Source organism: Argiope bruennichi, chromosome 7, assembly GCF_947563725.1.
Source record: "Argiope bruennichi chromosome 7, qqArgBrue1.1, whole genome shotgun sequence".
NCBI lineage: Eukaryota > Metazoa > Arthropoda > Arachnida > Araneae > Araneidae > Argiope > Argiope bruennichi.
Window position 1 is genome coordinate 108086493 of NC_079157.1, and position 144179 is coordinate 108230671.

The 144179-nt window shown below is 31.1% G+C and overlaps 1 protein-coding gene across 2 annotated transcripts; it reads right to left on the reverse strand.

The window, feature by feature from the left end:
* Positions 1 to 10575: 10575 nt before the first annotated feature.
* On the reverse strand, positions 10576 to 121043 carry LOC129975220 (nuclear receptor subfamily 2 group F member 1-A-like). Of its 2 annotated transcripts, none has more exons than XM_056088217.1 (3): positions 119359 to 121043; positions 95152 to 95679; positions 10576 to 16823 (listed from the first exon to the last, which is right to left on the reverse strand). In XM_056088217.1, the coding sequence occupies exons 1-3, from the start codon at positions 119702 to 119704 to the stop codon at positions 16549 to 16551; spliced, it is 1149 nt and encodes a 382-aa protein (XP_055944192.1). In that variant the 5' UTR covers positions 119705 to 121043; the 3' UTR covers positions 10576 to 16548. The 2 variants fall into 2 exon arrangements, with proteins under 2 accessions (XP_055944192.1, XP_055944193.1); XM_056088218.1 differs by having other exon boundaries at positions 119371 to 121042.
* Between the last annotated feature and the right edge of the window lie 23136 nt (positions 121044 to 144179).

The following is a 144179-nucleotide window of genomic DNA, read 5'->3' on the forward strand; positions in this document are numbered from 1 at the left end:
CGAGAGGCAGTGAACCGTCGTGTTGTGGGCCCCGGCGGAGATTTCTTTGGTTCGCTTAAAAACCGCTTCAGATAAAAAGGACTTTGCGGAGATCGTGAGAGAAAACAAAAACAACAATTTACGGCTCCCTTTCAGAGTTAGCACTGGATTTAAAAGGTGAGAGACTGATAAAAAGAAGGAGAGGTTGGAGATGTTAGGAAGGAATGAAGTCATTTGAGACAAAAATGGTTACTTTTGGCGGTTGCCAATTTGGTCATTTTGGCTTCATTGGCATTTTAGAGTTGAGAAAGTTGAAGCGATGGTTGTCAGTGAGAGAAAAAAAAAAAAAAAACTCAGCAAGAATTGTTATCCTGAAACTTTCTTGCGGCCTTTTTAGTAAAAAGGTTATTCCTCGTCCTTCTTAAAAATTTATCGACCTTGAGTGAGACCTAAAAGCACTCAAAATTTTATTTTCAGTCTTGCGCATGAGTGTTCTGTTCTTCGTAATAAAGTAAAGAACATCGAATACACATTTTAGAATGCAAATTTTTTTAACCGACAAATACCATAATTTCACAGGAAACTACAATTTTGGCAGCAACGTCACAACCTAAATTTCATTTGTTTAAGCCGCTGCTTTTTGAATGATCGAGTTTATATGCATACGATAGTGTAAAATAGAAAATGGTGGATCCTTTGACAGATTTATCATAAAATGTAATAAGTATCCACATTTTAGATGCTAAAACAGCGGGCCGAAAATCAATTATGCTAATTGTTCTTTTTTTCCCCCATCGTGCTTATATGCATGCGACAATGCACGCTGTCAAATATTGACAGCAGGCCGGGATAGCCTGGTTGGTAGAGCGTTGGCTTCGCGTCCCTTAGGTTGCGAGTTCGAGCCCCACCGGCCGAACACTCTCCGCGTGCTTGGTGGCTGACGCGCGTGTAAATCTGTCGTGGTCATAAAGCCCTCCATGGCGAGAGTAATGCCACTGAGGGTACTGGATCAGGGGTGATCGTTCTCTGATTCAGGTCTAAATTACGATGACTGAATGAAGTCCGCCCCGTAAAAAGGGTTGTGACGTGTGTGTAGCTAAAGTCGTTCTCTTGGCCCTAGATGGCGCTACTATAGAAACAAGAGGCGCTCCCCCAGGCTTAAACCGGCTGTCTTGGAACACCGGGCTTGCCAATGGCAAGTGCCATAAGAAACAACAAGTATTGACAGTAGAATATCAAAATCTATCGACGGAATTTGACCACAGTTAATAGTTTAGATTCTTAAACTGAGAGTCAAATTTCATTAGCCAATACTCTTTAAATTTTATCGTTATTGTTATTTACTTGAACAAGGACAGCCGAAATTCCTAAGAATGGATTTCGTTCAAAATTTGATAGAAATATTCAAATTTGGAACAAAGACCCCTCGTCTAATTTCATACTTCTAGATCATCAAAGCATTTTTGAATAATCATGCTCACGGACAAGCTAATTTTAAAATGTGTTTTTCGATTTCAAGGAGATATCAAACATAGAAATGCATCAAAATCTCGAGTTTGAATTGTTTGACGTTTTCAGTACTTTCTCTTCATATACAAGAAAGTAAGAATAATTAAAATTTTCCTTTTTATTTTACTCAGTGTTATCACAATAATTAAAAGATGAGAGAATAAAAAAAAAAAAAATAAGGGAATGTTGCTTTGATGTCTGCTGTGAAAACGGTAACTTCTTGAGGTGGCCATTTAGTCATCATGCATTCAGTGACATTTTAGAGTATAAAAAGTTACAGCTTTTATTATCAGTTTTTCAAGTTTCAAATTTTCTCTGAATTATTATCGAGTTCAGTGAAAATTCGTAAAAACTTTTAATTCAAACCCAATAAATAGCAGATAGGGTTATGATTATTTTTAAAATTATCGAATATTATTGTACGAAGTATTCAGAAAAATTATAGCATTGGCAAAAAAATTTCAATCTCGATATTTTGATAAACTTTCAAGATTTAAATTTTAATGAGTGCAAAAAAAGAGAATGCTTTTGGAATTTGTATGTATGTTTGTGAATACGATTGCTCATAATTCCCACAAGTTAGAGGTAAAAAATTTTATATATGTTTTTTAACCCATTTGCAGATTTATGCGAATTTAATTATTATCAAATCCATCAACTCAAGGATTTTCTCGCTGTTGATTGCAGTAATCAAAAATGCAATGAATTGTAGCTATATCTCACACTTTTATTATTTCTTCTGACACTTGCCATGGACAAGCCCGCCTGCTACGAAGACAGCGATTTAAGCCGGTGGGGGAGCGTCCCTTGTTTTTTTAGTAGCGCCAACTAGGGTCAAAAGTACGACTTTGCTACTCACGCATCACTCATTCGCTTGCACAACCCCTTTTTACAGGAGGCCACATTCACACATCTCACAGATAGAACAACGGAAGAACAACCATGCCCAAACCGGGACTCGAACCCAGGGCGCCCAGATCATGGAGAAGATGCGCGCGTTACTCCTATGCCAGGACGCCGGCATATCTCACACGGTTTATACTAATAAAACTGGACATACGATCATTACGTACGAATTGTAAATCCGTATGATATCTGGAACAAATCCATCGATGTAAAAATACTCTTTGACATATATGTCAATATGATAATAATAATAATAATAATAATAAAAGAACTCACTAGTTGAATCAAGTTTGAATAGGATCTTTAACCAAAACTGTAGATTTGTCTCAAATTTTGGACAAAATGCATCTACTTAAATACTCTTTTCGTGTAAAGACGAACACGATAACAGATTATTCTCCCGGAAGCTTTTTCTTCAATAAAAGTCCTATCTACAACCCATATAAAATTATGGAGCTTGGGTAAAGTTGCGAATACCTTGCATGGCCTTGGTGAATAGTTTTGGCATGAATTTAGAATTTTTACTGAATCTATCGTTTGGATATGTATCTTGGAAATCTTTTTTCTGACCGATTGAAACCGAAATTATAAATGGAACTATAGTTATAACCACAAGATTTTGAACAGAATTTACATGCACACAAAGGTAGAGATTGAAAGCCAATTAACCGTTTGACGAATTTGCTTCAAATTTGAAAATTATCTATATTTTAGATGCTAAAACTATGCACCAAATTTTATGTACTAAGCCCTTTACGTTTTGTGTTTGCATCTCAAACAGCCAGACAGACAAATTTTCTGTAAATGGATATTTGGTCTAAAATCCATATATCAAATTTTATCGCCTAGATCTAAGCATTTTTAAATTATCGTGTTCATAGACATACATACATAATATCAAAAATATGTTTATCGAGCACAGGGTGATCTCAAACATCGAATGGGTTCGAACTTTTTGACGAGTATAATACTTTCTTTACGAGAGAATAAAAACGCATCAAATACGTTTCTCAATACATTTACGCCAATAAATCCGCATCAAATACTTTTTTCATTCTCTTATTACTTCGTATATGAGAGTATAAAAACACATCAAATTAGATAGGCGAGATTCGTCATATTACCGTTATACTTCAAATTCATTAATTAAAATGTATGCAAAAATATGCGCTTTCAGAATACAATGTATGTTTGTTTTTTCATTATGCTATGAAGTTAAAGAATTAAATGACCATATAGTATATAATTTTTGCACTAAAATTTCACTCTTTATATTAAATGCAATGATAATTATTTCTTCACTCTTTAATGCAAAAATTTAGTGCATAATTTTGATCTTTAAACGATAAGATTAAAACCTCCTCATAAAACCACTGGATTTGTTGCTTAAATTATTTTTCCTTTAAGATGTAAACATTTGAGGCCGAATAAATTAATTTTACTAATATGGAAAAGCCATTATATAAGTGAAAATGGAATTAAAATCGGAGCCCTTATCAGAATCATTGACATGTCATGCAATTAGATGCTTGTGAAAAAGTTAAGTTGAAAAATAATTTTTATCGCAACATTATCTTTAGGATTACAAAATATTACTTTTTCCATTAGTTTTTTTTTTTTTTTTGACAGTACTATTTTACGTAAAACTGAAACAGTAAATGTTTCAATAAATATCTATTTTTACCCTATATTGTGTGAGGATGTTAATTGATATTATTCACACTTTTGTACTATAGATAAAAATTTACATAGTTTAGAATTAAATTATAATTTCTAAATAAACATATTTTGGCTTCAGCTCACATGTTTTTGATTTAAAGAGTGTGTGTCTTTAATGGACATGATGACTAGTCTAGATTTTATCACAAAAAAAAAAAAAAAAAAAAAAAAAAGATTTTTTTCGTAAAATAATTTACGAAATATAAACAAAATAAAACAAAACAAAATTGCAAATATATACATTTTTGGATTATAAGCTATAATTAATTTAAATAGAATTTTAAAATGAGTTTAAGTCTGCCAACGAATAAGAGCATACTGATAAATGAATAACATATTATAATTGTAAAATGACTTACTTCAAACAGAACCATCAGTTTCGGATGTTTAATTTAGTTTAGTTATATTAACATCCCGTTGTGAAGCAACACTAAGGCTATTTTGGGATGGACCTCGCAATTTTGTACCGCTGTCAGATGACGAGGACGACACCTGAGCTGGCACCCCCTCCTCTCCATGCCACACTAGCGGGAGGACGTTTGGCATGACGGATTTAACGTGCACCAGACCCCCCTTACACGACGGTTCTTCGGTGGAATCGGGTCTCGAACCTGAAGCCCTACGGCTCACAAGCCGAGACCTTACCACCAGGCCACCGCGGCCCCAGTTTGGATGTGAAAAGACATGTAGCAATTCCCAGTAAGCTTGATAATTCTGCGCTTAATATTATGGTAAAAAAGCTCACAAACATTTCTGCTAAGCAAAAGATATGCCATAAATTGTTCAGTAGTTTTATTTTTTCCATATTTCGATAAAAATATTATTCTATCCTAACAATCTTTTAAATTATTACGAAAGTCTACATGAAAAAAATAATAGTCGATAAAGCAAATTGTGTTTTTTTTTTTTTTTTTTGTATGCTGATTACTGGAAAAAATAATGAAAAAATTCAATCACGTACAGTTTCATCCCAAAAAGGCAATGTATTTTTTTGCGAATCTAGCATATTTCGAACCAAAACAGTATTATTTATAATAGTTTGATAAACATATTTCTAGAATTAAAATAGTAAATTAAAAGATTGACCTATTAAATAAAAGAGAAGAAATTATTTCAATCCGGAATATTCACCATAAAATTTTGATTTCATCTTGAATAAGCAAGCTACCGTATTCAAATCATAAATGAGAACTTTGCGATGCTTTGAATATGATCTCTGCGTTACTTGGTGAGCAGAAAAGGTACGAGAAATTTCTCTGTTTCCTACGTGAATGGCTCAGCAAAGAAAAAGAACAACATTACATTAAAAAAAAATAGTCAGTCAAGAAACCTGGAGACAAAATATTCAAATGGAGAATCAGGTTAAAAAAAAGTGTTACTTCCACCAGTTCACGTCACTTTGGAAATAATTCATCAAGGCTTTACCAAAAAAAGGCGAATGCTTCGAATACCTTGTGACTAGTCCCCTGGTTTATCAAAACTGGAGGAAAATGTGTTTGTAGATGTCAGGAAAATAATGAAGAGAACATTTTGAAACTAGAATGGAAACAAACAACAGAAAAGCCTGGAAATTTTTAAGACTAGTTATTACTAACTTTCTTGGAAACATAAAGGACCTAAACTACAAATCTGTTGTAAAATAAAAAAAATGTAAATGATAAAAAATTTCAAAATTTTAGGCCACAATTTGAGCTTAAAAGGCCCTTTCCCCGATTCATACCTGGATTATTTTCTTGAACATTTAGGCGTTTTTAGTAATGAACATGGGGAAAGATATCACCATATAAAGGAAATGGAAAGACGATATCGAAGAAAATAAAATGTAAGTATGATTGCCGACTACTGCTACAAAAAAACAATCCCTGCAAAGTTCACAAGAGGAAAAGAGACAAAGGAGCATTTGAGGTAAATAAAAAATGTTACCTTAAGGACTTGAAACTCTCTACATATATTTAACGATTGCTTGAGCTAAGATATAAATATGATTTATATGGATGCATGAAATAATGAAATTCAAATGGAATGTCAAAATTTCGCGATTTCAAATGTTTTCTTCCAAATATGCATTCCTTTTGTAAAATAATCTTTACGCGATAGAAATAAACGGATTTCATTTTTAGAATCATCATTAAAAATAACAAAAATAAGTCATCAAAATTAAAACAATTTTTTAAAATGCTTTTTTTTTTTTTTTTTTTTTGCAGGTTTGAGTTTTCGCTTATTAAGATAAGATCAAGACAACTTAATAAATGAACAACAATAGTCATTGTTTAAGGAGTTTTGTTTATTCATTGATTTCTATAAATACTCGTTGTTGTTCTCATTGTTCACTTAATTAAATAACTGAAAGCTATGATAGAATAATAGATGAAAAAGAGTTAAGCAGCTCGCAAAATATTATTGTCGCACTAGTGACTTTAATCTTTCCTGTCGATACTACTACGTTCAGTTGTGGCGGGAGTCGGCTGTACACAAGAAGTTACTCTAATCTTCAAATCCAAATTCTTTGGACCAATTTCCATTGCACTCATTCATTACAGAGAATACAAATATAAATACAAAATTAATTTTATTCAATGCTTAGACGCAGAAACCAGTAACAAACGATATGTTTTCGGTGCATCGTGATTGCTGTTTCTTTAGTTCGTATTATAAATTTAATTTCACGACACTGCCACCATGCCACGTAATTTCTGAAGAAACCCTTAAATGGTAAAAATAGAAAATGCTATTTTTCATATTCGATGATTAGTTTAAACAAAATTATTAATAAATTGCCAAGATCGTACCATATTTTATCTGAGCTCTTCGAAACCAATCAGGCTTCTGAAATATCTCTTTTTTAGACTTGGGTGCCCCTTTCAATTTTCAGAATGGCAAGATTCGGAAATTCACAGATAACACGATGGGCGAACTTCAAAGTAGTATATAATCTGGTTACACAATACCGCATGGTAGACTAAGGATGTTGCAGAGAGCAGTAGGATGTCCTAACCCTAAAAATTTGGAGTCATTACGATTCCACTGGCCATTACAGGTACTCATATGCTTTTGAAAACGATAATTCACTATAATCAATAACTTCTGGGATAAAAATTTCTCAAGTGATCGAAAACCAAAGCTATATGTGTCACATTTTGGGTCAAGTACATGAACAAAAAACTATAGCTCTGTTGTTTGCTATAGAAACTGTTATATGATATGAACCGTTAGTTGATATCATGTTATATGATAGTTTGCTATATGAACTGTTAGAATAAAACTGGTTATATGATATTTATACATAAATTGTAAGTCCATGTGCAACATTGAACAAATCCATTGATGTTAAGATTCTTTTGGTGTGCATGTAGGCAAGATAAAAAAATGCAAAAAACAATAAGAATGAAATCTGGCAAATGACCTTAATTCAAAAGAGAAAAATCTTTATCAAATTTAGCCCCAAATCCAACAATGTGAAGACTCTTTTGGTGTATGTGTGAAAAACCTTTTCTCCTTTCAATTGCTGAACATTGATGATCATACCATAACACGCCAATGGAGTATCAACAATTCTATATCTCTTTTCAATATGATAAGCCGGTCAATTTTGGCATGGCATGGCATGGATGGAAAGTTGGATATCCAATCTATGCTAACATCCTGTCAATTCATTTTTATCACGCTATTTGAACTGGGCACTTATTGAATGAGAGTTGGCAAACAGAAAGTGTAGAGCGTAAAGCGAATTTCACCTAGTCGGTTCCTAGGAGGTTGGATTGAACTTTTGCATGGAACAATCCTAAATGACCAACCTAAATAGATGGAAGAAAAATGGAATCACATGATTTCTACATAGCCGTTGACGTGGAGTAATCAGAAATGACAGGCTTCTGCAATCTACTGACTTTCAGTTAACAGAAGACTAGGACTCATTAATGAAGGATCATGGATTCAACAAGAAATTTTTAAAGTTTTATGAATCAAATGAACTCCATATGTGAGAAACAGGATAAAAAAATGAAGACACATTCCCTAAATATTTTTACCAGAACTATTTAGTAAGTATTCAGTTAAGTAGACGCATAATTTGCAACTATAGCAATTGTATGCATAATTTGTATGTTTGTACAACTTTCATAAAATATTCTTTTTATGTAGTAACTTGACAATATGTGATTAAATATGTTAAAATTTGATTATTTTTTAAAAATGTTATTTATGTTAAAAGTAGTTAAATAAATGAAAAATACTCTTGTTAAATTTTCAAGTCCATAAAATACTTCAATATCTTCAAATTGGATTAATAAAAGGAGTCAAATTGACTCCATGTTCGCAATGAAATACCATTGAAGTAATGTATCTATTTCAATTAATAACCAGGTCAATAGTGTTATGAAAATTATATTTGGAAAGAAATACTACACTCTGAATGGAAAATGAAACCTTACTCCAAGAAGAATCCAGAAAATAGGAAGCAAAACTTCAACCAAGATGCACGCATAAAGCAGCAACTGTAGACATTTACCACACAAACAGAAAACAAATAACTAACACAGAAAATAGAGCTCAGAGAAAGCAATTAGAAGCTCAAGAAAGCTAGACAGCCAATCCGGGTTTGAATACCTCGTTTTTTATAGCTTCTCCACAGGGTGTAACATCACATAGTTCATTTTACACATCAAAAGTCCGAGTAAATATGAATATGATAACGGAAAAGCTTAAAGAACTGGATGGACAAAATTTGGAACATTAAATTCTATATAAAATTTAGAACCAAATTATTAAGGGCATATTTTCGTAAGCATGTAAAAGTAATAAATCAAAAACGCAGTGACTTAAATAAATAAAAAACAAATAATATATATAAAAAAAATTTTAAGTCAATTCCTACTTAGGTCAACAAAAAAAAATTATTTTAGTTACTTTTTATTAAATAATTACGATTAATATAAATATGTATATACATATGACAGAAATACAATATTAAGTGGCAAAATAGAGCTTGGCGATACACCTGGCGACCAAGTTGAAATTACTGGACAAATTTAATTAATTAATTAATATTTGAAAAAACTGTATTAACATCAAGTGTCATCCACTGCAAGTTTTAAAAAATTTATCTGAATTTGAGTGGACGAATAAAAAGTATTTTATTAACGATTGAAAATTTGAACAATATATATATAGAGAGAGTGTGAGCTAATAGTAGGAAATTTGATATGTGATCTTGTTATTAAGATTGTAGTTCTAGGTCAATTTTTTGTTCCAATTGAATAATGCATTTTGGTTTGATTTGCTAATACTGCGAAGCACAAGCTTCACATTTCGGGACTCAATACTCATTGCATTCATGGCCTTGCTAAAGGTCCAAATTTTTAAACGGGGGTAGGGGCAATTAGGACCTTTATTAGAAAATATGCGAGGCAATTCCGAAAAAGACCTAGCTTAAATATGTGTGGGATCATTGCAATAAGCCTCAGAAATATCAAACTCATTGGAAATTGCAAGATGATTTTTCAATTAGGCAAGTATATCATGGATTGACAGATTTGTTTCCAAAAAAAACCAACAGATTTCTTCTTCAGTTTATCACAAAAACACAGAGTGTCCTCTTTAATCGTAGCTCAACATATTATTTTTGAAACATAAGAGTTAGACATAGTTCCTATTGGGAAAAAAAAAAAACAAAAAAAAAAGATTTAAATGACTCAGATAATTATATTTTATGTTGTTTGTGTCAAGAAATGTAACGCAGTGCAGAAAAATTCACGAAGTTTTAATTTATATACAGCTCTCATACGCTATTCGACATATCCAATGAAATATCCTCAACACACTTTTTACTTTTTTTTTAAACAAAAAAATAAGTTATGCATCTTTTACGCCAAAAACTTAACCGTGAATATAACTATTTAACTTGATTTTAGAACTTAAGCCTTAAAGAAGCTCTATCAAATAAAGAATAGCTCTTCCTTGAGATGACCGTGTAACTTTCTTCAAATAGTGATAGTCAAAGCCTCATAACTTGGGGAGTTTTGGTTGCAGACGAGTGCAATTTTTTCTTTTAAAATTTTAGTGTGTTATGAATATTTAATTATCTATGACCAATAAGATATAATGACTGTTTAAAAAAAACCCAAGCTTTTCTTTCTTCTCTACAAACATAAAAAAACTCAAAAATTGACTGAAACATTAAATATAACTCTCTATGCCATTTAAAAACATTTTTTTTTTCTGCTGAAAGCATGGGCCTACTTCGCTGTTGAACCAAGATTAAATTAGACTCTCTGTATATAAAAAGCACATTTTTTTTTGTTTGAACAATGTACATATAACTTAAAATTATTTTTAAAGCAATTTGCTTATACTTCTCATATTCATTAACACATAATTAAATATTGCCATTTAAAAGTTAAAAATTTCGCATGGAAGAGTTCATTTGAGAAACCAAAACGAATACAAATGAAATGAACAACAAAAGAATAAAAAGAACAGTTTACATTTATTAAGTCTTATTTACAAGCTGGTATTTAAACCATTTCCAGGTTTATATTCTGCATTCATGAAGAAGTATTCTGAAGACATAAAATGGATTTGTTCTAAAAACAATAAATAAAACACAAGATTGGCAACGAAAAAGTTTGGCTTGGATCGATTACATACATATAAAAAAAGCGACTACTTTACACAATAAAAAATATTAAGTACGAATTCAGAAAAATCACCTGCGGTAAGAATTCACTTGCTTCAAAAAGTACTGAAAGACAAACTGAGAACATTGAATTTTCGATAAAAACTCATTTCATTAAAATAGAAACAGGATTATTTTGAATCATATATAAAAACAATTATTTTTTATTTAAAAAAATCAGAAAGGAAACGAAATAATTATAAATTATTTATAAACATTTGAAAATGTCTGTCATTTCCTATTCAGGCCATGGTTTTTAATATTTGTTCATTCGCAATTAAATCGTAAGACATGAAATGCAACATCTGGCCATTCATTTGTTCACTAAAATATAACATGTATATGTATGTGCAAATTTCGTCGAACAATTTAAAATAAAGAACTTAAACTATTTCATTTTAACATGACCAGAAGAAAAAAAAGAAAAAAAGAGAAACATCGTAAATGCAGTGGAAATAATTATTATACATCGTTTTTAAAAAAGGAAAAACTTTCACTGTTAATATTAATTGGATGTAGTTACGCTAACAGTAACCAACATTTTACGGATTTCAATATCGCAATTTATATACCTAAATAAGTAATTTTTCTGTACAAAATTTAACCAACTTCGATATTTCGCACAAAATATTAATTATATTAATTTTACTAAAATGTATTCTTGGTTTTTTTTTTTTATAGCACACAAGTGATTTAAATTCAACGCACAAATTGTAAGAGGAAAAAATGCAAAAATAAGCTAAAATCACATAGGTACAATAGAGTAATGCCAACTGCATGAGCTAGAGGGCGCTATTCGCAGTATTATAATTGGAATTCGGCTCTAGTCATCAGAAAAAGTATTCTATAGTTTAAAGACGTGGAGATGCTGTCGTCGCAACAATCTTCATTAAAAGCCGAGTATTTCAAAAGGTTTAGCAAATCGATACGTCACTTTTATAAAGTGAGCATAACTGTGAACTTTGAGCAGTTATTGTGAAACAGAATGCGTGCACATATCACTGAAGTATTAAGCATCGTCCAATAAAAAGTCTTCGCCCATTATTACCTTATCGTTTCTTCTTTTTATGTGTCTCTAGCTCATTCGGTTAACGTTTGCAGCCATATATTGCTATGCGATTCTAGCTTATTTTTACACTTTCAACCTGTCTTATTAATTTGAGCGCTAAATTATGCACCACTCAATTAGGAGTTGGTTATCAGCAGCATAACTATATCCAAATGTAGTTATATTAATTTTTTCTTGTACAAATTCATTACACTATTTTAATTTGTACTCAAAACTAAAATTTTTGTTCTTGAAACACAATTTCTTTTTTAAATCTGAAAAGTGATTTCAGATATATGATTTCCAACGGTGCTATTTACACGTACTTACAAAACAATGAACATAGACATATTAGGTAATAAAACCACAATACAGCCTGGTAGAATAGAACAACAATATGCATATTTAATGGTGAGATTAAATGATGACAGCTGAATAGTGGCTTTTATATATTTTCGAGACAATTTCGAAAAACTGTCTGAATTTACTAACACATTTGTATAAATCTCCACTCAACACTAACTTCACGCTGAGCAGTAAATCATAGATCGTTCTAAAATTAATTTTAAATAACTTATTGCATAACTAGCAAAGTTTATTCATTCCAATTTTTTATTTAAAATAGAAAAAATCTTTTAGCACTTATTTTAAGTGAAAAAAATTCGAGGATCATAGCGAAAAAAATTAATGAAAATTTTTGGAATATAAAATAAAAGTAGACAAAGAAATATCAATTTCAGTAATAGGAAACATATCATTTTAAAAAAATTATATAGAAATATATCCATATTCAAATTATATTTAAATGTAGTCAATTCAAGTTCCAAGTGATATACACTGAATACCCTGTTGAAACTTTATTTTTGAATCCACTACATATCTTGCAAGAGGAGAAGTGGTGTTGCATCATAATAGACAAAATTATTAAAATTACGAAAAAAATCGATGAAAATTTTCTGGCTTTCAAAGCCTAAATGGATGCTAAAAATTCAATTTCCAGACCTTTCCTCATTCTAAAAAGTTTATAATTAAAATCACGTAAATTAAGTACTAGTTATATCAAAATTTAAATGGATATCATTTACAAAATTAAAAAATGCTAGTAATGATTTCGATAACCAGAAATATCATATTCCCTCTTTAACATTTAGTTGATATTTCTATTCAAAAAAAAATTTTCAATCCCCCCCCTCTCCAAAATAAAAAATCACACGATTGTGAAAAAACATACAAATCATTAGCAATAAATAAATTTAAAATATATTTAAATCAATTTTTTTGCAAATAACATATCTAAAATAAAAATAGATTTAAATTTTTTTGCATTGATATATTAACTTTTATAAATTAAGTAATTAGAAAATAAATATGAAATTCTTTAGAAAATTTTAGATCGTGGAATTTAATGGAAATCAAAAATAACGACATTATAATTTTGTACAATATTTCTTACCGATAGTACAAACGAACTAAAACTAACATATAATTTTTTTATATTAATGTACGTTTTATAAAGATAAATTTAATATTAGGTGATAAGTGCAATTACATTTGTCAGGAGAGTCTGTTATAGCATCTCTATACATTATCTTCGTTTTAATCAAATTTAACTTTACCATATTGGCAACAGTATAAAAATACGATAGAACGGAAAAAACAGTTGGATGAAATAAAATTTGAAAATGAATTATCGTCTGCTCGATTACACTAAAAACTGGTGGTCTGAAACAGATCAACAATCACTTGAACTGACTTCATTTAACAGAATAGCTCAGAACATTGAACACATTATGTATAAATTACTCCTTAATTTTTTATTCGCTGAACTTGGAAAGAAAATGAATGATTTATCTCGAAAATATATAATTACCACTGAATACAACTGAACGAATATGCCCTTAAGACTTTGAAGTTTGGAAGAATAACCATTTATGAAAGTAAGGAAGTAGAGTTCATGCAAACGGATTTTCGATCGAACTCAAATCCGAAAGTACAAGATCCGAGATTGCTTATGACACAGATATATATAAGCTTTCCATATTGTCCTGAGGTATTGAGAAAGATATTGATTAATACAGGAGGTGATGCAAGAACATTATCTGATTTATTTTTTATTAACAGTTACTGAAAACACAGATATTCTTTTTTAAAACTTTATGTACATTATTTATAACGGTTTCTTTTTGTGAGTGAAGAGTGTGGAACATTCGTATCATCAAGAACGAGGAGAGGGGGGGGGGGGGGTCGCCGAATTCTTTTAGAGATTGGAAACATGTAATTACACTATGCTTAAAAATAACAATATGCTAATATAAACAATAAAAAAGGTAAATAAAGAATTGCTTGAATTAATGCAAAAAAAAAAAAGATTTAAAATCAAGAGAGCATTGACTGTTAGTTTGTTTTTAATATTAATAAAGAAACCAACGGAGGCATTTCGTTCAATACATTTTTAAGAAATTTCTGAATTGATTTGATGTAATTAATCATATGGATTTTATTTATCGTCATTTAATGCTTCGTATTCCTGTTTTATCCTTTCTTCATGTTTTGGTCAGAGAAAAACTTTTCACTCAAATGAAATTTAAATGGAACAACTTAAGAACCACGAAACCATTCCAGGAACTACTTCCACACTTTTCCAAAAACGGAAGCAAAAAATTTTAATTATAAAACGTTTCATTAAATTATATATAACTTTTTACTTTTCTATTGTTTTTTTTTTCTTCTATTTTTATGATTTATTTTCCTAAAGTTCCGTAATTCCCACCTAAAGAGCTAGTGAATGTTCAATAGTAGGTTTCAATAAAAGTTAATCAGAGGAATTAAATGCGGTCAGTATTAAATGTCCGATTTATGGATAAAACCAAAGAATATGACACAGATTTTTCAGCAACGTTAACCAGATCATGCCAAACATTAGAAATTTGCCAAACATCAAAACTAAAGAATTTCGTCGGGCTATCAATCAAATTTGTAGATTTATCGACAGTGAAAAATTATAGTTTGGCATTGGTACCGTATTTTTTAGTCAGGCCGATTTATGCCATGCGTACATTTTTTGTCTGCAGGAAAAATACTGAGTAAAAATGTCTTAATTATTTATCCGACACTGCGGGATCATGAGATGTACGCATCCTTTATCCCATTGTTATGAATGAAATTCATATAGCAATAATTTCTCTGACCAAATCGGACGTGTACAACGGATTTTAAAATAAAAGGGGAGAAAATGAAAGTCTGTAAAATTTTTAAAAGTTTCTAAAAACAATATCTGAAACAAAAAAAAAGGTTATTTATAAAATTAAATCATTTTATTGTGTAGTCTATTCTTTAGATCTTCTGAGTGACAATGTATGAAATTACTTAATCGTTCAAGCAATATGCATGAAATAATTCTTAAAATTGCATCTTAAAATTTTGGGAAAAAAATTATCATCGTACAAGAAAAAAAAAAAAAAATACGAATTAAAAGTGTATGAAGGAATTTTCAGTTCTTGAGATACGAATGTTGAAAAACTGATTTCTCACAGAGTTTGACACGAAAAAAGAAGTCAGACCTCAGTTCAACATTGATACGTATACACAACAGTTAAGAGCTGTACAAAGGGGGAAAATGTCTTCAACACTTTATACAATATGATTGTTTTTCGGTCAATAGATGCGATAGTTTTGACTATCCTATTTTGAATCATTTTTTTTAAATCCAAAGCAAATCGATCATAGTGCGAAAATATTTGAATCTGCAATGCTACATGGCACCAGAAGTCATATGCAAGAAATTTTATTAAAATCACTAAAACAATTTATATTGAATTCATTTCTTCCAATTATCAAAATGTAACACAAAGTTTCCGGACTTAAAATGCCAGCGAAATTATTGCACTTAGCGCGTTACAAACCATATAATTCTTTACTTATTTTGCAATGGTACTACAAAATGGAGCAATTTCACTATGATACTTTTTAGTGAAAAGTAAATCACATGAAATACTATGAAATTCAAACGACATTTCTAAATCAAGATAAAAATGACAAAAACATGATTTTGGTTCTTTTGAAGAAGCCTCACTTCACAACAGTTTCAACACGAATATCATGCCTTTTTCATTAAAACATATAAAGTTGATTGCATGTAATACTGAACATTTCAGGGATGTGAAGTTCATTTGTAAAAGTCTTTATTTTGCAGGCTCAGTTTGTTTTCAGAGTTCAGAGATGCGTAAATCCGATATGGGTCGATTTTGGACATGGACACTGACATTGGAAGAAAGGATCACTGAAATTTTAAGAAGTCACTGTACCAGAATCTTTATTTGGCACATAAATTCTGAGATGTATCTAAACTAAATTTAATAAATTTATTACAAAAATTCTGTAAAATTAAAAGTGAAGAATTTAATTATGTTTTAAGTTCCTCAATCACAACCTTGGAAAATTAGATTATCATTAACTGTTACAATCTACATTTAGTTTTAGTGATCAGCAAGAGATGGCGCCACAAACGTGCAAATGAGACAAAAGTATCAGAATTGAAATAGATGATTCTTTCTTCGAAAATCAGTTATCCATGTCTAGATGAGGATGAAATGATACCGTCCCACCTGTGCTACCTCTTGGGGTCTGCGTGGGCAGGCATGAGGGCCGCTGCCATGCACATAAGCCATCTCTGGTCGGGGACACGCATGAGCTCGGGGTGTCCCCCATCCATGGGTCACTGGAGCGGCATATAGGGCCAGTTGAAGGAACTCCCGCTGAGCAGCATGTCCCGGATGAGCGTCTCAATGGGGGTCTTGCCGACCAATCTCACGAAGAAGAGCTGCTCGATGACCTGCGAACTGACCGTTCGCAGAGAGGGAAGTCTGAGTAGCAGCTTGCCAAACCGAGTAGGTTGGTTGGGGTACTGTGTCCGGCAATACTCTTCCAGAGCACACTGGGACTTTTCCTGCAGGCTTTCGATATGTGCCACATCCGACAGACCGCAGGCATCTGCACAAAGAAAATAAAGTAACGGAATTAATGACATGCAGCAAATAAATGTACCAAGAAAAATATACTTTTTTTTATTAAACATAAGAATAGGAATTCTTTGAAAAGAAAAGGCTACTACTTCTACTGGCATATTGATCTTTATATTATATAAAATAATTTTGCAGATGAAGTGGTAAAAAAATAGACAATTTTAGAAATTCTGGAATTTAATTTATTTTTCCACGGGAGGCTGTTGTTTGTGCACTAGGAGAAATATATTTTTACAACTATATTCAAGTACATTTGTTTTGTAAATCTACATATAGAGATTAAATTCAAATACACCTTCAAAAACTATATGGAAAAATATAACTATAATCTTTTTCATTAATTTGCAGACTACACTGCTTCATTTCATGGTTATTCCTTACTTCATATAGCATGCATTTCAACTTTCCAAAACAAACTCGTGTTTTGCAACTACAACTCTTCAAATAAATAATTTATGATGATTATTTTTATGATTTCCAAAGAACAGGCAGCTTCACATCCTATAACAATAGTTCTTCATGCAGCAGAAGTTTAAAATGTACTTTTCTTGTCTAATCTTGGATTTTGAACATCTTTAGTGGGAAATGTTTAACATAACAGACAACCAAGAAAGTTCCTACAAATGCAATTAATCTAGGATGACCCCCTCTTCCCCAAAAAAGAAAAACTAAAGAAAAAAAATACCACTTTATCAGTCGGTGTTGGAATCCAGGAATAAAAAAAGAAGAAAGAAGAGAAATGTCGGGCAAAGTAGAATGAGAGAATTGGAAAAGGGAGGGCGCACTAGACACCTCGAGAACGCATGTGAAGCATTCACTTGATAGATCACTCCTGTTACCATAGCAACTGGAAACGCCTACTCCAAACTTTAAATGCTACCAACTTCATTCGCCAAGTGAAAGAGATTGGCGAGAAGAGAATGAAAATTGGCGACTGGACCGAAAAGCGGCGAAAAACGGAAATGGATGTAAGCACAGCACTGAATGAATTATATCTAAGTATGAATCTATTTTCTAGCAGTCGCAGAGCAATAGTGGAAAACCATTGAAATGATGCATTCCATGAAACAATAGAGTACACCAGAATTTTAAAGTGGCATTCCAACAAAATATTTTTGTTTTGCTTTACATTTGTTTTTATTTTTACAGATACACACACATACAGAAAAAAAAAAGGCGCATGCTATCAAAAATCCATAAGTCTGTCTTTTTCCACCGATGAATTTGGTAGAAAATGAGGAAAAGAACAATTTACAACTTGTTTCTGCCAGTTTCAGTTCTTTATAAAAGTGAGAAACTATTCAGTTAATGTTTCTTAATGGTTTTTGGTTAATATTGCCTGAAAATTTGACGAATAACTATTTCGAATCTATCTTAGAACAATTAATTAACATTTCTTTTACAATCTCAATAATTTCAAGATTCTATAAGGTATAATCTTTTCAATGACACATTTTTTAACATAGCAAGTCTTTGTAATTTTTGGTAATATTATTTGTATTTTATATCCGCAATAATTAATCGAGGCAGAAAAAAATTACGTCGATTCCTTTCAATTATTATACAAAAAATACAATTCCTTTTTTAAAAATTTAACATAATTTAATTTAAAGAACAAAAACTAAATTTACACTGAAGTTAAAATTTAATTAACATTTTAATTTAATACACAATTATTTTAGTTTAAATTTAATTTAAACTAAATTACACTGAAGAATTTAATAGTCAACTTCACTGGAAAAATCAGCGTTTGTTTGAGAACAAAAAATGTCATTAGAATTTTTACTTTGAAATTTTGATAATGCTAATAATTCGGAAAAGAATAGACACAAAAAGCCTTGATTATTGATAATATTTATTATTTCGTAGCTTTATAAATTTTTTAAAAATAGATTTATAAGGCACTGGCTCTCAAGAACTGTTTATTACCTTGTCCGATTTTTTTGTGGGAGGGGAGGGGGAAGATTCTATGATTTAAAAACTTTTTTCAAGTAGTTGCCATTTATTAAAAGCTTTTATAATTCATACCATTGTCGAAAAGACACAACTTTGTAACTGCTTTTTCAATTTCTAATGTATTAGAGTTTTGAAATTGTGAAAAGTTGCGTGCATCTAATGGGAATACAATATTTGAACAATTCCAAAATTATCAGCTTATCGATTGATTTTTAATTAAATTTTGATTCCATGCCACAGTTGCCATTTAATAATGAATTTGAAAAAAAAATCTGATTAAAAATTTTTATAAATTCCAATTACTGAATTACGAAATTTACAAGATAAAAAGTAAATTATATATATATTTTTTAAGTTTTAGAAGCACGTTTTTATTAAGAGTACTAAAAAAAAACATCTTCTTTGATCAAAAATCAAAAGGTCAAAACAAAATCGAATCGGGAGAAACGTATCATAAAGCAGCATAGAAAAGTGAATTATATATCCTATATACTATTAGGAAAATACGTCACAAATAATAACTGAAGAAAGAAAACATTTGAACATTCATTAAATATTTCTAAACACACAAATACCATTATAAAAAATTCCATTTTACAAGAAATATTTTCATCAGCATTTCACATTTTTAAGACTTCATTTTTCTCTCCAGGATTTGGACTGAAAATAAAATCAAGTATACATACAGAAATGGGTTGTTTTTTAAAAATATTTTTGTTTTCCAGTACCTAAGGACACTGATAATAACGATCTCCAAATTCATGTATGCCATCTCATTAACGATTGGGACACAAAATAGGGAGAAACTACGATGTAAACATTTCTCACGGTGAAAAAAAAATCAATATGTAAATGATTGGTTGGATCCTTTACGAAAAACCGATGCCAATTTCGAAACAGAAAATATCTGATGACTCAACAAGGTGCCCAAAAAAAAGAGGCAATTGGGGCGGGGTGGAGATAATGTCCACCTCAGCAAGTTTCTTCTATATTAGGAAGATGGGCTTGGAACTAATATGCTCAATTTTATAGCCTACGGGTCAGTGGGGTGGATTTCGAAAAAATTTCAGGAAATGACAAGGTGATTTAAAAGAGGCAATGGGGTCTTCCAATCTGCCCTTCGACCCTGAGGGGATGTCTGGAATCGTTTAAGTCGAACCGATTTGGAGTACTTACAGATAGTTTAGAAACTTCACTCTGGTAGCTGGAGGGATACTCAAACTGTTCGTTAATGAATTTAAAGTTGAATTTTCGTCATGGGACAGGAGAGGTGAAATAATAATGCGATTAAAAAAGAGCGGAAAAGAAGGAAAAGAACTTTACTTACTTTTACTTGTAAACCTCTTCAGTACATTGTTTAATGGACCGCGTTAGTATAATTACTCTATAAAAACGAAGTAGAATCAAATTTTCGTTCTATATATGACAAATTGCCAACTTAAGCAATAAGGTATATTCTTTTAAGACATATTTAAAGGCCCCTTTTTGATAATCATTTTAGCATATTACTCATTCGTCGCTTTTGGTGGCATGTTATCCGCCGGAATCCAAATCTGTTTGTACGAAAGTGTGCATGTTGATAAAATATCTCAAAAAAAGACAGATATAGTTCTGTTACTAAAATTGTATATTTCCGTCAAATTTTGCATTAAGTTCGTTAAAAAGTTCAACATCTGTTGTTTGTGCTTTTGTGGAAACAATGACGTATAAACGAATGATTAAAATAAATAAGTATTTGTATGTCGGTATTTGATTTGGCTTATCATAGAAACCACAACTCTCTGGTTTTTCTTTAACACCGTGCTAATCAAAATACCATAGAATTGCAGATTTGCTTAAAATTTTTGATTCTGTCATATGGAAGGAGAATCCCTACTTGTAAATTTGGCTTTCTTCTTTATTAGAATATAGCTTATGATGCACAATTGTGTTATTATTCAAGAAGGGCGCTCTTTTCATTTATCGAGACAAGAAGTAATATTTTCTGAGGTAAACAAAATTAAAACGGAGAAAATTTATTTAAAAAAATCTTCTATGTGCTGCCTAAAAAGATGCTATTGCTTTTGATGATAATTTGTTGTGCTTGAATTATATTAAAATTCAAGCGCAATATATGTTTCTTTTTTTTTTTTTTGTACATAATTTTTAAGTATCTGTATCTCTTAATACAACTGTATACTGAATTTTGTTATTGCAGTTGATTCACATAATATTATACCTTCATAAGAAACGTAACAGCGCATATCATCTGAACAGCAGAATGTCTTCGGTTATGAGACAACATGTCCTTATTCTTCTTGTAATGTTGTGAAGAAGCATCATGTTCTACTTCTTGTAACTTTATGATGTGACGTTATGTCATTTTTCTTCTTGTAACGTTGTAAAGTGTGTTGTTTTATCAATAACATTGTAATGAGACGCCATGCCCTTATTTTTGTAACGCTATGTCCTTTTTTGCCTTGTAGCGTTGTCATGTTACATCACATCCTTGTTCTTTTTGTAATGCTGTGATACTAATATCATCTTGTTCTTCTACTAGCGTTATGATGTGATGTCATCTCGTGGTTCTTATTGTAATGTTTGATTGCCATGTGTGTTCTTTTCGTAAAATTAGGATGTAATGTTATCTCCTTGTTTCTGTAAAGTTATCATGTTTATGTCATCTTGTTCTTGTAACGCTGCGAAGAAATGTATGTGCATATCATCCAACTGCAGGACGCCTTCGGTTATGTGACGCCAGGTGTTTATTTTTTTTTTTAGAATGTTGTGATGTATGTTGTATTGCTTTATCAATAAAGTTGTGATATAACGTCATGTCCTTGTTCTTTTCAATGTTGTCATGTGACGTTATATGCATTTTTTTTTCTTTGTAACGTTGTCATGTAACGTCACATACTTGTTTTTTTTTGTAACGCTGTGATGCTTATATTATCTTGTTCATCTAGCTTTATGATGTGATGTCAGTTTTTATTATAATGTTGTGATTTCGATGTCCTTGTTCTTCTCATAAAATTGGGATGTTACGGCATCTGCTTGTTCTAGTAACGCTGTGATATTTATGCCATCTTGTTCTTGTAACGCTGTGATATTAAGTCATCTCATAGTTCTTGCACGCGTGTACTGTGATGTTATATTCTTGTTCCTGTAACATTTTGATGTAATGGATGTCCTAATTTTTCTTGTAGCGTTTCAATCACGCTGAATTTCAAACTTTCATAGATATTTGACACTTCATAAGGTATGTAACGTAACTCACGTATGCTTGAATCGATTGCACAACAAATGCGGTATTAAACAATGGTAGTAGAAAATTTCTGATTGTCAGTTCCAAAACCGAATTAGAATACGCTTCTGATAATTTATAAGCTTTTATCAATAACTTTAAGCCATTATAAATATGGCAATAAGTTTCCATATTTAAAAAAAAAATTTACTTGACAATAAAAACAAGTCTCAAGCGGATTGAAGTACGAACTTCCGAGAAAACCTTTCCAATTCCCAGAGGGCCCTTAGCAACTGCCACTTTCAGAAACGAGTTGAGTTGTCTACAACCTTCTCTACGGAGAAATTCCTGTTACCAAGGCCCTGTCCTTTAGTGGAATCAGCGCTAATTCGTGGAAGATTTCGATGACACTTTAAATACCTGACTATATCCTGAGGGGTTGTGTATGGAATGACATTTGACATTTTGATTCAAAGGGTGGAAGCTGAATCCTCCAAGATTTCGAACACGATAATCGTTTGCTTTGTCTGAAAAACGTCCCCCCTTTTCCTTGTGGTCAATGGGATAATGAACTTTGGTATTTACTTATCAAAATTCCTTCCTTATTTTTCTTTCTATCCGAATTGTCTGGCAGGGGTGGTTCACTTCCGGCAACATCGTCTGCGACATCTTCAGTCAAGTGGGCGAGGGAAGGAGATTCTTCACAGAAAACTGTTCGATGACACTCGAGAGAGATATCCAACGGTACAAAAAGTTCACAGTTTTTAAATTTCAATATCTCGCTTTCTTTGTCTCCATCTTTCATTGTACTCGTTTCACTTCTGAAGGCATTTGAGAATACTCACAAGTAGCAAGATATATGAAAACTTGACATGAAATAATTTTAAAAGTTCAAAAAATATGCTTTTATTAGTGCGGTATAAAGAAGATTTTTCAGAAAGTCTAGATGTCAAAATAAAATTGTAAAATCATAAGCTACATTAACTTTAAATGAATGTTTAAAAATCCTCATTCTTATGTTTTTTCATTGCTTCTTAATTTCTTTGCAACAATGTTTTCAGGGTACCGCATTTTGTTCTGGTGCTTGTATTTTTGAATTAAATAAATTCTATCTTAGTTCCTATTTTCTATTTGCAAATAAATAAAGAGTTTTAAAAAAGCTTTTCTGAATTAATAATAATCTCGTAATTTTAAAGCCCTTTCAGATGGCGAACATGACACCTCAGCTGGCATCTCCTCTATAAATTTCCGCACCACACCAAGGTAAAGGCCGTTTGCCTGCGACTGCAGTATGTAAGAAACAAAAATATCCAAACTTCTATATATAATTAGAATTACTGCTGTCTCCTTGAACTGATTTTCTTACGTTAATCAGTTTTGTTTAATAATTTTTTTAATTAATATAAAATATTAGTTATTTATTGCGTGTGATTCAATTTTCACGGGGGGAAAAAACTGTCACAAAATTTGTGATTTGTCAGTCTTTTTCAACATTTCAATCCTTTAATATTTACGATAATATAATTGGGAAAAGAAATATATATCATTTCATATCTTCCAATAAATTATTCAGTAGCGCATGTTAATCTGTAAAACTTATCGATTAATAAAAACGATTTCCGATTTCATTAAGTTTCATGAATATTAATATTTGATTCACGAAATCTTCCAACGTTTAATTTCTGTTTAAAATCCGGTTGGTGGTGTTAATCTGAAGCCAATAAATAAAATAAATCAGTAAAACACGGTAATAAGTGACCGGTTTCTCCGCTCAATGAGCTCGTGCTCAAAGAATAATTACTAACCATATCTTTTTTTTTTTTTTTTTTTTTTTAATAAAAGATCAAGTTCTTGCCAACATCACGGCATCTATGCAATTGCCAATCAATCAGTGAATAAATTATCAATTTCCTTTTTACAGACTTAAACGAAATGTAAATAAAAAAAGAAAAGAAATTTTAAACAAAACGATAATATCTTTCATTGTATTCCATAACGAACACCCAATGCCAATCACAGCTATCCTTAGTTCCCCTCTTGCCCACCCCCACATCTTCAGCTATAAAACAATTTTAATGGAAAAAAACGCCAAGAACAATAAAAAAGCGCAGACGATACACACGCGCGTGATCGACACCGATCTATCCAAGGTCAGAGGTTGGCGTCGGATAAAGAATCGTTTGGTAAAAAGGAAGGACTAATAAACAAAACAAAAAAAGAATACTCGACGAACGAAGAGAGAAGCAAAAATTAGAATTTTAAAATCTCCGCCGCCCTTTTTTTTTCTTCGTGCGTGAGCCTCTTTCCTAAGAGAGGTAAGGCAATAACAATAATAATAGTTAATAATCATCGTAATAAAGGATCGCAACCGCGAAACTCGGAATCACGACCAGGAAATAGTGGAATTCTCCCCCCTCCTCCCTCCTTTTACTCTCCATATTTTCCAGCGTTTCGTACAAGGAGGCGGTTTACGCATTAACTGCAACACATGATTTATCCAGAGTTGACGCCGAAAGAGAATGAAGGGGGTCATCTCCTCATTGAATATGAGAATTTAAAGGTTAATTACACAATATGATACAGTAGATAACAGTTTCTTTATATAAGATTTGAAGTTGTGAGTTCCTATGTACTGAAACAGCCGGATAACATATAATTCAGCATTAAAATTATTGTCGGTGTGATTTTCGGGTATAATAAATTTTAAAAAATAATTTGTAATTCACACGGATTATATAATGGGTTAGTATTTCTGTGAATTACTAATTTATCAGTAGCGTCACCAAGATATTTCCAACTTGTTACATAAGTGTTATTTTTAATGAGATTAATCGGTTAATATATTAATAATAGCTTGTAAAAGTGATTAATTGACACATTATATTAACAGTTATTAACATTAACAGCTATTATCAATATAAATATAATTGAACAACGCCGTCTGTAACGGGTAGAGATTAAAAATATCCCAGCGATGCGAAACCCCAATTTGTTTTGGCATGTAGCAACTCAGAGTTTTGTCAAATAAAATTAAACATGAAGGAAAATAGTTACAGGATCGTAAACTTTATATTTACTTTTTTTTTTCCATTTCTTTAATGATGGATTGTGGTAAAGCTGAATGAGCTGAGGTCTGTAATTTTTATTGTGCTGATTTGTTATATTCTTTCTTCACAGCGTAGTTGGAAATTATTTTTATTACTTTTATTTTCAACAACTTTTTAATTTTATAGTGGGCAATGCATTTTTTTTCTGTTAATAGATCTTGATTTGTTTCGATTCCTTTTTAGAGGTTAGTTTTGACCTGAATGTTTGAGAAAATAATGAATACAGTAGATCCCACTATAAAGAAACAAAATTTCTACTGCTGTTATATATTTAAAGTGTACTGCAAATAATATACATATTTTTAATTTCTTAAGTAAGTCAATGGACAAGAGATTTCCTTAGTTAATCAGTGGCAATCAGATCTAAAATATTATTATGAAAATAACAACATCCCGTCTCGATGGATATATTTTCCCTCAATAATAAATCAATCAATGAAAGTAGCGTGCGCATACACACACACACACATGCATATACAAGCTTGCAAGAATACAAATGACAATTTGGGTGGAGCAGAAAATATATAAAAGAATATTATTTTTCTAAGTTTCAGTAAACAGTGAAAACTATGCATGCGCGAAAAAAATTATATATTTAGAATTGAGAGAGCACATTTTTTTTCTTAAAAGGATTTCTGCTGATTAGTTCATTGGACACAAAGAAACACAGAGGATTGGCCAAATAATTTATCAGTGCTTAAAAAACACTATGCATTTTACTACGACACTATGCAGATGTTATTTTGAAATCTCCCATCACAAGAAATTTTACCAACATTCTCATATTAATAATTTTCTTTGAAAAAAAATAGTATTATTTTTGCCGATTTTTCGTTTATAAACAATCGGTAAAGTATTAAAAAGTTAGCCTAAATCTCCTATCATGCATTGTGAAAACTAAGAACAGAATTCGAAGAAAAACACACTCCTTATCCGCTCGGAAAGAGGGGTGTCAGAATGCAGGGGCATTCCCCCGCTTTGGGAGCCGTGATCTGGACGACCTTGGGGCGTCGCTTCACAAAATACACCGATGGAAGAGATGCAAGCGGAATAACAAGAACCCCCTTCGCGTCAAACGACTTTCTCTTTCCCTCCACCCTCATTCACTCTTTTTTTATTACACGAACCACTTGTTTGGGGGGGGGGGGGGTGGATTTCACAAGTATGATGTCTCAGACACAAAAACGAGTTAATCGTGCTATATCAAATTCGAAATCATTTGGGTGGATCTTGAATAATTTTCTGGGAGTAACAAGTGATTGAGAGAGAGAAAGAAAAATTTGGAAATAGTTGATAAACAGGAATACGTGGAAATAATACAGAGTTAGTTTAATTGGATTAGAATTTTGTTATGAAGTTACAGGAGTATTATTATTTTTAATGTATGTCGTTATTTTGAATCGACCTCTATTTTCCATCAGCAGCAAAGGATGCTTCATTCATGACGTTAGATTTAACCCCTTACTTGGCTTGTTCAAGATTGATTCGAGCATCAAATTATTGTAATTTTAAACTCGTAATCTAAGGTTAAGTCTTTCTCAGAGGTTATAATTAATTGAAACAAAAATGATTAGAACATAGCTATATTGTGTATTCTGTGAACATTTAATTAAATAAAAGCGCCAATACATTTAATGAATAGAATTAGACATTAAAGAAAATAATACAGGTAAGGGGTTAATATGCAACGGCATATACACGGGAAGAAGAGGAGGGGAAGGCCAGATAGTAGAATCGGGTATTAAACTGGAATCCTCAGATTTAATTCTGAGTTTTCTATAATGATCTAAACAGCGTCAGGAAAACCATATTGATCACAAAAATTTCAATAACATTGAGTATATCTATTTGCAATCAAATGTATTTTTCATTATAATCAGCAATGCTCTATTTTTCCTTTATTTTGCTAAAATCGATTGCAAACAGTAATGAGGCAAAGTTTATTAACCAAAGGATTTTCGTTCATAAAATGTTGACCCCAAATTTATATAAAAGGTAACTATTTTATATTTAAATGTATGTATGTACTAAAGTCATTAAACAGGATACTTCAATTACTTCGTAGAAGTCCAAGATATTCCATGAAATAATTCTATTTATCAGTTTCACTGAATAATTTAATTTGTTATTCTACGAAGTAATGGATTTCATAATTTAATGGTAACGTGTATATAAGAGATATGTACATAAAGTAATAGGATTATAAATTTGATTGAACGACGGCATGGGCTTGGCTAAATTTTAAGATATTCCCTAGGGGTAAAAAAATAGTATTTAGATTACAAGTAATTGCCATAAAAATTCCAACAATATTTCTGTGACTACAGAATATTGAGATTTTTTTATACAAACTTGGATGACGAATCTTCTTTTTTCCTTCATTTTTATATTTGGATTCCTAGATTTCTTGCTATTAATCTGGCAGGCAACAGATGTTAGAATACAAGCACAATTTATTTAAATTAATGTTTTGATAAAAAGTAATTCAATATTAAGCAATCAGTGATTAATTCTTATTAAATAAACATCCTTTCAATAACAATGATAATAGTTAATATGTTTATCAATCGGATGTTTATGACATAAAAAAATGAGTAAATTTACTTCACTGCCAGTAAATGCTACTAAAGTATGCACTACAGAGTTAACAAAAATTAAATATCAAATATATATTTTTTACAACTGCAAATTTTAAATCAATTCTATGCAAATACTTTTATGTCTAGATATATATTTTTTAAAAGTGTTGCAGAAATGCATTCACTTAAAAGTTATCGATGTATTAGCATCAATTTACACATTTAAGGACAGAACTTTTTTTAATTACGATTTCGATATAACTTATATGAAATAAAGGTAACTATTGTTTATAACCAAAGTTAAAACCTTATTATTTAATTAAACACTAGAACAGTAAGGGACAAACATACTTGTTCGCGGAAAATATGAGATGCAGCATAAAAAAACCCAACTTCACTGCACATACTGTCCATTCTCAGATTCGAAAGCCCTGCATGTTTTTGCGCATGCATCAGGATGCGTTTATTTAATGAAAATAGGGGTGAGAAGAAATATGAAAAGAGATGCTTACATTTAAGGTGAACTTGTGTACGTTGGAGGCATAAAAATTGCGAGTAACTCTTAATATTGTTGGAAAAAGTACTAATTCACAATAAAATGCTTTAGAGTGTGGTGAAAGCTTATAAGCCAGTTAACAGCTACGCTACACGAGCAATTGCTTTTGTATTGTGGTCATGTTACTCGGCTGCGAACCACAAGGTCCCAGGTTCTATCCTCGCTCATACCAATCTGCCACAAGAGCAATTTTTATTTTCTGTAAGGGGTCTAAACATTAAATTATGATGAATGAATGGCAGCATTTTGTTCTTAAAATTTGGTAATTTACTTTTTACATAATAATATTCTTTTTATGTTATAGTATGTTTTTTATTTGTTATTGATTTTTTTGATATTCTGAGATTAACAACGATAGATAATCTCAGTCATATCTAACGATATTATGTAAAATATTCTTCTTGCTACCCCTAAAAGTTTTTTGTTTCTTTTTGAAGTAGCCATATATGGAATCAATAAGCAATTTTGAATTTAAGTAAAATGGTACAATCAGGAATGACACGACACATACATACACGTGAAAAAAAAATTGAACCCAAAAGTATCATCTAATGCGAAGAAAATCAAGGTCAAAGAATTCTGGAAATGAACTCATCCTTTCGCATGTCATCCCTTAGCGAGGTAGAATACTGAATAAGTGAATACTTCATGAATATTGTGATGTTGAAACGAACGGTAAATGGAGGGATATGTAGTTGGTTGATTAAAAACAAAATAACGAATGAACTATTCGAAATAATTGAGAACAACTCGCGAATATGCTAAGACAAACATTTTTATTACAAGTATACTAAGAGGTAAATATACCACCAAACAAAGTGTTTCTTTTTCATTTATCTTTACAGCAGATTGTTTCTTTCGTATTCTGCACGTTATTAGTATTATGTAAACATTATTTTCTTTCATGTGTTTCATTATTTCTGTTTCTATGTACATATATTTTATAACTTAATTTCCTTCTAACCTTAAAGAGTGAAATATGCATTAAAGAAAAAAATTTTTCCCGCCTACCCTTGTGTCAAATTTTACTACTGTAGGTAAGCTGTGTCGGCGTGTGAAAAAAATATTATCAAGAAAACAAATGAGTACACAATATTCAGTAATAAATTTATAGATATATTAAACGTACAGAAGAGGTTTAAAAAAATATCTAACTTCCTCAAATTTCAGCAATCATTTTTCTATCGTTCAAGGACGCCCATAGATTAAATAAAACATCACTAATAGAAGAGTATCTTATTTCAATTTTAGTAAACAAACGGACAATTATAACTTGATTTACTTGCTGCAGTATCTTACTTAAAATGCATCACGGAGATTAAAAAAAAAAGAAAAAAAAAAAGGCTAAACCTGTAATGTAAAACTGTAGAAGAGAGGAGGGGGAAAAAAAGAAAAAAAAAAAAACTATTACCAATCGCTTTACTAAATGAAACTGAAATTGCTATATAATGGATTGTAGAAAAATAGAATAAAATAAACACGGGATTATTAATGACACCGAAAAAAGACCTTTTGAAGAAGCTCGTAATTACAAAGAAAGACGAATCCGAGCTAAATTACTATTGCTTTGCGAGTTCAATTAACTTGTTGACTTTTTTGAGGTGGAATTGAGAAGCTGGGACTGGCAACAATAATCAAACTCCGCCTACACTATGACGTCAAAGAAAAGATTAAAACGAACTCGCTAAGTCGCCATATTTGTCTCCATTCTGTTTTCAGTAAGTACGCTAACAGATAATAGTTTCAGCATACTGTTTTAATGAGTTCTTGAATATTCACCTGATTCACGATTAAGAATTCATTGTAGATAAGAAACATTCACGATACTTCAAAGTAAAATTCGAAAAGAATTTTATTCTATTCAATGTTTTTTTTAATACATAAAAAGTATTTTCTTTCCCCTCTATATTTTTTTCTTTTCTGTACGTTAAAATACTTTCATACGAACCAGAATCTCTGAAAAAGGAAATATTATTTTTACAATATTCTTTATAAAAAAATATATTAATGGACAATTTCATTTGAGCGAATACTGAAAATATGTATACAAGTAAATGCAGATAACACAAAATCTTCTAAAACAATAAATAATTTAATGAATAAAAAATATGTATCAATATTAAAAGTATCATTATAAATCTTTTTATAACAATAGAGTGTTTCTTAATCCTTATTAAATTATTACAAATAAAAAAATCTGGTTTCAAAACTGAGCCAAAAAACTGATTTAATGGGTTTTTTTTATCTTATCAAGGAAATATAATTGGGTATTTTCGAATATTTCAATCATATCCGGAGACAATTTATCGAGAAATTATATTTTCAGTTTTTAAATTTTCAATTTACAAAACAGTTTTATGAACTAAACAAACATATTTATGTTAAAAGGAATCTTCCTGATTAATTAAATTTTACCCATCCGAATTACTGATACATAAGAAATTCAAAAATTTCTTAATTCCACCCTTTTTCACGAGACATTATCAGTAAAAAAATTAATACAAATCATGAGAAAACAGAATAAAATTACATATATAAAAATGATATATTCAAAAGTAAGAATCCATTTTGTTGTATTCAATTATTCATTATTTTTGGATTATTAAAGGAAAATCAGATAAAAAAAACAGTTATAATTTTAATTTCTTTTATTTCAAAATAAGCTATAGCATTTTAATTATTACTACAAATTTATGAGATTTATTATAAATATTTTCATTCCGTCAAACAGATTTATTATTAGTTTTTATATTTATTCATTTGCCTTTTGGATTTTAGAGATAACCATATTTATTTAAACACGAACAATTACTTAAAATAAAAACAATACTTTTTAAATAATCATCTCATTAAAAAAGAATTAAATAAGCCCATCATAATAAATATCATTCAATTGTGCAGGCACAAGGTTGAAGTTGTTTCACAATAACAATATTTATTATGATTGAAATGAAAACATTTCAATTTCAAGCCCGGAGTTTCTCTAAAGTGGTGAATAAATACAGAATAATAAAAATCATTTCAATACTTTCAGGAAAAACCATCGCTAACAAAACCGATCACAACTTCGTTTAATCACACTTAAAAATAACTCTCGCCTGAAGAGGCATTCATTTCACTCGAGTTATGTTTTGAATTTAGGTCAAATACAACAAGGAAAAATGAATATGCAAATAAAATAAATACACAAAAAAAGTATGAAAAACAAATCACCTTTTTCACGATCGTACAATTGAGGCACATCTCTATTTCAAATAATTTGAATAAATGTATAAAACGTTTTTAACTAAACGAATGAATTTGATACCACCGAACACCTTTTGTTTAAGGAACAAACAAACCATGAGCGCTCGATGAAGGATGGTCACAAATGGCTAATCTCCCCAGTTTGGCATTTCAAGGAAAATGTTGCGTCATCAGCCAACTGTCGTGGAATTAATAAGGTGGTTGGGAGAAGGGAGATTAGTTAGGACTGGGGTGGAGGGGAAAGAAGTGGGGGAATGTAAAAAGATGAGATATGAGTGTGGGAAGGCGGGAAAACCCCGAAAGCCTTTTTCAAAACTCGTCTCGCCCAAATCTATTCTTCCTGGTCAGTTCTACTGTTGTTGCTTTTGTCAATGTCAGCCTCGTTTAGCCGCGGCGGAGTTTTGAATGGACTGATTTGGTTTAAAATAGGCCTTTTCAACTTTGGCGATGGAAATTTAGAATAAAAAACGATTACGAAAGAAAAATATTGACAAAAAAAAATGTTTTTTGTGTAGAAAGGAAAACGTTTTTGATTTAATGCAGCAAATCATAACTTTGACTTTTGAGTGTTTATAATTACTTTCGAAACAATTTATCTTTCCTTGAAAATTATCTAACAAAAGAAGTTCAGTTTCTTGTTTTTTAAGATTTGTTTTTTTGTTCAGTGTTTTTGTTATACAAAAGCAGTTGGCCAATAAAACAGAAAATTTTAAATTTGGTAGGATAATAAATATAATTCAAAAAAGGATCCATACTTTTTTCAACATCGACTAAAACTAAAATGATTTAGATACTTAAACTACGAGATAAAGATTTCTTTTCCAATGATTTGATTTAAAGATCATAATATTATATATAAAATCGATTCAAAATTAAACTTTTTTATGAGTTGCTTTTTTCAGGCAAATCCAAAGAATTGCTTAATATACTGATTCGAAAATGAAGAAAGGACTAGCAAAGAAATTATTTACTTAAAGCAGAAATAGGTTTTACTGCTAGATCTACAAAAGATATGCTAAAATTATGCAATGCTAAAACGATAACACAACTTGCTTTATAAATTAGAAACAAGAACCTAATAAAACAGCTTATGTTTGTTTTCTATATTTCCCCCCGTCTACTTTCTGTTAACTTCTTAACAGAAATTTAAATGAGTCATAATAGTGTTTCAAATAATATCTTGAAGTTTTTTAAAAACTAAAATTATGACATTAGTGATAGTTTTTATTGAATTTATGAACATTTCAAATGCTACATGGCATTTACACTGTATTAAAATTACAACACACTCGACACTTTTCTTGCCATAAACAAAACATATTCGCAAGCCAGGTTGTCATCTCCAATTATTTATTAACATCATTGCACAATGTTCTCTCTCATACTACGTCTTGAAAGAGATTAAAAATGGTGGTTTGGAAACAGTCAAGACTAAATTATAATCTTATGTTACATAGAGGTATCAACTTACAATTCTATGACAGTTTTCTGTAGTATGTAACATCTTTGTGCTCTTATATAACCGTTTCGGAATAGATACATCAAAATATTTGAAAAGAAATCAAGAAACATTATTTGATAAATATGTCTTGATAATTTTAATCGATCATAGAAAATACAAAAGAAATGTTGTAGTTACTTAATTAACTACTTATTAATTTATTTGTTGATAGAGTAAATCTAAATTTCTTCAGTTCTATCCTACCCCTGCAAACTCTAGCTATTTTTCTTTTCTCTTTTAGACTCCATCAGTCACATCTTTCTACTCTCAACTAATCTTATGTAAAATAACTAATCTTTTCGATAGCTTAAATTACATATGCACTTTTAAAAAAAGTCTAGAGAACTATTTTATTCATTTTAATTTTGTGAAATTTACTATTTTATTTCAGTTTACTGTTTTCCTAACAACTTATTTTACTATCAGAAAATTTAAAATAATTCTTCTTCTGTGATATTCCTCTATTCAAATATTCTATATCAAAAAGTAAAATAGTTATTAATAGTAATTTAATAACTATTTATTAATTATTAATATTATTATTAATAGTAAAAACTAATTTTCGGCTAAATGTTTTGCCCTTACATAGCAAGGATAAGATATTAATACCAAGATAAATTGTAATTAGTATTGCCACAAAAAAGAAAATTCATTTCGACTTATTTCATGTGCGTGTCATATGAATTATTTTACTCTTTCGTTAATTTATCCACTATAAAATCAGTAGAAAGTGCCCGAGAAATTTAAATTGATCTAAATAAATTTTGACTTTATAGTTTATTTATAGATTTAAATATCAAACATTTAATAACGCAGTATAGATACGTCATAACGAAGTGAAAAGGTTAAAATTTAAGAGAGGCATAATTCTTATTAACTCTTGAATTTCATTTTCCTGTCATAACTTATTTAACTCGTTTCGTTTCAAAATATTCAAAAATTAATTTGGTGACAATTCGTTATATTATATTAATAACAATAATACAAAATCGCAGTTAAAATCATGATCATATCGCAATACAATGAATTCCCTTTGAATATTTTTTGAAATTAAAATAAACTACACACTTAAATGCTTTTAAATACTCGTACTTTTCATTCGTACGCAATATTAAGGTTTCTTTTACATTAATTTTCCTCTTTAACGCTTTGATTCCTGTCTGCTCTAGAATAGGCAGCCGTCATTCACTGAAAGGCAGAATTTCAGAAGTGGGGCACTTTTACACATAATATAGTAACGAAAGATCGCAATATGAAAGTTCTTATTTATTGGATAGATCAGATTAGAAACTAATAATTATGAGTTTCAGAATTTTAGAACAAGATGCTTTTGAGAAAAAAGCTCCTCCACTTACGTCCAATTAGCTATAAATAAATTGCATTTTGTAGGCAATTTCTGAAACCACACGAATGGCAGTCAGGCGAACCACCCTTCACCACTACAAATTGCTCTAATCATATTTATACGACTTCAATAGCTTCTTGTGCCACTTTCTGAAAGCGGCCCTCCCCATATCTAATAAGTCAGATCTGTGGGACCGTTTTGCTCTCAAAAGAGAATGATAAAGGGGGAAAGGGGTGCTACAGGGGGTTGACGAAATTTCATTAACCCTCCCTCCCCCACCATCGATCAGATGCGGCTAACCGAAGACGCGTGGCTGCAGTTGACTTTGAACGCAATACACCCCACCACCACCCATTTCTTTCTACGGATGGTATAGAAAAGCATAGAGGAGTAAAGGGGGGGGGGGAGACCCCGACTTTATTAATACTTTTCATGAGTCACCCATTGCTTCATATTGCTCGGACCTCCCCGCTGCCATCCACAGCATATACTTTTTCTGAGATAGACCCTCCTGTGTGCACCCATGTTTGACGGGATGGACGAAAATGATATTAGGGGTTTTGCGAAGGGGTCTGCGGTCTTATTTGCATAAAGAGGTCAGAAGAAAGATATAAAAAAAAGCAGATTTTATATAAAACTTTATGTTTCTTTATGCTAATATATGTAGTATCTTACAAATGCCAAAATTGGTATTTATCAAAGCAATTTTATATACTTATAGTCACGCTAAGACAGCTCTTTTGATTCAGATGATTTACAAGTACCATACCATAGTTGCTAACGCAAGCTTGAAACTAGAAGATTCATATATTAGAAGGTTGAAAATTTCCTACTTCTTTGTAGCCCAGTTCCGATTCCATTACATCGCACACCCACAAAAGAAAACAATTTCAATATATTAGGATGGATCTGGACAAATCAAGGGCACTTTTCCAAGCCGGTAATAAGAGTTAAAAAAATCAGAATTTTCCTTGGGTAATCAAAGCACTATTTAATCATATTTCAATAATATTCAATGGAGATTTTATTGATATATCAAGGAGAAAAAAACCTTTTACTACTATACGAATAAAGAATTCAGCAAATATAAAAAGGACACCCAGATGCTGCTTTTATCATGACCCCATAATGTCCACTTTCACAAAACATCGTTGGAAGAGGAGGTCACTTCGGAAAGAGGTTACGTCCAGAATATTTAATCGCTCTGATTCGGGTTCAACAGGTTTATTTAAAAGGTAAGCACACATATGACAGATGCGCGAATTCCTTTATGGCTTAATTTGATTGCTCTTACAACCAACTTTATATATAGCACACAGGCCATAAACAAATTTCCAAAAATGAAAGATAGTTGCGGTAAATATGCCACTTGTACTGCTTGACATGTGTATTTCCTCTTTCAGACATTCTACACTCGATTGCTAGTTGCATTCTTAGTAAAAGTGACAGGAATTTCTAAACTCATTGAAATCATAGATGATATCAGATGGAAGAATATCAGGAAGTGGCAAACAGGATATCAGGAAGTGTCAAACAATCAGAAAACAGGGCTGTTTATAACAATCCGAGACATATGAACACTAAAATTTCGATGCTGTAGTGCATTGTACATTAAGAATAGAATCCACTACACTCCGAAATTATTTTAAAAGCTTGTTTTTCATTTCGATACCACCTTCTTTAATTTTTCATGGTAAGACTTCGATAAACAACGAAAATGGAGGAAAATAAGGACAGAAGGAAATAAAGAAAAAGAATTAATTAGTAAGGGATACATAAGTTGGAGCTACATGGAGACCAGCTCCAGAAGGTATCAAAATTCATTTTCTTTCTATTGAGTTTAGTGATGCCTAGCTACTCATAATGCAGACCGGACTTGGCAGAACTAATGTAATACACTTTTACCCCCTTCTTCTTAATGAAAGCTTCACTTTTTTTTTTTAATTCTTTTTTCTTCGACTTTTTTTTTCCAGTTGTTATTTAGTTCTGGTTTCGCTTTTACGTTGCTCCAGCCTAAACTCATCTACTTTATTATATATATTCGGTTTCTTAAGTTAGAAATGACTCATCGAAAAAAATGCACAAACAGTGTACTGCCTGAATAAATAAAGCCAGCCATCACATACAAAAGCCTTAACATTCCTAAAGCAATAGTATCAACAGCTTGGGGCCAATAAATAAATAAAGCAACCATCATTTCCTCTGCGGCACCGACATGCAATGCTGAGAGATTAGTATTCCTGTAGTTCTTGTTAATGATGTCATCTCTGAGAATTCTGTGGTGACACCAGATGAGGATTGCATGCAAACAAACATCATTGATTAATTGATTGAATAGTAATTGTAAAGGAAAATATATGTCTTCAAATATGGTTCTTGTGGATCGTGTAAAATCAAATAAATTTCTGTACGCCAGTCATTGTATAGAGTGTTGTATTAAAAAAAGTTTCACTAATAGAAGTAATCATTCCACATTAAAATGAACAAATTGCATATTCTTCAATGTTTTATAAGTTCATAAGTAAAGACATTTTTTAAAAGCCTATGAATATCTTTTAATCTGTCATAAATATTGTTGATGAAAATAATAATAATCATATTTATACTATATAACATATAATGAAATAATAATAATCATCAATATTATAGGTTATTAATTCATCTTAGATATTATCGAGAAAACTAGCGATATGCTATCCTATTGATTTTCCGATATGCTTACATACCATGATAAAATCTACGTTTAGCTTCGTAGTCCATAGATAAAACTGAGTAGACATTTTGGATTTCTTTTTCTGAACAAACCGAGACCGAAATTTATGATATGATCTTCAGTATTCAAGATTCTAAGTCAGTGTAAATTATAATAGTCGTTAAGTACACGGACGGACAGTCTATTGAGTGACTTCGTCCAAATCTACAATATTAGGGTCAAAAATAAATACAATACTCATAAATACAATTCTAAAAACGTATCTCTCCCAGCCTCGGGGAGGGGGGTAAATGTAGAGTTTATTAAATTTTTTGACGTCGAACTTACTGACGTTTGCAATTATTTTTCTTCGTGTATTTGATATAACAGAAAGTAAATAGCATGACAAAACAAACATAAGTTAACCTTTCTAACTAATTTATATACAGGGTGATCAAGAAATAATAGGAGGTGTTATTTGATCACTTGGACGAAATATAACAAAATTTGATTCCCATACACATTAAAGTATGCGGTTTTGATTTATCAAGGGGAAAAAAATTAGTACAAAAAAGCGCCGATAGGGGAAATCCTGGCGCTGCAAGTGCACAATATGTGGAAAAAGAATACACAACTGCCAATGGAAACAGTAAATAGCAACACACCAAATACCAAAGAAAAACGTTTCTTATAGCAACTTGCAAATTTGGTTCAAGATGACTACCAATTTGATGTTCCAATAATTGTATGCGGTACACGAGGTTTTCAACAATGGCTCGCAGCATATTGGCATTTATTCGTCTGATATGTAACGTTATTTGATCTTTTAAAGTAGGAATCAGGAATGTCCTTGATATACAACGCCTTTCAAGTGAACCCAAACCGCCTCACAACCAGAAATTGCCAAGATTCAGATTCAGTTAATGGGTGTTATCTTATACAGATAAAATTTCAGGATCCTACGCAATTCTTCTGCATCGTCGAGAAGGGGGTATCTGTTTATCGTGATACTGAACGTGCACTGCTGGTACCCTGATTATTAGTATCGCCTGATCCATAGCGGCCGTTGCAACTTCTTCAACTTGTTCCTGCTTGATAACTTTACGTCCTCGGTCTGGCTGCACACCAAGAATTTCTGTTGTTTCAAATCTTTCAACCATCCTTCATAAGTTAGTTATGGTTATCTGTCCTTTGCGTAACTGTTTTAACCACCGGTATTTACGAAGAGCAGCGCTGGCATTTTCATTCCGCTGATAAAACAGCTTAACTAATAAGGCGCGTTCACGTAGTGACAGTGCAATCGACGGACGAATTCTTGCAAAATGGTCTAAATTCCCGCAACCCTTCCTTTTATCTTCGATGTCATGTCACAAAGTACCTCTATAAACAAATTACATAATAAAGTTTTCGATCGCAGTGCCAGGATTTCACCTATCGGCGTATTTTAATACTATTTTTGTTTTGATTAATCAAAACCGCATACTTCAATGTGTATGGTGGCCAAATTTTGTTATATTTCGCCCAGTATATAACACGCTACAGGGCTCCGAACATTTCCTGTTATTTCTTGATCACCCTGTATATAAATTAGCTAACAATAGCTTTCTTTTTTTCTTGATAGCTTTCTTTTAAAAACATTTAGTGTGATTATTTACTACTAAAAATATAACAAAAAAGAGCTGTTTAAATTTCTATGTGGGAAAAAAATGAAAAGAAGTTGGATTTTCTAAAACAATGGGATTGCCAAACGGTTAAGATGGCTTGCGTTTTCGCAATACGGACAGGTTGATTGGCTTAAAACAATAGAATTTCAAGGTTCCTAACTCAGATATTGTGGCAAATGGTAGGAATTTGTTTTTGTCTAAAATATTATTGAGTCCAAAATATTTTATTGAATGCGATTAATAACACCATGTATATCTAGGGAGGGAACTATAAAACAATTTGAGATCCTTTGATTATTTTTTCAGCAGTACATTTATTGATTCGAATAATATAAAAAAATTATTCTTTACATGAATTAAGAATTTTTCCAACTAAAATCATAAGTTTAGAGTTAACGGTTTAGAAATTAACTATTTGGTCAGGATTTGGATGGATACCCCTTATATTGGTTAAATGTATACAGTGATACATTCCCACTATTTTTCGCTTGGAAATATGTACATTTTTTTTTCACGTATAGTACCGAAACAAAGTGGTGCAAGTGCAAGGTATTAAGAAATGAACAAAAGAAAATGAACTCCACACTGAAAACTCCTTGCATGGTTTTCTTTTATTTATGTCAGAAAATGAATCAAAAACCAAACGTTAATAACAAAACCGAGTGAAAAGAAAGTGAAAACGGCAGGAGGAGAAGACGAAGCAATTGTCAAAAGTTCGAAAAAAAATTGTCAGGGAGGGGAATCACTCAAGGGATGACAGGAGGGGGGGAGGGAGACGATTTTTTTTTTTTTTTTTTTTTTTTAAAGAAAGAAACTTGCCGAAATCGCGCCTTATCACAACGACATATTTAATGGTTCCCAGAACTGGGGAGCAATTATACAATGATTAATGCTGAAGTTTTTCGAGAAGGGTGGATTAGTAGGGAATCAGAAAACGTCCCCTCTCCCCCATTAACAGAGGGGTGGTTTCGAACGAGAGGCAGGAGAGGAAAATGTTATCGTAAGGAAATGGCAGTAAAGAAAAAAAAATTGTTTCCCTCATTCTTTTTCTCACGACTTTCGGATTGTTTTTCATCGTTTTCGAAGAAAAAAGTTGGGGAACAGTAAAAAAAAAATGATGCGATACATCATGTTTGTGGAGCAACCTTCATCCAACCTTTTATGTCTTCAGTTTAGTTTTGAATTCTGAGCAAAGTTTTAGTAGTAAGTGAAAAAAATTTATTATATGCAATTGATTAAAAACACGTAGTACACATTACTAGGTAACTAAATTATCATCACAAGCATATTAAAAATGCAACATCATTGGAAATGTTTAATTGATTACAATTCCGTACAATTATCATCAACTATTATTAACAATTAATATTATTACATTTAAACTTAATTATCGTTACATTTAATCTTATTAATTCTCCCAGATATAGGGATGAGTAACTTCGGGTAGGGTGGTTGGTTCTTACTTCTCCGATAGGCATAGTAATGTTCAATTGTCTGCCCTGGACGAGACGTACTTCTTATGGAAGGGGTTGTACAGTGGCGAGTGATGGCCATCAGGATTTTCAGCCGCAGTTTCTACCACATTGCCGGCGAGTATTCACTTTTTCTCGTATACTTCGGGTAACGGGATAGGAGTATTTCAATTGTAATTATCAATTATAATCATAACTAGCTTTATTAACTGTTATTTTATTTACAATAACTTTATTCACTTTCTTTTAAATAATACGGGAAATAAATTTGTCTGGATATAAATTTGTCTAAATATGAAATGTTGGTTTAAATGAATTATTGATTTTACATGTAACTCAATGCATCTAGAATTAAACCATCTAGCATATTTGGAGCTCTGTAATGTTGTTAAAAACATCAATAAAATTGAATTAAAAAAAATTTAGAAGCATAAAATGTGCTTTCAGTATAATTAATATTAACATCTTATCGTATCATACAAAAATTGTATTCGTTTAGGTATAAATGGCACTTAATGTATTAGACAAATGAGAAATCGATCTGAATGTATCACTTGTTTTTACACTCAAATCGATGTCTCAGATAATTAGATTTGAAAATAGTAATAAACTGTAGTATAAAAAATCAGGTTGTGAATCCCAAACATGCATATAACAAGTTTAATCTTTGAATACGGTCTGTATTTGAGAAGTAGACAAAATACCGTTGGCAGTCACTGACAATGTATATAAAAATTATAAATAGTGGCATGTGAAAAGTTTCAGTTATCAAAGATAAGAGCACTATATTAATAAAATTGTTATAAATATCGAACAAAAGATTTCAATAAACAATTACAAAATTTTGTTGATACATAGGTGCTTTTAATCCGGCAATGATCAAGCTACCCAAATTATAAACTTTTAGAACGAATTCAGGTGGTGTGTTGCGGATCTAGATCAGAACAGTGCGAATGATGGTCAAAATATGATGCATCGTGAGCCAATAATCAAGAAAATAAGTGACAAACAGTTTATACAAAGTATTGTATAAACTGAAGAATACCTTCAGGTTCAATTATGTTGTATAACATAAGAATGCCAAATTCAGGAAGTGGAATTTCTACAGAATGAAGAAAAAATCACGACAATGTAAGCAAAATATCGTGCAAATAGACTTTTGATGCTCTAATTGCATTTACAATATGCGTCCATTTCATTCTTTTTCATCTCCATGGAAGAACTTATTATGAATATCGTCTGCAATTGCAGAATGTGGAGGTGAGATGTTTGCTTCCTTATCTCTTTTGTCGACCAAAAATTATCATTAGAAGTTGTTTGAAAAAGAACAGAAGAATAACAGAGAAAGAAAAAAATAAAATCAAAATATTTTATAAAGGAAGTACAATAAAAATTCCAGAAGGCACATTAATTTGAATCTTCCTAATGGTGTTTTGAAGAGACCGAAATCACGTGATATTAGACATTTTTAAACAGTAGCGGTAATGCATCATTTTTCCTGCCATAAAGCAGCTTATTAAAGCTTGTTTAAAAAATCATTGTTCTGTGTTAATTCTTTTAATAATCCCATTGAAACCCATATTGACATTCTATAATCCGGCACTGGTGTGACCTCGAACGTGTCAGATTAATGAATGCCTACCGTAATTGGCAATAAAGAGAATGGAACAATCTTAATCACATCAAATGCAATATGCTGTTAACATACTTTATTTATCTATACAGATGTATAACACGGTTAATCGAGTAAAACCATGAATTTGAGATTAAGGCATACCACATTAATTTTTTTTATAATCGTAGGGATTGCTATATAAACTAAAAAAATGAACATAAATCTTGCATAATGACAGTCATAGTTACATTGATTTACTCTATCAAATCGCCAACGGAATAATAATTGCCTATTTGATTCCTTATAAACGAGGTGGCGAAAACGACGTCCAAGACTCAATTACTTCCTGCATTTTCACGTCAATCTCAAATTAGCATGGATTAACCGTGATAATAATCATAATTCATCAGTGCGGCAGGTTTTTTAGAAAACATTAAGATTAGAAATCTTCATCATTTATTATCACAAACTGGAGTTTCATAAAGATATAGCAGATAAAGGAATTATAAATGTTTAACATAACATCTATAATAATTGTTTAGAAACAATTTTTTTTCAAATAAATAAATTATAACATGTCTTTACTTGCTCGCACATGAAATATAGAGAAAATATTGTAATGGTAAAAAAATTCAAGATTTAGACGAAATTTCCACTTTTCAGATCTCCATGAGCTTGAAAAACACATAGTTGGAAAATATCCATTTCTGTCTTGACAAAGATAACTGAAAAACACTTTGAGTTAGATTTGTATAAAGTCTTTATGAAAAGAAAGACACCAAATTTGTAGACTTTTTGTCAAATTTTGAACAAAATCTATTCAGAAAAAGTCTGTCTATACGGCAGGCTGTACTAATATAAGTAAACACGATTACTACAAAAAGAAGGGAGCCAAATGTATAAAATTCAACACACATTTTTGACATCTATATTGTGGACACCTATCAAATTTTAAGACAAATGCAAAGACTGATTGTCGTTTTGTACTTTCAGAAGCATGTGAACGCGATAGTTCAAAAACGCAATGACAAATATATCAAATTTGCTATGTGATTTTGTGATTACAGTTGCAGTTGTGTGTCAAATTTTATTTTCAATCGGAGAATGCATCCCAAACACAAATTCAATTTTATTAGATAGCGTGCGAGAAAATTTTTGGGAAAGCTTTCTCTTTGGTTTTATTAGAGAACAAACAGCATTATTATAATTGCTATTATTACTTTAACTAATTTTTATTTCCATCTTAAAACTTTTTATCTCTTAGATATTCTTAATGAGGGACAGTAATTAATTATTAATTAATAATTAATTGAACTTAAATCCTGAAAGTACTAAACTATTTTTATCGAAAAATACACAAGAGTATAGCATTTAAATCTTCTAACGGATTATGAAGTATTAAATACAACACTCAATATATACTCGAATACAAAATTTCATCTTTAGAAATACGAAACTAATGAAGCTAAATAAAATTGCTTGAAATCAAAGATGATATTTAAAATTCAGACTGATGATCAGATCGTACTTCCACATAAAATGCGTAATAATAATTATCAATCAATATTGAACTTTTAATTTCGCTCTAAAATGCGATAAAGGGCTCATGAGAAGTGCATATATATTTCGGAATGGAAATCTGCAATAAAAAAAAAATGAACTGGAAAACTGCCACACAACAGAACAACAAACCAGAAACTTTCGAAAGTTTTGTTCAATTAAGTAGAAGCATCCATCAGAGGAAAAAAAAGTTTTTTAAGCACTGCTAGCATTTTATATACATAAAAGCCAACAACAACACAAAAAAAAAATCATTGAGTTTTGAATTCGAGAAAATTTTTACTATCGCTTCGTGAAACAAGAGTTGCATAAACTACTTCAGTCACTGTTTATTGAAGTTCCAAACAGAGCTTTTCAACAGAACAAAGCTTACTCCTACTTCCAACTCATTCAAAAGTTTTACATCAAGAAAAATAGTGCACAATCCATCAGAAACTGCAACTGTGACCTGTCATAGTAACAACAGAATGCGCGTAACTTCTCTATTTGCAGGTCATCACGGAACCACAAATAGCGAGATTCAAATTCTACTTTCTTTTCATAAAAACGTTTTGCTTTTCTTTTTCTCTGCTTCTATCATTTTTCCTTTCTTTTTCAGAGAACTTCCGATGATTGTTTTTGGTCCAGACACAGAGAGAAGGAGGCAAACACCTCACCTCCACTTTGCACTTCCTATTCTGCAGTTGCAGACGATATTCATATTACGTTCTCCCATGGAGGAGAAAAAGAATGAAATGGACAACTATGAGAACGTTTAACGGTCCGTGAAAAGATACTTTTGGTTCTGCAAATGATGTGTAGGCTTGGTATGTCGAAATCGTTTTTTGAGAATAGCAGAGAAAAAAAATCACAGAAAAATTGGTTCGAACAGATAGAATCTGACAAATTTTTCCTTTTCTGAATCATTAAAATACAATTTTCAATAAATCCAATTTTAATTGCGGTAGTGCGTCTATAAAGGTAATATTTGAAAAATATGATAAAAATGAATTAATTAATTGCAAGAGAAAATAGAAAACTAAACACACAAAAGCGGAGAAATTTATGGAAAAGTTTCCCAACGATTCTAAAACAAATTGAACTTAAAAAAACAACAACAATCATTTTGGAAATTCTACGAGAAAGTACTTGAAATATTTATATAATTACGAAAATGTATTAGAACATACTTTCTCAAAACTGAAGTTTGAATAACTGATCAAGACATACGACATTTAACTTTCGCCCAGGAATCTCAAAGGAAATTTTTATTTTATAATTCTGTAAGCAATACATTTTAGACATGTAAACTCTATAAAGCTAAGCAAGAAGTATCAGCTTTCTGTTAACTGAGAACAAATAAAAGACAAGTGAATATCTCCTAATACTTTTATCTAAGATATGCTGGACAAATGCTCAATCATATGGTTCAAATCATTGAACAGATTTTCTCCCTTTCTTGTATATCAAACCAAAATTGTGATGAAAAATAAATTTTTAAGATATTATTTAAATTCTTGGATAATCGTAGTCATTATGGCTTCCTGAATAAATGAAACTAAGTAATTCACTTTATTGAAAAATAATAGGGAAGGATTTTTCAAATCACCTGAATTGACTGCTAATTTTTTAACTGTGTCTATCATTAATCAATCATTCGAGTTTCATTCCGTCTTTGAAGAGAGCGACAAGTATGGAACCCAGCAAAAACACAATTCTGTCACTGTTCTCAAAATAAGTCAACAGTTTACCGCCAATGTTCAACAAGGCAACCTTTTGCCCAAACAAAACTGACTTGTCACCTGTCGTCTGGCTTAATGAGCCTCTTTTCACACCAAAACAAACACCGCAAAGACTCCCAAACAAAGCAAGAAAAAAGAAAAGTGATAACATTTGAGGTTCTTTCGCTTTTTTTTTTTTTTTTTTTTTTTCTTCGCAACGTTCAAGATCTTAACAAAGAAACAAGCCAGTAGAAGGCAGAAGTTAAAATTTCGCTCCGAGACAATGCTAACCCCTCACACTGACAATGACTCGGGACATACCGCGCTCTAATGACTGGTCATGGCCCCGCCTTCTTTTTTATTTACTCTTATTTTGTTTTATTCCTTTCTTTATTCTGCATTTCGCGCCTTTAGGCCACCTTCGTTCGAGATGCTCTGAGTGCGAGAGTATTAATTGCGGAATTCGTTCCTTCTTTTTTCCCGATTTTCCTTTGTCTGTTTTCCCGCCCTTTTATATTCCTATCTTTCTTCCCATTTATTCTTTTTCACGTTTATTTCGAATTATTTTCTTTTTTATTCTTTTTTCTCCTTGTTCTTGTATTCTTCCTTTAAATATTTTTGGGATTTTTTTTCTTTCTTTTTCTGTTTTTAAAAAATCGTTTTGTTTCCTTTTTTGGTAGACAAGAGAAAATATTTAACGACGGATCTTTTCGACATTGTTTTCTTATTGTTCCCACTTTTGTCATTGTTTTGAATCCCTTTTTAATAATAAAGGGACAGAAAAAAAATATAATAAAAGCGTTTTTCATTTTATTTGTGAGAAGGAATGTTTTCAGAAAATTTTATATTTTTGCTTATTAGCTGATCTTACTTATTATTATTTTTTGAATTCTAACTTATTATTTTTTGAATTCTAGCGATACAAAATACCGTTCCTTTCTTTTTTTTTTTTTTTTTCCCCTGTTTCACTTTCTTTCTTGTCATTTCATCTTTGTTAAATCTGATATCATTCGTAAAAAGACCTTTAGGTGTCAAGGAAGAAGCAAAATCTAAAGAATTCATTTAAAACTTAAAAAAATATATATATATTTCAGATCTAACAATTGAAATAATGAATTGAAAAAAGAAAAGAATGACGAAAAAAAAAAAAAAAAAGAAACAATTGCATGAAAAGTTTTTCTGAAACAGTTCCTCAAAACTAAAGAAAACATTTCTTTCACAATTTTCAACTTATACAAGTAAAACTTTTCATTTTATTGTTAATGAATCAAATAATTCATTTCTAAGATCGTGATTTAGAATATGATTAATGTAACAGAATCTGAATCTAAAATTGTTATTAATTACATTTTCATCACTGCAACACTCAGCTGTTTATATTTTAGAATCCCCTCCTCCGTTGCAAATACAATTAAATATGTGAATGGTCTCTGTAAAACATATTCTATTGCAAGCTTGTAATAAGAAGAAAAAGCCACCAGATATATACAATTGCTAGAAGTGCGCAGTGAAATTAAGTTTACAGCAATTAACTTCCGATGACTAAATCATTTTGTCTATTTATGGTGGTTTAAGGGTCATAATAAAAAAAAATTACAATGGCATTAATAAGAAAAAAAATTGAAATTTCTGCAGGTGTTTAAAATCAAGAAATGTAAAAATGTTTAAAAATATTAGGAAAACTCAATATAAATAATTAAGATTGATTTTTTTCCCAATACATAAGTAAGACCGATTTTTTTCAATAAATAACTACGACCTAACTTTTCAATAAATAAATGTTAATTGTTAACAATAAATAATTGTTAAAAATATGGAAACAGTGACTCCATTGATAAATCCTTATTGATCAGTTTGAAATTCGAAGAAAACTACCGCACGAACTGAATAACATTTTGAATTTGCAGAAGAAACGAAAAAGAAAACATTTCTCATAATTGCAATTCTCCTATCATATTTATAAATACTAATTCGATTAAAAAAATATTGAAAAATTCGTTTTGAAAGACAGTAACAAATATGCGAACAGCAATTAAGACAATTTCATATAAAACAATTATTTTTAAGTATTTATCTTGAAAATTTAATCGACAAACCAATAATTTTATAAAAACGTGGTACATTAAGAATTGTCTTCTTTTTATACATTCATCACGATAATTATTTGTTTAATTTTTTTAATAAATGAAATATACCGAATAAAAATTTGTGAAAATCGATTTTTAAAAAATCATCATTATTTTTTTAACTTTTTTTATTCGTTCTATAGATTCTTACTTTCGTTGTGTAAAACGAAAATAGAATACAGTACACTCCCGATTATCCGCGGAATTGGGTGGCGCGGCCGCAGCGGATAACAAAAATCGCGGATAATCCGAAAAAAGCTAAAAACGGGTATAGCAAAAGAGAAAACAGTCATTCCAACTTTGAAAAATCGTTTTATGTACATTAAAACGTAAAATAAACTGCAGGAAATGTTTTACTAACGCTTACTATTTTAGTATATCACTCAAAACTAACCTAAAATGCATTTTGTTAATGAAAATAGAAAAGTGCTTTGTACTTACGAGAGGCGTCAAGGATACACAGAAAAATGAATACATATGTACTATTTTAATACTATAATGTATTATGTAATTACAAAAGCATAACTGTAAAACTACACCTTTTTGAAGAAATCAGTCATTTATGTTTGCTTCTTGCTTTGGAAGCATTTTCTCTTTGCTTGGAAGCAAAAACAAACACTTAGTGCGGCAGGCGCGGATAATCGGGAGTCTACTGTAAATATAATTCGATATATATCCGTAAAGCTGGAAAATTAATGTTTAAAAACTTTTTTGTACAATTTTGTTACAAGAATGATTTATTCTGTGTGAACGAAGTTTATACTACTTGGAAATTTAAAAAAAATTGATACTAAAGCAATTATGAATGCTATTACATTGTTTTTTTTTCTTCTAATATTAGATATCATAAGACGTTCTGATTGAATTGAAAATGCAATGATAAAAAAAATTAATAAACAGCTATTTGACTTCTAAACTATTTTTCAATGAATAACATCTAATGTAAAATTTAGCATTTGGAATTCAACTTCAAATTTTGTTGCATTCGTTGTTTCCGTGTGTGTATGTGTGTTTGTCGAATTTTTCATAAGAAAATACTAATGCACATCAAAATGTATTGAAATTTTAAATATATTAATGCGAAACTGCCTATTTTGTCTCCTTTTCTTTTATTAATTCGTTTTTTGTCTTTTATTAATTCGAGAAAAAGATTCCTTGGGAGGAGTAGGGGAATAGTAGAATATATTTTAGTATGAACACTTATTTTTTCATGTCTTTGAAACCTCCCCAGTTTTTTTTAATTTAATCATTTAATTTATTTCATTTTTTTTAGTTATTTAGAAAAAAAAAACGTTAAACTAATAAAAAGTAATTCTAATAAGAGTACAGAAAATCTTTTTAAACCAGTATCTGACTTTCGATCAAAAATCAACTTATGATTAACAATTAAAAAGGCGACTACAAACCATAATTCTTTAAAAAGAATAAAAAGTTTTTAAAAAAAGTGGGGGGGAGGGCGATCGCAGTCATGCAAGTGTTCGAAATGCGACCGATCCTCTCTCACTCACTATTTCTCACGGGCAAAAACAAACCTTGCGAGTAAAAGCACATCTCTACTACATTAATAAAATGGCACTGCAGAATCCATATTCCTTTTCCCAAAGTTCAATCACATTAATTTTCCACCTGTTGCTCATGCCCTCCCAGGACGAAACAGAACGTAATCGGATCAACAAGTTTGATAAAAATGATGGAAAAATCGAAAATTCAGAGGGATTTATCTTTATCTTTTCTTTTCTCTTTCTCATTGGGAATCCTTTTACTCTTTTATTTTCTACCCCGATGATCAGATGCAAAAGATAAAGAGGGTGGAGGGGGCGGACATGTGATGTAAACAAAGCGAATCACATGACGTCCATGATGGATTAGTCTAGTTTGTGATCGTCCTATTGTTGTGGAGGTGTTCGCATTCGAGTGTGACAAAACACAACAGTGCAAATAAAAATTCAAGGATAATAATAAGCACTCGAAATGATAATACATAATTTAATAAGCGAAAATTATATCCAAATTTCAGTTAAATATCTGGGAATCAGTTAAACTTAGTGAAACGTAGTTGATGGGAACGCAGGAAAAATTCGATTTATATAGAATTCGAATTAATAGACATTAAGAATTAAAATTATTGCAATAAGAGAAAATGGCGCTCCTTTTATTCTGATGATTTATTTTTCGAATTAACAGACATTCGAATTAATACACATTACGGATTAAAATTATTGCAATAAGAGAAAATGGCGCTCCTTTTATTCTGATGATTTATTTTCAGTTAAACTTAGTGAAACGTGGCTGATGGGAAAGCTGGAAAAATTCGATTTATATAGAATTCGAATTAATAGACATTAAGGATTAAAATTATTGCAATAAGAGAAAATGGCGCTCCTTTCATTCTGATGATTTATTTTTCGAATTAATAGACATTAAGGATTGAAATTATTTCAATAAGAGAAAATGACGCTCCTTTTATTCTGATGATTTATTTTTAATGCTAATAGATTTAGTAAATAATACACAGTGCTTAAAAATAATTTTAGTACATGGTATAAAACATTAAAATAAACAGTATATTTCAATCTAATGTAATATATTTTTTACTTTTCTATACTCTTTCATTTGATTCGACGTGTTTCATGTTTGTAAAGATAAAAAAAGATATTGAATTCACATTCTGATATATTAAGAGAACAGAAATTATCTAGCACTCTCATATTCTCGGTAGTGATAATACATTATTTTAATATTTTTATAATTTAATTGTCAGCTAACCGATAAAAATAATTAAACCTTGTGTCGACATCAGTGGGAGTGGCATGGAATATTTCCACCCGAAAGATAATTTGATAAAAAATTGGTTAATAATATTTAATATAATGAATTGAAATGAAAAAAAAAATCTACATTTTAGTAAAAAATTAGATTTACTTTGTTAACAAATGGGACAAACCGAAGTCAAACTTGAAAAAATAAAACTTAAATAAAAATTATTGTATTAAAAAATCATATAGATGGAAAAAAAAAACCTTAAAAAAATAAATAAAAATCATATGTCTTATTAAGATCTGCATTTGTGTTTTAACTTAAAACAAAGGATGCATGATTTTATTTTCAATCAAATTAATATTCATTTTCATGGAGATCTCTAATCCATTTTTCGTTTTCAGTTGCAAAACCAACACGAGAATTCGTATTTGCTGTATAAAGTTATTTTTGTCGGTGATCGTTTGCTTTTGAACGAGAAGAAAAAAACCAAACGATTTCTCATTTCTGATCTTACTATTTCTCTTTTCAAACAGGTTTTTGAAACTCTCATTTATATCTTCAGTCGATAATAAGAATGTCAAATTTAATTAGCAAAGAAGTTCCGCATACAAAGACAAAACTAAAATAAATAAGAAAATAAAACCGGAATTTTCGGAATCCACTCGACTCCATTCAAATATGTTACAATAACAATCAAACTAGAAAAATGTGAGCAATGAGACAGATTTTTTTTTTAAATGACCAGTAGCTCAGAGACATCTGAACCACATTCTAAGCATATCCAATTGTTCTTTTCAAGTGGCGGGATTTTTTTTTGAAACGAAAAGGACGTTCGGAAAAATCTCGCGGACATTGCAGCGAGCGAGCGACCGACCGGACTGGACCGAGGAGATTTTTTTTGCTTCTCTAGTTGTTTCTTTGAGGTCAACGTGCAATTTATCCGAAACTCGCTTCTCCAAGTGGGCGGTATGTTCCAAAGAGATAGGAGGGTGGAGGTAAGGGGGGGGGACAGAAGTGAAAGCGCACATCCGGGTCTTGCGGTGGTGGGGAACTTGACCTTGGCCGGAACCGTCGCTCGTACGGACGCTTATGGGGCTCGGGATGATAGTCTCAACAGGCGGTTTCAAGGTTTTTTTTTTTGTTTTGTATTGTTTTCAATTTTTATTCTTTATATTTCTCAAAAAAAAAAAAAAAAAAATGCAACCAAATTATTTAATTAGTAATAATTACAAACAAGTATTTATATGTGCAATATTAATTTCTAAATATAGTTAGTCTAAATATTTATGTTGGTATGAATTCTGATAAGTAACAAAACCTATTTCTTTTTTTCGTATATATAAATATTTTCCCACCAGAGGAAACGGAATTTTAAGACTTTTTTGTGTGTACTCTTTGCATGAATGTACATTTGTGTATGATATTGGATCTATGCATACTTGTACTGTAAGATATGACAATAAAATATTAATTGATAGTAAATACAAGAAATTTTATTAATTACTGTCATTAAAAAAATTAATGAATATTTTGTTTTATCTTTGGAAGCCTTTCTGAATTCTGAACTTAATTAGAAATTTAAGTTCGCTTAGGGTTTTTATTATTAATTTGTTTCTTGATAATTCATAAAATTTGTGTATTAAATTATAGTCGTTTTCTTTTTACACTAAACCATTCGTATTCGTGAGCATTAATGGAGTAATTCTAAACGAATTTGCACTGGGGTTTCTATGTAGATTTCATATTCATCATTTTGGCGCAATCTGTCCTACAAAAGATCTTGCGACAGAATAATACTCACATTACCATAATCATCCAGATTTCATAACATATTTAATTCATTTAGCTATTATTAGTTTACTTTATTTATTTTTTACCTTTGCGTATCTAAACTTTAGGTTTAAAAATTCATTTTCAAATCTGCATACTATATGCTTTTAATAATTTAGGATTACTAAATACGAATTCGAAAATCTTTTTAAACGACAATTTCTGACCCTCTCCCTTATTTCTTTAACTGAAGAGAAGCGACAACGCAAAAAGTTTCCCAAAAGTCTAACACTGCATCATAGCACGGCTTTAGGTGCTAATGGCAAGCGCATGCGTAGTGTATTCTGAAGAGCAGCATTTTAATTTACATAAATAACTGACGCTGAGTTAACTTTTGTCGTGTGATTGACGTCATACGAATTGATTCTATTTGTTAAAAGATATCATTTGATAAAAATGTTCTTAATACTTTGGAGTGAAAATACCATTTTCACCAAATATATTTTGAATATAAGGGATGGAAAATAAAAACAAATTCATAAAAACCTACATCCATTCGATGGATTTTCTACTAAAGGGGAAGGGAAAAAAACACCCAAAACATATACAGAAAAAAAAAAAAAAATAATTGTTAATATTCTCTCAGAATTCGAAACTTCTAGATTCAAAACGAAACCAGAAAAAAAAAATGTCTAATAACAAATTTTCTTCTAGTGACAACTTAATTTACGTCTGCAAATTGAAAGTTTATACGAAAAAAGTTAAATAGTATATAAAAATGAATAAACAAAAGATGTTATTTTCTGTGGAGGGGGGGGGACTCGCAAAGCGAGAATAATAACGCTGAATGTCATTTTGGCCATGAATCATTGCAACTAGGAAATGGCGACAGGTTTTTAATCCCACGTTGCCAATTGCTCAAACAAATAAAGCAACAGGTGAGATGTCAGTAGATCGGTTAAGTATGGTTCTGCACCGCTTCCCTGACCCGTCACGCGATTTCAAGAGGGTCCTTGACCCCTCGGGGTCGGCTAGAATTACCCACAAAAATGGAATTCTCTCACCACGCTCGCTTAAGCCAAAAGAACGCTCTAGCAAGCAAATTCGCCAAACGATGGATGAAAAATCGAGTTGAGTGAACAGTTAACGGCTCTGCGATTATAATTATTTCTTCATCTTCAGTAATCGTTAATGTAACTCTTATTACTGTTATCATTCTCGAGCGGTTGTAGTTAATTGATGATATCTCAAATAAGTGCCAAGAATGATAAGTAGTGTTTTGTTACGTCATCATTCTCTTTATTTTCTTGTTAAATTTAATTCAATGGTTTTTCATTCTTAAATATGTTTCACCATGTTATATCTTTAAGGAATTGTTTTTAATAATTAATTGTCAGCAATTTCCTGTGAAATTTTTGTCAGATCTGATGTTGAATTTTGATGATTTTTAGACAATCTGTCTAATTTATAAAAAGCATCTATATAGATTTTAAAAAAAAATTAAGATAGGATTGATATTTTCGTCATTAAAATGTGTGAATGCATTCAATATTCATTACTTTAAATAAAAAAAAAAAAAAAATGAATAAATCTAAGCGTTTGCACTGACAAACCTTTTTACTACATTTATTTTTACACAAACAGTAGTTATAAAAATAAATAAATTTTTTTCAGCAATTTTTAATTCCAATGTTAAAAAACAATCACTATCATAATCACATTCTATAAAAGTTAGTCAAAGTAAAAATAAATTCTAAAAAGAAATATGCATAGATCGAAGATTTGTTAATCACATTATATAAATAAAGTTCAAAATTCTAACACGTTTGTTCAAGACGTTCTTCTTCTTTTAACATCAATTCTTTTATCCCTCCCACAAATAAAACTAATAAAAGATGTACAAAAATATACGAAAAGAGACCAAATTATACTCTGGCAAAATTTCTATTTAAAACTTTCTAAATATAATTAAGCACGCAAATAAGGAATAAAGAAATAAACTTCATAATTCAACATTCCACCTTTGAAATTTCTGTTACTAAATTTTAAAATTAGATATAATGTCTTACTTAGTCAAACACCTAAAAGAAGGGTTAAACAAATAACCAAGGCTCGTTCGACAACTTCGAACTATTAAATCAGGGAAAACATACATTAGCAAACACTAATTAAAGCGTCTTTTGATCAAGCTTTACGCTTCTGTGATTCTCAATAACATTTTGTATTTTTTTCTTCTCGCTTACGCATTGCAACTTTTGCTTTTAGCCATTGTGTTAGTGCACTGGCTCTTCATCTTTGTTCTATTATTTTATTACAAAGTATATATATACACATATATATACACCCTGTGAGCGCAAGAATACACACAATGTATATACTCCGATAAGGTTGCTTAGTGAAAAGCTGCGCGCGCTTCATCGCTCATGCGCGCCCTCTGATGAGGCAAGTGTGAAGCTTATTAGGACTGTTAATGTATATTCTAAAGCGTTTTTTTCTCTCCTTTAGTTGTACTTCCTGGGTTATCAGACAGATATATTCGTTCATTTATTTATTTGTTCTTTTGCCAAAGGAAGCCGTTATCGAAGCCCTATGATTGTTGAGTTCGAATTTGCCAAACGTCATTAGGAACACGTTCTTGAATTTTGATCACTAGAATTAAACCTTCAGATTCCCCTTTAGCATGTATTATCAGCTATTGTTTTAGTCAAACAACTTTTAAATTAACTATATTGTTAGGCGTTGGCATTCGTTATCATTTAGAGAGCGGTTAGTTTCATCAATGTGCTTCTTTTTCAGTTATAACTGCGTTAATGAGTTAAATCAAATTTCGACAATTCATTAATAATATGACGCTTCGTACAGAAATTTTTTTCCATGTTTTTTATGAATTTTATATAAAGATGATGTGAGTAAAATATGTAATTACTTTTCATGGTTAAATTTGAAAGCGAAGTTTGATATAAACATCAGAACATATATATATATATTTTATTTACAGATCATTAAACTGCCGTTCCAAATTAATGGATGCAATGCGATTTAATAGTTAGAAGCTATAATTTTTTTAAAAAATGAACAATATCTGCTTTAAAAAAACACACTAATAAATAAAGATCCTATTAAGTCCTGAAAAATAACCCCAATTATAATCTTTTATTTTATTAAAGATTATAAATTGTGCAAAGATTATACTTTGTACAATAATTCTGTTACAAAATTTTAATTTTATTTTTGATCAATTAATAAAATTGCATGAGCTTGTGTCTTATACTTTGCATTATTCTGATGTAATTTTATAAATTTATAAACTATATTAAACATGATGGCAAATTAGCACTGTAAAAATTCAGACGATAAAATAAATAATTTAAATGCAGATGGCAAAATAAATAAGGCTCTTTAACGTGATAGCATTATCACAGACTATGATGTTCAGACGTGAACTTCGAATTTCTTTTGTTCTTTTGCAGCTAATGTAGGTTAGAGAGCAAACAATACAATATATAAAGAATCCTAGATTGATACGCAGAAAGTCTGAACAATTTACAATATATAATTCAGGGAACGGTATTTGGCATTCAGCTTTTATAAATTTACAACGATTACAATTCTAACTTCAATTTTTTTACTACAGGAAATAATTCTACAGTAAATTGAAGAAGAATTCGGCAGAAATATCACAATCATACAAGCTGATATTTGTTCTAATTTACGTGATATTCAAAATTAAATTTAAAGTTAGGAGGAAAATTCGTTATCGTTAAATAAAGAGAATTGGATAATGATATAAAAATAATTAAAACATAACTAAAAAATTATGGAAAATTGCATAGAAAGAAAGAAAATTGTTTAAAGAAATTTAATACTTCGCATTAAAAAGAAATAACTCTTGACATAGTGTGAGAATGTCAATTATTAGTATCCCTAAACTTTACAAATAAATCATTGCTGATGAAAGCAGACATCAAAATAGTTTTAATAACGCATCTTGCTTGCAGTATACAATGGAGTCAAAATGGTGTCAATTCATGTAGTGTCACAAAACTAAAATAAATAAACATTTACTTTTTTTTTTTTTAACAATCTATAACATTACAAACTTTTCATTTCAGGTATATCTCATTTAATCTCTGAAATACGAACAATGAATTTCAGAAAAAAATGATGTAGCAAAGTTCATGACCTGTCTGAGCAAGTTCTGTTAAAAACCTTTTTAATTATATAAAAGTATTTTTTGTCTTGCAACGATTATAGAATGCCAATTACTTTTATATCGTACTCTTTGTTCGTAAAAGTTTAAAAACGCTTCTATCTTCACAAGTAAGAAATAAAATCGTCCCCCCCCCCAAAAAAAAAAATAATTGCTTGAACGAACAGTTTTCTAGCCAACGACATCAAAATACTGACATCACGCTATTAAAAATATTGAAAAAGCTTTTAAAAAATAGTAAAGCTCTAAACGACATTTTTTCCTCCTATGAACACATAGATAACAAAATAAATAAATAACAAACGATATCAAAGGTGGCGGGTTCCATTTTCTCTGCGAAAGAGAGGGACAACTTTCATTCGTAATTATAAAGGAAGTTTTTAATGTTGAAAAACTTATTTTCAGGTAGCTTACTTCCCGTACCTTTCACCCCCTCGCCAGAACTTAAAAGCGGTATCTTTTGAAGAGGGTCAAATGTTTTGGCGGTGGGGGGGGGGGGATGCAGGAGGAATAATAATTTTGCACTTCACTGATTACTCTGTCGTTTCTTCTGGTGCCCTCCTAATCCCCCCTCCCAAAAAATCATTTTTTTCCCTGCTTTTTCTTTTTTCTTTCTATCACCTGTTTTGAAATATGACCTTTTTTCTATCGCAATTCTATGAAAGAAAAAGAGAGAAAAAAAACTTATTAAAAATCTAAGGTAATATAGATTGAAGCAAAACTTTTTTTCCTTCCCCCTCCCCCACTTCAATCGAAAAGTAACAGTGTTTGCGAGTAACTGTCGACAAAAAGAAACAGAAATATTTTATGTGTCGAAACAGATCTAAATACAAAATGCTTGTTTTTATATGTCATACCACTCTTTGTAAACTTTTTCTCATTTAGTGGCACTACTGAAATACTACGTGAAAGTGATTATAACATGTTTTGAGATGTAATCATAAAAAAGAGGATTGAGATATAATCATAATAAAGATATATTCATATTATCGAATATAAAAACATGTTTTGAGATAAAATTGCTTTTGCAAAACATTACAGGCGAAAAAAACCCCCCCAAAGATGCGTTTCTCCATTACATTTTTAAAAAATAATAATAATTGCATTAAAAAAATTTTCCTCTCGGCAAGCTGCAGAATAGATATATTATCATTTATGTTATTGGCTTCAAATTTCTTTCAATCTTAGCCAAAAATAATGAGATATTACATACTGAAATAACTACAGATAATGATTTCATAATTGCATGATTCAGTATTTATTGCAAAAACAAGTGATATTGAAGTAACAAATATTACAAAAATAATATGCAAATATAGGCTGGCAATAAAGTCTATATTACTAAAATCTTTGAAGTTTTTATCCGCCAACAAGAACTAAAAGTTTTTCGCCTTGCATTTAAAACATATTTTAAGAAGTTGATTGTTTTCAACTATTCTTTTTTCAATTAAATACAGAGAATAACATTTTATGACAGAACAAAAGAATTTATCATTTGATTTTTTTAGTTACAATAGAGTGAAAAAAAAAAATCGTCTAATTTTTGTAAGTAACATTTGAAATAAGATCTTATCTTTTGCGATTTATCATTTTATTTTTCAGTTATATTGTAGTGAAAAAAAAAATCGTCCGATTTTCATAATTAGCAACTGAATTAAGAACTTATCTGTTGCGCTTTTGAAAATTTCAATTATACTTATTAATTGGAAAAAAATGAGAATATATCAACAGTTTATCTACTATACTTCGGTACTTTGGTATTACTCCTTCGCACTCAGATAGATGGGTTCTCTCAAGCAACATTCAAGACAGTGCAGTTGAAGTTTTATTTATTTATTTGTTTATTCGGTTTTTTTTTTTTTTTTTTTCGAATTTTGATTGTTAAAAATACCTACAGGGTGTTAAGAAGATGTAGATTAATTTTCGGGGAAATTCAACTCCAGACAATTAATTATATATACTTATTTTTCGGAGTAATAAATAAATTCTTATCCTAGGTTGTAGCACCTCTTTTTTCCCTTGAGCAGAGAGCGCTCCCTTGTGGCGTTTTACAGAAGCCTCTTGTGGCGTTTACAAACAAGCAGTTGAACGGGAGACCTGCTTCCTGAGGTCGACTTTTTCCTACGCGCAACCCTTGTGCTAACGCCGAATGCTTTCGGTTGGAAACGGTGGAATCCTTCCACCATACTCTTTTCTTTACTCTAATTGTCTATGTGTGTTTGTAAAGTTTGTAGTGTAGCTGTGTTTGTGTAGATTAAAAATATTATATTTAAAACCGGGCAGTTCATTAGAAAATCACAACACACTTACTATAAGGTAAATTATTATGCGACAAATTACTTTTCCGAGTACACAGAATTAATGCAATCCATTGGCGAATGTAGTCATTCGACTAACATGACACCTTTGGCAATTATTTTTTGGTGAATAATAGCTGTTAAGTGGTTAATACAAAACCCAGATTTCTGTTAAAACTATTTTTTTTTTTTCATTATTATTCTCATTAACGTGACAGATATAAAATCAAAGGTCCGTCAAATTAACAAAACACCGGAACAAGGAGATTCGTTTAAAAAAGGCATTTAAATAAGAAAATTATGTTCATTGCACAAAATAAGCAGAATTATTTAGAAAATTATTTTCATTTAATGAATATTGCAAAATATAATTCAAAATTTAAGAAGCAAGCTATTTTACGCTTTAGCAAGGTAACTGAAATCCGGTCAGTAAATCGATTGATCACTATAATAATAATCAGTTTCGTGATAAATATTTTCTTTGGATAGCAAAATATAAATTAAACCTTTGAAACAGTAGTTCATTATATTTAAAGACGAAGGTCCAAGAAACAAACACCTGACGAATTTCAATTGTTAAAGGTTAAAGCAATTTCGCGATTGGTGAATGAAATAGTGATATTTCGCTTTTATGTTTGGAGAAAATACAATTTAAAAGAATAATTTAATTTATTTCAAAAGGAGAAATCAAACAAACGCACTCTCGATTTCAAAATAAAAATCATAATAAAATATTAGATCCAAAAGAACTAAAAACACACACAACTTCTGGAAATTTTTAAGCCAATCAATTTTATATAATACTGCCATTCAATCTCCCTCCCTTTAAAAAAATATTGAAGGGTTTAACTTTAAGTTAATTTTATTCAAGTTATTTGCACCACATAATAGCAGAAGTTCCATTTCATTTTTTTTTTCTTTTTTCAAAACTGGAAATATAAATTTTTGATGTTAAAAATATACAAAATTACAGACAGAAAATCACTTTTTAGCCCCTAATTCCTAATCAAATCAAAAATCTTTTAATAGAAAAGTTGTTCTTGTTAATAAGACGCGAATTCGCCCAATTTGATTTATTTATCTAGCTTTAATCTCAAGGAAATTATAAGGAAATAAAATAAAAATTTCCACCACCACCCACAATTTCCACCCCCTCCCCTTGAACTAGATACCGCCTTTACGAACGTACCCAAGATTTTTAAAATTCCTTACAAAATATCCCAAGCCTGTTAAAATACAATCGAAATTACTCTTGTTATCGTGTTAATTTCCTGAAATTAGGTAATTTTAGGAAATAAAATAAGGTAATTTTGTGAAAATTTACTTCCTAATTAAGCGGCACATCCTATTTTGCCGGCGTCCTGGCGTAGGGGTAGCACGTCTTCCCCGTGATCTGGGCGTCCCGGGTTCGAGTCCTGATTTCGGCTTGGTTGTTCTTTACCCTGTGTTCTACTTGTAAGGTGTGTGAATGAGACCCCTTATAAAAAGGAGTTGTTTAAGCGAGTTTATGAATTTCATTTGAGCTTGAAGTTAGACTTCTGCCCTCGGTTGGTCAGGGCTCTTTACCCTAAGAAGCTACTGCGCAAAAATTTAGCTTAAAATAGTCACACGACGAAAAAAAAAAAAAAAAAAAACCGTGAAATAAGGTGCAGTTTGAAAAAGTGAAACCCGAATACATAAATTGGCCCCTAAATGGTTCTTAATTGTTTGACTTTGTCTTTTAAGCTTAAACGTGCAAAAAAAAGCCAACCTAAAATAGTATACAGTATTGCCAATTTAATCTTAGTAATTGGGATGGAGGGGGAAGACTTTTGCAAAAGATATAAGAATGTTTTCTGTGTTGAAAACAGGGATAAAAAAAAAAAAGATGCACTAAGACAATAAAGTTTTGAAAATTTGTTTAAATATGCGTAAATGTTGAACAATCATAATTACAGAATATGTTACCTCATGTTGAAAGTACTCTTGAAATCTAACAGGGTTGGGTTTACGTTACCATTAATGCATATAAAAATATCTAATACTTATTCATTTATCTTACGACAGCGATCGTATATTTTTCAGTATAAATAATTTAAATCACTAACATATTAATTTATTTTCTTTATTAATGATTATTTATACGCCACACATTAGAATATCTATTTATGTATAATGTCAGCATAACCCAAGAAATTATCCGAGATAAATGAGATGAGATTCTTACATTGCTTAAAAAAGCTGTTGTTACTCTTTTCTGATAATACGAAAGACAGCACACATGGAACACAGTGTATTTTTATGAGCGGTGTCACCTCTACGTATCATTAAAGAATAAGTTATTAATGAAGATTATCCCTAATGAATATTTAATCTTCTTATTAATTCCTCAAATTTCAAGCTGCAAGTGGAAACCAGGGGGAAATGATGTATCCGAAACTCTCTCCCTTGCACCCTAATAAAGGTTCATCCCCTTTTTCTCGAATAAAAATTGCGGACTTTGAGGAAAGCTCTGAACGCTTAAAGTGCTTCGTTATTTTCCGTATCCCATACAGAAGCGCCTCGTGTATTAGGAATGAAAGAAAATATGTACATATTTTAAAAACGTTTTTGTTGATAGACTTTAACAAAAATTAGATTTTATAAAACGATAATTGTAGTAACAAGATAACTTACCAAATTTCATTAATTTAGATCATTGCGTTTTGGAGTTACCGCGTTTGCATGCATGCAGATGTACAGAAAATAAACCTTTAGACGGATTTCGTTCAGATTTTAAATGCATTTACAGAGATACTTAAGCTGCGTACGAAATTTCATCCAACTAATTCTTTACATTTAGTAATTGCCAAGCTCACTTGTTCTCGAATAGAAAGACAGTCCAACTTTCTGGGAATAACATTGTTCAAAATTTGACAAAACCCTCTAAATCTGATACTAAGAACGCATACTAAATTTCATCTATCTAGCTCAAAGCATTTTTTAAGTTGTGCTCTCTGAGAGATAGACTTAATTAGAAATGCTTATTTCTCGGACTCGAGGAATAACTCCAATATATTTTCGGGGTGGAGATTTATAAAAACCTCAAATCCAGATTTTTTGACAATTACGATAATTTTTTTCTTCGTATACCAGAGAATAATAAATAAATAAATCTTTGGAATCTGACACAGAGACAAAACTGCATGATTGTGATTCAGATATTTCTTTCTGAAGCTGAATATCAAAATAACAACTCACTGTCCTAATATCATTGATTCTTCTCACCTGATACACATCAGTTACGCCATGCTTTATGCTTTATATTTGCTTTATCGCCATGATTTATATCAATTACCTGAAGCATTTAGGACATAATACTTCAGGTATCTAATAAATCTTTGGAATCTGCCACAGAGACAAAACTGCATGATTGTGATTCACATATTTCCTTCTGAAGCTGAATATCAAAATAACAACTCACTGTCCTAATATCATTGATTCTTCTCACCTGATACACATCAGTTACGCCATGCTTTATGCTTTATATTTGCTTTATCGCCATGATTTATATCAATTACCTGAAGCATTTAGGACATAATACTTCAGGTATCTAATAAATCTTTGGAATCTGCCACAGAGACAAAACCGCATGATTGTGATTCAGATATTTCTTTCTGAAGCTGAATATCAAAATAACAACTCACTGTCCTAGTATCATTGATTCTTCTCACCTGATACACATCAGTTACGCCATGCTTTATGCTTTATATTTGCTTTATCCCCATGATTTATATCAATTACCTGAAGCATTTAGGACATAATACTTCAGGTATCTAATAAATCTTTGGAATCTGCCACAGAGACAAAACCGCATGATTGTGATTCACATATTTCCTTCTGAAGCTGAATATCAAAATAACAACTCACTGTCCTAGTATCATTGATTCTTCTCACCTGATACACATCAGTTACGCCATGCTTTATGCTTTATATTTGCTTTATCCCCATGATTTATATCAATTACCTGAAGCATTTAGGACATAATACTTCAGGTATCTAATAAATCTTTGGAATCTGCCACAGAGACAAACCGCATGATTGTGATTCAGATATTTCTTTCTGAAGCTGAATATCAAAATAACAACTCACTGTCCTAGTATCGTTGATTCTTCTCACCTGATACACATCAGTTACGCCATGCTTTATGCTTTATCACCATGATTTATATCAATTACCTGAAGCATTTAGGACATAATATTTCAGGTATCAATACATATTTGATATCTGAAGTTTTATGTCCTAGTTGTGCAAAAGACAAAGTGCAGTTAGATGTCGAATGACATAGGTTGACGTTTATATTTTGAATGCAAAATTGCTCGAATAAAGTCCAATATATTTTCGATTTATTTTTATAACTTCGAATTTTTAATGTGCCCTGTTTAATACAGCTTAGATAAAAAAAAAAAAAATAGCTCATCTAAAGCATGATTTCACAGGCTTCATTTTTGAATCTTAAAACCCATTCATTACATGAAGTATTAAGGCATAGCTGTGAAAAGGACGAAGTCAAGTGGCACAGATTGTAGACGTTTATCATATGAATGCAAAATTTCTTAAGTAAACTCTAATATATTTCCAATTTATTCTTTTAACCTCGAGTTTTTAATGCGTCCTGTTTAATACAGTATAGACTCAAAAATTAACACATTTAAAACATGATTTCACCATGACCTGCGTCCGAACGATTCGAAATGAGCATTCAATAAAAATCACACAGCATTCAATAATTATTCTATGGAATTTTGAATTTTAAGCAAGGTCTTTCAAGATATCCGAAACGAGGATTCGCTGGCAATTGTTAAAAAGACCAAAGGCAACATAGGGACTGCAGTGGGTATTGGCAATAACTTGATGACCTTCACAGATCATCGTCGTTTATAATAAAAGATGTTTCTTTAAAAAAGAACCGCCGTTTCTTTGCATAAGGCTTTCCTTCCAGAACAAGTATGCAGTCACGTTCAGTGGGGAATTACCATAAACTGCTTTGGAAGAAAACACTTTTTATTTTCTTTACGAGACACAAATCAGTGGCGCAACAGGGTTTCGACAAAGAACGTATATTTAATTGTAACAATAAAGCAAAAATCGGTGACTAAGAACTAAATATAGAGAAATCTCCTCAATGCGTGGTTGCAAGTACCTCACCATAATGACATAACATCGAATTTTGATTCAAAATGCAATAAACTATCTGTAATTTAACCCTTTAGCATACATTGACGAGCCTGACAGAATTAATAATTTTAAATCTGCAATTAAATGAAAGTATTAAATAATTAAATAACCAAAAAATCATTTAGAAGTGCTTCAATACATCACATGTCCTTTATATTATTACAGGAATTAAAATAATAAATATCCTGAATAGGATGTTTCATTTAATTAGGCAGTTTAGTAAATTCGCAGGTCAAGGATTTAACTCAGCAATATAAAGGAATTAGTTTATATATTTATTTTAACGATTGGTCTACTTTTCTTAATTATAAGAATAGAGTAAAAATCGGAAAATAAACACTAAATATAGTAGAATCTTTTAAAACAATATTCAAGGCTCCGCTCAAAAACAATGTAATATCGAACTTTTATTCAAAATAATACTTCGAACCGTCTATATAAACTTATATACCGCCCAGCAATATAAAGGAATTGGTCTATTTTATTTTAACAATTAATTAAATTTCGTTACCATTTTGATATATTAATATGCTTATTACTTCAAGCAATAACTTTAAAATTTAAAATATTTTTTTAACTTAAAAATCTCTCAAAACAATTCAATAACAATGATCATTACAGCACTTTTATAATAGTAAACTAAATAGAATTGCAATTGGCATTCATTTTCTAGAACTTTTAATAAAGAATATTAATAAAATATAATTATCATTATTAGATAAATGATGATATTTTAAATCATTAATTATTAATTATAATGGATATATTGTAAAATGATATTTTTCAATGCAAAAGTGCTGCTCAAATTGCGAAGAAATGCATTGGAATTTTGTTTTTAAAAAATTCTGTCCTTAAGCATGATGCTGGATTTCCAATTCAACCTGAATTTACATTCTGAACGTTTTCTTCTTCTGTGATTTAATGCAACGGATTATTAAATACCTTCAAATTGTAGATTCTTTTTAATATTGATAAGAATAATTCGGAAACAAGAAATAATGGCAGATTGAGAGGAGACGATATACGAGAGTTTATTAAAATTCTGCCTGTATCGTAAGTCTCTCGTAATCCTTCAAACTAGAATAATTTCTCTCGGATACCATACTAGATGGTATATTACTTTAACAATGATTCTTGATTTCGACAATTAAAAACCCACAAAGCTGAAAAAAAATCGATTTTTTTAAATAAAAAAAAATGTATACAATTGTATCTTTTTCCCCCTTCACGAAGTAATGAAATGAGTCATATTCCTTAAATAATTATGCATCGATTTATTTTTCAAAAGTAAAGCAATTTAAAAGCCATGGCACAGTTTGGACATTGACAAGATAAATAAGATGTTTACTTTCGCAACTGATGTTAAGTGATCATTGGCACGAACCTATTATTCCTCAGGTGGTGATAATTGACAATTGTCGTGTTCTGACAATTGACAATTTGACGCCACAGATGCAAATGAGTTATATACTCAATACACATTTCCTGTAGTGGAATTTTAAGAATATGGAAACACATGTGAATAATGGTGCGGATGAGATATGGAAAACCTAGAATAAAATGTTTGTCCCAAATTTGTAATGGCAGACTATTTCAACGAACGATTTATCAATCGAACAGTGAGCGTGCGTGGAGAAATCCCGTCTAGTGACATACTGATAAAAGTGTTACGGAAAAGGGTTACGATAATGTTAAGGGGATAAAGGGTGCAGGTGGAACTAAACTTATCTTTTTGTTACTGCTTTATCATATTCTTCATTTTTATAAAGTCAAATATGATAAAGGGAAAAAATCATGCCCTAGTCATCATTTACCCTTACTACTAAACATGTAATAACTAGAGCGAACGAACATACCCTCGCTACGGGAAAGAAATTCGGCGGCAAACTTCTTCGAAATAAGCATTAACCATTTGCATCTGCAATAATCACTCACGATTATTGTTAATTAACGCTACGAGTTGAATAATTCGCTCGCAACGATATCTTCTTTCGCAGCTGACGGTAACTGACAGTCGTCATGAACGGATAATCCCGTATATAGAAGCGAATGGGTAAAACCCAATACATTGTCCTTGCAGCTACCCTGTACGAACATGAACAATAGAATTTATAAGCACACTGTTGCTGGTTTAATGAAATATAGAGATTTTAGAATGATATTATTTCTCCACATTTGCGATGGCAAATTATTCCGTAGCAACGATGCAAGAGAAGACTCGAATGTAGAGCACAGAACTCACGTCTCGGTTCTTGGAGTGGAAATCGGTGGCCAACCCCTTAGAAATAAGCACTATACATTCCTCTCCCGAGCACCTTTCTTAACAGGATCTCCCCCAGTAAAACTAAAAATTTGACCACAAAACAGCAACGTCCTCCCCCTCACTCCAAAATCACTTAATTTACAGCCAGGACGTAAAAGCTGTTGCCACAAGACACCCCATAAAATTACTCTGCCTCCTCCCGCCTTTAATCCATTCATTGAATCACGCGCCGCAACAATGACGTCACCCGGGATTAAATTCCACGGAAAAGAGAGCAAGCGGTTTTTGGCATCGAGTAAATCAGATCGGAACTGAAGCGAAGAGGGGCCTCCGAGGTGAGGGGATTAGGGCATTTTAATCCTGCTAAGATCGTATTTTTGAGTTTCGGGTCTTGTAAGTAGGATAAAAATGCCGGTTTTTACCCTACGTGGTGGAAGGGACGGGGGTGAGGGGCAAGGTTGGATTTAAATCCACATCATAAAATTAATGGCCAAGATGCGGTGGGAAGTTCAAAAGTGTCGACCTGGTTTAAGGGGTTTTGAAGTAAGGGGGAATCGATAATTTAAGGGAATTTCTGCTTACTGAATGGGGTGGTGAAAGTTAGAGGAGGGGAACTCTGGGTTGCTTTTTCTCCTTTCTTTTTATTCTGTTTTGGAAAAGGATTATTTTTAATTCATAATATTGCCATGTTATTGAAAAGTTTTCTGAACTCTAAGGTTCCTAGTTCATACTGAAATATACAGCTCAAGAATGATTTTTTTTTCCTTCTTTTTTCCTCCCCCTCCTCCCCTTTTTAACCAAAACAGAAGAATGAAATATTCAAGAGATAAACGTTACTACAAGAAAAATTATTTTATCATACGATATTTTTTAAAAAAATTTTCTAATAAACAATTTAACTTTTACGGGAAAAAAAACGCATCAAAAAGTATTCATAACAAAACTATTGTCTTGTCTTCATTACTTTACTTATTTCTTCGTACAGAACAGTGTGTTTGATTAGTGCACAGAAATACAGTCTTTTAGGAATGAAAATTAAATCAAAGTTGTGATTAATTGAAAAGATGAGAATCAATTAGACATTGTTATGTACTTCAGGTACCTCTAATGCTTCTTTCTATATAGACGGAAATAACAATAAATGTCTCAAATACGACATCTATTTATAAGATTAAACAGTTTCTTAAGTAAAAGTATTCCAAGTTCTGTATTAAAAATTCTCATAATATTGCAGATTTAAATAAGGGCGGATGTTTTTGCCAAAATGTATATTCTGCTCCTGATATTTTAAATGAATATGTTTTAAATGGATATATTATATATAAATGAAACATTATATTTTGTTAGACCCTTTTAGGTTGACAATACATTTTTATAACTCTTTTAAATGACAACTAACTATTAGTGTATGAAATCTATTATTTGACGCAGAAAGAGATCCTTCTTTCTCCACAAAAATATTAAAACTGCTAAAAATTGCATCATTAGGTAATAAGGTGCTAATTGGCAATAGCATAACATTTTACTACTAAGTGAGAGTTTTTGTTGCTTTCGGATAAATAACAGTAAAATATTTAATCTCATAACTTATTAATTCGACATCTACAACTTACCATAAAAAGTTAACAAACTTTGATGTCGAGAACGATATGGTTAAGTAATGTATATGGCCATCAAAAAATAGATAATTCAATTTCCTCCTCAATTGATTGTTAGATATCACTGATCTGTGATGTACTCAAATTAACAATTTCTTTCAAAAAGACGCCACGAATTGTTCTATTCGACAACAATATTATTTGAACACTTGTGTTATCAAGGACTACTAATTATTTTCTGGATTTCAGATAAGGCTTTAAAAACTTGAACCAACACAAAACCATTGCACTAAAGAGATTTTGTTTGATTTTAGTAAAATGCAAATTGCAACTAGTTTGAGAATGCTTTTTCTATAACGTTTCCTCTACAAAAAAGATGTTTCAAAATGCTTATTTTGGAACTGATGCTAAATTAAATTACTACGTTACATAAAAATGCAGTTGAAAAGATTTCAAACGAAGACGCTAGTAAATTTTTTTTTTCCCAAGTTGTTTCTCGACGTCCAACAACAACATCTACATGAAATATCTCTAACTCGTTGTGGCCCAAACAAAAATAAACTCGCAGCGTGTACACGTCCATAACCATTTCCTGGAGTATTGCACAGGCGTATCTACGATGACGGATAGCTGCGATTGTTTATCTGGGTTAAAAATAATTTATACATTCCTTATTTTTTATTTCGTTTTCGTTCGATCAGACGTAGATTAAGCCGTCTGTCGACGTCCCTTATCGGGAATGATAATCGCCACGCACTTGCCTACCAGCTTCAATGTCATCCATAATCTTCCCCCCGAACCCATTCGTGACTCACGGATAACCGAGATAGACTACCAGTTCATTTATCAGAAGAACTTCACAAAATTGGAAGACAGAGCAGAGTTTTCTTTAACTCTGATTTAGACCAGCAATCCGGTTAAATTTGAAATTATTCTCCAGTCAGCACTTGATTAAATTTTCCAGACTCTTAGGCTATGTAAATTGCTAGGGCCTTCGTTTTACTCTCTAAAGTTTCTAAATCAGACATATTTTGATTCCCTTTATAAGCAGGCAGTTCTATAAGGTAAGCTCCAATAGCGTTTTTAGGTAATTTGCTGCTCTATTTAGTGCATATTATGAGGCTCTTCTTTTAATAAAATGATTAATTTCGTTTTACAATTCCCCACATTTTTAGCATGCTGATTATTCATTTTAGATTAATCTTTTTATTAACCTTATTAATTTTATGAAAATACATTTGCCTTTATCTAATATGAATTCAGGTTAAATTCTATTATATTTCCTAGTAAACACTTTTGAACACAATATAAGAGCGGTCATTCAATGTTTATAAATAGGAAACATAGGAATTTAATAGGATCATGGGATGGCATAGGAATATAATTTGCTTTTTTATAAGCTTATTTATATGACATCTAGAAAAATAAAGATTTTTATCGACTTGCTTGTGGCCACCTCGAAGCCTAGCGGGTATAGGCAGCTGTCTAGTCTATAAGTAAGTTTTAATAAAGTAAAAATAAATAAATAAATAAATGCGGGTTCCTTTCGAAAGAGTTGGTTTCAGCATTTCCCATATATTAATAAAAAAGATTCAATTTAAAAAGAAATAGTAGCAACAAAATTTAAAAAAATATAAAATTCTAGAAGATAATTCATTAGAAATATTAGAATAATATTCTAACATTTGAACACTTGAATTTGAACTGGTTCGAGTGTATGGGTACAGTAAATTAAATAAGAGCATAAAATCATTTAAATATGTTCTAAATGACATATCTGAATGTATGCCAATTTGATAGTTCAACCATGTTTAGAGTTCGGCTTACTATATTTTCTTATTAAGTTAAAATCGCCAGAAATTCCATTCGGATACTAGATAAAAAGAGGCACAGATCGAATTGAATAAAATCTCCCAAAAATGTGTAAATAAATGTATAAAAATTCAGAAGCAATAAAATATTTAACTATATCAAAATGCCCAAAGAGTTAAAGAATAATTTTCAATATTTTTTTCGGTTTAATGCATCCACATTTTGATTAGGGTGATCATTTTTTGATACTTCTATATTATACTCTATTTGATACTTTGTCTTTCTTTCTTGATTACTTCTTTCTTCTTATGTTTATACTGTTTACTTATATGTAAAATTTGAGATAATCATGGACAATTTTTATTTTCTCGTATTCTAAGAATATAAAAAGAAAGTATTATAATCGTCAAAAAGTACGAACACGAGATAGTTCAGAAATCTCTGGGTCTAAAAAAACATTTTTTTTTTTCCGAATTATGTTATTTTATCTGTCAGTGAACATAACTCAAAACCACAGAGGAACTAGATGGATGAAATGTGGTATATGGTCTTAACTTCAGAATAAAATGTGTTTCATCAAATTTGTACGAAAAACATTCACACGAAGTCTGTGTGTCTGGCTGTTCGGATGTAAGTTCACACGAAAACTACAAGCGAAGAGAGCTAGATAGATATAATTTCGTATACATATTTAACATCTAAAATGTGGCTACCTATCAAATTTAGCACCAAAGTTATCAAGGGATTGACTTCGATCATATTCACCAGCATATGAACGAAATAACTCAAAAATGCAATATAAAATATTTTTGCGTGATTTTGCAACTACAATAGCAGTTTAATCTTTAGTGTTTTTGTATTAACAACATCGCCAAGATCCCAATCTAATAGGCGCTTTCATGACTATTGTTCGACAATGACATACTGCTAATCGTATACTAATATTTATATATTACTAGACCATTATTTATAATAATATACTTATATGCAACACTAACTTATTCTGAAATCTCCTCTATCAAAAAGAGGGAGTCGAGTGCACTTTGACGAGTCCCACCTATTCACCCTTGGTACTTTGGTAAGAGTCCTGGTTGATGTCACCGATTGAATATCTCTAGAAAACAGCAAACGGCTCTCTCTCGTTTTTTGAGTGGACACATCAAATCCCTCACCTTCCAACACGGACGGAGGATCTTTGCTGAATGCCCTTGGTGCAAGGCAGATCAAGCCTCCCCCAATCACATTCTTAAATGTTTAAATTTTACGATTTTTGAGATTTTAAGGGATTTGCTATTGTTTTTCGACTTTTTAGAGATCTTCGATTTCATGGAGGTGGTATAACGCAGCTATAACACCTGGGTTTAGAAACAACACAACCACATAATAATATATTTGGATTATAGAATATGCGAGAAAGTTTCGGAGAGACGATTCATGTTGCTTTATTCCAAAATAAACATTCAGAATTCAGAACTCTACCGGAAAATTCGGGATGGTATCTGGGCAATATTTTATGCGAGAAAGTTTCGGAGAGACGACTCATGTTGCTTTATTCCAAAAGAAACATTCAGAATTCAGAAGTCGACCGGAAAATTCGGGATGGTATCCGGGCAATATTTTATGATAGACAGTTTCGGAGAGACGACTCATGTTGCTTTATTCCAAAAAAAACTTTCAGAATTCAGAATTCTACCGGAAAATTCGAGATGGTATACGGGCAATATTTTCAGCTAAGCAAAAATTGTCCGGATTCGCAAGGTAAAAATAAAGAATTTTAAAATTATGTTAGTTCAATATCTACAATATTTCAACAGCAAAACTTCTAGATGAAAATTCTATCTAGTTTTGGGATGCATTTTCTGAAAGTGGGCCATTTCAGCTTACCCACTTGCCCCCGGGCAGATTAGATTTCTCACTCCCAATATCGTTTGGAAAAATGTCCCAGAATGGTGTTTTTGATAATAAGTAAATATTACATATCAAACAAATCCCTGAAAAAGATTAGTCAGGTATAATTTTATAAAATTAACTTCTGAAAAATGTAACACCCAATTCCTTGTGTATGAAAATGTCGCCACACATAAAATGCAGTCATTCAATTTCAGTGAATAACGGCAATTCAAAGTCTAAAATATTTCGAAAATTAGTAAGCTCAAAGCAGATGCAAGTTAATATTATCACTGATTAAATGACCAGGTATTTAAATATTAAATGATTATCCAAAATCAAAAAAGAACAAACAGAAAATGCGTTTTAATCTGCAATCGAAGTACATGCAAATGAATCTTTGTGACAGCTGGTGAACCATAAATCATTATGATATTTTTAAGTTTTCATTTCAACTAATTAGCTTAAAACTTCACAGCATTCACATATTGATATGAGACACTAATTAAATCACCTTTCGAATTTAGAATGATTAAAAAAAACAATCATTTTGGTGAAGTAGGATTTCAAAATAATCTATAAAACTGGTATATCATTAGAATCAGGAGAAAAATAACTTCATAAAATAATAATTGGCCTAGATGTAAAATATAATTAATATAAAAATAAAATCAATAAATTTAAACAAAAAGTATTTGAGATATTAAAAATGATGTAGAATCAATACATAAAAGAATATTCATTGATCTCAAAAATGACAAGATTCCAAAAACGCGGAAATCTGCATTTTTACGAAAATATGTCATGTCCGATTAGCTTGACATTTTTTTTTAAAATGATGAGTTCAAAAGACACCAGGAAAATGGTAAATAAATATTTACCACAAAAATAGTAACAAAATAGAGTTTTACCTCCAAAACCATTTCTTATTACAGGTTTAACCATTTATCATTTATTTATTTTATTTTACCATTTATAACCATTCTTTACAGGTTATACATTTACCACCATTTATTATTATAGGTTTAACCTAAAATCACATATTTAAAACTATAGAATGTTTCAAGAGAAGTAAGCATCCTCATCATTTGATAAAAAATAAGTAATAAATAAATCATTATTATTTTTATAGCGATTTCTCTTAACTATTGAACCTTTATAAAACATAGCACTTTCTTGGAGTATGAGAGCAATTCCTTAAATTATAAAAATACGGACGGACAGTGGTTTTTGGCGAGTGCAAGTAATAATAAATATCGGAGGTATTCAAAGATAGATACTATGAAGAACTCATCAATTCGAGGGAAAATCGAACTCTCGAACAAAGTGATATGAGTGAACTCTGAACTCTCGAACAAAGTGATTGATATCGTAATCTTTTACAACATCAGACCCACCAAGACACCACCAGACAAAATATAAACATTTTAAAAACATACAAACTCGCAAATTTAAACAATGCTAAAACCTGGCTATTTATACTTCAGTGTATCAAAAAACATTTCCCCCTTCCCCCAAAAAATGAGCTAAAATGTATCTTACTGTTTAACTTCACGAACTTACCACTTCAAAATCCATCATACTTATGGCTGGAGATAAAAAAGAAACAGACAAAAATTTGAAAACTTTTTAGTGTTAAAAACAAACACCCCGAAAAAAAGACACCCTTAAACCAGCAACCGAAACCTCAGTTAAATCCCCACAAGAAGCCCAGCCACCCCCTCCGCCATCCGAAACAAACCACCATTTGACCTCGGGACGCCCCGCGTTGCTATAGTTACACCACCCCGCTCTCCGCCTCCCCTCACGGTTTCATCCCCATCACTTGCGGCTCCGAGAGAGGACTTACTCTTTTTTTATATATTTATTTATTTATTCTTTCTCTGTGTCCTCCATCCCCCCTCTTATTTTTTATTTTATTATTATTTAGCCGTGATTGGTGGCTGTGGTGTTCAGCTCCACTGACATTGACTCAACCGCTAAGAATTCCCTTTTCACTCCACAACATTCCTGTCTTCTCCCAAGCCTCCCCTCCCCTTTGTAGACCCCCCCCGTTTACCCTCAACTCAGAGTCGGATGTCAAGTCAACTGCCCGCTTCGCCATTAATGGCCACCTCGGTCACCATATAGAAGAATTTATAGCAAATTTCATTCGTCCGAGTTAAAGAAATCCAAGTTAAAAACAGTATTCACGCATTAAAAAATTATAAGAATCGTTATTAAGAATTTATTTCAAAAATAAAAATGCGAGATATGTTTAAAAATAATTAAATTTTAATAATTTTCCAAGTGCGATACATAATTTTTATACCCTTTTTTTTACCATAGATATAATTTTGTGGGTTTTTAAAAATTTCTTTTAATTAATTTTATTCATAATTTAAAAATTTAATTTTTTAAAATTAATTTAATTTAATTTTTAAATTTTATGAACTCAAACACCCTTTATGAGGATACATTACTTTAATATTTTCAGGATTTAATTATGAATTAATCGATTTATTTAATTAAAATTTACTTTTACAGAAGTGGCGCCCTCTCGTAATAAATCTGATAGAATAAAAAGATGTTTCCACGATTCCAGAATACTTATTAGAATGAATTAGAAATTAAAGACTAAAAGACAGAAAACAAATGAACAAGTAATTACTTTTAATTAAAAAATTTTAAACCAGCACTTTTTAATCCTTCAAAGACAGAATTTTTAAATCATTATTTTAAATCAACATTTCCAAATACATTTCCAATACTTTTAAAATGATGCAAATTGTTATTTATACATGATACTATAAAAATATTAAGTAAGCAAACTAATATGTAGAAATTGCGGATTGCAAATTTTAAGTGAATTTAAATTTATGAATTTCAGAGTCACCAGGTGTCGATTACGCGAGTTATTGATATATTTACTGCTAATCATATAGAAGTATTTAGATAGGCATTTTTGAATTAAACTATATACATAGAAAATTTCAAAACAACTGCAAACAATTTTAGTTCTTATGAACATATGTTTCATTTTTTTCATACCAAAAGGTGAAAAAAAGTATTTGCTTAAAAGAATCGCAATTTCTTTTTTCACTGTTCTCCAGCCAAAACAAATTACCTCAGTAAGAAACTGAAGAATTATTTAGAGTAATGAAAATACTAATTAGCAAAAGATAATTGCTAAATTTAAGGTAAAATAATGATAAAATTTCCCTACAGTGGGATCTTCCATATACATAAGGTTCTCGAATGCTGAAATCAAAACTAATCGCTAAAATTGGTTTGGATTTCCCGCGTCACACGGAAGCAAGAATAGAACGTGATGTGAGATTTTTTTTTTTTTTTTTTTTTTTTTTTTTGTAGAGGTTTTATCTGCTACTGGTATGTTCTTTCCTTTTTGTTTCAATAATTGGTTGCGAGTGTTCTTTTATAGTTTATATTATGTTATTATAATTTTTGCTTAAATTGGAGATTGTAATTTATTGTTTTATTTCTGTAAAAAATGGTTCAACTCTAAGGCATAAATTTCAGGGCATTTTCGAGTCACGACGGCTCAATATTGTTGGACAAAAGTCAGACCCCTCACAGTAAAAATCCCTTGTATGAATTCCTGCCTGAGAGTGATCCTTGAGAAAGAGTCAGGCCGGATTCTTAATTTCTTTTCTTTTTTATTCTATTTTTGATTCTTTTTACTAATATTAACATGGAATTTTTACTAATTTGGTTATATATATATATATAATGATATTTTAAACTCTTAATTTATGCCAAATTAATTTCCAAAGCTTTATTTTAATTTAGCCCATAGTAATTTCCTTCTCTTACTCCCTGATCTAATTCCACTTTCGGTTTAATTAATTCCTTTTGTAAAAATAATGCGCCATCAGTACTACGTATCAAATGAAAGTGATCCTTTCGTTGTCCTTGTCAAAATTCATACCGTGTATTTAATTGGCGTGTGGCCAGAAATCCCATGTTATATAAGGCTAGTGATCATTTGTTTCGTCCCTTTTTTCTTACTTCTGCTTTTGTGCTGGGCTGCGCCTTCTTGTAAATAATCATGCCTGCCATCCAGTAGAGAATAAGGCGAAATTAAAAATACAACATCTCGTCTATGTCTTCAAAAAAAAAAAAAAAAAAAAAAGAATTTATATCAGGTTATCTACCTAACAAGTAATATTCCAAAAATAATTATTTCTTCATATTATTAACAGCGTAATTCAGGGCTGCATTATTTTGAGAACAAAATGCGCAACTATGTTATTTCTTTTTTAAAAAATAAGCAATGTTGTGGTAACTGAAAGTAAACATAACAATTTCACAGAAATGCAATATTCGATGTTTGGAAAATAATATTCCTTTAAAACGACGTAGTCATTACAATGAATAAATAATATCTAGAAATATTAGTTTAAAATATATTCACACAGATTATGTCCCTTGGCATGTTCAAATAATAATCTCAAATATTTTAAATACCGGGATGTGTAGAAAAAAATAAAACCATTTCTTTCTTTCTTATTTTTATCCATTTAACAAGAATTCAAAATTTCAATTTATCTTTAGCCAGAAAGTTTAAAGATAATAAGGTTATTTGTCTACGTTTCTTTGGCAGAAACATAAAAGAAGCAAAAATAAATAATGTCTTTAGCCCGGTTTCTTTTTAAGCTGGAAAATTATAACCTTATTAGCAAACTAAACTGATTGTTTACAAATAAAAATAGTAAAAAATAAGTAAATGCTATGCACTCTATTTTAAAATATTCTTTATAAACGAATTTTTAAAAGGGTATATTTTTAAACCAAAAAGACAATATTACCTATTTGAAATATTTTAACCCGATAAAAAAAAAGGGTAATGGCATTTTAGAGGAATATTTTAAGAACCAGTCCATCATTTCATAAACTGAATGCATTTACGAATAATTTTTAAATAATAAAAGAGGAAAACGAGTTTAGTTTTAGTTATGTTAACGTTCTGTTTTAAAGAACCACCAGGGGAAAATGAGAATATTTATGAAAGCGAGTTCTAGATGACAATATGAGAAAAGTGTTTGTATCCCAAGTGCATGACATAAAAACATAATTCTTTATACTTTGGAGTTATAGAATAATCTTAAACGACTTTGGTTTAGCTACTAACTGCTGTCTTTTAATACGCATGAATGGAACAACTATGGCATTTTTAAAAATTTAAACTAAATTAGATAATTCAAGAATTATTATTTGTTTAAACGTGGTTACATACAAATGTAACAGTGTAGCAAGTTTAACAGCATAAAAGCTTAACAACTAACAACGTTTTACTAAAATCGATCGAGTCATGTAATTATACAATAAAACAGTTAAGGAGTTAAATATACGAACAGATTAAAAATACTAACAATCAAATTATTAACAATTAATTTAAAGTAATTCACATGCAGGTTTATTTAAACGAAGATACGCCAGCAATGAAGTCCTATGATTAGAAAGTTGATCGGGCGATAAATGCTTCGATGTTCAGATTCTAAATCGTAAGCAAGTTCCAGCTCTCTATATATCTAATATAAGTAGCTTGATCAGGAATTTTTATATGGACGAATTATAATTTTTAATTACTTCATTTCGCTAACTTATTTGAGAATTCGATCCATAAAGGCCAAGAATGGAGATGAACTTTCAGCTCAGCTTTGAGCTCCTTGGAGACTTCTTGGGGAAAGTCTCCCCCCCCCCTTTACCCCAGTCCATTTCTCCGAGAAGATTACGGGTCCCCGTCTGCATTCTCCCACTAATTGACGGCCCGCATTTTCCCAGACAAACGCATAAGCGCTTACGGAACTACAGGATGCCCAAATGGCTGTTTGGCTGCCCATAGACTCGTGGTTGGCGATGATTTCTTTGTTGACACTCACCCGTTAACTGCATTTCAATGTGCGGACAGAAGGACTGTGAACAAATCTTCTAAGGCTTTGGCTTCTAAGCTGGCGAGGATATCGAGTTAAACAGTGCGAGAGGTTAATGCTTTTCAGATAGAAGATGATTATGTTTTCGAGATGGATATATGGCCATATTGCGTGTATAGTTTGGGGGAAGGGATAGTCCAGTTACATTTCCATTTCATTTGAACGTTTGAATGGGCTCTCTGACTTTAGTTGCATGAGGGAAATAAAAAATGTTGTTTTCGGAAAAATAACGCTAATATCATGCAGACGGAAAAAGAAGTGAGCCCCAGTTTCATCATTTCATCAATACTAGTATGCCTAAAACTGTTCTCCACCACTTCTTTTAAATGAGATGTTATCATCATTTTCATAGAGTATTGCAATTAGATAATATTAAAGTTATTCTATGTTAATTAAACAACACTTAATACTAGTTGTAGCTTCATGTTTATTATTTCCATAATAATTTTTGTGAGAGTAACATATTATATATTCTTGAATTTTTATCATGCAAAGTTTAATAATAAAATGCAATTTCGAACAATAAACCAAAATTTAAAAGGCGCAGCTCTAATGCGATATTTTATATATTTAAATTATGCATCGTCTTAACAAAATTATATATATATATATGCAAATATAAAATAAATCATTGAGATAAGAGTTGTACAAAAAAAGGAAGTTTTTAATCAGAAATATTGTAGTATGGAAAATATTATAGGCTTGATTTGTTCTTTTAAGTAAATGTAATGCTTATTTTTTAACGACTGATAAAAATTACTAAATGTAGTCTTAAGATCAGTAATTTTGTGAAAAAATATTGAAATATTCTTAGAAATATATATATAGTTTTCTTTATTGAATTTACTCGCATAACTTCCACAATTTACTTCCAAATTCAAGCTGAAAAATTAAATTTCAAAGTTTATTCATTAAGTTAATCAATCATTTTCTACAACTTTTCTCACTAAAAATTTTGTAGTGCTTTGCAAATAGATATATGGAATTTTTAAGGATTTATAAGCGTTATCTTTTCTTCAGTAAATCTTTCGAAGTGTCAGCAGAGGCTTTGATTGGCACAGAGAGCAAACCAGATGTGTTTCCAGACGTGCCCATACCTCAAGCGCTCCAGAGTCACAATTCTAAATAAACAAACAACGGTAAACAGTCGTCAATAAACCAACAGAGACAGGATTAGGGAAGCAGACATTCAGCCCCGAAAGTTAAAGTAAAGCAACTCGAGCAAAATAAAAAGTCGAATTCTCGATTTCCAGATGGCAATCATCAACGACCTGCCTGATAAGCGAAAGAGATATCAATGACATCCTATAATAAGTTTACTCCAACAAGAGATCCTGCCTCAGATAAGAATCTGAGGGATGCCACTGAACGCAACAGAACTTTGGAGGTCAAAGGATAGAGTTAAAATATCGCTAAGATTTTGTAGATACGGTTGGCAACACTCGGCACACGTGGAATTTGAGTTACGGGCAAAGCCGGTAGCATTTATCGGCAGGGAGCGTTTAAGGAGACAGTTTAATATGAGGAGATAGCAATATCATTCAGAAATTTGCCGACAAGAAACAGCATTTCGTAAAGCAGGCAGGCACGAGTTCCTGGAATGTTATCACTGGCAATGAATTCGTTCGCCATGTTTCGAACCATGAATCACGTACTACAGAAATAGGTGGTAGTAAAGATGCAATTTAAGTTGTTTTAGTGATAAGCAGACGAAGAAAATAATGAGTGACTCAGTCATTACTCCGGTATATTTTAATTTGTAAGATTCATAAATTATTTATAGTTTGTTTTTTAGATTATTAAGTATTGGCTATTTCAAAGCTATTTCTGTCACATTTCTTACTTTACATCTGTTTTTTTTTTTTTTTTTTTTTTTTTTTCCCTCTACTCCTTGCAATTCATTATTTTAGTAACTCAGAGAGAATGAGAAGAGCTAGAGAAACACTAACACTATATAGAAACGATATATATAGTATCAATAAAAAGCACGAACATAATACAATACCTTCTAGAATACTACATAATCAATACCATATTAGCATTCAGTTTTTGGAAAAAGAGTTTCTTATTTACGCGTATAAGAAGCTCTTCACTAAAATAATCGTTTTACTAAGTGCTTTCACAAATAATCTTTTATTGAGTCAAAAGATAGAGTCGTACCCTGCATTCGAAAATAGTTTTCCATCAAAAGGGAGATACGACTTTTAAAATAAGATTCAAAAACATTAGGGGAAATTGAGAGAGCTATTTTTTTTTATTAGAACAGGCAGTCAAACTTCATGAGGATGAATTTCGTCAAATTTCAGAACAAAAATATATGAATTTCTTATAAAGGCCCACATACCAAATTTCATCCGTCTAGCTCAAGGTGCTTTTGATTTATCGTGTTCACAGACAAACATGATTCCAAATGTATGTTAGTCTTACTCATAGTGGAGTTTATTGATATGTGAAGATACATTAAAATCCAGAGATCGAATTTTTTTGGACGATTACGGCATTTTCTTTATCTTTGTATAATTCATATATGAGAAAGCTAAAATGACACAAAGTGAGAATAAAAAGATTTGTGGGTTTTAGCATCAATATTATAGATTTATTTCGAAATTTCATATCTAGACTGTCACTGAGAAGAGATTCAAAATGCACGTTCCATTTTTTTCAATGTATTATGAAACACACAAACGTAAAAAAAAGGGCATTTTATATACAGTATGCGATTATTTAACAGGTAAAATCGACGAATACTATAATAAAGCCCAGAGATTTTTTTCTTCGATATTTTAAGAATGATCTTATTTTGTGTTTTCGTTTGATTTATTATTGACCAGAACTCGAAAATATTCAAATTAAAAATAAGTATAGTTTAAATTTTAAAACATAATTCTTAGGGAATTCTTCTCCTTCTTCTTTTTCAGGTATAAGACTGACTTAAAAATCAGTAGCTCCGATCAATTCAGTATAAAAGTATTTAGAATGTGTTAAAAAGTTTTATAACTATTTTGTAATTCAAAATTAAATACAAAATGTTCATTTTTTTAACATTCAAGATACCGAAATCAATTCTCTATTTAATACTCTCAATTAAATACTTTTTTTTAAATTTCTCATAAGATATATTAATCAAAATCTGTTCAATCACGAATTAAATTAAATACAATAAAAAAATACATAATTCTGAAGCTTGAATGGCGTAATAAGAGCCCTTAATCTTGTATTGTCAAAATACAAGATATCTTGTATTACGAAATACAATACGTATCCATAAAACCTTATGCGGCCTTACTTTTGTAAGTCAGTAACAAATACGGGGAGAACATCTCTACTGGTTTGGGGACAATATTCGTAATAGACGCAAAGGTGCGACAAACTTTCTTGCGATCGATCGATGATGTCAAACATTCAAATCACGGGACTCACGTCCGACTAACCCCTTAAAATCCCTCTTCAAACACCCCCTTACGACATCGAGGAGGGAGGAAGGCGAAGACTTGTCGAGATCCCAGCAGAGTTGTAAACTGCATACACAAAACGTCAAAAAAACCAGGCGGACAATTGTGATGCCAGTTTACGCCAGGGTAAAAAAAAGTACCACATTTTTTACATCATATGTTCTACAGTTATTTTTTTTTTTTCCTTACCCTTCCTTAATGTTATGTACTTCCACGGATTCAGTAAGATTTCGGAAAAGGTCTGCGGTTTGAACATTTAAGTGTTCTCCGAGTGTAAAACGGAAGGTTTTAGCGTTGGCTGAATTTTTTTTTTTTTTCCAGAATATTTCCCTTTTGCCTCTCTGTGACCTGCGGAAGACCAGGAAAAGTATTCGAATCGCGTTGTTTAACAAATCACGCGCAAATCCTTAAAAAAAATCGTCAGTCTACATTGTGTTTGGCCTGTTGGCATTATCAAGCAGACCGAGATTTTACATGTCACGAAACGGGTGTACACTCAATGTATATAAACTAGGGAAGAACATAAGGCAGTGGCAAATTTGACAGTAAAAGTGAGACAGGGGAGAAAAGAAGTTATCATTCTTCGTAGACCATAAAAGAAATGCGCTGATTTTTCCTGGTCGATAAATTCTAAATTGTTAATATTCAGGACTTAACTTTTGATTTAATTTTAATCAAGTCCCATTTCAATAAATTCATCATTTGCGTGTAACCCATATCTCCTTCTAAAGCATTAAGCCGAATCCAAATTTATCATATCTATTTAAGACAAGAGAAAGAAAACGTTCACATTTATTACGTGCAAAAATGAAGGAAATATTCAATTAATCAGAAATTAACCCAAATATTATGTTTTGCCAAACTGTTCCACAAAAAGCATTTTTAACGTATCTTCATTTTATACCATCCCCTCTATCAATGAGAGTGTCAATTTACATAATTTTACATTTTAATGTATTTTGAGATTAATCATTATAGTAATGATTGCTTTTAGATTACTATTTCAGTAACTTTATAGATATTTTTTATAAATATTTTTACTGAAACTAATGGATCAATTAACCGAAATATTGCCATTTTGCCAAACTGTTCCCCACCAAACATTTTTATATTACCTTCATTTTATATTATTCCCTCTTTCAATGAGAGTGTCAATTTACATATTTTTACATTTCAATACATTTTGAGCTTAAACAGCATATTAATGATTTCTTTTACATTATTATTTTAATAACTTTATAAACATTTTTTTTTTTTACTGAGACACCTAGCTGAGCGGTATGTACCTTTCTACATAATATTATTTAAAAAGACAGTTAACGTTTTTGTAGTATCATATATTGTAAAATGTAACGAAACGATACAACATTAATTATATATGGTAGAATGTTAATATTATTCTAACATTTTATAATTTATGTAATTTCAATTTTTAGTAAATACATTTAATAGTCAATTAGGCTAATGGTGTTTTAAAATCCATATATCTATCTATCTAGGCAGCCAGTTAATCTGCCTAGTCTAAAATTCGCTAATGATGCAGTGATAAATTTGTTGTCATTGACCTCATTGGCGTCTTGTTAATTGCTTTTCCTGAATAGATTTTTAAATATATATATATATATAAAAAAAGGGTCTTTCAGTATTAAGCTCATATAATGACATTTAATTTTATTGATTCACAAAATAAACATTTCCATTGCATATTCTAATAATTTTATTAACATTAAAAGTTAATATTATTAATATTAAAAGTTATTATCAATAGTATACACTTCATATTTAATATTACTGTGTTAGAAGCTCTTATATTCTCCGTGAGTTATAAGTCTTAAATGACTTTTAATTTTGTGGTAGTAGTACTAATATGAGCATTTCTTTTAGATGGGGAGGGGGGGGGGTGCAAGACAAAACTTGTTTTTCAAAAGAAACTTATTTTCGAAAATCATGCGATATAATAACTCATGGTATGTAAACAAAAATCACTACCAGTGACAGAATAAAAAATTGGCTAGCTTATCAGATCAGAAAAAATAAGTATAATAAAAAAAAGCGCTAAAAACATCTAGTAGGTTTGTGTGTGGTTTTTCCTAATATCGTTTTATTAACAACAAATAAACACAGATAAATCTCGCACTTTTAAAGTAAACTGAGGGTGTTAAAAGATGTACAGATTGGATCCCATCCGATTTTACCATTTTATTCGCTTTTAAATGATAAAAAAAGGTCCAAGGGCAAAAGCTGTTTACCCCCTCCCGGTATGAATTACTTGTAAATACCACTGGAAAAAAAACCGTACCGTTTTTCCTTCGATAATAGGGGGGAGGGGGGAAGGGAGTAAGGAAAACAGAACAAAAGAAGGGGGCGAAGAAAAAGGAAAAAGTAATCAAATTCAGTTCATGACCGAAAAATCATTACGGGGGCATAACCTTCCTCCCCCCATAACAAAAAAGATTAAACCATTCAGTGTGTTAAAAAAAGAAAAAAAAATCTCGATATAGATTAAACGAGAAAAAGTGGAGAGAATATATATTTTAAAAAAAGAGATTCTCTCACATGAAGAAGAGAAAGGAATAATACAAAAATGGCAGTATTAAATAAATACAAAAATGAAATATGAAAAAGAAAAACCCTAATATTCAGAAGTGTCGGGACTTTTGACTTTTGGAGTTCACATTAACGATCTGCGAATAGTTGTAAATGTGATTTTTTTTCCTTCTTTCCTTTTTGACTTTTGTGTTGTGTGGGTGTTATTCTTTTTTTTTTTTTTTTTTTTTTTCGTTTAGCAGAAGCGGCAGCTGACAATTATGCTGTGTGCGAAAAATGGAGAGCTATTTCGTAGAGTAAGAAAAAAGTCACGGATACGGGTAATTACAATGTGATTTTTCTAATATGAAAAGCTTATAATGTAACAATTTTTTTTTCCAACGCAGCTTGGAAATCAATGCGGTAATAAATGTTAAATTACACAAACGCCAAATAATTTAATTCTAACTAAGAATTTGAAAAAAGAAAATACATTTAAGCGTTTTTTTTAAATAATAAAAAACAAGGAATTTTCAATTCGGAAACAACTCTAAATAAAAAATATGTGCCCAAATTTCAGAGAAATTAATGTTAATTGAATGAATGGAGAAAAAATTTCGCTTCTCTCTATTGCATAAACAATCAAGTGATGCCTTCGATGAAATTTAAACAAATAAAATAAAAAAGATGAAAATCCTTAATGAAATATTTCAAATCAACATGTTTTCTTAGTTAATTTTGCTTTCTAGTCTTAAGAAAATGTACATTTCAATGTTTCCATTCTGAATGGATGTGGACAGAATCTTTTAAAATTATATCATTAATACAGAATCAATATCTAATGATCAAGGTTCAAAGATTTAGGAAATCTTGATGCAGAAAAAAAAATCAAAAGCAACAAAATTAAAATTATTCTAATAATTCTAAAGGACTTAAAAATAAGCTATTTTAGAATGGACTATTGAATCTTTATGTTCTTATTCATTTAAAATAAGGAATTATTTAATGTATTGTTCTTTAACCGCTTAACTGTTTTGCCCGAGTGCCATACGTGCATCGATTTGTCGAATTTTGATAGTTGTAAGGAAAAAAAATAAACCATTCATAACGATTATAATTCAATATTAAAATTACTTCAAATACATAAATAAGTCAAACAATCAATGAATTTCCATTTGAATCAAAATAAGAAAATATTCCCAAAATAGAAGGTGTCATCTTATTAGACAGTAAAGAAAATAAAGCAGTTAAGTGGTAACTGAAACACTTGAACCACTTAGTGTTAGAACTTCTTTTAGTGTTTGTTCACTCTCCCGATTATTCTTCGAATTATAGCTCCTCAACAGGTTAGATATTAACCTGTTTTGGTATTCTAAAATCATTTCCGATATCTTGCTGTTACCATAAGAGATTTTATAGCACCAAATATACTCGATTCGTAGCTTTCGTAATCAAAAATTTTCGACGAACATATTCGTTTTCTGGCTAAATTACAACTTACACCAAATTTCGTTTCATTGTTTTGTTATCAATATTCTTTTTTAACAATGCAACCAACCAGTTCTTCGTTCAAGACAAAGAAAAAAGAAAGAAAGAAAGGGGAAATAATAATAATAATAAACCCAAGAGAATTTTAACCCCTTGTTCTATGAAAATGAATATTCCGATTTTAATTGCATTATAAGTGTTTAAACATTTGAATTCTCCGCCTTTCACAAACCTTTTTCATTTTCATTCTGAAATTCAACTGTCAAATCTCGTGCATGATTCTACGCCAAAATTTCCATATCTATATGTAAAGTAAGCAATACATGAAATATGTATAGGGAAATGCATCGTCAGTTTAAAGGTCTATAAAAGTTGTATTAAATATCTTTATAAATCATTCAGTGAAACTAACACAATTAACAAAATACAAAAATCTTGGTATGATTAGTGATTTACAAGCCCTCTTACCCCTTACCCCTGCCCTCTCCCCCTAAAAAAACTAATTATAATTTACCCTCCAAAAAGACATTTTCAACTAAAATCAACGAAATAAGGAAATCACATTACATATATATATACTGTGAAAGATATGGGAAAATATACAATGCAGAATTCATTTAGAAACAAAAATTTCTAACAGGCGATATTTCGGCGCTGTTGAACGAAAATGCATCACAAAGAACATCCGTTAGTGGATTCAGAAAATGGCTTGTTAAGTACATGAATTGTATTATCATTTTCTCAAACAATAACTGGAGGTTAAGAACTAAGAAACCATCGAATTGAAATACTTCGTGAAAACCTCTCTGCACATCAGCAAAAAATTAATTATAAAAAAATTCGAGTGTTAAAAAATGTGTTTACAGAAAATGATACATGATTCATTTAATCAGTATTAAGCTCCGTTGTCCATGTTGGCATTTCGAATGCGTTAATCTTCAATGAATACAAGATATTGCATTGGCGACTTCTGTTTTTTTTTATTATTTCGTGTTCGCCTTTCACGTTTTCTACATAAAATTTGCTTCCATTCCGTTCTAAAGTTAGAAATATTTAATTAATAACAAACGTCTCCAAACAAGGAAATATATACTATGGCAGCATTGTAATTACACATCCGCCATTACCAGGTTCACTTGCAAACTACAGAGAGGGGACAAGATCCAAGCACTAAACATTCCACAGACCATTGAATGACGCGATTTCAAAACAAAAGACACGATTTCTCATACCAGCAGAAAAGTAGCCACAATTAATTTCGAGAAAAGGTCGCCCACGGCTACAAAGCATGACGCAAAATAATCCTGTCATTTCAGATGCGAAGGCGATTAATTTTTAGTGGATCCTTTTTTACAGAAAAACAAAGATACCGTAACGCATCTTTTTTTCCTCCTTCGCTTTAAAGCCATAGTAATCATTTTTAAAGCGGCCTTCTTCACTTTGCTTCTTTATTTATTAGTTCGGATAACTTTTTTCTTTCTTTTTTATTTCGAAAATCCAACCAGTCGTTTCGTTTATGCTTTTCTGAACTTCCGTGTAGATGAGAAGTTAGCGTGTTTGTAAACTTTGATGCGAGACCCATAAGATGTAACCAATGATTTTGATGTCAGATGTTTATTTTGGTAGGTTTTTCTTTTTCCTTTTTCTTTCGACATCGAAGAGTAGGTATGTTGGTATGGTCGTTGTTGTTTTTAAAAAAATCTGCCTGTTTATAAAAAATTTGCAAAACAACAAAAACAAAAAAAATTCTGGAAAACTTCTAGACTGATTTAAAATATTGTGTAAACTGAAATGGTAAAATCTTTCCTTTTTTATTAGCTTTTACTATAAGCGCAACACAGACCTAATATTCACCAATATGTACAAAGAACATTATGATTAAAGTAAAGCGCGAACACAAAAAAGTTTAACTCTACGTTCTCTTATAGATAGCATTAAAAATCAGGAAAGAAATTTATAATTTTTTTCGATACTAAAAAAGTTAATACAATCAATAGGAAGATAAATGTTTATTAATTAAATAAAAGATAATAAATTCTGTATAATGCTACCGATTCAATTAAAACCATAATGTAGCAAGGAAATAAAAATTGTAAAGAAACTAAATAGAGATAATAAAGAAAATTATACGATGGAGTACAACAAAGCATATCGTAGATGAAAAGTTCGCATTTTAATAATGCACATAGATAATGCGTAATTTAACACATTGTATAAAACATTTAACCGCAAAGAAAATACTTCCATTTAGTTCTTAAAAAATTGGAAATAAATCAAAGGATAAATTTAACATGTTTTGCTTCTGGTTTATTTTAGATTATCACTTTTATTTAACGCATTATTTTACAAAATAACGTGCAATTTAAAACTACAGGATATTTTTTATGCATTGAAATGGCTTCGCTTTAAATTATATGATCTAGAAAATGTTTCCTGTAATCACAATTATAAGATAATTAAGATATCTTTAAATTAGCTCATGCTTTAAATCTCAAGAATTTGTAGAAACGTGGTTATGTATTCAAGTCAATAAAATTTTTGCACATTTCACAAAGATAATTTCAGAAATCTTGGTGTAGTAAAATATTCTATTATCGTATTCATTTTCTGTCTTTTGGAAACTCTCTTTATAGTAAATTCATCATAAAATTAAAGATCATCATCATATAAACGTTAATTTTATTCATAAAATCGGTGTACTGAATAAACTGGGGGAAAAAATCAAATGTCTTCCTGATTTAAACATTTTTATAACAAACATAAATCCAAAGTTATACCTATTTAAAAAAAAAAAATATTACTCCAAAGAAATGAATTCATTCACACTTTTTTTTCTTCCTCATTTCTTTCAAAACGTTTTTTACAGTTTTCGGAGCGAGAAACTCTAATGGCAGCTTATGATTTCCATTATCATTATTGTGAAATAATTGCATTACGTTGTTTTTATGGTAACCCATTGACCATCACACATATCGTTAGCTTGCAAAAACTGTATATCACAGAAAGAAAAAATGGATATCCTAGAACAAAATTTCACAAGACTAGGAAAACGAAAATAATAATAATAATAATAAAAAGTACACCACAGTCACGATGTAAAAGTCACGAAATCTCATCAAAAGGCCCAGCCCTTAAGCGTCCCCAGCGCTCGCGGCCCTTACTGACTGCTTGTGATGAAGGACAACCAAATTCGTGGTTGCTCAAGCCCCTAACAGGAGAAAAAAAAACAAAGAAAAAAGCAGCCAAGTTTCAAGCAATATGAACAAGAATACCAGAGGAAATAATATCCTCCCGTGCCTTACACGAATAAAAGATAAAAAAGAATGAAAAAAAAATCAAAGGAACCTTTTTTGTAAATTGTTTTTACCCTTTCTCTTCTTCTCTTCGTGCTGATTCCGCTCATAGTGAAAAAGGAAGTGTCTGGTTTTAATTTTTAATGGTGGCTTACAGTTCGAGATAAGCCCGCAAGAAACGGCGGCTGCAAGTCTTTTTGTTTGCAGTGGCTCGTTTCCGCGGGCAGTCCGATATCTCTCTAAATAATAACATAGTTATTCTTTTTATTTGTCTGAAAATTATTGCACAGTTACTGCTTACGGTAATGCACATGTTTTGAAGTGACCAAAACAACAGAGTGATTCAAAATGAATGTTCAATAATTAGGAAGAGAGACCAGGAGGACAAAACAAGGCAATATTTACATACAAATACGAAATCGTAATTATAGCATAGGACCGGTAGTGGTAATAGCGCCCCCAAGGATAATAACCGGACCTACAGTTGGGTCCGTTGAGCTAGTGTTGGCCCTCATCGAATACCTTCATGCGTAGCTCAGAAAGTGTAACAAGACCGTAAACTCTAGTCAAGTTCATTTCTTGTATTATTAAACTCATAGATACACTGTTATAATGCCATATTTATATTTCCATGTATGATGTCCATTTAAAGTTACAATCTTAGGCAATGGAAAGCAATAATAATGTGAAAAAATATATCTAAATCGATGTAATACACGTGTTTAGAAATCCAACAATTAAAATAATGAAAAATATTGTTTAGAAAATAATTAAAATATATTTTTAAAGCACAGAAAACTGAGCAGAAATCAAATGAGTACCAATTAAAAACTTTAATTTTAAAATAATATTTTAAAAAAGGTTTTTGTTCAATAATAAGCTCCAAAGATATGTAATAAAAAAAGATAATAAAATTTCGACTAATTTATAGTTAAAAATTTTGAACAACTGAAATTTTGAAAAACCCTTAATTTGTAAGCACCCACTACCCTAGAAATAGCGGTATACCAAATTTGATAGATTGAAACAAGGTCTCGGCTTCGGAACCGGAGGGTTTCAGGTTTGTGACCCGATTCCACCGAAGAACCGTCGTGTAAGGGGGTCAGTTGCACGTTAAATCCGTCATGACCAAACGTCCTCCCGCTGGTGTGGTGTGGTGTGTAGAGGGGGGTGCCAGCTCAGGTGTCGTCCTCGTCATCTGACCGCGGTTCAAAATTACGAGGTCAGTCTCAAAATAGCCCTAGTGTTGCTTCAAACGGGACGTTAATATAATCAAACCAAACCAAGCCTTTAGAGAATATTGGACGATTTTTTTTTTATCATGCCCGTCGCAAATTACAAATCATATGAAAATCTATACACACTATGAGATTAAAATTTTAGATAGTGAAGAAATAATAAGACCGTGGAATTTCAAAGAAAAAAATCCTATTTCTTAATGACTTAATTGTTTTGCTTTTTACTTTCTCATATACGAAGTATAGAAGAAAATGCAATCGTCAAAAAATTCGAACTCGAGATTTTGACGAATTTCCGAGTTTCAGACCTCAATGAATTCGAAAAATACATACCTGTCTGTCTGCGTACACGATAACCGAAAAATGCTTTGAATAAGCAGAATGAAATTTGGGGCTTACGGCCAAAATTTGTAGATTTCAAACAAATTTTGAACGAAATCCGTTCACAAAAAAAAATCTGCCTGTCTGGCTGTTTGAATCTAGCTGAACTCGATAACCACAGAACGTAAAAGAATAGGTAGACACAATTTAGTACGTTTAACATCTAAAGTATAGAATCTTCTCAAATTTTGTACTTCATTGATAGTCTACTGATCTGTATTTCGCATACATATAAACGCAATGACTTATATCAGTGAAATTCGGTATATGATCTTGTTGCAGTTCTGCATTAAAGATTGGCTTGAATCTATCGGAAAAAGATGGCCAGAATATATATTCGCACGATAGATTTAGTAAAAATGAAATGCAAGATTCACGTCAAGATTTATATTTCGTAACTATTGTTCAACAATGCTATGAAAAGTATTAGTGGCATTTCTCAAGGTTTACTACGTTTATGCGTTTGGAGGGAATAAGGCCTTTGCTGGAGAATATGCGAGAAAGTTTCGGGGAGACCAATCTTGATGGTTTTATTATTTAATTAAATAATATTTTCTGTTTCGGGAATGTTCTCTTTTATTGTTTCAATAAAGAATTCATAGAATATTTAAACCATTTAAAAATTATGTATAATTTTTTATCGGATTTATAGCATATTTGAATAATTTAATTTTAGCCTATATATTTGAGAAACGATAATCAGATGTCTGTATGATGCACGGGCACTCTCCGATTAAAGGTTTAATAAAGATCTCAACCGGCTGATGGTCAAATCTCTGATCAGTACTGGAGAGGTCCTTGTACATATTAGATTGCATCATTTTATTTGAGGCTGGTGTGTGTAAAATATGAAGTCGGGAGAGGCGTTTGGAGAAGGGGATGCTGGCTGGCTAATGTCTCATCCAGATTACCTAACAAAAGTTCACGCCTCCAAAGAGCCCTGTGTTGCTTCAAAGTGGAATTTCAAGATAACCAAATTGGTTCTTGGTAATAAGATAAGTATTTTCAATTGCATATAATACTGTTAATAAGCCAGAGTCCTGGCATAGAGGTAGCGCGTCTTCCCCGTGATCTGGGCTTCCTGGGTTCGAGTCCCGGTTCGGGCATAGTTGTTCTTCATCTGTTCTATCTGTGAGATGTGTGAATGTGCCCCCCTGTAAAAAGGGGTTGTGCAAGTGAATGTGATGCGTGAGTAGCTAAGACGTACTGTTGGAGAGACGTACTGTACGTACTAAAACAAGAGATGCTCCCTTTGCTTAAAATCGCTGACTTTGTCAGTGAGCTTGTCCATGGCAAGTGCCATTATAAACAACAACAACTGTTAATAAATAATAGAAATTAAAGCATATAACATATAACCATAAAAAGTAAATATCAACTATCAAAATTCATTAGACAGACATGATACATTCTTGAGAGAAAAAAAACAAACAGATCTTCATAAAATAATAAATTGTGCCAAACAAACATTAAAAAGTAAAATAAGCATGATTTATTTAAACAATAAAATGAATAAATTCATATAAAAAATGCTTGATGTGATAAAAATATTGTAGAAATATCACATAAAAGAAAATTAATTGATCTCAAGAGTGATAAAACTCGACTCCAAAAACGCTGAAAACCGCATTCTCGCGAAAATGCATCATGTCTGATTATAATCAATGATAGTTTTATTTTTATAATCGGATATAAAATTGCCTTAATCTTTTTAAAATACAATGTTCAAAAAATGCGTAAGCTTTTCTAGCTTTACGGAAATCCAGTCAGGTTCAAGCGCCCATGATCTGAATGAATATAAGGCATATATACTGTCCATTCAATAACCATTTTTAACCTCAAAGACGTTGTCTGAATGAATATTCTTCCAATTAGGGCGTTGCTGTTTTCACACACAAGCATTTACCGGGATGCAGAAGAACTGACAAACTTAATCTGGGATGGGAAAAGAAGCCTGTTTGTTTTAGGCGGCGTGAGAAAAGGCAAATCCAGGCCAGCGACAAGTTCGACTGATCGCTGGACATTAGGGAAGAAGACGGCTTTCCCAAGGATTTTTAAAACATGCCGATTAGAATAAAGAATACTTTTTATAATCCATTTCGTGTGGAGAATCGCAATTAGATGCGCAACCTTTAACATGAGGAACTGACAGATCTCGGTTGCCTTTTTTAGCACATTAATCAGCACGGGTAGCATGCAAACTCAGGAACTATTAATATTAAGGTCCATAATGAAAGACCACCTGTTGTTTCTAAACAGTTAAATAAGGTAAACCGGTATTTAATTACCTGGTAATCATTATATCGCTCATATAATCAGATGAAGAATAATCATAATGAAAAGGTGTTCTCATACAGATGCAAGATCGCAAATAATCGTGTCACTTGATGTAGTTAAGATTTGAATATTTATTTAAAGAACAACTTAAATTGCTGATCACAAATCTTTTAACCAAATATATATATATGATCCAAAAAATTTTCCTCAATTCCAAGTGTGCACAAAGAATGAGATTAAGCCATTTTAACTCCAGAGGCATTTCATGTGTTAGCAACCTTGTTTGATCAGGGATGGACGCGGGACCTATTTGCAAATCATATTAGTCACATTATTTTTAGTGAACTTGTACTCCAAGGTTTTCCCTCCTCTTTTTTGCACATCTTCAAATTTAAAATCAATTAAAAAATAAACGCAATCTTTCTTGGCGTATTTTTATAATTTTTTTTAATGAAGCCTATCCCCCCCCCCATTGTTCCATTTTTAATGAATCTGTTTGTGCAGAATTTTTATTTTCTCTACTAATGGTGCAAAAATAAAGTTGAGTGAAAAAAAAAAGACCTGGAAGGTTAATGTAACTAACACTTAAAAAGATCAAGCAGTAATTAAAAAACAAACAACCGTAAGCATTAATTTATTTCAGATTTAATTCGAATCATTTTTTAGATTCTAAGGATAATGAGCTAAAAAATGAAAGGGAAAAAATGTAGCTTTCTTAAATTCTTAACAGTTTCGAGCCTCTTGTAATGATGCCCAAACTAAAAGTCCTTCGCCCTATGCCATCTTTGTTATACCATACAACTCAAAAGAACCAAGAGAAAATTGTAATTGAATAGATGGCCAAACAGTTTCTTCATTTCCACTTCTTAGAGAAAAATCCTAGCCCAAAGTTTAAATGTATTAACGTCCCATTTGAAGCTCTAATAGGGTTGTTTTGGAGCGGATCTTTTAAATTTGAGCTGTTGTCAGATGGCAAGCACGCCACCTGAGTTGGAAACTTCCTCTCCAACCTTAAGCACTACATCACTGGGAAAATTTTTTATCTCATATAGATTTAAACTTGTATTAAACCCACTTATACGACAGTTCTTCAGTGGAATAAAGCTTCGAACCTGAAACTGTCTGGTCCCTGAAGCTGATAACTTGCTGTCAATTTACCGCGGCTTTTTAAATGTTGAAAGAGCAGCTAAGTAAACTCGGATATTTTATCAGATAACCGGAGGAATTGTTTTCATGATTGCTGAATAAGGTGGCTGACTGATTTATGCTAAAACTGCAGAACTGAGAGCTCGCAGAATGAAGTCAAAATCTACAGAACTGATGCTCACTTAATAAAAACTACAGTTTGTTATTGCAAAACTATTTATGCCTAAAGGAAGGCCTACTAGGCCTACACAAATGCTAATAACTAAAATTTAGATAAATACTGATATTTGAAAAATTTTAAGGGAATTTTCGAAATAGTCTTTAGTTGTTTATTAATTGCAAAGAATTTAACAAAAGTACATGAAGTCACTATTATCAGGATCAACCAAGAATTGAGATTCAGTTTGACTCCTTCTCATATAGTGACACGTTCATCGAATTACTAAATTTTTAGTTTCAAATCTGCAATTAAGTAAAAACATTAAATAATTTAAAATGCAAAAATCACTTAGAAACTCTCCAAAATCGCAAATGCTCTTTATATGATTATAGGACTTAAAATGATAAATATTCCAAAATAGGACGTGAAACCTAACTAGGAAGTTAAGTAAATTCGCAGATCAAGGGGTTAAGAAATCCTTAAGCAGATCATTAAAATGTAATGTTATTCATTTTTTTTTTCAAATCTTTACAAGAAAACAGTAATACATTTAATTACAAATGCAATCATACGAAGTAAGCAGGCTGTGAAAACAGAAGGATTTCTAATGTATAAACATATGCGATACTTCTACGATCGTTATTTCGTTGATCAATTGATTGCATGGTCAAAGAAGCCCTTCATACAAGAAGGGGAGGGGAAGTCTCAGCAAGTCATTTTCAGTTTTACTGATAATTAATTATATTTAAAAAGTAATTCATAACATTACCGGTCTGTTTTACAACAACAAAATTTGGGTAGGACCTCGTATTTTTAAACCATGGATAACCTGATAATACCCGAGATAAGAACTTATTTTTTTTAAATCAAATATTGTAACCAATTAATAAACATAAGAAAATTTACAAGTAGACGAACTTCAAATGCACTAAAGTTTCCTAATAACAGACTTGCAAATTTCTGGTAACGAAATTGAAAGTTATATTATCAAAATTTTGTCGAAGTGTAATCCTCTATAACATTAAGAAATGCATAGTGGTTAGTAATGTGATGGTTATTCAGATGGAAACATAACGCCAATGTTTTGTTAAGAAGACAAAACTCGGTTAGAAATGGGACGTGCCGAAATATATCTTGGCTATCTTGCAGACCTACAGAGATGGTCAGAGAGAGTTACAAAGTCATGTCATATATAACTATTAAACTTTTAATACTCATTACATTAATTCGCACTGTTCTATTAAATGTTTCACGTGATTGTACCAATTAGAGAGTATGGAATTCGTATAATAACAAATCAAATTCAGATTATTCAGAAATATTATCATAAGTTCAATGTTTAAAGAAATTTTGGCAAATGTAACACAATAGATTGAGAAAACTTCATTTGCAGACTTCGTGTGAAAAATATCTAAAAACTGAAAAATCTATATCTAAAAACAGAAGATAGCGAACAAATTAAATAACCATTGTATTATTTAATCTCTATCTCAGTACATGGGAAGTTTGCTGATTTTCGTACCAGAACGTAGAGTTTTATGGTTTGAGAGAAAAGTTAGTTTTTTTTTTTTTTTTTTTTTTTTTTTAATAAATGACTGGCGACATCTCCATGGCAAGATAGAATCTCCAATCTATGAATTATATACAAAATTTTGAAGGTTTCAGTTTCCAAATTGTGACAGACTTCAGCGTGTCCCCATCCTAAATTCCCATTTAACCCATTATCTGAGGATTTCATGGACAAAAACTAACTGTTCACATTGGACCAGGGGATTTTTTGCCAATTTCATTTGGCAAACAGAAAATAAGAGTTTAGTAAAGAAATAAGGATAAAGTGCTTTCATAGAAGGGACTTCTCGAATAAAAGAAACAGGAGTGCTCTATTTCTTTGCTTTGCTTTCTTTCTTTCTTTCTTTCTTTCTTTTCAAAAAACACTTTTATTTTCGATGTTCAAATTAATTTTGACTATGTTCAAGAAAACTTTAGATTGGGACTTTTATCATTAGACATTTCTTCCAGATTACCTCGTGCGTCACCACCACAAGCTCATGCTCCTCATTACAGTTCTACTTCGAGTACATCTTCAGACATTAGCCTATTCTTCAGAATACTTTAAATATACAGAATAAGTGGCCAGCACTAAAGCCAGAGCTGCAAATTCAATTAATATTTGAGACATTTTAGAGTATACATTAAGCATTCCATGGGCGTTAAACGTTCATGGTGTCACTTAATATATAGAAAAATTGAGTAGAAAATTTACTCACCGGTGGTGAAGAGGACGATGGCCTTGAGGCAGCTGTACTCAGCTGCATCCACATGTAGCGCTTTCAGCTTTTCTACTTGCTCTTGGAAGATTCGGATGTGGTCCATGAATGCGACCACTCTGTCAGCGGCCATGGGGCTAGCATGCAGTCCGGCCGCGGCCAGCAGGGGCGCCACATGCAGAGGCATGGAACACTGGGAAGCGTTTAGCACAAATAACTCGCTCCAGACGAGCCTGAGCAGCGCCACCTGGTCGGTTACTTGAAGGTCAGGAAAGAAAGGGATATTGCGGGCCCATTCTACAGCACTGAAGAGCAGTCGGGCGGCCAGCTCGCAGATGTTGTCGATGCCCATGATGTTGCTGGGCTGCATGCACTGGGCATACCGGGACGGCGGATAAGGTTCGGCCCGCAGCAACAAAGAGATGAAGCTGGATAGGTAGGAGTGGCCGTTCAGAGCGTCGCCGTTGGTCAGTGGGATCTGTCCGGGCAGGGCATGCTGACTGGGAGGGACCCGCCCCCGCTGGACAGCTGTGGGACAAAGAACACATCTTGTAGTGCCGCCCTGGCACAAGTGACAAAAGTAACAGGACTGCATTCAGTCCATTGGTGCGCAAGTGTCTGGCTCCTTAGACATAATGACCAAATACCAAGAATAATTCAGTTAATTCTTAAATCAGTTTAATTGCGAGCTCGATATCAAATATGGAAATAAATCTAAAATTCCACTTGAAGTGTCAAGGGAAGATTTTGAAAGAAGAAGTCATAAAGATACTAAATTAATCGTGCCTAAAAGCCATGTCCAACAAACATCGCATGATTAAAGCATGGGTTTTTGTGATAAAAGCTAAAAATAATTTTTTAAATTCAATGTGTTTTTTTTTCTTTCATCAAGATTTGATCTACTGTTATCGTAAATGGCTCACGCTTATTTCAAAAATTACAGATAAAAATAAAACTAAATATTCTATGATAAGAGACTATTTTTTTTCTATATGTAGATACCAATGTAATGTTGAAAAAATCATTTTAATTTCATTGCTATAATTCAGTTTTTATATAAATTGTTTTCAAAATTTTCGACTTATATATAAGTGTTCTATCTAAATATATTTAATTCTTTATCTCAGTTCAAAAACTTAATAACCTCATCAATTCATCATTTAATATCTTCTTTAGATTATATTCATTAGCATGAATTATGACAACTAAATTTTCTATTTTAAAGAATTTAACTTAAAATAAAGGCAAATTATTATAAGACGTTGCAACCAGAAATTTAAAAATTTATTTTAGCATCAAATTTTTTATTTTCTTCCTCTAAATCTCTCACTATGTCAAAAAACTTTTTAACGAAAAAACGTTTCTCAAAAACAGATTTTTCAAGAACACAAACTATGGCGCCTCAACAAAATTCCAAAATCCCTTTTAACGCAGAAACAAAATTACTGAATTTAAAATATTTCGGAACGAGTCCAGACGGACGGATCCCTGAGAATTATCAATCACTGCAGGTGCTCCGAGTCACCTCGATGGAGCAACACCACATGCCGAAGATCAGGCAGAGCCGTTGTAGGGAACGGGTGTGGATGACAACAGGAATGTGTCTCCCTCTGCGACGAAGATCATCGATTAATCGGCCAATAATGAAACGATAAAAAAATCGATGAAGTCGAGAGAAAATCTCCGTTTGAAGAGAAAAAATGTCCTCAGAGGGAAAAGCAGAGAGCTTAGCGGAGTAGTTCGGGCGGCAAACTGACTTGAGGAGGGGATGACTGACTTTTTCCCATCGCCTGCGTTGGAACGGGTGCGCGCGCGGAAGAAACTTATCGTTTGGCTCGGGGAGCTGCGAATGCACAGACGCGGGACAGACGACTTTTTGTTCTTTCTCTCCTGTGACTACAGAAACTTTACAATTCGTCTAGTAATTTCGAATGCTTAATTTAGGTAACTCGCCTGCCAGTACCATAATAGTATATATTTCATCTAAATCAGTCTGTAACAAACCGACAGCGAAATTTTGCAAGACAACTTGGATTGACGCTATGATAACTGAAACTCGGTAATATCCTCTCCTGCATAAAAATTGTGAGCTTTATGAAAGGTCGTGAACCCCAAGAGAATTCTGCACATGAGCGTACATGTCATGTATAGTGAAGGAAACGAGTACGCTTATCTTTGAACAAATTCGAACACTTATTTTCGGATCGATTGAAATAAAAATTTAACCCGGTGCTGCAATTTTTGTAACAGACTCACTTACCACACCGTATTTATGTAAGTCGTAGCATTTTCGAGCAATCGAGTTCACATGCATGAGAGGGCGCAGATCTCACAGACTCGTTGATAGGTTCGATTCAAAATTCTATATTAAGTTTTCTTGCTCAAAAGGTTTTTCAGTTATAGTGTTCACGGATAGACATAATCACAAAAATGTATGTTTTTTTCACCCTCGGAATAAATGACGCTTCCAATATTTCCCTCTTACAATACTTTTTATGTATTTTTTTATACGAGAAAGTAAAAAAGTACATTTAATATAGCTGTTGGTAAATATTAATGAAATGTCTTATGGAGATGGTTTTCTCATTTCTGTTCTTGTTTCAATGCATTAAAAAGGTGTTCATGTTCATACATTAAAAATGTATCGCAAGCCAAAATTGCGGAACTGAAAGTATATATTACATTATTTGGCAGCAAAATCCATAAATTCAGTCCTTGAAACAAACTCGAGCATTTTAATTTATAAATTCTGACTCCAAAATAACCTGATACTTTCATTTTGGGTTGGCAAAATATTGATGAATGGTTTTTCGGCCAAGTAAGTAAAAATAATTCCTTACCATCATTTTGACAACAATATAAATCAACTATTTTTTTTGTTGAAAGTTGAATTTCTCATATATACCCTTACAAATATCGGATTCCCAGTATATTGGTTGCTTCTAAATACATAAAGACTGCATTCAGGATTATTAAATGGCGCTTCAGGATACATATAGCATCTTTTTTCGCAATGCTGATTCTTTTTATCGTTGAACTATAGCGAAAAAAATTGCTGACAACGAAAATTTTTTGAGAAAAAACTTAAAAATTTAAATTATACCCAATGACTAAAATACTAAAAATGGAACCGCTTTTTAAAGCGAAATTTGCAGACATATTACGAATCCTTTTCAGATTTCCATTTATATGTAAAAATTTCGAAGATGCTGTACTAAAATAAGATGATTTAACTCAAATAAACATTTCTTAATCATATGAAGATAATGTTTCAAAACTTTGAAAAGAAGATTACAGTTATCAAGCAAGTAAACCAAAAACCATTTTGTTTTCAGATTTATTTAAATGCTTAAAGAACAGGAAAAAGTTTCAAAGAATATTTAAAATGAAAGAAAAAAATAATTATGAACAGACTGTTACATAACTGTAGACGGTTTAGTATAAAAAAAAAAAAATTGGAAGGAAGAACACGTTTAATCTAGCACAATCAAAAGAATCACAGAAAAAATTAGTAGTAAAGTAGTTCAAAGAGTAAAAAAGATACTTAATTGAACATTTAATTAATTTTTGAAAAGTTGACTATTTTTTTCTCATATCTTAAATAATAAATGGATAAAATTTGAATGAATTCGGTTATATATATGTATACATTTCTAAGACTAAACAAAAACAGATTACAAAAGTATTTTCATAGTAATCATTGAATTGGCATCGTCACAGTAGATTATCTTTTCAACAAACTATCATTCAACAAAATTTTCTATTTAAGGAAATTTTACACAAAATGTTAAACTGTAAATAACATATACTTACTTTCCATATTACGAAAAAGTAATTTCTATATAATGAATTTTTCAGATTGTTTTGCTTGAGCGCTTTGTGATCAAATTTCCAACAAAATTAACCAATTCAGTTAACCTTGAAAAAGGGTATGAATCTGAAAGACATGGAGATGTATGGAAAAAAAAAGAACTATTTAATTTTCTCCAATCTGATGACAAAATATAGGTCGGTTTAACATTTAGTCATATCCTATTAAGCATAAAATATTGCAAACGTTACATCCTAAACAATATGTATATGTTGAAAACGTTATAACGTAGCAGAACTTTATACTCATTATAAATAAAATATTGCAAAATGTCACGAAATGCAATGAAGATGCACTGTGAGTGATGAAGATAATATCGAAAAGGTCAGTTAAAAAACTTTTAAAAACAAAAATACCACCTGTACTTAATATGGTAGATTAGCTCATTTTTTAAACTTAAGTTACAAATTCCTATTTACTGAATTTTCTTAATAACGAAGTTTTTAAATGGAACGACCAGTTAATGGAGACTCGAATATATATTCCAAAACAATATTAACAAATCATACACTGATTGAAAAAAGGTATTTATTTTTTCATGGAATGATAAACAACAACACTTCCAGCGTTCGCAAATTCAAATAAAATAACATCTTCAACAAATACGTGACCATTTTTTTTTTAGAAAATTTCTCATAACCATCCATCATGTCTCAAGAACCATTTAGCGCGTAAATGCATGTTAAAAACCTGAATTTTATGATAAATAACGTTGTTTACTCGGTGATAATAAGTTCAGACACTGCTGAAAGTGCCGAGAGCGTTACAAAATGCAGTATCTTCCCTTTAAACCTTGCATTTCCTCTAGCGTGGAAATGACACACGGTAACAATTTTGATGAAGCAAAAAAAAAAAAAAAAGCACCAAAGAAGCAGCTACCCCATTTGGGTCACCTGATCTAACACAGAATTAAAATTCTCCCAAAACTTCGCCCTCAATTACTGGAAAAAGACTTCTTCAGACCAGGAAAATGCGATCCCCGAGTTAAGGCGGTCATAGTTAAAGCCATTGAACCGAAGGGTCAGATTCTCGAGTCGTCTCGCTCCGTGATCGTCTGCGGTCGCAGTTAACTATCACGCTTTTCTTATTTTCCCAAGATCTGTTAATTGGGTTAGCTCTTTTGTGCTAAACTCCTTTCTACACGTGAAGGAATTTTTCTGAATTAAATTTTCTTAAGTAACGTCATGATTTTTTTTTATTTTATTATTTTTAATATGCATAAAGAAGTTATTATTTTTTTTTTAAATAAAGAGTGCAATTTAGAGAAACATTCTAACCTTAATGTGCTAAAACCTTTCATTCTTTTCTCTCCCGCTCTCTACTGAATGTTTTGGTCTATTTTTGGAATCATTTCTTTTTTTTTTTTGATGCGTTAACGCGATGGCATAGTTCATAGCATGAGGCTCTTGACATTTGTTTGGACTGAAAAACTGCTAGTTAAAAATTGTTAAATGCTACCATAACTGAAAAAAAAAAGCATCGATTCCAACATTTTAAAATGTGTTTCGCAAATTATGTTTTCTTTTATAAGCATCTTGCGTATCAAGAAATTTTCACTTTTAATAATTTTGAAAATAAAGATTTAATTTGAATTTCTATTTTGAGTTTGAAAATTATATAATTCTTTTTTGCCTTTTTTTGTTTTAAAAGTTATCAGCAAATTTTGCAGAAAGGTTAAATTAACATTTATGAAAAATTAAGAAACACAATAGAAATATAGAAAGTAGCAATAAGGCAATTTGAATTAATTTTATGATATTTTGTCACTAGGGTGAATTTTGCTTGAGAATTAATGATGCCATTAATTTTAACAGCTTAAAATTTAAAAAGAAAATGGCTTCAAAATACGTAAAAAATAATGGAAAATTCAGAAGATGCATGAGTAATTAAAAGTTATGTTAAAAACTGGGAATATATAACAATATGTACATAAAAAAATAACTTTGATTAATGTTTATTTCGCCAATTTATTAAAAATCTAATGCTCTCTTATTTATAATTCCTGAATTTTCCTTAATTAAATTTTAAGAAAAAGCTAAATATATATATATATATATCAGGAAAATACATTTCAAATAATATTTGTCTTGGCGAAATTTTTTAGAAGCAAAGCAATAATAATAATAAATATATTACTATTAATAACATTACAAAAAAAAAGTGTCTGAAAAGAAAATGAATAATGCTGAGGATAAATCAGTGCTAGCCATTCCATAAAACATTTTTTTTTAATAATATAAATTCTAATCTTTCAAAGCTTTATATTGTAATCCAATCTTGCTTAATACTTCTCATTACGAGCGATGTTTCGCAGACCAAGTCGTAAAGAGACATCGAAGCGGGACATGCTGAATTGGCCTGTATCAGTTGTGTTAAGCGCATGTTTGAAGAGCAGCTTCATGTCTATATGAAAGAAATTTGGCCAAATAGCATTGCCAAACGCAACTCCAACAGATTTGAGCTAACAACTGTGAAACCTCATTCGATGAGATTGTGTTTCTGGCCAAAATTATGGGGCTAGAGGTAGAAAACAACGACATCGATGAGCTGATGTAAGAACAGAACTGCTGAAGAAATTGGAATTGCATTCTGTCTTACGAAAAAAAGCTGCGATGGAGACTTGCCCAGGAAAGAAAGAGATAATAGATCCAACAAAGCAATAATCTAATAGTAAAATAAGGAAAGGGCTGAGAGCATGGGAAATTATTGCATTGTATGTTAAAAGTCCTCGCCATAGTAAGTCAGTAGCTATGCTCGCCACAAATTCATTTAATGATAATGCTGTATTTCATTTTCGCCAAATTTTGAAGCGTAGCCAATGACAAACATCTTTTGCTTAAAAAAGACTGCATAATAAATCATAAATTACATTATTATAAATTTGTTTGAAAGGGAAGGCACTGTCTAATTTTTCACTGAGTCCTATTGAAAAAAAAAAAATGTTTTGCATTATATCTAAGATTGGAGAACGAATTATACGCCTTAGCAAGGTTCCACTGTTTGTGATATGAAGCTATTTACTCCATATATTTCCTCCAAAAAAGATTCCAATAAAAACCCTTGCATTCAATACCAGTCGTTCACGAAATTCATCGTGTGAACATTCTGCTCTCTTATGATTCTCCCAAGGTCTGGTCAATCTGCTAAAGATCTGAACAGTGCAATTTAACCCATAATTGAGGGGAGTTCAAGCGCATTTGACCTCTCCTGTTTGAGAAACAGATGGCGATCGGCATCATTGTGATACATATCGCTACGAAACCATTCGGCCTGGATGAACGATGTGTCAAAATGATCAGTGATGGGAACGATGCCTTACTTTGTGAATCATTGATTGGACTTCTAAGAAGGTCTTGTTAATGCCACAGTATGTAAAAAAATATGTAGGAGGAACTGTAGCGGTTATTATTTCCATATTTTTTGGAATAACTTATTTAATAATTATATATGAGGAAATGTTGTAATCGTCGAAAATTTTTTGCTTCGGGATTTTATCGAATCTTCATGTTTTACACCTCCATAAATCCGGAAAACACATTTTTGGAATTTTGATAGTGTGTCTGTGAATGCGATAGCTAAAAAACGCCTTGAGTTAAATAGGAGGAATGTATTATGCGCTTTTTAGCCTGCAGTTGTAGATTCCTATTAAATTTTGTAAGTAATTCATTCACAGAAAGTTTGTCAGTCTTCCTAAGTGCAAGGCTACAGATTAACTAACTACAAAATGGGGAAGCCCCAAATTTCATCAAAGCGTTTTTGATAAAATTTTGTACACATGCTTAGCTCACAGAATTTAGATCCGTATTAAATTCTAGAATAAATCTATCAAAAAACTATCGGTTTATACATTTTTATCTATGTAAACATGATTACTTAAAAATGAAATGAATACAGGAAAATGAAATTTGGTATGTGACTTAGCTATTAAAATTATAACTCTATAACAAAGTTTGATTTCACTGGGTGGTACAAGAGGCTAGAAAAAATAGTTAGGTGTTGGATTCGGATATTAAAATTTGAGCATTATTATTGTTATTGTTTATGATGGCACTTGCCTGGACAAAACCCACTGATCGAAATTATCATTATTAAAGGGCATAAGTGGATGTTTCAGAGAGACCTCAGTTATTCTCACATAATATCATAAATATTAAAAGTATTCGACTTAGATTGAAAGTTTTAGATTACCTCGAGCCCTTTGACATGTTTCTTGTCAAAATGCCTGCTTTTCTTATGGATGTGAATACAATAATTCAAGAAATCTCACCTGAAAATTCTGGAAATTGTTATATGCTTACAAATATGGCCGTTTTGTGTTTAGCTTTTAAGAATGGAATATACATTTTGAAAAGTATTCCTTCGTTTTGGATAATTTCATCGAAGATGTGATTTAAATCTACAATTCCTGTAAAACAAAAGTTTATCCTAGTTTATTGTACATATACAGAAGCCAGACAAGAAAACTGACTTGGCCAATTTCGGCTAACATTTGATGGGAAACGGGCAATTTTGACGAGAAAATCGCACATCGAATTCGATATGTCTAATTCTTTTCGTTCTGAGTTATCATGTTCAGAGACAAATATACATAATTCCAAATACGATTTATTTGAATTCATGGCGGTTTAAAGTATGGAAATTCAACAAAATGTCAAAGTCGAATTTCTGATATTTACAATACTTTCTAAACTTCATAAAAAATAAAAAGATAGATAAAAAAATGCAATTTTTCCCATGATTATCTTCAACAGTTGCAGCCTACAAAAGTACCAAGATGGTCCACGAAGGCGCTAAGTGTTACACGCTTAACCGTGCTTTCATTTGCTCAATCAGGGTCTTTTTTTCATGACAAAAGCAGATGTTTCCTGAAACACTAATATGATGGATAGATGACAATAAGGTCTGAAATGATAGTTTCACCTCAGTTAACACCCTTCTTGAAGAACAGGAGAAAAAAAAAAACTTATTTCTGAGGTGTCGACCGGACGGGCGTCCACTAAAAGTCTGTTCGAACAGTTATCACGACATTATGCAAAGTACCAATGACTTACTGCTTAAATATTTGTTTATTACAGAGACATTTCTTATTCTGAATCGTCTCCATTATCTGCCCATTCTATTTCAGAAGAATGGTTGAAGCAATGACCACAGCTATGTTTCCTCAATGCAAATAATTATATTTTAATTCCCGTAAAAATATCAGTGTTTATATGTAATATTAAGTGAACAATAAAAAATTAAAGACTATATATTTCAATAGGCAATGCTTGTTATTTTAACGGCATTATGCAACTAGAATCGAACAAGTCGCGTTCGGAGACTAACTTGTTAACATAATTATTGACTTTTTAAGCTGTTAAATATTAATGTGAAATGCACATATTATATATTTAATTTTCGCCTTGGTATATAATAAGACCGAAAACTGAAATAAACTGAAAGAATCAAAAAAATTTTAACGCGTGCCAATCAGAAAATGTATATACTACAAAATAAAAGTGGAAGTTAAAATTTTAACATGGTAAAAACAAGCATTTGATGGATGAATTTGAATTTCATAACATTTAAAATTCATTGTTGCAAATTATGTATTACGCTTAAAAATTAAGAAGACAGAAAACATGGTTCAAAAATGAATTAATATCATTAAAAAAGTTAATTTTTGAATTTTAAGAATAATGCAAAAAATATTTTTGTGAAATAAGTAAATTATAGCAATTATCCATCTGCCAATAATGATGCCTATTTTCGCGCTAGATTAAATTTAGTTTGATGTCCATTTCTTGATTTCTTTTGCATCTTCTTCCCTCTGAGTGAATAAAGTGAGCTCTAATCAGATCATTTCTAATATTTAGCAGCTTTATTAATTAGCGAAGCAATGAATTAAGTACTACCGTAAAAACGTCCAATGAAGCAATCTGAAAATGTTCGCAGATTTCTTTGTTTACACAAGACTGTTGCCATATAATAATATGTAATAACAGCGAATTCTGTACCACATACTTAAGCGTTTTACATGTACAGATGGTTGCCACAAAAATATTATACTAAATATTACTAAACAATATTATTACCATGGAGCAAATTAAAAGTAGTGATAATACTTTTGATATTTAGACATTAAGCGCCCATAGGCAGTTAGTAGTATGAGGTCCATCTTTTAATAAACTGATCGTTTAAATGATGGAAATAGGATGAAATCATTTGAATATTTCAGCATATTTTTAACTTAACGTGTTAATAATCTATTTTAGGATGATTTTGAATAACTTTATGAAAAAGGCATATGTTATTATTAATTAACCATTATAATTCATGACTGCCCTGCATTTAGCCTGAACGCAATAGTATTTAGACAGATGATTGGAGTTTAAAAATATTCTAATAATAAAGTGAGCATAATGAAATATACAAGAATCTGATTGATTATACTTGACAAAGTTAATATTAATGTTATTAATATTATTTTAGTATTGTATAATTTATTATTTTATTCCTCTCACATAAGTATTTATTTGGGAACCAAGTGTATAATATTTTTTAGTCGATATGCTGAGGGTCCCATCACAGCCCAGCAACTCTAGGCAGCTACCTAGACTACCGAGCTGGAAACCATCATTGATGAAATCTATGCGAAAATTCAGATAGATCATTAATCTATTGTTTCATAATACAGATATTTGAGCCTATGTATTGAGAGTCATATCAGTTCTAGACGACTTCAAAATCTACGGTTTGATAGATAAAAAACAAACATACTGAGATAGGCTTATAGTCAGGCTACAATATCAAGTTAATGATTGACTGCTGAATTTTTATTGAAAAGTAGTCGGAAGTCACAACCGAAAACTACTATCGGATTATAACTATCATGCTCTAAGACAGTCATATATAAATGTCGACGATTATGGCAGTTGGTATCGGTAAATATCATTAATTCGATGCAAAATAGTTTTCAGAAATGCAAAACTTTTTCTATGAAGCAAAGAATTCTTTATTTTATTTACGTTAATTAAATAAGAAATATGAAATAAATATTGCATTGTTTATGAATAGAGTACATAGAATGAACATAGACAAGTACATAGGCTACCAATAATTCTATGATACAAAGTCCAATGCAAGAAAATTTATGCTAACTGAGCACTAAAAGAATCCTTTAGAATAGGACTTCTTATCTTTTTTTCAATTCACGCTCATTTTAAAATGGAATAAGTTTTGTGGGGTTTTTTTCCTATTAACTCGAAAAGATTTTGTTGCAACAACAAAAAAGGAGAATAAATAAGAAAATAAAATATAAATTAATGATAAATTGAAAAGATTCATAAAATTTTGTTTTAAAGGCATTTATAGAGAAATTTTATTGAAAAATTTGATACCAGTTTAATTTTTTTGTCCATAAATCAAGAAGGCGTTGTGAAAGTTTTATTAGTCTTAATATTATGCAAAACGAATCCACATGTTGCAGAAATTCATCGTTCAAAACTTCATGCAATGGAGTTATCAAAATGTTGCCGTTGAAGTTGCATAAATTGGATATATACACCATGAACTCAGACGCGCATAGATTCTTTAATGATGCCGATTATAGAAAGAGTGCCAGGAAAAATAGCGCAAAATAATTCGCATCTTAATTACAGACAAGAGATCGTATCGTTTAAGTAATAATTACTTTTAATAATAATTACTTAGGTCAACAACGTGTTCAAGAGATCGGTTGTTCGCTTGGAAAAGCTTTGTTTGCCAAGCTGAAAACTGGCGCAAGGGAACAAGTTTAGAAACATGTTTTTAGCGGGGTTTTCCACAAAAGTATTCTTTTGATGAATTTATTTTATTGAAGTGGCTTTGTCATAATTTAATACTCTCTTTTTTTAAAAAAAAAAAATTTCCTCTGTATTAACTTAGGGAAACTTTAAATCCAAGCAAGTATTCCCTTTTCCCGGCATCAGAGTAACCATCAACATATATATAAAAAAAAAACAATCTGTTTTTTTAAAATCTTTTTTAAATATTTACTTGAATAAAAAAAAAATCTACAATATCGCGTTCATAAGTCTATGGACACGATACTGCAAACAAACGAGACGACTGAAACTCAAGATTTAGACTTTTTGCCAAAATCATAGACCTTCTCAACATTTTACACGAAACCTATATATAAAAAAAGAATTTGTTCTCTTATTCGCATGGCATAGTTGACACAATAAATCAAAAATACCATAAAAAAGATGGCTGAAATATAACATTCGGATTGATATAAATTTTTGACCCGAATCCAGCAAAGAGTTGACTGTTTATTGATCTATTTATTCGGGTATGTGAACGCACTAAGCTGCAGAAATGGGATTTAATATGTGACTTTGACAACAAACTTGAATCACATTCTGAAAATTCTGTCTGTCGTAGGAAAAAAAAATCCCTAATGCATATTTGATTTTACACACAAGTATACTTGATCTAATCCAAGCATATTTAATTTGATACCAACCATACCAAATATCCAAATACATAATAAACATAGCAAAATATAAAACGCGCCGTATAGTGTAATATACGAAAAGATTGCAAGGGGGGGGGATCTCCCGCTGTTAAACATAGTGAAAAACATATTTAGCTTTATGCAATGTAAAAATGCTTTCAAAATCAGAAACTTATATCTCCTAAGGACATAATTCCACAATCTTCACTTAATTTAACCCTTTCTAGGGCCGTGGGAAGTATGCTTCCCACCAAATTTATCAATCTTTGTATAAAATTATGTAGTTTGGCATAAGTTCTGACAAATTTTTTTAGTAAAACAGAAACTAAGATACTTCAGTTCTTTATCCCACACAAAATGATGTGTCGATTTGTACTTAATTATTAATTAACCAAATTAATTAATTAATCGAATTAAATTTATGTAATAAATTAAGTGAATCCCTTTCCTTATTCTGATTTCAAGCCTGAAAATATTTTAACATAATACGACTAGAAAAAAAATGGCCCTTTAAAGGGTTAAGCAAAAATTTCAAAAGGCATGGCTTACATAAACATAGTAATAAATCTACAAAATATTCAGGATTCAAACCGATTACATTATTGGAAATTCACGAATAAAATCGTTCTTTTAAGCTGTAAATTTATAATTGGATTATTTCAATTTCAAAGAATTTTATTCTTAAAGAAATATTTTCGTTTCTACTTTATAACAAAAAACTTCAGCAGTTTGACAAATTTAGAAGTATTTATTTTTGTTAGTTGTTTTAGAAATGCGAAAGAAAATACCGGTAGCAGTATTTTCAGGTATTATAAGTAAATAAACTATATATTTAAACCATAATTTTGTTCGCTTATTTGACCAATACACATTCTTATAGTTCTATTTCTCATATTTATCTGCGACGAATTATAACGCTTAATGACGCGAGCAATATTCAGCTCAGAATCTTTCTAAAACCGGAATATTCATTTTTGCGCTTAATAATATTTCCTAACAACTATTTTATTGTTAATTCTAAAATGTATTTATAAAGTAAATCCTACGAGGTATCCGTAAATTCTTGGACACACAAAAAATATGGAAAAGAAAAATGGCGCTTTTTTGTTACTGCATATTATTTCTAACATGACTCACAAAATTTTAACTCTACAACACTGTTATTTCTCAATATCCGATAGATGACGCTATGTATGATCTAGGGATGATTTAATGAGAAAATTTCACTAATTCCATATGATTTTCAAAATTCATTTCCATAGATTATTTTTTTTTTTTGTATCAGATACATTGAAATAATATGCAAAATCTACAGCTACATATTCCAGCTGCTATTCAATATGTAACACTTCAAGTGCTTGCTAATGCATTGTGTGTATTTGAGTATTGTTTGGACACATTCTGCGCAGTCAAAGGATATTGCTTTCAGATTTAGCAACTCTAATGTAAGCAATTAAAGATACTTTCTATCTTACAGTTTTTGTTTTTACATAATCCATCCAAGATTTCTCGGACATCCTGTAGGATCAAAGCATTTTATTTAATTTCAATGGGAAATAATTCTACTTTAATTTTAGAGCAAAAACTTAAAAGTCGAGGTATATTATATATATATATATATATAAACAAATCGATTGTTTTATTTAAAAAAAAAAACTTTCAATTAAGTTCACCATTCTTAGACAGGATATTGCATATTTTTTTTAATCAAATGCTGTATTCAATAAGTGCGAAGTAAAAGGAGTAACAGAAAAGAAACACTCCGAAAATAACACTTTATTATTCTAAAATTAAATAACAATAGTAGAACAGTTTGTGTGGCTTTGTTCAGTATAATTAACCGCCGCCCTATTTCATCTACTCACTTCTAAAGATAACTCGCCGTTTTGCTTTGCTTACCAAAGCTTTGTTTTTTCGAAGAAAAACCAATTCCGTTTTCCCTATTTATCTCATTCCGATAAGGTCACCCAAACGCTGCGGGCTTTTCCCACGCTACAACCACCAACCATTTTTCTTTTCTTTTTTTCTCCTATCGTCTGCCCTTCTTCGAAAACACAAGCGCCCACGGCGAGAACACACCACCCCTGAACCAAAATCAGTTTCGTTTTGTGAAGTCCAAATGACTCGCAATAAGCAGGTGGAATACTTGAACCAGAAAACCGCGGATGCGTTACCAAAAACCGCAGGATCAGTTTGAGATTTAAGCAAAAAAAGTTCGAAAAATCGGATCGTCTGTTCGATTTCGTAGAAAACTTTTAATACCTTGTTACCATTTCGTTTTATGGGTCTAGTTGAAACTAGGATGTAATATCGTTTGAATTCTCCTCCTTTCTTTCTTTCTTTTTTTTTAAAGATTAAATAAACGATAGCAAAAGACAATGTAAAATTTAGTTCACTTTGATAAAAGTGAAGGAGTAACATACACGGAATTTCACTTTATAAGAAATAAGAAAATTTTTAGATATTAGAATTGCAGTACTATGCATTTGGATATAAGTGGATAATAGAAAGAAAAAAAAAAGAATCATTAGGATAAATTAGAATACTAGAATACTAGAATAATTTAGAATACTATTAGAATAAATTATTGTTTAAAGTCTAAAATATCTAGTTATTTCTAGAATAAAATATCGTAGGCAATTTTTTAAATTTGCAACGATATTTTAACGATATTTAAGCTATTATCATTTTAGAATAAATGATAATAGCCAATATAAATTTTAGATTATTAAAAAAAGGATCTAGAAATTGCTATTTAAATGGGGGAAATGAATGTATAAAATTTAAGTTAGAGATGCACGCCAAATTCAAAATTGCTAGATCAAAAAAGCCGGGAGGATGAGGGATCAAAACCCAGGATTGTTTATATTCGAATTTGTTCAAAACTTTCAGTTATCTTATTGCTCTTTTACTTTATATGCCTAGTTTAAATTAAGATATAATATCATTTGGAATTTTTAAAAAATAATTAGAATTATATATAGTCGAAAACAATGTAAGATTCAGCTGAGTTAAATAAAAATGATAGAGAAATTTAGACAGAATTTTATTTAAAAGGTATAATAAAATTTCTAGACAGCAAAACAGATGTACACAATTAGAAATCAGTTTGAAAAAGTTGATCACCAGTCGATTTTCTGGAAAATATTTTTAGTATCCTTTAGTTGAAACTGAAATAAAATATCGTTTGCGGATTCTTATAATTACAGAAAACAATAAACTTATAATATTAAGTGAAAATGGTACATAAATTATCATATGAAAAAGAGATCTATTTAAGTTAATAAGAGAGCTGCGCATAAAAAAATTAAAGGATCACGAGAGGATCATAAAAGAGTTCGAAAAATCAGACTTTCCAATGATTTTTAAAAATTTTTTTTTTAATTTCCATGTTACAGTTTTGTATCAGAATAAAAATCAGCAGACAATCAGAATAAAAAACAGCAGACAATTTTAATTTAAACTCTGCAAGGAAAAATAAAGATGAAATATTTAGTGAGATTAGATTAAAATATATAACTCAAATCTTGATTAGAAAAATTAAAATTTACATTCAGAATTAAGATGGAAAAATCAGATCATTTGGAAAAGTTTTAGTACTTTGCATTCATTTTCTGTTATATGTTTAGTTAATACAAGAAAAATATCGCTTACAACTTTTTAAAATAACAATGAAATCTGTAAAGAAAAATGGTGAAAATCTGGCACTTGGAATTTTACTACAAAAAAAAATATAACAAAATATAATCAAATCGATATAAATATTCGAGTATAAAAATATAACTGTAGAAAAATAAAGTTTCTAGTTAATAAGTGTTATTTAAAATACTCAAGATATCGTGACTTCTTGTAACTGTGTAAATAACGCTATTACATTACTTTATTCTCATATAAATGTTTTATTCTAAAAGAACAAGATATTAAAAGAAAGTGATATAAATTCGTTTTATCTCAATATTCAACTCTTTTATCTCAGTAAACAACTCTATTATCAGATGCATGAATACTAGCAAAAGCGGGTAATTTAATAAAGCAGGATATTTTGATTAATTTAATCAAGTAAAATAAAAGTAGTAGAAGAAATTTGTAACAATGCATATTTCTGAAGAAAAAAAAAATTCTAAGAATGTAAAGAAGTTTATTGTTAGGAAAAAATTGGTTGAAATGAGATACATATTCAGTACATTAATTTAATTCAACTTTTCACACCAATTCTTTCTTGCTTCAGAACTTGCGAACAATTGCTTTTTCATATACGACTTAGCCATAGTCTATTAAATTTAAAAGCACCGTATAATCATCATAGTTCAGCTTAGCACAGACTGATTTTAGATCCTAGAGTCATAAAACAATGAAATATAATACATAAAGAGTAAAAGATTCCAACGTATGAATATACCAAGATAAAATGATTTAATCCTTTGTCTACAACAAAACGACCAACAAACACAAATCCTCCCTTGCCATAATTCACTGAACACTTTTTCAGAGCAATTTAACCACTAGTATATGAAATAACGAATAAAATGTTTCACCTTTGATTTATTTTAAACCTCGAATGCTCAAAGCACTAATTAAATTTAGGTTCAACGGTTCAATTTTTCCTCTAATAAAAATTCTATTAGTTGCCAGTATTCGAACCAAATTATACGGTTGAAGCTAGTAAGCATTAGATTTGTATTTTCGAAATAAAAGAATGAAATGGATAAAACATTATTTAAAGATAGAAATCCCAGTGATGTTAAAGTAATGAGAGATATATTACTTTTTATTTCAGTAATTCTAGCGAGAAATGATTCGTGAAATTTATAGGTTGTTTCGATGTTTTCATTCTTATTTATTTGCAAAACGAATCGGAAAAATTTAAAAGCTATTATTTTAGAATAATGTTGATTCATGCTTTCATCAACGCTTTTGTTTTCTGATTTTTTATAAAAAAATTAAATAAATTAGAATACATTGTAAATTGTTATAAGTTGCTGGAATTAACAAAGATAAAGTTTATAATTGGTTGTAGAAAAATATAAAATTGTAGCTTTTCAGTACAATGCAAAAGGTTTAAAAAAATAGAAAATGCTTTCAGTTCATATGGCTGTGACTTCACAGTTGAAGTTTATTGCTTTATTCTAATAGCTTAACAAGATAAATCTCTGTTTAAAATAATACTTATGTATACAAGGCATAAATAAGAGATTTTAATTAAGGTTCTACATAATAACTGGTTCTGATTGTCTTATTCTAATGTTTATTATCTGTAGGCGAAATGTATATCTATGTTCGTTAATCAATAAAACTGTTAACTCATGGCTTTGTATCAAGAAATGCTAACTATTTTAGATTAGCTTTTGATTGCGCTTGATACTATAAAATAAGTGCAAAAATATTTAAATTTAATCATATAGCGCTTTTATAAAGATTTTACTGCATATTAAGAAACTGTAAGAATCTTCTGCCAAATATAATACTAAAACACTGATTTATACAGTAAATGAACAGGAAATTTAAAAAGCCGATTCTTAATCCAGTTGCTAAATCTGGTAGTTAAAATTTAAATATGCTTTTGTTAATATTAAATTACATATTAAAGAAAAAGAATTAAAGTATATCAAAAAAGTAGAAATAGTAGGGCTCCTCGAAAACTTTCAAGCAATTTTCAAGCACATTTCTAAGAAAATTCAAGGATGATAAAATTATTCATTTTATACACAAAAATGCATGCGATAAACTTAATAATTTTCATATTAATGTTAGATATAACATTTTTTCCTTGTTCACAATTTCTGGACACCATATTCCAAATATTTTATTATGTATAAATTATAGTACATTTCATTTTATTTTACACGGTATACGGTTTACGAGCTGTATACTAATTATAAATTGCAAAATTCATTCAAATCACCCTACAAGGTGCAAAGTCCGTTGTTGTTGTAATGAGTTATTTTTTAAAATAATTTGTAGGTTCATTTGGCACGAATGTAATTCTTGGGCAGAAAGTAATCAGACAATTTGTTTCAAAATTTCAATTCGATTTCTAATTACTTTAAAATGAATGCATATTTTAGGGTTTTCCTCAATCAGATCAGATCAGATCATATTATCACACAAAAACTATTTCTACGTCAATTTATAATCAAAAAGATTAATTTTTCATTGGTATCAATTTTATTCCTGTGTTCATTTTTCTTTAACATTAATGATATTTTTCAATTTATTTTAAACACAATTCGTAACAATACTTAAAATGCAATTTGTAGTAATGCCTCGAGCTAGAAATTTTCCTTTCACCTTAACTAAAAAGAATGATTTATTAATGAAATAAATAAAATTACACTAGCATTCCTTTTGTTAATTCTGTGATGTAAAATTCTTTGAACACAGAATATAACGGGTAAATGAAGACAAAAGAGACTAATCGAAGTTAAAATATTACCACGCTGTAATGTTCTGATCATTCTAAAATCATTCTTTTCTCTATTTTCTGAAACACACACCGCCAAGGTTTAGTGTTCTTCTGCCCATCATCATTTCTTATGCTAATCGTAGCTCTGAACGGAGATAAATTACCTGCGGCCACTTTGTACTACAATTTAAAGAATAATTATTTAAATTTATTTTAAATATCAATCAAAAGATGTAATTTAAAAAATTAAATGATGAATGAAAAATAAAATGAATGCAGTTGATTAAATCAATTTAAACTACGCAAATCATTTTAATTATTAACAAAGAAATTCCTGAAAACATTTGCATGATAAAAGCAATACCCAACAATGAGCAGATGTAAGAACTGTGCTTCTTTTCTGAAAACTTAACATATGTGTTGAAGATGTTTATGAAAACCAAACCGAGTGATGAAATAAATGAATAAATATAACTGATTTCGACATAACGGTTTTGATATCTGACGTAATTATTTATTTCGGATACAAGATCTAGAATAATCTGCTAATATAAATAAGGAAAAGTTGCACATGCAGTTAGATTTCAAGCAAGATTATTAAACTTTCATCAAATTTTAATTCATGATTTTATTTTTTATGACTTATCTCATTCGTTTTTCAAGTCAGGTTACATATTAGACACCATCGTTTTATTTGCATAAGAATGACATATTTATGGCGTACATAATATATTTTAAGCCGTATATACGGAATTTGAAATTATAGTTAAAGAATTAAGTTAGAGAGAATGCCTTAATTAAAGAATTTTAACTAACAGGGCCATTTCTAAAGTATTTGATTTTATAACTGTTAGTTATTTAATTTCCAGGCAAATACTTTTAGACTTAATTATATGCAGAATTAAATTATTAAAATGTGCTTAATGTTAAAACAATGTATTGCTCTAGCCTCCAGTCATCTTAAAGAAATTTATTCATTGCACAACAGCTAATATTTTCTATAAGGGGGCGGGGTACCCTGTTTTTTCGGAAAGGGATTAAATGAATATCTTAGTTCAAGTTTTTTTACTGGGCCATAGATTTTTAAACAACGTCAGGATTTACTTCTCATAGCAAGAAATTCTGACACGATGATACATATTTGAAAATCCAAAGAATTCAAGAATTCATACTAAGAGTAGGTATTTCATTATAATTTTAGAAATAAGAGTATTTAAACAAGTTTCTTAAAATGTCTTTTGTGCATTATGAATTAATGGGGGGGGGAGGCTCTTCATATGCAAACATTATACCTCGAAATATAGTTTGCGCTTATAAATGCAAAATGCGGAAAACTTTTGAAGTTAAAATACGATTCCAATTGAAAAAAGTTAAAGAAAAGCCACTATTGACCGAATTTTTTAAAATTATGGTCACGTTCTCCATAAGCCCATAAAAGTTTTTGACTGTATGTTATTGTGTTCGTTTCTTTGATATCATTAAGATAAATAACAAAAACTTTATCATTGAGTTTTATATTTTACAATCTAAATTAGTTATAGCGAAGATGGCAATGCATTAAAGTTCATTTTGTAATATTAAATGAAATTTTTCCTTATTACTACATAAAATGTTTTTAATTCTCATAGTGAAATGCTTTCTTTGCATGTTTTATTTATTTTGTATATGTATATCAGGGGGGGGGGAAACAAAGCACTAATGTTATGGATAACTTTTTTTGAGAAGAGGGGGGGGGGAAGATATCATTGCACAAATCTACGAAGACCGTCCTCGAAGTTTCTGCTTATTAAAAATGGAATATAAATATAATTAAACTCTCAAAGGAAAAAAAAGGCAGAAAATAAAAATACTTTTAGTAGGTTTGCTGTACTCTTCATGTGAAATTTCACTTCATCAAAACTCTTTTTCGAATAATGAAATGAGGATGTACTTTACTAACTAAAATTGAAAGATTGCGTTTTTGATTTCCAGCTAATGATGTTGGCTTATAGTATGATGTGCTGTAGTTTATTCTGTAACTAAGCATGTTATATGATGTAAGAATTCTTGTAAAGCGAAAGCACCAAGGAAACATAATGGCAATTTGCAGTATTGAAGCAACGATAATATAGCACTTTGAGAGATACCAGAGCAGTTGGCAGTAATCTGAGGTTTGAGGAAAGATTATAATACGCTTTAAAAATTAAAAATTAGTCTCAAACTCGAAAAATTTCCAATTATCCACAGTCTTTCATAATGAAAATTTTAAAAGACAACAACCACGATTTAATAAAAGATGAGTTTTACTCACATATAAAAAAAAGAAGTACAAATTACTTTGTACAAATCTGAACCAACAAGCATTAAATACAGATAAATGTACTACAAATCTTAGATCAAATTTATTATTCATTAATTCACAATTGCATGTGCAGGTTTTCTGCTGCAAATAAAAATTGTTCAAAAACATTTGCGTTTCAATCTATTCTAGATCATTTTTAGAATATCCACGGTTAGTAGACTACCCAATTTCTCAGTTAATTGAGAGTTAACTGTATTCGTTGCAAAACAATTCATGTTCATAAAATTTTCATTTTAATATTTTTAGTTTCGTTGCTTGTTAAAAGTATTTTTACGAAGCAACGATTTAATTCAACATTTTTTTTACATAATGTTAATCAAGTGTTGATGCTTAGTTGTAGAAATCTGTACAGAAAACCTTTTATTAGGAATGGCAAGCAATCGATTTTTTTTTATTTATTTTTTTTTTTTTTGTAATTACATAACATCTGATATTTCTTTAGAGAAAGATAAGTAAATTACACAACTGGAGTCTATAATTTATCATTTGCGAAAAGTTTTCTTTATTTTAAATCTACATACATGGAAGAAAATGAAATAGGATAACGAACAATTTATCATTAGAGAAAAAGTTCAGTTTAATGCAGCAGTTTAGTTAATGTCATTAAATATTTTAACTAACCCACTTATATAACTCTTCCACATTATTTAGCAATCTGCTAAAAGAATATGGCGTTGGTTTTTTAGTGAATCCAGCAAACTGTTACTAGATCGAAATTTGAATAAAAGATCATGGAATACTGGATATTTAACATTTTTTGTGTTCACAGATTAACATTGTTTATTAGGAAATTATACAGGTTTAGTTTTTTACATAATGTGTTCTTTTAACTAAGGCTAGATGACAGAACTCAAATACACATAACAGTAGTCAATTTATTTAATCAGCTTTTAACATAAAATATGAAAATATTACCAATAAAAATATGTTCAATTTCCATGTAAGAATTCTCGCCTAATTTCAGTTTCGATTATCATCAAACATAATGATGAAATTACAGATTTTTTCGCACGAAAATGCAGCTTTGATAATTTAGAGAACAAGAAAAGGGCAATATAACATCGTTTTCTAACTCCAGGAAGAATATTTTATGCTTTCAGTTCAATAAAGATATTTATAAAATTTAAAAGTAATTTTTTTTACGTTACAGAATTAAAAATTAAGAAGAAAATTTTGACGCGTTTAAATGTCTCAAAATCGTATAAGTCAAAATAATTTTTAAAAAAAGAAAGGAAAAAAAAAAAGAATAGGTCACCTTATTCGAAGGTCAATTAAAAATACCAAACAACATAATTAAAAAATTTGTAAGCTTTCACATTTTCAAAGCCATTAAAAAAAGATGTTTAAAGGATTTATCAGGAATATCGTTAGCGAGATCTGTATATTTATAAACAATGATATATAATAACAGATAAAAACTGAAGAAAATTGATAAGATGGTGTAAAATGATAGTCATAAACATCCCTTAATTTTATTATCTAAAAAAAATACTATGAAGGCCATTTAAATATTAATAATAACGAACTTAGGCGGACCTTAACTGAAAAAGTTTTTGACCAATATTTTCTGAAAAGATAAATATTTTAAATATCGTTTGACATTTAAAATATATTAACTACAGAGAAAAGTGAAGTTTCGTAAAACTTGAAAAATGTTTCCGCAATATAAGAAAGATTTTTAAATAACTACCTGCACAATATGAAAATGGTATCTATATATAATTTAACAAGATTTGCAAACTTTATAATCAGTTGATGGACAGGAAATATAGAAATGAATTGATAAATTGGTATTTTTTTGTAATACTCAGAACAAAATACCCTCATCATCCAAGTGAATCATGTCAAGCATTTTCAATTGAAAACAGGAACCAGACAATTATGCACCAAAAACTTTGTTAAATGATTATAAAATAGAACATATAGATAAAACATATTAAGTAAAATAGATAAAAATTAGATGCTAAAGTATTATTAATTGTTTGCGTATATAACACTACCATTTTTTAATTCATTTATTAATAAAAGGCAAGAAAAATCAATATTATATCTTGATAAAATAATATATTTTAAATTACTAATAAATACATATGACTAAGTAAATATTTTTCAAGATATTTAAATCTTGCTGAAGGTTATATATTGTCTTTTAGATTATAAGAGTTAACAACCAAATTTCCAAGATCACTTTGTACATACTATTAAGTTATAATTAGATCATGAATATATAAATGTTATTGAAAAATATCATTTATAACGCTTATTGTCTTTTGTATGTTTGAATTGTACAGTGCTGTCAACGAAGCACAAGGAAAACTGATAGCTTAAAAACTACTAAGAAATAATTATTTTTATACGACGTGAAACAAGTATGATTTTCCTCAGGTAAACATCAAGCGCTTTGTATTTAGTTGATATTGATGAAATTAATTCTGATAAATAGGCATCAAATTATCTATTTCAGCGTATTTTTTCATCTAGGATATGATTCTGAATGGAAAGATATCAGATAATCCCTACGAGATCGGAATATAAATAAAATTTGAAAATTCTTGTCAATAGAAAATAAAAATTACCCATATAGTGAAAGTCCAAAGCTTTTAATATTATTATCATCAAATAAAGATATCTATGAATTCAACTAAGATACAAAAACCAAATACAATATCAGTGTCAATTCAAAATATAAAATTTTTTGAATATCTCGTTTGCATAGAATAAATACTTCTGATTTATAAAACAAAATACTGTTGTACAATCAGAACTACCAAACATTTAAAAAAATTTCTTACCAAATAATGAAATTTTTAAACTAAAAGTCTTATGAAAACCCAATAATGGGGGGAAAAAGCATGAGAAGCAAAACAAGAAGAATTAATTTAAAAAAAACTCTTAATTGCAAAATATTTCTAAGAATTGTTAAATAAAATCATTGCCAAAATACTAAGATTTCAAATCAAAGACAAATTGGTAAGCTGTTTGCGACATAAAGTGATCTTGAACATTTGATAGAATGAATCGCTTAAGATTACGCCAACAAATTTACAAACATGTCTACATTCAAAGTTATTTAAGATTTTAAGAAACTATGATTAGGAGGAAACAAATCTGACCTCCAAACCTACCCTCTCGTCTCATCCCCATCTTGAGGCATTTCTTGAGCCGACAGTACTGGCACTGGTTCCGGTGGTGTTGGTCGATGGGGCAGTTCCTGTTGCCCCTGCATGTGTAGGTGAGGTTCCTGCGGACAGACCTCTTGAAGAAGGACTTGCAGCCCTCGCATGTGAACTGGCCGTAGTGCTTCCCGCTGGATTTGTCACCGCAGACGACACATTCAATTTGCTGCTGACCCTGACTGTTTTTGTCCGAACTAGAAGGGGTGGCTGACTGAGGGGGTGGGGCTATGTCCGGAGGGTCAGTGGTTGTAGGGTCACGCCAGGGCGTCACGGCCAAGGACATCGGTGGGCTGGTAGCGGTGGTTGTGGTTCCCGGGCGACGCTCGAACCCGCCCTGGGTCGGTCCGTTCCAAGGATTGGTCAGCAAGGGATGGAAGGCCCCCAACTGCAGGGCTCCCGGAACCGTTGGGGACGGTCCAGGGGTCGCGGTCCACTCCGGGATCAACAGCTTTTGGCCTTTCGGGAGGCCGGCCACGAGGCACGCCCTTTACACAACACAGAGAAAAAAAGAAAGGAAAACTCTACCCCGACCGAAAGTTCAAGAGTTGTGCTGAAACTAGATCTAACCAAAGAGCATTGGTAATAATGCAATGGATTACACCACACGAAGACTCAAGAAAGTTCAAATTTCAAGTCCAGTCAAATAAATCTTTTTTTCGATTTTCTGCACCAACAGGCAGATACTCAAGAATGCACCAAACAATCAAAAGGCTGTCAATTCTCAAGAATTGATGCGCTTGCTGCTGTTTAAGATTAGTAAGTTTGATTGTTTTCTTGAAACAACACCAGGAGAAATCAACAAGCTCGAAATGATACTAGCTCTTTAAAGAATTCGGCATTGCTTTTGGTGATTTCCCGGCAATATGAGTTGATGAAAGGTCTTAGGAAAATAATCCAGATTGTCAAGTCACAAAAAACTTCTCCATTGTTTTATATTTTCAATAATTTAACACAGGTAAAGGAGATATACTACGTATAGTTAAAGGAAGAAAATTGCAAGAACTGTCCTGTTTATCGAGTCCTGACAACCATCTTCATTATTTGTCTAATTTCGGAAAAAAGTAGTGTCACAATGTTTAATTTATGTAATTTAGTGTCTTCTTAGTTACACTTTTCAAAGTCTTGCTAAAAAAAAAAAAAAATACTAAGTCTTTACGGCCATTTCAAGGAATACTTTTTCTAATAAAAAACAATCCGTGAAACGAAAAAAGTGCACTAAGTCCTTTTGGCACTTTTCCGATCTACCCACTCGAAGAACTCTAGAACACAACAAAACCACACTCTTCGCTCAGACGATCCGTCCGTCAACAAAAAAACAGCGGACCCGGCTCCGTCGACGTGGTTGACTCGCTCTCTGCTGATCCGTAATTTTGGCGACCCGTCGCGCCGAGCGGCGAGATCTCAACTGCTCGTGGCCCCGGTTCTGAACTATGACACCCAACAAAGAACGCCACTCGTGGTTGCCAAGACGACGGACTTCCCTATAAGGATAACGTGGAAGGGGAGGTGGGGTCATTAAAGTTCAAGCAGAGCTATTAGCGGCGCGATAATCCAGCGGTTCGTGCCCTTCGTGCTCTGCCATTGGTCGAGGTGGGCGGTATCCTTGCGCGTCCAATCGACGGAGGTCGTGCTGCGGTTCTACGAGAGCACGTGCACTCTTGCACCCGCCACGCGCTCTTGGCTCGATTTCGGGCGACGGGTTGGCGGTCGGGGCAGGTCGCCAAGGTGAACGGCGATTTCTCGCCAAGCATTTCAGACGAGAGAGACGGATGTCAACGGATAGGTAAACACAACGCTGAATCGCTTCCGTTAATGTTAAGATTCTTTGTCCGACCACTTTCTGGCATGCAAACGAATGAGGTAATCTTCCGTTATGCACGTAAGAAGAAATAAATGTAAAGCATAATTAAATATTCATCAAAAGTTGCTGCTTAACTTATAAAAATAATCATTTTTTATAACCTAAATAACAAAAGTTCGATTCGTATCCATTATGTATTAGCAACACTGGTAGCGAAAATTTAAAGATATGTGTTATTTTTCTATTTCATGATTCTTAAAAATTAATTTGTATAAAATAATTTAATAGTTATAGTGAATGCAAGTAGTTAATAGTTTATTTAGATAGATTAATACTATAAAATTTCTGCTATTATTAAAAATGAACGAGCGTGTGTTGGCACCCTGCAGGCCAGAACGTTAGACTTAAAACTAATAAATTTGGAAAGTGTTACAATGGAAAATGAGAATTCCTTAGAGCATTTTTTTTAAATTTTAGTTTATTAAAAATAACGGAAATTTTTTGAATTTTTCCACTTACTGTAGAAAATATTATATCACAAAAAAAGATTTTTCTACCACTTTAAAATCTAAAAAAATTATTTTATAATAATACCAATTCAAAATCATGCAATTTTTTTATTGAATCATAAATATATTCCGACAATAGATTGCATTGTTATACTGAAATGCAAACTTTTTTTTTGTTCCATCAAATATTTAATCTTAATTTTTTTCAATTCCTACTATTAGTTCATCCACTCTCTCCCTCTCTCTATATATATCTTGTTCAAATTTTCAATCGTTAATAAAATACTTTTTATTCATCCACTCAAGTTCAAATACATTTTTTTAAAACTTGTAGTGGATGACACTTGATGTTAATACAGTTTTTTTTTAATTTTAAATAATTAAATTTGTGCAGTAATTTCTATTTGCTCGCCAAGTTTGTCACAAATTTTGTAATTATTTAATAAAAAGTAACTAAAATAAAAAAAAAATTATTGACCTAAGTAGGAATTGATTTAAAAAATTTTGTTTTATATATTACTTGTTTTTATTGATGAAAGCTAAAGAAAAATTCTTTTCTAATATATGTACAGTTTATATGACGAATAAGAAAGTGCGAACGAAAGTGACACTAAAGTTAAAAAAATAGATAAACCGGTTCGATTTTTGATTTGATTTGATTAAATGTTCCGTTTCATTGAAGTTGAGTACCTGGATTTTACAATTATATAACAGGCCTGACTTTGAAATATTTGTTAAATATTAATTCCAACATTAAATTATTAAACGTATTCAAAATCGTGGTTATTAGCATAAAATAATGATTTATAAATTAACTGCACAAATAACATTTTATCTATTTAAGCATTTCGTATATAATATTGGGCTACTTTCTAAAAATGTGGCAAAATTCTCTCTCTCTCTCTCTTTTTTTTTTTTTTTGTTTCGTTTTAGAATTATTTTTACTTAATAATATGCGAAGTAAAAGAAGAGGAGATAATATAATTATCAAAAAGTTCGACGTCGATATTCTGATAAATTCCCAGGAACCGTGAGTAAAGGTAATCGAATTGCATTCATCAGTCTCTAAGCATTATAGCTTAAAAAAGTGCTAAACAGATGAAATTTGGCAAGCGTTTTTTCATTTTAATTCTAGATTTTTACTAAATTTTAGACTGTCAATGGGGAATCTCTACACCTGTGTAGATGTAAAAACAAAAAACTCGAAAATTCACCAAGGTAGATGAAATTAAACTCATACTTTTTATTAACCGAATTTTAGACGTATATTTAATTATTGGTCGAATCCATTACCGGGTTAATTGAGTCTCGGTGCTCCTTTGTGCGTATAAGATCAAAATCCTAAAAACATATCGCAGTAAATAGAAATTTAAATCGTTTCTTATCATCAATATAAATATGTATATTATTAGAAATATATTTATTACGTGATATCGACATCAACGTGATAGATCTGTGAAAAATGCTGGATTAACTCAATGGGGTGGGGAATGATGTTCCAAATGTATGTTCTGTATTCTTAACCATACGATGGATGTTAAAAAAAAATATTTATCCTATTGTACAATAGAATACAGTCGATGTAAGAACACCCAATCTGGTTATTTTATTCATTCTTATCCTGTTACTAAGCCCGGACTAAGCTCTGTTGGGCCCCTTAGACATATAAAATCTCAGGGGGCCCGGTATTCGCACCCCAAATTCCAAAATCATATATTTTTGTAGATTTTAATTTCTCTGTAAGAAGTTTTAAGAAGCATTAAATTTTGAAAACTAATAACTTCAAACACAGCAAAAATGAATTGCTTGTCATTTTTTCAGTAAGCTAACTTTATTATCTCGTCTGAAAAAAATAATTCGAAATTCATGAATCAATTAAATGGTCCCCCAATAGTTACTTCTCGACTGCACGCTAATAAAATTGCCATAGATTTGCAATTTAAAAATGACCAGGCTTAAAAAAATATTTATGATGAAATTCATAAAAAAAAATTACCGGTTTTGAACGCATTAGATGTTACATTTTATGTATATTACACGAAATCTGCCGTAACATCCTAGAATGGAACATTTCAAATGCTTAGGCAGCTTCATATTCTCAGGGAAATACCCGCTCCTCTAGTTGTGCCATCTCTCTGAAACAATTTAATACCTTGACTGTCTTGGGAGTCACCGGTGATTGGCGAATCTATATAAACTGCATTGTAAGAAATTCAGTGAGGCAGTCAATATGTTAAACAATCTTTCTTTAGATGGGTACTTCGGATCTGGATGTTAGTAAATCAAATCTTTTAATTTAACATGCATTTTACAAAAGTATCCAGTATGATACGGAGGGCACTAAGAAATTATTCGACTAGCAGAAAAAATAAAACACATGAATATTAGTAATAAGAATGATTAAGAATATTTATGTTGGCGTTCGTAATACTGAGTGGCCGTATTCGAAAATGTTGAATAACTAAAAGCAAACTATTTTGAATGTTTTTTTTCCATAAGATTCGCTTAAAGCACGCGGAAAGTTGGATTCTAAATGATAAAAGGCAAAACGCAGTGGAATTAAGTTGAAAATTTGTATCCAAAATATCAACCGACAAATCTAAACATCCGTCTGTTTCCGATTTCTTATGCGGGCGACCTCTTGGAAACAAGTTAATTTCACACATCGTCTTTGCAGGTTAAGGAGATGAATTGTTGCCAAATGCGAACATCCAGATCCCAATTCATCGCACGGCAAGACCACGTTGATACAATCGCATCTTTGCTGTGGTTGAGTGGCCACAAATTGCGCGCTCCATTGAGCGTGCCCATTCAGCAGGCACAGTGCGTGGGCAGTGTGCGAGTGAGAGTGGTCATCACCCTGATGTCATCTTTCTTGACCACTTCGACCCTCTCGGGCGACCGGAAGCTGGCCGGGACACGCATTTCCGTTGCATCGCTTCCGTAAATGGAAGTTCTCAGCACCGAAGGACCGTGCTGGTGTGAATGGAGGTTTTGAATATAGCATTGTGCGACTAATGGTTCTCAACGTGGTATTGAAATCAATACACATGAATGGTTCGATATATGTGAAAGAGACTATCGAAGATACGTGAGCAAGTTTTGAGTTAGCTGTTTGCGGGGTTTGAATTGGAATTTCTTTGTACGATCCTTTCATATAATGGAACCATTTTGAGGTATTATAAATCAGGAATGTTAATTTCTCAGAGACATATATCGAAGCAGACAATTTCTGTGATTGAAAAGAGGTTATTTTCAATAGTAATAATAATAATCTTTTTTCTTTCCTAGTTTCTCATTTGAGAATTTGATATATGAAAAAGAAACAATTCCTCTATGAAAGATGTTTAACGAATTTTGCTTTAGTTGAGTGTGAAACTTGATTAACTGCAAGAACCAAATTCTTTCTTAAAGGCAAAGATTTCTAAAACGATATTTTTTATATTTAAGTGTGAAGGTCACTTATATATTTGCAGAATAGCTTTTCTAGTTTCTGGTAAGCGCAGCATAGACGAAGTATTATTATCCTCTAAAAATTCGAACTCGAGTTTGAAAAGCACATTTTGATATTATGTCCGTCTATGAAAACAACAATTCAAAAACTTTTTGAGCTAGATGGTTGAAATTTGGTGCATGGAATTACGACCAGCTAAGTAGATTTCTATTAAATTCTGAACGGGAACCATTCACAAGAAGTCTGTGTCTCTGAGTGTCCCAGTACAAATGAAAATAGATAAATATTTTTAATAAATAGATAAAAATAGATAAAATAGCTAAATAGATAAAAAATTTTAAACAAATTTAGCATCTAAAATATGGACACTTATAAAATGTTCGAGTTCGTCAAACTGTTGACTGTATATCGGTCTGTATTTTCAGAAGCTTGTGAACGCACTAATTCTAAATGGGAATGGCTTGCATAAAATTTGATATGTGATTTTGCAATTACAATTGTGATACTGTGCCAAATATTGGTTTCAATCGGCCAGCAAAAAAAAGAGTCCAAAATACACGTTCGTGCAATTGATTCAATAAAAAAAATGTTAAATTCATACCAAATATCACAAGATATTTCGTAACAATTGTTCACCACAGACATAATCCAAGGCCCCCAATTTCGTGCGGAGGAAGGAAAATGCGACCTCTATTGGAGTATATGCGAGAAAGTTTCGGAGAGACCATTTCAGTTGGTTTCAGACGACTTTTGGTTTCGTAATCAATGCACATGAATGATTCGACATTATGTAAAAATGGCTATTCTTCACCAAAGGGTGGAGTGAGAGTTGTATTGAATGTGTGTGGGGCTTGAATGAAATTTCGTTGTTAAATTCCATCATAGAACAATTTTTATATATAATTACTATTCGGCTTGGCTTGGGATACATTTTAATTCTTTACTGGTTATAATTAACCTTATTTGCCTTTTTCTAGACTAAAATCTATTATATTGTCCTCGCCCTTCCAATAATGCCGGTTACTTGCCCTTAACCCTTTAAAGGGTCATTTTTTTCTAGTCATTATGTTAAAATATTTTTAGGCTTGAAATTAAAATAAGAAAAGGGATTCATTCAGCTTATTAGATAAATTTAATTTGATTCATTAATTTGGTTAATTAATAATTAAGTAACAAATTAAGACACATCATTTTGTGTAAGATAAAGAACTGAAGCCTCTAAGTTTCTGACTTACTAAAAAAATGTGTCAGAACTGATACCAACCTACATAATTTCATACAGAGATTGATAAATTTGGTGGGAAGCATACTTCCCACGGCCCTAGAAAGGGTTAAAGAAACTTCACTCGTTAACTAGCTGGAGTCTGTTGCAACGATCATCAAATAATCAATTTTGATTTGTAAGTGTATTGCGAGAAATTCTTTGCTATGGTTGCTCCTAGTTTTTAAGCGATTCTAAAGTTCATAAAACAAACTGATATTCGATGTTCGTTCCTTTTTTCTTTTTTTTTTTAAGTTTCATTATCCCGTCTTGCAATTTCTCATAATCGGCCGAAGAATGTTTAGCTTCTTTCACAATTTCATTCACTGGCTGAATTTTATTTAATTCACAGATTTGCGATTTTTGCTTTTCAATTTCATTGTCTCGAGACTACATTTGAGGGGATCGAGGCAAGATTAAATGCCCCTCTCTCCTTTAAGTATTTATAATTTTCAATAAACTGTTGAGATTAAACAAAATGGGGCAATTTTTGGTTTCTTTATCAATCTCCCATTTTCGTCTCCTAATTCGCTGAATTATATTCAATCACACATTAATTTTTTTTAACTTTATTTATTTTTGTTTTACTACTAAAGCTTGCTTGTTCTGTGATTGCTTTTATTGCATTGTCGGTATTCTTGCATTTCTTCTACATTTGTGCAATTATCAAATAGGTAATTTTAGAAATGAAAGAAAAATCATTAATTGCTTAAGTCTTTTTTATAAACTAAGTAAAACAGCTTTCATTGCCTCGTTTTTTTTTTATTGTTCGGTTAATGGATTTATTGTTCAGTTAATTTAAAGGACCTTGCACACTACTAAATAAAATCATTAAAATACTTTTTGCAGTATACGAAGGAGACAGCAATCTACAAATGAAATTTTGGAAGTACATTATTCAGAAATTAAAAAGGCCTTTGGTGAGCAAGAGAACGTTAAAATTAATATCAAAGTAGATTTAGTCAGCGGTAGGTAAACCGTATTAATTCAAGAATTAACATGAACACTATGATATCTAATTGATAAAATATTATTGATAATTTTTTACAATAATATATGAATTTCAAAGCTCGCTGAGAGAACTCACTGGAGATCAATATTTCAAATCTAGAATTCATGTGACTATTATCTTTCTCTTTCGGCTTAACTACAACTATAGACTGTGCGCCTCTTCTTTTATAGTTCTTTTGGCAGGATGTGTATATTCTAGAACAAACTTTGAAACTGAAGTCCTAATGAAAACATCACTAAGATTCTCGAATATTTGGTAGCATTTATTTTTGTCGCCGAATATTTCGCCAAGGTTGGGGGTTGCTGACCTGGTATTCATTTAGCAACTATTAAAATATCTGTAAAACTTTTTTCTTTACTATGATTGTAACTGTGCGGTGAAGCAATGTTACAATACTTTTTATATTAGAGCGTTGAATAGGATCATAAAGAGGGGAAGAGACAAATAGCGAAAAAGATTTCAAGCCGCAGCGTCAGTTAGTTCTTAAAAGCAAATAGGGAATAAATAATAATCCCTCGCGCTACTGCATTACTCTGTAATAAAACGTAGCTGATTTAAATGCTGGCGAAGACGAGCGGAACTAAGAGCATTAATTTAAATAATACTCAACATAGTAATATCCATAACTATGTAACTATGTATTTGATAATATATTGATTAAGTAAAACTTGCAATATTCTATAAATGGCAAACTATTGAAAATTCCTTGCAGCTGCTTGTAATTTTTAAAAACTGACAAAGGTATTTTCAATTACATTACTAGTGCTTAAGATGCAAGTTCTCGAAACAACTAATTTGTAACATTCAAATTAAAATCCAACCAATTTATCGCATTAAATGCTTAACATTATATAATCTTACCAAACAGCTCACGCCTCATTGATCGAATCAGAGAAACTGTTCGAGATATTCTAGAAAGGTGTGAGACTGGTGGGGCGTGGGGGTGAAAAGAGTCTCCCGAGAGCCATACCCCCTTCCAAATGAGTCCTCTAGGGAAGCGAGGAGTCCGGTTTCAGAACGATGTTTTTTACGAAATGAGTGGTGGTGGTTTATGAAGGCATAACAGGGCCATCTGTCGCGACCGCAAATGCGCTTTAATGGGGTGGATTTTTGAATTTTCTTTCTTGTGAGTGTGATGGGGGAGGAGGGGAATAGAGAGAAAAGAGTTCAAGGATTTCGTGTCGTAATTTTAAAGTCAGTTTTGGTGTGAAAAAAAAAGGAGATTTGTAAAAATGCAAACATATTTTCCTGAAATGATATCAGTGATGTTTCAGGCTACAGATTTTCAGATTTTACAAATAACTAGAAGATATGCAAATTTGGACGGACTGTTGACATTATCTCATATCTAACTAACATTGATTAACTAACGGAAATTTTAGCAAAAAAAAAAAAAAAAAAAGGTATTATGCTGTTAGGAAAAATCTTTTGATGAAAAAAATTGCAGTAGATTTGAAACGTAAATATGTAACAAAATTAGAAGTCTTCCTTTCTTGCAATGAAATCTCTTTATAAGTACGCATGTTTTTTTTTTCTTTTTGTATTTTGCATTGCATTTTTTTTCCTGTTAGTGGATCACTGTTTGTTTTATTTCCAACAAATTTTTCACACACCAATAAATTAGTCATTTTAAACCTTAAAAAAATCAAAAAGAAAAAAACTCATTAAATTACTTGAAGCCAAAATAGAAGATGGAGCTGACACATCTTATTGATGGGGCAGATGAAAAGGGCGGCGATATTTTTAACATCCAGCGTTACAGGTGGCGGTAGACGATTATATATATGGATGGTTCTGAAATTCCATGTACCAATGGATTTCGTAATTGCTTACTTTCCGAAAAGAAAAAAAGATGAATACGTAAATAACTTTATCATTATTATTATTTAAACATGAAGCAGAGGAAAAAACTATTTAAAATAAAATTCGCCCCTGAGATTAGGGCGAATCACTCTGAACTTTAAAAGTTCTATGAGCTCTCTTTCATTTTTAAAGTTGTGACTAACTGTGAACATAATTCAAAAATTCAGCCAACTAAATAGACGAAAACCAAAACATGGCTTTCGTCTCTCTAGTTCTAAAATTATAGAACTGTATCAAATTTGGGACCAAATCGTCAACGTTGTCACTGACTATTGATTTTCGGATCCGTACATACTAAAATAAGCGTTTTTTTCAGAAATAAAACAAACTAGAAGAATGCATTTTAATTTCTGATATTTAATAGTGTACGGATATAATTTTGGATTAATCCGTCACAGAGTTAAATATCTTTCAATCTGTGCCTTCTGTGTTTCTAAAAGGAATAATTTTTTTAAAAAAGGCAATCCTTAAATCCTTCAATAAGTTGACTATCTTTTTTTGATCAGTGTATTTTTTACAAATTGTATTTTTTATAAATTTTGATAAAAAAATGCAAGAAATTTTAAGGATGTAATTTTGAATTTAATACGTTAATAGGTCGACTACCTTTTGGTCAGTGCCTTTTCTGCACGTGAACTAGATAATTCAAAAAATGCAACAAGTTGTATGGATCTAATTTTTGAATTAAATCCTTTAATAGGTTAATTGTCTTTTGCTCTATACATTCTGTGTATTTTAACGAGATGATTTTTAAAAATAATGCAACAGGTTTGATAAAAATAAAATTTCGTTTGATACCTTAACACCAAAATTGGATATCTGCGACAAATATTTTATGCAATCGATTTCAGAAAAGGTCCAAAATGCATTTAAATCCAAATGTATAAATCCAATGCATTACAAATTCTGTAGTCTTCACATTATTAAGGTGAAGACTATAGAATCCGTTTCCAATTTTGGATCTACTCAGCCGATGGGAAGGAATCCAAATGCATATTCGACTACCTTCACTTTGCCACGAAACTAAATACACAACTTAAATTTTTATGAAAAAATCGAAGAGAGATTATTCCTGTTAGTTATTTGTCAATTGAGAAAAGAAGAAATATAAAGTTTTTCTATTATATATAAAGAAAGAGAGCTGGAGATTTTGGCATAGCTTTTCTTGCACCATTAGAATAAAATATATAAATTTTCTTTCATTTGACAGTGATAGAAATTTCGGCAAATAGATTATAAAATAAATTACCTTAATTTCCATATCAATGTTATCTTTTGTATTTCTTTACTATGTGATGCCACGCAATGCGTCATCAGTTTGAGTTAATCACTTCACTTGACATCTAAACATATAGTTATTTAGTTGGAATCGAATTTGACTTTGTCTATCCGATAACCACAACCAATATGTTGTTGTTGTTGTTTCTTATGGTACTTGCCATGGACAAGGCCGCTGTTACGAAGGCAGCGATTTTAAGCCGGTGTGGGAGCGTCTCTTGTTTTTTTAGTAGCGCCAACTAGGACTAAGAGTACGACTTAGATACTCACGCATCACTCATTCGCTTGCACAATCCCTTTTTACAGGAGGGCACATTCACACATCTCACAGCTAGAACAACGGAAGAACAACCATGCCCAAACCGGGACTCGAACCTAGAACGCCCAGAACACGCGGAATACGCGCTACCCCTATGCCAGGACTCCGGCACAATCAATATGTAAACGTAAAAGTTGAACAGCTTGTTTATTTTCTCATGTATAAAGGTTCGAAATTTGATATGAACTCTTTATGCCAAAATTTAACTGAAATCTACCATTTTAATGCAGAGATTCCATATCAAATTCTCCATTGTTCCATATGTTTTCCATATGTTCATTCCATATCAACATTCCATATGTTTCTCAGAGTTATTCTGTTTAAAATGGGCAGAAGGAATTTTAAAAATATGTTTTTCAAATTAAACGATGTCTAGATAAGAAGATTTATCAAAATTAAAATCTCCAGAATGATTACTGTACTTTCACTTTATATGCTTCCTATATGCCAAAGTAAATAGTTAGCCCGATTCCATTGTTTAAAAGAGTATCTTGCTGTTTTTGATTCTGTAAATGGAATTCAAACCGAATGCAAATGTACAAATAGTGAAATAATTTCAAATATAAATTCTAAGACTATTGTATATAATTTTTTTTATCGTGAAAGAAATATACCATTGTTATCAGAAAAGATAAAAGCTCCCATTTGTCCTATTTCATACCGGTTCAGGTCTGATCCGCATTCATGGGCTATAGGAATCCTGTTTATGGCATAGTACCATCTATTCTCGATTCTACCACTACCGAGTAGCGAGGTCTTATGAATGATTAATACCACCGCAACTATTTCATCCATTCTGCAATTAACAGATTCCCCGCGACTCGCACCTTTTGAGTTAATTATTAAGGGAAGGTCCGTTGCCGTGGTTAAACCCTTTCAAAGCGGACTCTGCGCTGAGGGTCATGGGGTGGAAAGGAGCATGTCAAAGGGTGGTCACCCAGGCCGGACACAATGGACGTCGGCAAATGAGTGGGCAGTGTGCCATGCAGAAAGGGACGGAGGCATGGGCTTGGATAGAAAGTGGTTGGGATTTAGCTGTAAGCGGAAACAGATATAGACACAGCATGTATGGCTTCAGGATTATCAAGTATAAACAAAGCCGAATTATCAGACGGGCAAAATAAGCAATTGTCTTGGAATTACACAACTTTGGAAGGGCCATGATTTTTTTTTTTTTTTTTTTTTTTTTTTACTTTTTCAGGGTAATTTTATTTTGTTCTTTCATTTTATTTATAATTCGAATACAAGTGAGCACGATAGTAACAGAATATAAAAATATAAATCGATTAATTTCTAAAACATATTTAACTTCTAAATTGTAGATCCTTATCAAATTTGAAACAAAATTCCTTAAAGTGTTGACCGTCTGTCTGACTGTACTTCCGCATGTATAAAACTAATTGCAGTGAATTAAAAATGCAATGACTTAAATAAACGGAATTTGACATGTGACTGTGTGACTGCTATTATAATCCTGTGTCAAATTTTAGTTCCATCTTTCGGTAAAAACATCTGTCAAACGCATTCTTGATTTTCTGGCATTTCTGGTAAAAGCTATATACCAGCGATTTATCACCAAAAAAATCGCACATTAAATTTAATAAATGCTCTATATTCACGCCGAGGATCGATATCTCGTGACTATTGTTCGCCAAAGCCTTGGAATCAATACACAAGTATCGGTTTAGTTTACTGTATTACTAAATACACAACTTTCATTTGCGTAACTATAATAAAATATCTGAGCACTCCTGACCTTTACGGTCTTGCCTAAGATCCACAAATTTACGTGAGGGTGGGGTTGGATTACAGCATCCTTATTAGAGAGTATGCAAAAAAGTTTCCCTGAGATCACTCCAACTGGTTGTGTTGCTGTAGCTGATCTTGGCAATAGCAATTCTTTTTCAGAATTCAGATTTTTCTTTGAGATGAAAGAAATAACTAAAGAAAAAAAAAATGTTCATAATAGCGTCAGTCTAAATGTAAATCCACAATGGCGTCCGAACATATTATATATGCTACATGATATCAAAATTTCTAAAGTGTATCCTTAAGGAATGACCTTCAATCAACAACTTGTCATCATAATTTCCAGAAAGATGTAATATCATAAACAGCTTTGATCGATAGAGCTTTTCTGCATGACTACCTCTCCAAACTGACTTCAAGCATCGCTAAACTGACTAACTGACCCTTTGGTGTTTGGGGGTGCTGACCACAAATCTTTTGAGACGCCCCACAATGGAACCACAGCACCCACTGCTCTTTTCAAAGGTTTGGCGTGTTCGCAACAAAGCGGTTGACTTCCATTGTTGTCCGATGGGTGGGTGGGAGCGGCGTCGATGGACACGGGCGACAGATGCTTCGGTCGACAATTGAAGACTCGGACGCGATATTGTACAGGGACAGGGTCGCAGCGTTGCTCATCTGGCGGTTATCAATTTGTAAGGTTTGTTGTGGGCAATCAATAAATGCTCTGGCGGCAATCCGTGTTCGGTCTTTGTTGTTGCCAAAGATTATGTTAATTTCCTTTCTGACCCACATTAAACTATAAGGTATTAATATTTAGCAAAGTTATCATCGGCGAATTTGTTAAGCTATGACTAAACAGCATCTTTACATCGAGTTATTTAAATTACGTGAAGTAGGGGCTGTCCAAAAGTGAAACGGAATTTTCTTGTAAATTTGTTTCATTAAGGAAATGATCAGTTAATACAACAGCAGAACAACTGATTCTTACATTCAGTTAAATTTTTAGAAGTATTAATTTATTATTTTTCATAATTATCTTTTGTTTTATTCCACATTCAAAATTCATTAATTTTTTTCCGTGACTTTTCAATCTTTCTGCTTACGAATAGTAATACAAAATCAGTCTTTCGTCCTAGTTTGATGTTTTGAGTGTGATAGATTGAAATATGTGACGAAATAAGTCTGTAAATAATCTAATGAACTGGGTAATATATAAAATTATCGAATTGAAGTTCTTAATATTATTAGAAATAACGAAACATGAATTTTATAAAATGTGTAACGAGCGGTCAATAAAGACTCTAATAACAATTTGTATTCGGCAGTTGGTGTTAACAAAAATGACAGAATAGGTTTATTAATATCATAATACAATAACATCATCAAAATAAAAAAAGATGAAGAATCCTACTGATAGAAAGAATAAAACTTACGAAATGTTTCTGAATGTTTATTTCTGCGTTACATGATCAAATTTCGACTCCAAATGTTTATAAAGTGTTTTTCTTTGTTTTTTAAAGTTGTTTTCTTTGGAATTTATACTATTCCAGAATGAAAGAGATCACTACTGGAAAATTACAAGTAAAAAAAACGAAAAACAATGGCAACATTTTTCGGAATTTGCGGCAACAAATATAAATAAAATATCCGCATTTCAAGTTCACATATAGAACTGGGTTGCTGAGTATTATCTTATACGAATGTTCACTTTCGTACAATTATTTGACAGGATGTAAAAAGACCGTAATAAATTCTTAGTTAGTATAATTGACTTAAGGATTATAATCAAAAATTTTTGAAAATAATATAGCAAATTTCTGTTTTTGACTCGTATAGCTATATTAACTATGTTTCATCTGAGTATTAATATCTTCTTGAACTCCATTCATCGGCATGAGCAACACACAAGTAAAATAATTTCATCTATTGCGTGTCATGTTAGTTAACTGAATCAATCGTGCAGTTTGTAGCTAATCGTCAAGAGACTTCAACGAATAAATTACTGTAGTCTCTTGCGCATTGGTTTCATAGAATAATTAAGAAATTTAATTTAATTATAAAAATCAATATGTCTCTAATGATCCATCTAAAAAAATGCTACTGAATTATTAAAATACCTCACTGGTATGATGGTATAGTTTCATCCTCATGGATAGAGGATCACAGATTCTAGTTACGAATCTATAAACAAACCGCAGCTTATGTTATTTTTCTACTTATTAAATTTGCTGATGTGGTTGAAATGTAGTTTAGGGTGCCTCTTCTCCTCGCCAAGGATGTCAACAATGTCAAGTTGCCAATAAAGATGGTGGGCCAGAAAAAACAATAATATAAAACAGTTATTATCAATCTTCTTGCTTTTTGTCTTTGTAAATTTGGCATTTTTGTCACCCTTAGCGAGGTGAAGCGACTCCCTAAATTAGATTTCAGCTGCTTAAGACAAACTGCTCGGATTATATTGATTATTTGGATGATTTTGATGATGTACCGTTACTTGATCACAGCACAGAATTTCATTAGCAAAGTTTATTTCATAAAGAGATATTACAAATACAAACCAATCATTAGTTGTTGAATTACAGTTCGATCATGGAATTTTAACTTAACATTAACCTGGGCATTTCTAAACTGTTATTGGTCTGATAGCTTTCTTTATACAATAAAGGTGAAGAAAAGTTTGTCTGTTATTTAGCAATATGAATAATAATTGTATTTCTCCTTTATTTTCTATACATGGTAAAAATATAGTGATTATAGGTTGCAAGATTCACTTAAACTTAAAACTATGCAAATAGGTTTCTGGTTTGATATAAACAGGATGGCTAGATGATACGATCACATATGCGGTGAAGAAGGAATGGTACCTGTATATTTTGACGATTTCCAGATTACTCCGAGATTGCTAAGCTTCATTACACCTAAGATGCCAAAATTTCAATATGATTGGCAATCTCCATTACCCATAAGATTCCGAGGTGGTTGTATTCCTGGATTTATTTGGTGATTTACAAATTACGCCAAGATCGCCAGACTACGTTATACATGGTATTATCGTAGGATTTCGATAAGATTATTGTATTTACGGATTTACTTGGTGGTTTTCCAATTACACCAAGCTCCAGTATACGAAACATGTTAAAGATTCCACCAAGATAGTAGGCGATTTTCTGTTACTTATTACATAATATAAACAAGAGCCGAATGAACCATTTTGTTGGTTGGAAAATCGATACTACTAGATACCTGGGATATATGATGTGATATCTTCAATATGCTTTCCTTATGATCTAATCCTGATTCAAAATTAAGAGTCCAATCCTCGCTGGCATTAAATACTAACCTCTATTTAACAAATCAGATTCATTCCAAAGCGTGAACAGTATGTCGGCATTTCTTTTAAATGCTCTCAGAGGCAACATTGTAAAATAAGAACAGCTCTAGGTGACATCTTATTTATTTATTTCGGTTTCCATTCACAGCCGAACCGAAAGTTGCTTACGTTTGTGGAATATGATTAGAACTCGGCCCACGGATTCCCCGCAGAATCACCGCTTCATGTCGGAGGCCCAACACACCCTTCTGGGCAAAAAGAGATAGAGTACGTAGCAGGCCTTTAATTACTACCTAATGAAGATAAATTTCCGGTGGTTGAACTGGTTAATTGATAAAAAGAGAAGCAACTTACGAGCTGTGAAAAAAAAGTGCGATGACGAATGGAGGCTGCTTTCGAAAAGCTGTCACGTAGTGCTGGAAAGAGGGGTGGGGTGTTTGTGATTGCCAGTGTCGAGCGAGCGCAGAGATACGGATGACACTAGTGGAACAGATCCAAAGTGGTTCAAGTCCAAGAGAAAATCCACTGTTTATAAGTGATTTTGAAAAGCCTTGATTTCTCAAACATGTAAGGATTGGTTATCGAAAATGTTTTATTTAGATAGGTTTTCTAACATATATCGTGGCACATCATATTTGAATTGTCGACAATTTGGTACTTTGACTCAATAATTCCATATAAAATATTAAAAGTTTCCTAACTATAAAATCAATTTTTATGTTTATAGAAATGTTTAAAAAGTTGCTGGCATTTTCCCTGGATTTATTGCAGTTGCGAATTTGATGTTTTTGTTTAATTTGTGGTTGGAAATTTAATTTGGTATTTTTTACTAGAAATGTATTACTTAGAATATTTTAAGCGATATTTAAGTATGTATAAATATTAAGTATTAAGTTTAAATTAAGTATAAGTATTAAGGTTAAGTATGTGCGTTAATAAGTCAAGTTTTAATCAATTGGTACATTTAATAACTGAATTTCTATTTAAAGGAATGAGATTTCATCGATAATGATAAAAAAAAAAAAAAAAGTCGATTCTGGTTTTGGTCACCATGAAGTTGTCGAATTTTAATATTAATTTGAACATTTGAATCAAATAATTTTGATATTTCGAACTAGAATCGATTATTTTCTTCCAAGATTCATTTATCTTGTATTTTGCTTGCGGTGAGCTCAATGCTTCCAGAAATGCTATTACACAGTAATAAATGCGACAAATCTTTTAAGGGTATATATGTCTCTTAATTATATCTTTAACGAAGCCAATTCTACATTTGTTCATTTACTATTCTTGCTTCTGTTTTAATCGTATTTTTGAACGAATAAATTATTCCCAAAAGTGGACTAATGATTTTCCTTATTGCGCGTCGTTCGGATTTTTCTTTTCAAAATCCAACCAGAAATATTAATTATTATGCTTTTCATATAAAAATAACTACATATATTGATAAAAGTGTATTCCATAAAGATATTTTTATTCATTTGGCTGCATTGATATTCATCAATTAAGACAAATTCTGTAAACTTGTCAAATAAATGCTTGGCTTTATTCTTATTGAGAATTAAAAGGTCTTATTTTGTTGTTAATGAAATTTTACCTCGTGACATATCTTCAGTTGCCAGCTCTTTACAGTAATGCATTTATCTTAAACATTTCCACCAACCTTCGAATTTAAATCAAAAACTCTTTTCAATCTGCCGATTCTACAAATCGTATATTCACCTCCTTAATCTGCATACAGACAGCATCTAAATCAGTTATTATCTCAAATTTATCTCGGAACAAGCTACAAGAAAACATTTACCAAGATGAATTGCAACGCGAAAGAAGGCCATTGCTCATGCGGAGGCTCCTCGACCAACAGGTGTGCGCGACACTCCACTTGCACCACTTTCTTCCAGAAGAAGTCATCAACCTGAGATTCAAACCTTATCAGTGGCAAGAAAGGGTGCTGGGCGTTGCATATCAAGTGAATCCTGATTCCGCGTTGAGTTATTGATCTGGTTTTTAAGTGTAACTGGACTGTAATCTTGGAAGGCATTAAAAAAATAAAAAACGTGTGCTGAATTTTTTTATGAGCTAGTGTAATCTCAGCAGGCAGTTTACACATCGCCCTCCCGATGTCATTTCGAGATAACCATTACTGAAAAGTATGCCTCGGAGATTATGAAATTGAGATAAGGGAAACTTTGACGATGTGTTAATTGGAGATAATGTCTTATTGCTAGTTAATGATATCGTAAACGTGTTTGAAAATTTATCATCAAAGAAAAAAAAAATGACAAACGAAATTGCTAGGAAATATTTATCAAGCAGCAATAAGCCTGTCATCACTGTAGATTAATGTTACAGGGAAGAAACATGGTATAGTTTGTGCTCGAAAACAACATGTTTGTCAAAGTCATGTTTTCTATTCACGTAATCTTTATCAGTAATTAAACGACACTTATTTGAACCATGTGTTGGATTTCCACTGTCATTAGAAGACATAATGACCACTAAAACGATTATTTTGAAATATTTTAAAGACTTTCAGCAAACAGAATCGCTGGTTATTGATTCAAGATTCAACCAAGCCAAACTACAAGAAAGTTTTTTTTTTTTAATGTGATAAAATAATTGTATAAAAACTTAGTGATTTGGAAAGAATCTTCAGGTCAGTGAATTTGAATTTTTATTTTATTCAAAACAAGATAAAAATTCACAAATATTTCACCAGCAACTACTTATAATATAGTCAAATAGTTTTTAATTCTTCACACTAACTCCATATTATCTTGTAAATGATTAAAGTATGAAAAAGACAATGGATTGATGGATATTTAACCAATTTATAATACTTATATATGGATTTGTGATTACTGATATGAGGTTAATTTTTAATTCCACAATATTTGAAAAAAAAATGATATCTTTAGAAAAAAAATATAGACACAATCTAAAAATCTAAGTAAGTAAATGTTAAACTTGAAGGAAGAATAGAAGACGCCAAAGAAAGTTTTTTTATGTCATGTCGAATTTCACCAATTATTTGAAATATTAAAAACGATACAGAAGTTAATTTCGGAGATTAATTTTGACTTTAAGACATTTCGGAATTAAAAAAAAAATTATCGATAACTCAAGGTAATATCTATTTCAGATAAGAAATATCAAAGTATTATTCTCAAGTGAATACCTTAGTTCATAATTTTTTTTATTAATGCATAAAATGCTGTTATGCGTTTTTAATATAGCCCTGAAAATACTAATTCAGACAGTGTCTTAGCAATTGGCTGAAAACGGCGGTGCAGATGTCCAGGAGCCAATTTTAAGGCGCACCCTAATGACATCTCGTATGTGCGTTTATACTACTCTTTGAAGCCAAATATGAATAGAAGGCGAAAAACTAAACTGTAGTTTGGCGCTCTTTACACTTGTTATGTCACCAATAATGGTTGATAATAACTGTTGGAAATATCATGTTGTGCCTTGGACGTTATTTATTTTCTTTACGCAACTGGATCTAAATGGCATTCCAGAATCTTTGTTGAAAGTGAGATTAACTAATTTTTCAGCCTTTCAATATAATCACATAAAGTTATTTTTTTTTTTTTTTCGATTACAAAATAATCTCGGTATTAAAATAAAATTCACTTAAAATATAGGACATTATTAACAATTTAAAAATATTTCAAAATTATAGGAATGAGACACGTCATTCAAGCCTATAACAATTAGGGATTGCAATACCGGTATACCGGGATACCGAATACCGGTATTTTAAGCCATTTGTGCAATTTTGTAATACCGGTATTCACAAGTTTAAATACCGGTTTTTCGGTATTTGCTGGAAATTTTTAAAATTGTCTCCATTATATGTTCAGGTATAGCGAACATAGCAAACTAGTATACGTTTTTGTTTTTATGTCTCCCTAACGGGACAAATTAATTAGCTAATTAATTGCTTAAATCTAAATTAGCGAAACATGGATTATCCCTGAAAGAAAATATTGTATCCATAACAACTGACGGAGCAACAATTATGAAAAAAGTTGGAAAGTTGATTGGTGCAAATCAGCAGTTGTGCTATGCACATGGAATTCAATTAGGAGTAATTAGGAGTATTATACCAACAAAATAAAGAGCATCCAAATACTTTGGATATAGAAACTTCGGATTCCAACTTTGAAAAGAGAGTGAGAGTGATATTGACACTGAAGACTATGACAATGTAATTGTTGGAGAAGATATTGCTAATGAGGATGAAATATTAACCTATCAAGAATTGCTTCCTATAATTTATAAATTTCGAAAAATTGTTAAGATATTTAAACGTTCCCCTATAAAAAGGATATATTACTTAAATATATACTAACTGAAAATAAAACAGAATATATGTTAATATTAGATTCTAAAACACGTTGGAACAGTTTACGTCTAACGATGGAACGGTTTTTGAAACTGAGAAATCCAATCCAAAAAGCAATCATCGACTTAAACCTGTAAATTAATTTTTCAAATAGTGAATCCGATTTAATGTCCAGAACTGTATGAGCTCTACTTCCAATAAAACTGACTATTGAGGCATTATGTGGGAGCAATTCTAATTTATTAACAGCTAATGCAACAATGAATTTCATGTTGCAGTCACTGAAAGAACAGCAGACATCATTATCTGAAGAATTATATATTACATTGAAAAATCGCACAGAAGAAAGGCATACCGAAATAGAAAATGTCTTATGGTATTTACATAATTATAGTGATTTTAAAAATGAAAATGAAAAACAAGAAAAGAACCAATTCATATCTGATTAAGTTTAGATTAAATTTTCTTAAAATTTTTTAACCCACAAACCTATCCACATTCAGAAGAATTCGGTTCAATTATCGAAGATTATGATGTCACTACTGTCGATAGTGAAAAGAAATTGGCTCTTCAACAAAAATTAGAATTAGCGATAAATAAAATAAGTTATAAGTTAAGAATAAAATAAGTTATAAGTTTATAAGTTACAAATTATTTTTTGTGATATTTACACTCTCTAACATAACTGCCAGAAGAAAAAAAAAGAAAAAACAAAGAAACACCTGTGTTTTCATTCTTTTTCTAAAATTTCTAATACCGGTATTAAAACTGGTATCCCGGTATTAAGATTTCAAAAATACCGAATACCGTTATTGAAATTTTGGTCCGGTATTGCAATCCCTAATAACAATGATACGCCACTCACACGTATAACGTAAAGACATGCCATCTAAACAACTACATAATGCTTAATGATGTTTATAACACTTTTATCATAGTAATTCTACTTGAAAACAGATGTTTCTAACTCTCTCTCTCACTTTCTACATATATGTAAAAAATCCAAATTAGCTGTGTCCTAAATAAAGTTTCTGATCAATCGAAATCTGGCTTTACTGTAACTTTTAAATGACGTGGCTATTTCCTTTTTCCATGGAATCAAAATGAAGAACGACCAATTCCTTTCTAAAACTATAAAAGCTCAGAATATTTTCTCATGCTATTTCTTTCTTGCTTTCTGCCTTTCTATTCGTACACTACACAAATCTCGCCATGGCTTGGACAAATGAATATTGACAAAAGTTGAAATTTAAATGAATTCTTTGAAGTTCTAAAGAATAAAAAGTGATAAAAAAAACACTCAACGGCTATTTCTTAAAAAAGCATTTTCTTTCTTTTTTTTCTTTAAATGACGCATTAATTGACATCATATTATTATTGTGAACAGAAATAAAAATTATAAGAATTTTTGGAATAATTCTTGGCTTAAGAAAGTTTGCAAGAAGATTTTTAAAATTTGCCTCAAAAAAAAAGTTTTTTAATATTTTGATGTCTTTCAAAATCTAAATAACAACACAATAAATTAAACTTATTGTGCTTTTATAATTGATTCTTATGTGCCTAAAGTTTTTGGTGCATCAAATACATTTGACTTTACAAAGATTTATTTTGCATCGAAATGAGCAAAAATGAAATGTCATAGAACTAGCAAAGATTCTCTCTACAGATTACAAATGTTATAAACTTTCTTAGAAGATTTATTATTATTGCTGAATATGAAATGTAGTAAAAAGCGGGTATTTTAGAACTCTTGCCTCTCGAATGAATTATTATCTGAATGCATAAAATTGAAATGTAAATTTGCATGTTCCTTATATAAATTAAAGCTATTAAAAAGATTTATTCCAAAAATATTTACAAATATAGAGAAACAAAGAATGTTTTGCGAAGAATTCGTGTCAATTAATTAAGTAGTTAATTTTTTTTAAAAAGAAAATGTATTTCCTTTGCACAAATACGAAAAAGAGAAATTAAAAAAAAATATTTTCACTTTTTGAAAATGAAAAATATTTCATTAAATGGAAATTTTTTTATATGACTATTCACTATGAAGGATCTATGGAGATTGGCCTTCATTGTTAATGCTACCTCCTTATCAATGCTTCATTGGTACATTAGCTCCATATAGCATGTTATATTTATGTTGCCACTCATGTACAGCTCTCCATGTTTAGCTAAATTTTGTTTCATTTTTTAAAAAAATAACTCATTTATTTGTAATTTATCTTTTTGCAATTCCTAAAAATCGCTTGGGACAATGTTATTAAAAAAAAAAAAAAAAGGGATTTTTTTTTTTCGTGACAGAATTCTCTTATTTTAAATTTAAATAAAATTTCATACGATAGAAAAATTTTATGTATTATAATATTTTATTCAAAATTATCTTTTACGTTGGAAATAATTTGTTTTAAAAGAGTTTTTCTGTGGATGCGTTTGGATTTTGCCAAGTGAAAATTTTAAATAGATCGTCATTTTTTTTTCGATGACACATTCATTTTTATCTAAGAAATACTGAAAAATACATGCAAGGTTACAGTGGAATTTGTTGATTTTCAAATAAATAATCAATTTTTCAGTAATAAAAAGCACGAACGTTTAACCCCAAGTAAAACCGGGTATTTTAGTTTGCAATAAAGTGCTGCGAATTTAAAATTTTAAAACTGGTATACAAGAATAAATAAAACTTAGAGTCAATCATAAGTTTCTTCAGCCAGGAAATTAAAAAAAGAGAGAGGGAGAAACCATCGTGCATTCCGTTCGCAGCCCACATTACATATTCACGCGTCGTCCACTCTATTGGAAGATGTGACCTCTTAATGGACATCGGGAGACCTTTTTAAAAGTTTTCCAATAGGCTACAGAACCTCATAACTAATACTTTGGAGCGATCTGTAATTAATTGTCCGCAGGTGGTTTGGCTAATGGTCGGTGTGTGGGATTCTGTGCGGTGTTATTTATGCCAGACCCCTGACCCCGCCACTTTGGACCATGTCCGCTTCCTCAGAAAGATGGATGGTTTCAATGGCAAGTCGAGTCCATTTGTGAAGGGAGGGAATGGATCTTTTAAAAGTGGAGGGGGTGGGATAGTTAAAATTATAGGAATGAATGACTTAGCTTCCAATTTTGTTTAAAATGGAGGATTTTCTTTTTTCTTTCTTTTTTTCAAATGATAGTACATACTTTACTTAGCACAGAATATTAACTTGAACAAAAATCAAGGTATTCAGATTTCATGCTCAAAGGCGATGCTTTTTGAAATCGACGAATTTATTCTTTCTCTTCTTCTCAAAACAAGAATTTTAATCTTCATCGAGCGATATATACAGTGGGCCACAAAATTGAGTATACACCTTAGAAACTTAGAGACTTTTTGCAATTACAAATTAAATATTGCTTTAAGATGATTGAAATTTTTACCTTATATACTTTAGTCTATGCTTTACCGTACTATACTAATAAAATTGTTACGTTTATTTATTTTTTACGAAAAAAAAATTAAAGATCTGAGACGAGAGGAAAAACAACACCACAAAAATAAGTATACACCTTTATTAATTTCCTTTTAACGTACACAATTAATATTTTGTTGCATAACCTTTTGCTTGAATTTCAGCTTGTAATCTTCTGGGCATAGATTCTACTAGTGTTTTAGTGGTTTCAATAGAAATTTTAGCCCATTCTTCTCTCAGAACCTTCTTGAGAATTTCCTTGCCTGTGATTTCGTGCTCATGTACAGCTTTCTCTAATCGCGACCACAAATTTTCGATGACGTTTAGGTCTGGAGACTGGGCTGGAGTATGTAATTGCTTCCTGCAATGGTACAGCAA

Coding starts and splice junctions, on each gene's coding strand:
- LOC129975220 (XM_056088217.1), bottom strand. CDS start 119,704: ATGTCCTTGGCCGTGACGCCCTGGCGTGACCCTACAACCACTGACCCT. Junction 95,680..119,358: donor ACGAGAGGGTAGGTTTGGAG/GTCAGATTTGTT, acceptor TTTGTCCCACAG/CTGTCCAGCGGGGGCGGGTC. Junction 16,824..95,151: donor CATCGTCCTCTTCACCACCG/GTGAGTAAATTT, acceptor TTCTTTGTGCAG/ATGCCTGCGGTCTGTCGGAT.